At 41.9% G+C, this 144,179-nt stretch overlaps 2 protein-coding genes and 1 pseudogene across 4 annotated transcripts; 1 reads left to right on the plus strand and 2 right to left on the minus strand.

Annotated features, from left to right (window-relative positions):
* Positions 1–686: 686 nt before the first annotated feature.
* fam13a (family with sequence similarity 13 member A) lies at positions 687–87,316 on the minus strand. Of its 2 annotated transcripts, XM_015965428.3 has the most exons (24): positions 87,127–87,316; positions 76,023–76,218; positions 72,578–72,787; positions 70,314–70,491; positions 67,808–67,949; positions 64,661–64,717; positions 58,789–59,018; positions 48,693–48,734; positions 34,513–34,554; positions 34,101–34,295; positions 32,703–32,910; positions 24,603–24,661; positions 24,253–24,295; positions 9,388–9,517; positions 5,801–6,014; positions 5,583–5,724; positions 5,427–5,508; positions 5,148–5,353; positions 4,977–5,060; positions 4,551–4,646; positions 2,745–2,828; positions 2,114–2,310; positions 1,135–1,236; positions 687–1,045 (listed from the first exon to the last, which is right to left on the minus strand). In XM_015965428.3, the coding sequence occupies exons 1-24, from the start codon at positions 87,151–87,153 to the stop codon at positions 922–924; spliced, it is 3,090 nt and encodes a 1,029-aa protein (XP_015820914.1). In that variant the 5' UTR covers positions 87,154–87,316; the 3' UTR covers positions 687–921. The 2 variants fall into 2 exon arrangements, with proteins under 2 accessions (XP_015820914.1, XP_015820922.1); XM_015965436.3 differs by lacking the exon at positions 2,745–2,828.
* Positions 87,317–90,130: 2,814 nt separating this feature from the next.
* LOC129164243 (uncharacterized) lies at positions 90,131–120,389 on the plus strand. 2 transcript variants are annotated; one of them, XM_054743669.2, is made up of 3 exons: positions 90,131–90,555; positions 119,786–120,038; positions 120,127–120,389. In XM_054743669.2, exons 1-3 carry the CDS (start codon positions 90,343–90,345, stop codon positions 120,165–120,167), a joined length of 507 nt encoding a protein of 168 aa, XP_054599644.1. In that variant the 5' UTR covers positions 90,131–90,342; the 3' UTR covers positions 120,168–120,389. The 2 variants fall into 2 exon arrangements, with proteins under 2 accessions (XP_054599644.1, XP_054599643.1); XM_054743668.2 differs by having other exon boundaries at positions 119,786–120,318.
* Positions 120,390–134,922: 14,533 nt separating this feature from the next.
* LOC129161922 (protein NLRC3-like) lies at positions 134,923–140,976 on the minus strand (annotated as a pseudogene).
* Between the last annotated feature and the right edge of the window lie 3,203 nt (positions 140,977–144,179).

Here is a 144,179-nt window from a genome sequence, read left to right on the forward strand (position 1 = left end):
TAAAGCACAGAAACTTCAGTAAAAATAAGATTTATTGCATGTTATATACAAAATACAATTTATGTACTAAAATGTACACACTCGAGATTCATGAAACCTGGCCAGCGTTTTAGGTGAAAACAAAATTCACACAGATATAAATCATCCATTTTGGAGAAAGAAAGGAGAAAAGTACTCGCTCACAGAAATGCAAACATACTCATTGATCCATATTTACAGATTCACACACACACTGGAAGCAGCACCTCTGCTTGTCTGTGATAATCAGTGTGTGCAAACACCTACTAGTGATTTAAAGATTAGCTTATCTGACACAAGTGTAGACACGAAGCATGCCAACGTTTAGAATATACAGCTAAAGGCAGGATTTGGTTTGCTCTGAGCTGCTGACTTCAGGCTGTAGTGAAGGAGGAAACCATTTGTTTTTTGCTTTTGCTGAAACCTCTGAAGAAATGTAACTCATAATGGTCCAAACTGAAATCATTAAAGCGCTATTCGTTTACTCAAACGGACACAAACGGTGACATCTCCCTTAGAAAAACACACATAAATACACATCTTCATCACAAAATCCTTCAAAAAAATATTTTTTCAACTACAGTTGGTCTTACTGTTTTTCTTTTTTCATCTCTAAAGTTAAAAGAAAAATACTCTTTTTAAATTGTTAAAATAAATTATACAGGTGATTTGTGCGTACGCATGACGTTGTCTGGAGGAACATCCAGATGCGGAGGTGAGGTCCGAGGGAGAGGCAGCTCTCAGGTGGTGTGTGGCTTTTTTTTTTAAATCATAACAGGACAGATGGAACTGTGTGTGCTGTTCCCAGAGCAGCATGTTGATCCCAGTTTGTTCCAACAGGGCGAGATGTGTTTGACTTCATCGCTGGAGTCCGAGCACCAGTCCAACTACTCCATCTTATGTTCAGATGAACTTGGTGGCATCTCTTTTGCTGATGAGGACCTCCAGCAGCCGCAGCTTGGCCTTAACGTGCTTGTATTCGTGGTATTCGTCTGCCAGCGGGGAGCGGTCCTCCTTTTGGACGGTCCTGTCAAAAATAAAGCAGATATCAAGAGCTGGAAAACTTTTGATGTAGGAGAAATTCTCCTTCATGTAGAAAACGCAGCATCCTCTCACCTCCCGTTTTGTCTAAAGAACTGGTCCTCAAACTCCTTCAGGCTCTTACGGATCCTTTTCTTCTCCTCTTTTGTCTCCTGAAGCTGCTCCACCAGTTCCTCCCTGTGATGGAGAGAGCAGGGAACGGGTAAACATCTCATTTCACGTTAAAGCTTCCTAGTCAAGAGAATATTATCTGCCTTTTGAGTTTCGGTCATTTCTTCCACAACATATATATCCACAATCTAAATGCGTGGATTTAAAGCATGACTGCTCTCTTTACTGCTACGTTGCGCAACATGATTATACATTTTGACCGGCCAATAAAAGGGGGGAGGGGAGGAAAATGTTCGTTCTCTTGGAAGGAGGTGAAGACCCAAATCGACGGCAAAACGTGGTCTCTGTTATGGCGTTAATCAATTCTAACAATTTAGGTTTGATAATCAAATAATGACACTATAAAATGGCCATATATGATTAACTGACAGGCATGAACAAAGTGTGACCAGAGGGCCATTTGTGACCAAGACTTAAAAGACTTAACAGCAACATGGCTCTACCACTGATTGTTCGCTTTGCAACACTGATGTTTTATCTCCACACATCACACAAGTTCAAAAGAATTCTGCCATGTTGTGGAGTTGCTAATGCTAATGATTAGCTTCTGCTAGCTGAGACGTGCTCTGCTCTCTCCTGGATGCTAAATCAATAACAGCTTTCCCCGTCAAGATGGACGAGTCCATGAATGTTAATTTTCAGCGTGAGGTAGATCTGACTGGCTTTTCTAATCCGAACATTTCCCTGGCTGATGCAGGAAATTGGGGTAGGTGAATACTTTCTCATTTAGCCTGCATGTTAAACTCAGAGTGACTAATTGTGTTTTGAAAATTTCATGTAAAAAAAAACTGTTTGTCAGTGAACTTGGTCTTTAATCAAAAAGCACCAGCTGTATGATAAATGCATCAAACGGTGTTAATGAGTGAAGATTTCATTCACTCACATGGAGGCCGAGTGCAGGTTGGACAGTCCCATGTCTGCTGTGGTTTTGGAGGGTGACAGTTCATCCACGGGTGAAATAAAACCGTCCACCTCCTCGTCCATGGGGTCCATGAAGCTGAACACTCCAAGCTCGGGCCGAACCGACACATTGAACTGGGTCTTTGTGTCCCCATCGTCCTCTGAGCCGTCCTCCTCCTCCTGTGGACAAATAAAAATAAAACACCCCAGGATTAAAGAGGATACACGTGGCGCATAAGGGGTTAAATAAAGACAACTTCTGGCCTCAACACCGAAGATCATGCAGTGTTAGTCCACAGTGGTTATGAATCATCATTAAAAGTATGACTTCGTTTATTTTACTGATTTCGAACTGGATGGCTCAACCCTACCCGATGATAACCTAACTGCCTAACTCATAAAACAGCATCACAGTGGTTTCACACATCCACAGCTACTGATTCAACAGCGCTACAGAAGCTGCAGGCCGCCGCCCAATCAACAGGCACCGATCAGCTGGGTTAGAGGGAGGATGGTAGTGGATCAGGAGTAGGAAGGAGGAGGAGGAAGAGGAGAAGGGCCGGGTTCAGGAAGCCTTAATTAACCAAGCAGCAGCATCAGCAGCACCTCTTCACCTTGATATCATCGAAGAAGAGCGCAGTTTCACCCTCGATAATGGGCTGAAGGAGGGGACCTCTGCGCTTGCTGGAGGGGGAGCCCTGCAGTGACGGTCGAGAAGGAGGAGGAGGAGGAGTTAACGGCAGGGAGACATGCTCACTCCCACAATGAGCAGAAAATCGAGATGGTTTGTGTCTACAACTTATTAAGCTACTTTTAGAACGGTTGTTTGTAAGAAACAAAACAGAAATTCTAATGTAGATTCTGACCGGTAAAAAGGAAGTGTTAGCTAAATGCTAACATTTCGTTTTGGACCGATAACTACGTTAATCCATGCATAATATATTTGTAACTGCATGACAAGGATTTGGGGTAGTTTGTTACATTCGGGGTTTCCTGGGTGTTCATATTCACTTTAAATGTTTCAGGAGATACAAAATACGGATAGACCGATATATCGGGTTGATATTTACCATTTTTATATATGTTTACATCGGCCGATACACGTCAGATTCCCTTTCATCACTAGCAGGAAGTGAAGAGGTAAAATGTGTAAAACAAAGAGTTTTGTAACTGTTACAAATCAGTAAATTCATTTTGTCCTCACAGGCTTCCGCAGAAAAAAATATGGCGTTGCCCAGAAACGTAGACGTAGTCCCATGTATTTTAGAACAGATTTTATGGTTATATGTTATGAAACCGCCAATTTATTTCAAAAACTGGGCATCATTTCATTCATTTTCAGCAACATTTCAATGGATATTTCCAGAGATTAATGGTAAAACTACATACACATTTTCTCTTTAATACTTGGTCAGTTTTATCGATTTGTTTGATCAACTTACTCAGCTGTTGGATAAATTCAGTGTTCAAAAACTGATTAAAGTGGGATATCTGGAGTTGTTCCCCATTCAGAAATGAGACAAATAAGCCTGCGAGGTTCCCAACAAACACAATTAGATGCAGTCATATCACTCCGGTTCTGGAGCTTCTTCGTTGGCTTCCCGTAACCTTTAGGGTGAGGTTTAAGGTACTGCTCTTTGCGTTTAAAGCTTTGAATGGTCTCGCACCTAACCTATTTATCTGACCAGCTCGCTCCCCATGTACCAGTACATGCACTGAGGTTGGCTGATCTCTTGCTACTCTGGACATCTACCATGAACTATAGAGCAAAAGAGCGGGCTTTTGTGTTTGCTGCCCCTGTGCTCTGTAATGCACTTCCCCTCTCAGACAGACATCTTCCATCGCTATTTTTAAATCACGACTAAAGATCTGTTTTTATGACTTGGCGTTTGGCCTGTGACTTTTTTTGTGCTTTGGTTTTCTGCTGTTACTATTGACCGTTTTCCGTTTTGACCGTTTTGACCGAGGCAAGAGGTGGCCATTCGTGAACAAAGTGGCGTTGCTTCCGTAGTCAAGCGAAGTAGGGAGGGTTTAAGGTGTGATACACTTTTCTGCCTCTAGATGGTGGCCTCTGACGAAGAAAATCTAGATTTCTGTTTAAGTTTAGAAATATTGTGCATCCACTGTCAGTATCAGCAACAGATAAACCCATATCGGTCATCTTTAATATGAAACACAAGCTTTAAAACTGTATTTCCAGCCATTCATTACACTTACCAACAAACAATTCTTACTTTTAGGTGAAATGTTCAACATTTTCTTCCTTTTTCCTCCTTTAAACTCAAACCAGTCCCTATAAATCTCTGTTATAAAATCCTTTGATGGGGCTGAGCTTAGGGCTTTAAAAGTCTCTGGCGTGACTGCCACGTGTCCCCACAGCCAGCCCCGTCTGTGCTGAAGGGAGTTAAAGTGGTACTCACTATGACGGGGATGGTGGTGGCTCTGCACAGAATCTGCTTCACCAGGCGGTACCGGTCGTACAGCGGTTTCATGACTTCCCTCTCGCCTTTGGTCACCTTTAGGGAGAGCAAGCAAAGACTTCCTGTTTAGGACACGTCTCGTCGTCCCAGCAGAGCTGCGCGAACAGCAGCGAGAGCTATCCTACTTTATCACACTGGCCCTCTGCAGCTGGGCTTTTAGAGAATGGAGGTCGTTGGAAACAATTCAACGACCGCTCTTTTGGAGGCAGGAGCTGAATTTGGTTTGCAGATTTGTACTCAAGACTGCTCTTAAAGACGTAAAAATTTAAAATAAAACTACCTAATCGACCCGCCCAGACGGGTCCTGTAGGTTGGCGGAGTATCTACATGAGGTGTGTCTGTTTACTCCGAGTGAAGTCGACTTACCGGTCGGCCATGTATGCCCTCGTAGTGGAGAAGAGCTTTCTGCAGCGCCACTTTCTCTGCTCCGATTTGCTCCCGTGTCATTTCCTGTCAGCGGACAGGAAGTGAGTCAACATATTTCAGATTCCAGTGTCACAACTCAAGACACAGGCTAGATAAGAAGTGTGCTTTCACCTTGATGTCCTCTGGACGGTCCACCTCCTCCCTCTTCTCCTGCAGCTTCTTTAAGGTGGACTCCAGGGTGCTCTCCACCGGGGGCTTCGGCACCTTCTCCTGCTGAGGCTTCTTGTCCAGCTGAGAGCCGAAGCTTTTGGGCAGTGTGTTGCTGCGCTGACGGGTCAGAGGCGGCAGGTCTTCCTCAGACTTTATCAGCTTCCGATCTAGAGAAAAACTTTTACAGTAAACCCAAACTATCAGAGACTTTTGTTTTTCTCTTTAATGTTTTATTCTTACCTTTGAGTTCTTTCCGAAGCCCGGCCAGCTCGTTGACCCACCGCAGCACCTCTGGGTTACCAGCTTTATCACTGTGGGAGGGCTAGGATGGAGAAAAAGAGCTTTTAAAAAGTTTATTTAAAAACAAAAATGCAAGGATATTATTTCACTGCCTACCCTGTATTTTCTCTCATCTTCAAACTTCTCCTCAAACCTCTGGATCTTCTTCTTCAGCACATGAATCCTCTTAGTGAGCTGGGCGGAGGTCAGCTCCTCTCTCTCGTCGTCGCAGGAGCCGAGAGACGAGCTGCGTCTGCGGCTGCGCAGACACACAACCTGGTAAGCACAGACGCTTCTTTTCTCTGCCAACAACCGGCCCTCAAGAAACAGCTGACCTGATGAACGAGTGCGCGTTTGGCGGGGAGGGGGGAACCTCGGTGTCGTCCAGGTACTGCTGGCTCTGCCCATAGGCGTAGAAGCGGGGAGACACCAACGGGTCACTGTCCTCCTCCAGAAGCTGCCGGATCAGACGTCCCCCGGCATGGGGGGAGAGTCGGGCCTCTTCCCGGTCCATGCTCTCCCTCTGGAGCGGGCATGCCGAGATCGGCTCTGAGGAACACAGTTCAAGGTTACAACTTTTGGCACCGATGGGACTAGTTGACAACATTTTATGATAAATAACTCACTAGAGTTAAAATCTTGGTAAGTCAGACTGAAGCCACAACTTGTGTCCACGACAAGGTGAAAAAGTAAAAATGAGGCGTTGAGGGTTTTAATCTTATATTGTGATAAAAATGCAAACTAATGTCTGTTTTTATTAAAGCATCTCTTTCATAGAGAATTTATTTGAGTTTCTTTCATACATGCAGACTAAAATGGGCTCTACCAGATTAATGACTCAAAGGCTTAAAACATCTATTTGGTCCTACTTTATTCTGGTAAATGCTTTCTGGACGTTACGCCAACAGCCTCCCCCGCCGGGAGTCTAGATGGGTGAGCCCATGAATTTTCAGTGACAGTGTGACGTAGATCTGTCAGGCTTTTCTAGTTCTACAGTTTCACCGTCTATTTTCTATCAGAAGCTAAAGCAGGAGATAGGTGCAGGAGACTATTGTCATGATCAGCCTGCATGAAAAACTCAAGAGTGACTCATTATAATCAGAAGAAAAGTTCAAACATTTTTTTGCAGTGTTGCACGCCTTTAAGATATGCTCTGCTAATTGGTTGAACAATGGGTCAAACCCAGATTGAACCAGCAACCGTTTCAAAACAAACATAAAAAGTTGAACTACCAAACGGTGCACTTATTTTCTAAACCGCGTTAATCTAGACTATTGAGCCACGTCTCTCTGCCGACATCATCGGATGAACCGAAACTCCCTGAACACGACAGAAAAAAGAAGAGAAAAGAACAACCCGTCCTTTGGATCAGAGCAGCCACAGATGTTATTCTGGTTCTGTCAACCACACCCAGCCCGATTCTCCATCCATCCCCTCTCTAACTCTGCTAATAACCACGTCCTGCACAGATATCCCCTGACAATCCCGGGGTCTATTAATAAAGCTTGGCTCTCTGTGGAATAATGTCAAATCCCAGTTGGGAAGCGCAGCGATGAGTTTGTGTTTACGTTTCCACGCTGCGTGGCGACGGATGAGCGCCGCTTCTGCTCTGACGTGCGCCCGTGAGAAAAGGACTAGAGTGAATTAAAACCAGGGAACATCAAGTTATTTTAGAGTTGAAACAAAAGAAGGGAAACTTTGCAGAGAAGATGTCAAGATCCCAGCGGGAATTTGAAAGTGGATGTCACGGAAGAGGACAGACATGTAACATCATACGTCTAAACAAACTGAGATGTTACTTAGAGAGGATCCGAGGGGGGACTAAAAACAAGCTATGAGGGAGACCGACTGTCAGAGTCAACATCAAAGGTGTCAGTGAACGGGCAGGAAAAATATGCACGCGCAGTAGAAATCTACACAAGAGTGTTTTTCTTAGCCAGTGTCACTTTCACCAAATAAAAGTGATTTAGCTCAGATTCCAGCCTGGGAGTCCTGGGGGTTTCTCCCTTTTTCTCTGCATGTGCATGCGGTTGACCCAGAAGGCAACTCTACAGCAGGTAACACCATCCCATCCTTCCTTTCTGAGGCTGCGTACCCAGCCAATGAGGCTCCATGGCATTTCAAATTAATCCTCTAAATCAACCACTCGCCGACGGCTCGGGATTAACTCGATTAATGAAACAAAAAACTTGCCAGTGTGCCATTTCAGCAAAGGTTGTGCAAGAGACACTCGGCAGTTATGTTCCAGGTCGTTCAAGCGTGTTGCCATGGGCTGGGAAAAGGTCACACAGACGAGTCTCTTCTTTCGTCTTTTCATCACTTTTAGCGGCACAAACCAGACCGTCACCATCAAGACAAGTGGGATGGAAAATGCTCTGGAAGCCAAACAAGGATGAGGGGGGGGGGGGGGGGGTGAGTTTTCTGTGCTTGTCTTTTAACTCTAATTAACTCACGAGACATGAGCTCCAGAACTATGCCATTTCCTGCTGACATGTCTGCAAACAGACGGGGGAAATATCAGGTCACAGTTACAGAGTGTACTGGGACAAAGGGTGCAGACCCCTATCTGAAGCACCCATAAGCCCATCTCTACAGCACCATTGCAACTGATTATTCAGAGCAATGCTCATCTCAACAAACATGTGGTTCATGCTACAGCATGTTTTCCTGCTCAGAGGGGGACCCAGAGGAGGTGCAGCACGTCTGAGCATCCAAGCATCATCCCTGTGGGCTTCTCACTGCTCTGAGCTCACTAAAATAAGGTATACACAAAATGACTTGTGCAAAATTTTTGCTTGCCTTGAACAAACAAATATACTCCATGCATGCATGCAAAAAATAAGGCTGCATGGCAACAGGAACCTCCCCCTGCTAGAGCTCCAGTATTTTTCCAGGTATGAAGTTTGGCCACTAGAGAGCTCCACAAAAGCATGCATCTGCCTGCTGATGTTCAAAGCCAAGTTATTAGTTATAGGATATTGCATCAAACAATATTTTTCTGCCTTAGGTCAAACAGGAAGCGATGGCGAGCAGATGTAAACACACAGATGCAGCAAAACCACAGAGCGTTGTGTGACTGCGCCTTTTAAAGGGAGGACCTGTTGGTTTTATCATTCCTGTGTGTGGGTGTGTGTGTGTGTGGTTCATCTAAACCCCTGGAAGCTTCACATCCTTACACACGCTCTCTGTGTTACAACCTCCTATCCAAGAGTCCCAAAGCTACACCTTATGTCTTTCTGCACCAATAGTGTCACTCTGCAAAAACAAACAGGGCAGAAGGAAATCAAAGGAAACCAGGAAGGAAGAGATGTGTGTAAATGATGCAACGCTTTAGTTGATTCAGCCAACTTGTGTTGAAGCTACTGATAATCAAAGCTTCTGCTATCTTTCACGGGTTACGATTAAGATTTGTGCAAAAAAATAAAAAATAAATAAATGCCTGAAACCACATGATGGCAATTAAAATGTTAATCTGAGGGGAAATGAACATAAATATCTGTCTAGTGCTGTTTAAATGGAGCACCACGTTTCAAACTGGACCAGCGAGCTACTTACATGCAGCCTCTGTCTGTTATCAACCTCCAGTGATCGCGATTAGAGCTGCAGGCATTTCCACATAAGGCTGCGCACATTACTGCGCTGTAATCTGTTTACATCCGGGTACTAACGCACCTGTTTAAATCAGTAAAAACTCTGTAAATAAAGCCAGAATAAAATAGCAACAATCAACCAACTAAACACCGTTCTCATTCAGATTTGGGGAGTTTATGGGGGGGAAAGGGGGAGAAAAATAATGGCGCAATTATGCGTGCAAATTCGCAGCTTGTTTACAAAAACTATCTGTGCATTATTTATTTAAAAACACGTCAATAAATTCGGTAAACATTTGCAACAGCAGCAGCAGGGTGGCCTGCAGCCTCACCTCCCCAGCTGTCCTCGGTAAGAGCTGTCAGGTCCAGCCGCGGAACGTCCTCGCAGTCCGGGTCCGACACGCCGCCGATCCTCCCGGGGTCACAGGCCACAGGCGACTCCTGGATCTTCATCCTGAACGTCTGCAGGACCATGAGAGTTCACAAGAAGAAAGCGTCCTCAACAACAACAGCCAGTCTGTGTGGGAACACACTCTTAAATTAAGCCACACACACACACGCACGCACGCACGCACGCACGCTCTGCTCCGGTCACGCCCCAAGGGAGAAAGGGGGGCGTCTCCCCGCCTCTGATTGGCTGACTGAAACAACCACCCACTCGTGTGTAGCTTCGCTCCGCCTTCTTTTTTATTTATTTTTTTCCGTCATAAGAAACCCTCCCCCCCTCCCCCCATATGACACCCCTCCTAAACAGTAGTTTTCCTTTACATTTTCTCTGTTGCTTGATATTTATTCTCCCCCAGCAGCAGCAGTAGCAGCAGCCATGGACTTGTTGTTTGAGGAACAGCAGGGAGGGGAGGAAGGGGGACGCGACGGGGAGACAGAAGGAGGAGGGGTGAGAGAGGAGGACAAGCAGGAGCACATAAAATGTGAGCCAGCACACGTAGGCTGACGGGGAGATGGGAGATCGCTCCTCTCTTTCCCCTCTTCTCGTGTCTGATCTGAAACTTTCATCTCTGCAACCCAAACTAGGAGCTATGCGGCTCCGATTCTACAACTAGCTACACAAGTAAATAAATAAAAGCAACATCCAGCTTCTCATAACAATGACAGATAGTCTGAACGTCCTAAACTGATCACCATACTTGCAGCTACACTGTAGCTCATCATCACCACCAGCATGTGAATGTGTGTGGTGTGAATGGATGAAAGTGCTTTGAAGTCCTCTGACTCAGAAAAGCACCAGGTCATTCGTCATTTGTCCCAGGAATCCAAATAAAACTGTCAACAGTTATAATCAAATGAAATGCATACATTTAAAACGTCTAAATATAAACATGAATGTATTGATCTTAAACTAAATATTGAACTAAAATTTCAGACCATCTTAAAGCAGGAGATGTCCACCAAAATAAAAGGAGGGTTTCGAGATCCCCTATCTAATGTCCCCAATTCCCTTTGATGGTTAGATTGTGACTTCATTCAACTGTCGTTTATCAGTGTTACTGTCTGGGGTTTCCTGCACATTGATACACAAACCCTTATAATAAACAGATTCAAATCAGACGTTAGGAGGTATTTTCACCCCTCTTTTATATTGGTAGGATACTCATACTTTTTAATGTCAGACTTCCTCAGACCCTACCCTGCTTTTCAGGGATCAAAGCTGTGATGAACTTTTAAATAGTTAGAGGGGGAAACAGCAAAGTCCCCAGTTCAGTTCATCCAAAACCCACAGGGGTCTCATTTCCTGTCCTGGCGAAGCACCAGTCTATTTTTAGGAAAAACAGATCAGGACCCCACTGGTTTACTTGAAAAGCTGCATTTGAATCTGATTAGAACTGTGTTTTTATGTATGCTCTGTGAGACATGATGCCACAGCGGATCAGTCAGAGTCAGGTGTGTGTTTCTGCACTGCGGCGGGGGGCACAAGTCCAAGAGGGGGGGGGGGGGGGGGGGGTTATCGAGTCTCCTCAGCTGTTGCGCGGGAAGCAACTGTGACGTGATGTGAATTAGGGAGGAAACAAAGTAGGCATGAGAGCCCGGCGAGAACGTGCAGTGTGACCAGCTAACAAAAGGAACTTCCCCTGTGCTGTACTTACAGTCACAAGTTCCAAACCCAGGAAGCCCAGCCCCCCCCCCCCCCCCCCCCCCACGGATCACACTGAACCTGCTCTGTTCAGTCAACATTCAGCATCAGCTTATCACAGGTCTGCGTATTGATACAGGTAATCATACCAACAGCTATGCGCCAAAAACAACAGAAAACCCACATCCTGGTTTTCATTTGGATGCTAAAACATCTTCAGCCTCCAATCAACAACGTCCCTCAACCAGTCACATCACAAAACAATGCTTAGAAGCACAACAAAGAGCCCCAGGGTTTTCACTTGACCTGTGAATTCCCTGAATACCAATCTGATGGGATGTGTGGAAAGCAAGGTCAACCCATAGAGACCCCACCCCACAATCCTGCAGGGATCTGTTGGTTACATGACCAACAGCACCCCCCACAAGGTCTTTGTTCTGACTGATCAGAGCAGTTCTGACGGCAACAAAAAAGGTTGTAATATTGTAGCTGATGAGTATGAATTAGTCTTTAAACGGCGTGACACAGTGGGCCCTAGCAGCGTCTAGATGCTTCTAGAAGGATTCTCAGCCGTCTGGAGCATTCTGAATCTTTCTGGGTCTTTCTGGGACTCCTCAACCACTGTTTTGCTTTGGATTTGTGGGATAACTTGTGCAAGATTTAATTCAGCCTTTGTGCAAAAAGCTGTAAATCTTTTCTAAAGAAGCGGCACATTTCCTTTAAAAATGACTGTCAACATGGATAAAGCAGTTAAAATCAGAGACACTTCTATTGTAAATCAATTTTAAGGATCAATGCTGTATTCTTTATTGACCTGGGGTCTCATTTATCAAACATTGCGTAGAATCCTTACTAAAACTGTACTTAAGCTCAGCAAAAAAAAAAAGTACTTACGCCAAGTAGGTTTGTGATCTATCAAACATGGAGTACACACAGCTACACGCAATCTCCGCTTCATAAATCGGAGAGTAACGAGAATGTATCTCAGCTGCTTTTTAGTCACATCCCGCCCTCACCACGCCCACTTACTGCCATAAATAGTCAATGCAAAGTGCCTTGTGGAGCTCATGCATGTACATAAGTCGGCTGTTGCAGCGCTCCGCCAATGACATGGCGACCGTAGATCAAGGCAGATCAAGGAAGATCAAGGATGTGCAATTTCACAGAAGCAGAAATTGAGGTACCTGTGGGTGAGGTGGAGAAATGAAAGGAAGTGCTTTTGCAAAACAAATATGAGAAAATCCACGGAGTGGCACAGCGTTGCTAAAGCTGTCAATGTTGTGAATTATTCAGAGATCTGTGGCGGATATAAAAAAAAATGGTCCAATCGGGATTCAATCCCCAGATTCCCGGGTGAGAGTTACGCGCGCTAGCCAGTCAGCCAAATGAAAATCTCCCCGTTCAACTAGCCAGGGCGCATGATCAATAGGGTCACAGTGACAGGACACACACCCTGTCACAGACGCATGACGTTCTGTCTCGTCTGTCCTCCTGCTGATATTCTGCATTCCGTATTCTGCACTTCAGGCTGTCTGTGTGTATGTGTGTGTGTGTGTGTGTGCACGCGTGTATGAGAGTGTGCACGCATGTGTGTGTACGCGCGCATGTGTGTACGCGTGGGGGGTCTTGTTCTGTATGAAAATGAACAAGACATGAGAATAATACTCGTAAAACAACATGTTTTAGTTCTATTTGTCGGCGACATTAGTGATAACGCTGCAGGATTTCATAATTGTATCTTCTCAGCAGCAGCACTGCAGCTGCTCTCCATGTCCAAAATGTGCGTAAGCCAGGTCCTTAGTCAACTTAAAGTTGCGCACATTTTTCCGCTAAGTTTTCTTTCATAAATCCCAAAGTTTGTGCGGAAAGTTGCTTACGCAGTTTTCCGACCCCGTTTTGTGCGTAAGCAAGCTCGATAAATGAGGCCCCTGCTCTTGTTTAGCAGTGCTCTTTATGGCAAACAAATCAACACAATTGCACAATGAATATAAAGCAGATTAAAGGACAACTATCTAAAATTCCACAAAAGTTGCACTAATATTTTGTGTATTTTAAAATCTGCTGTTTAATGTTTTCACCGTGTTTTCTTGCAACCTGGAAACACATGGAGTTGTCTCTGTATGACCTGTACTATATAAATAAAGCTGATTGAATAGAATATTCAGACTAGCCTGGCAAGCCATCCTATATATGCTTGATATATGAAATGCAAATCAAAATTATTTTGCTTTGGCAAATGATGGTCTAGATCTAGGCTACCTCCTGACATTCAATCTATGGCTTTTGCATAAGGAAGACAAATCAGCATTGAATAATACTTATTCTTTTTAAATGTTAACAATTGTTTAAAGACCAAGTTCGCTTGTTTTGTGCCCTACCACACAGTGGTGCCCTAGCCTGGCAAGCCATTCTATATATGTGAATATATAGTCTGGTTACGACCCCTCGACTGCTCTCAGTCGTGGGGCGGGACCTACAGTTATCTTTAAAATTGTCTCCACATGCTATTGGAAAACAAACAACATGACAGCTACAGATGTCAGTCAATGGACAGTCCACCACACACCGTTGAAGAAGACGCCAATACATCCTTTAAAGGACACTTATGTCTACTCTTGACTCAAAGAAAAGCCCAAGTCTGAATAGTCCAAAGTTAAACTGTCTTTCAGGAGTTTTCCCCTTTCAGAAATTATGTGTATGATTTTTCAGAAATCCGTAAAAGTGATTGTCTTATCGTGTACTGTGATATAATGTAAGCCAGCGGTACTCAATAGACGGCCTCTTTGCGTACGTTTTGCTAAGTGGCCCTTGGACCGTCACAATCGAGGAACCCTGATGTAAGCAATTTTTTTTGCTAAGCACGCCGCCTGCCCCGCAGAGCTCCGTGCAATAGGAAACTGAGCGTTGACCAGAACTAACCAACAGCGTTAGACTACTGCTTACATGCTTCAAATTTAAGGAATACCTCAGCTGATGCACAGTTGATGAACTTTTCACGAACAAGTAAGTCTTTAAAATACAAATATATGAGAATACAACATGACATGAGAATAATACTCGTAAAACAACATGTTTTAGCTCTATTTGTCGGCAACAGAAGCACATTTATAAACAAGAAACGTGAAGTCGCCATCTTAAAAAAATGGATGGAGAGACTTTTTGTGTGATATGCTTGTCAGCCACTAGATGGTGCCATCGGATAAGAAAAATACTTCAGAAAGAGACTATTGCCAAAGCCGTTTCAAACAAGCCGTCACCATCTTTGTATCAGTAACATCCCACCCACCAACGGAGTGCTGTGATTGGTCCACCAAACCAATGGAGCACTGGGACTGGCAAGCCACCAGACTGTTGAGGTTTCAGTGGATCGTGGCTAGACCGACATGCAGAGCAAAATCATTTTGCTTCTGTTACTGTCTGTCTACATCACATGTGTCAGACACAAGGCCAGATGCGGCCCGTGAAGCATTTTTATGTGGCCCGCGAGATAAATATCAAAAATGTATTAAAACTGACCCGCTGGCCTATTTTACTGCAATGACTACAACTCCCATGATGCTTTGCGGCGTAAGTGCGGAGCCAAAGCGCCCCCTCCTTTGTGTTTTTTCCAGCGTCTGCAGCCGGTGTCTGCAGCTCGCTGTCTTGGACAAACTAAACACTCCTCTCACTCAGCACCGAGTTCACTGAGCTATTTGTCGACGTTGACGCCCAGAAACGGATATTTTTGATGTAACTCCAGCGAACAGCGACACGCTCAAATCTGCATGACTCTGTGGCTGCTGTCGTTGTGTTTCCTCCCCGACACACAACAACGTGGTCAAGCTGCTCAGACATGTTCATCAGCACAAACCTATGTGAGCACCTGTTGTCATCTAATGTTGTCATTATTATGATGAAGATGAACAAAACAACAGGAGTCTCCTCCTCAGCTCAGATCAACCCCATGATGCAGGTATCTGACTGGAACAGGTGAGCATCACAGTAAACCAGTGGAGCAAACTGAGCTTTAAATATTTTGGTTTTATTCTCTTTTTCTGCTTCAAAGCATGAAAGTTAACAGGTGAGATGTTGCATTTTCATTTAAGATAAAATGATATTTTTATTTTGTTGTTGGCCCGTGAGAAAATATTTAACCTACAGTAAAACAGGAAGTGGAAAGGCTGCAGATAGATCAAGCCCCCACAATGCGGCTTTAAAATGGAAGCCAACCCAGAAGTAGCAAAAATTGCAGTTCCACCATCATCCACTGGGGGCTGGTGTCAGAAGCGAGCAAATCCTCATTGACTCCCATGTTAAAAATGCCAATTTCACAGCAGAAATAAACATGTTTACAGCCTGGTACCAAAACATTTTTTTTGTTTAAATTATCTAGTTTACACTCATGACAACTCTGAGGGGGTAGATTTTTTTTCTCACTCTTCTGTTTAAGTGTATTAAAAGCCTAAAATTCTGTATAATTAATGAGTATCCGACCCACGTGACCACAGAGCTAGCTCCGTGGAAAGGCCTCAGTCTGGCCTGGAAACTGTTCCGGGATTTTGAGTCTCTGTGTTTGTGCATTTTTGTTTGGATATTATTTGTGCAATTGTTGGACAAAATGACTTGCTGTGGCATTAATTGCACTAATAGAGCGTCCAAGGAGTCACCACTTCATTTTTTTCGGTAAGTAAAATTATATTTATGTATTTTATGTCACTGCCGAGCTGAACTGAGCTTAGATTTTAACATGAAATTTAAATGTAACAGGGTAAAACCCAGTGCATTTAACATATTGCTGCACTTTAGAAAATGGGTTGAAATATAACATGTTGGTGGAGCTGGGTTCCCACTATTGGCTTGTGGAGCTCTTGGAAGACCGATGTTTTCTACCCGGAATGTCGGCCGTTTCTCCCAGCAGCCTGGTCCATCTCTGTCTGATCGCGGCTTCTGTGTGCGGCGGCGGGCTGACGGCTGGTTCTCCCAGCAGCTCGGCGCATCACTGTCTGATCGCGGATTCTGTGTGCTGCGGCGGGCTGACGGCTGGTTCTTATGGCAAGCCAGAACCGCCAAAATACGCCACTCCTCCCCGCAGCTCGGCGCATTTCTGTCTGATCGCGGCTTCTGTGTGCTGCGGCGGGCTGACGGCTTGTGGAGCTCTGGGATGGAAACCTTTCCACCCAGTTCTCCCCAGCGGCAGCTCTGCGCAGTGTCGCTTGTCTGCTGTGCAGCTGCTGGCTTGTGGAGGTCTCGGAGACCTCTGTGTTCCACCCGGTTTTACCCAGCGGTCAGCCCGGCGTATCTCTGACTCAGAAGCTCTGGTGTTGTGCACAGTTAACTCTGGTTGTAGCTATTGCTACCTCCGTTAGCTTAGCTCCCACCTCCGCATTAGCTTTGGGTTAGCTTCAGGTTAGTTTGTAGCTAGTTCGACCGGGTGTCGTCAGTTGATCCCAGCCTTACAGCCTCACCCTCAGCTCCACCTCTCTTCCCTTTTATGGAATTGTCTGGGCTTGACGGAACCTGTGACACGGTCAAAATGGCGGTGGTGGCCACCTCCCATTTGGGCTCAAAAAAGTGATATTGGAGCCTAAGGAAAGAAGATGTCCACATATATTATGTCAATGAGATAGATGAATAGAATAGAAAATCCCTTTACTGTTCCTCAGTGGGGAAAGCTAGATGTCACAGCAGCGATGACAATTATTACAGGAGAAAAAAAGGAAAATAAAAATAAGAAAAATGAACAAACAAGAAAACATAAATCCTGAATAGATTTTAAAAATGCTGAATATACCACAAATAATGAATACCACTGATGCGTTTTATTTAAAATTGACTTGCTCGTGTGTAATTTGGTTATTCCACATTCAGTGTTAATGTAACAATAAGTTTGTTTCCAAATGAAAAGGTTAGAAATTGCATATATGTTGATAAAGAAACTGTGCAAATTTGCCGTCACTTTTTCAAAAAAATACTAAGTTTGGCCCACGACCTCGTCCCAGATTTTCATTTCGGCCCCGTGTGAATTTGAGTTTGACACCCCTGGTCTAGATTTCTCGGCTAGTGGTCTCCAGTGTAAATGAATGCTTTGTTATTTAATATTTGAGGGGAAAATGCTCTGGTGCTTCTGTTTCAGGAAGTAGAAGTGAGCCACATAGCAGGATTTGGAGGCTTATTTCCTGATATTCAGTCATCTCTCCTCTGATTGGCTAACAGCAACACAACTCTACCAATGACTCTGTTTGCTTTACACCGCTGATGGTTTATCTCCACAAATAACACAGGCCTGAAGGGGTTGCGCCGTGTTATGGAGTTGCTAATGCTAACGGTTTGCTTCTACCAGGCGAGATGTGCTGTATTCTTTCCTGGACGCTAAATCAACAACAGCCTTCCCCGTCATGAGCCAAACTGGATGAGTCTATGAATGCAAATTTTTAGTGTCTGATCTGTCAGACTTTTCTAATCCAAGAGTTTCATCGTCTATTTTCTATCAGACGCTAATGCAGGACATTGGGGTAGACGAGTAGTTTCATGTTCAGCCTGCATCTTAAAGTCAGAGTGACTGATCATATCTGAAAAATAACAAGTAAAAATGTTTTTTTTCCAGTTAACTTGGTCTTTAAAGAAGCACCTCATATTCTATAGCAGTAGTAGACTTGAAGATGTGTTCATGCAGGAAGCAAATCTGATATAACTCTTCAATGCTGAATTTTCCCTCAAGATTTTTCTTTTCTACAGCTGACGTTTGGTTATGACACTGCAGGATTAGCCCCACACGATGCCAATATGTTGATTCTATTCATTCAAAATCTAATTATTCACACTAACGCTTTTCTTCTCTAACATCTGTCACACATCTGTTGTCAATTTAGCAACAAAAGAAAAAACAAACCTTTCATGGCAGAAAATGTAACTCCTCACAAAGCAGATAAAAATAAAATAAGATAATTAGGAAATTGTTAAAATATTAAATTACGTTTTATTGAACAGCAGGTCAAAACACTTTCAGGAACTTATTAGTAATCGAGAATTCACAGATTTCTGCAAATGGCTCATTATGCGCCACCTGCTCATCAGAACAACTCTGCTGTCCTCAAACGCATCCATTCCAGGAACATGTGAGTTGTTTTTAAAAGCCAGTGCATGTTTTAGTCCTAGTTATTGTCGTGTCTATTGGTGTTAGATGCTTCTTTGTGCCTTTATATTTTTGCCCATTAGAAAAGTCCTCACTCTGTTCACTTCCTGTCATATCTTGTAATGCCAGTTCCTTTGTTGTTCATTTCACCCAGTTGTTTTCTGCCTCACACCTGACCTCAATCCCAGATTAACACAGCGGCTGTTCATGTCTGATTGGTACATAAAGTTCTCGGCTTCCTGCTCCATTGATGCTGGTGTTCTTTTTTATGTCAAGGCATGATTTGCATTTGTTTAATTTGGTTTGCCACTCTTCCTGCCTCTTTAATGTTCTTTTGTTTTTTTTTTTAATAATGTTTTGAACCATGCCTGATTCCATCTTTTGATTCTACACATTCAGGCCCAGTCTCAATGCTCGCACTTTCACCCTCGCAACCCTCAATCGCACAGTCCTGCAGTGAGTGCTTAGTGTGCCTTGAATCTCAAGTGCGGAAATTGACTACGACCCCTTTTTGCACCTTTGATCAGCAATTCGCCAAAGTCTGCATTGATATTACCCACAATCCATTGCTGCATGGAAACTTTGAGAAGTAGACAGAGCAATGGCTCAAATGCTCTTTCTGAAAATATGTATTTTCAAGTATAATTATCAAAAATTGACTATTTTATTATTGTGTACATACATGGTTACTATCACACATTTCTCTGATGTCTGATGATAAATATTTGTTAACTGATAACGGTGCTGGGGTGTCATTTTGGACACGACATGCCAGTAATTTAATCAATAGTTTTAACATAATTCAGTACAGTTTTACAGACTGCAGTCAACAATAAAATATTAAGATAAAAAAAAAATAGTGAATTTTTCCCCTTCCGGTCAGAAAAAACAAAAAAACAAAAAACATTTGGAACGTTAATGGAAAATCAAATCTTCAATATTAGAATAAGTTTTTTTAATTCTCACTTTTACCCAAAATGAAAGAAGTAAATTTTAAGATGAATAATGAAATTTATCCATGCTCTTAATGTGGAAAGCAATAAATGCTAATTTAGTCAAATAATTGTTCGAAAGTTGTTGATAAAGAATTTGGTAGAACTTTACAATAAGGGACCCTTTCTGTTACTTTATGCATTATTAAGCATTAATAAACAAAGGGTCCTCTTTATAATGTTACCACTACTGTTAACTATTCTGGTTCTGCTTAGTAATGCATTATATAATGTGGTTGTAGCAGTTGTTAATACTTGATTTAATAGGGCATTATTAAGCATTAATAAACTTACATTAATAAAGGGACCCATATTGTAAAGTGTTACCAGGATTTTAAAAAAAAGTTGCACAAATAGTGACTAGCATCCTGGCATGTGCCACGGCCAATGATGCAAGACTCCCTGCCCCAATTTGACAATTATTTGCACGCTTGTGTACGACGCACTCGAAGCCTTACTGTGCACTTCCTCCAAGTGCACTTTGCTGAGGACGGTAGAGCGCAGCGCGAGTATTGAGATTGGGCTTCAGATCGTGTTTTGGGGTCAGACTCATTAGGGTTTGAATTCTAGGAATCCACTGAACCTTATTTAATTTTATGAGTTTTAGATCTCAATGTGCCTGCACACATTTTCACTTATTATATGAATCTAGATTAGCCAATTAGAATTATTCAGCGAGTCGCACATCTTAAGGCTTGATATGGGTTGTACTAATAGCTCACTTGTTCTAAATGAGGTTATCCTATTTGCTTCATCAGACTAATGAATTAAGTTGCTGACATGATTTACTAGAAACACTCGCTGCTGTGAGCTTTCACTCAGGATCAGTGACGTAAACATAGACCGGTTCAATGATGGTCTAAAGGGAACCATGGAGGATTAACTCGAGCGCAGATGTTGGAGCTCGCATCATCCTGCTGTGCTCAGATAAAATTTAGACGAACAGGGTACACACACACACGTATGCACATGCACGCACGCACACAGGTCTCATGGACATCAGGCACTCACTCACGCTGTGGTTACATCATCAGGAGAAGGCCAGGTGGTGCAAGGGAGAGCTGAAATAGACCTAGTGTGTGTGTGTGTGTGTGTGTAAGGTTTGAGTGGATGAAGGATGTTTTAGTCAATAATTAAGCTGCAGGTTTACGCATGCAGCATGAACAACCTATAAAGGGTGACATTTACGAGGAGTTTTGCTTAGACAGCAAAAATATCAGGAAACAGTCACGTGCACAAACTGTAGCTAATGTACTCTTATCTTTAAATGGTGTTTGCACTTTTTAGCCCCATCTCCTATGTGTGAGGAAAGTTTCATACACATGTATAGTAGATCAGCTGCTATGGACATTTTTTTGCATATGTGCACAAATCTACTATAAGGACAAATCTGCACAAAAAAGCATGCTAGTGCCTCACAGGGATAGCTCTTTTTTAACAGGGTTGTGTCAGTAGCTCTGCATGCAACCTGCAGCTTAACTTTACTCTTTTTCACTCTCACAAACCTGTCATAACATTTGTTTACAAGCCTTCTGCCAGCAGAGGCCACAGGGTGAGGATTTGCAATCACAGCTTCAGAGGACGTTTACATGTAGATTTGTTTACATATGCTTCCTGACGTTTCACTTTAAATCCACACTTGCTAACCCAGAAAATTCTTGTGAAAAGCCTCAGAAAGGCTTACTGATAGGTACAAAATTATTGTAAGAGTGTAGATGTCTTAAATTGAATATCTTTTAAAGAATAAGATGATTATGTTGCAAAAATCTAAAAATATACTGTAAACTTGACATTTAAATAAAATTATACATTAAATAGCCTCTGTGTAAAAAAAACATGATTACAAATACAATTAGGCCTTTAAAAACAGCCAAAGGGACACATCCACATGAGGTGACGAAAACAAAACAAACCACAGATATCACTTCCTACTATCAGCTTTCTGGCATCGCAGAGACAACCTGTGTTGGTGAAAGAGGATCGGCCTACAGAGAGTGATGTACTAAAATGCACAGTAAGCAGATGTTTGTGTATTAAGGATCAGGACCGAGTGTGCTGGGTGTGTGAAACAGAAGATATTTGTCCTGAAATCTGTTTTTAGTAAATGCTAAGAATGAGATCTGTCTGACTCTGCATATTCCTGCAAAAGCCAAATAAACAAACAAACAAAAAAAATCATTCAGCCAACATCAAAGTTTATTACTTCGAAGTATCTGATAAAATGTTCTAATGTGTGTTTTAGAAAAAGTAAAGGCCCATACTGACTGCATAACACTGTCACAATCTGCTCCAGCCTCCCTGACTGTGACTCTCTCCTGCCTCCTGATTAGTTTTTATTTGTGTCACCTGCCCCTTATCAACCTGCCCATGTGTTCCTGATTTCCCCCTGTGTATTTTTATACCTCCCTTCTTGTATCAGTCTTTGTCGGATCATTGTTTGTTGTCAGTGTTGTTTTGTTCTGTTGTTCCCGCTCTGCCATTAAAAACATTTTTACTTTATCCGAGCCTGCATTTTTGCCTCCTGGTCAGCTCCTCCACGCTTGGTCTGCCGTCATCCACACCCTCAATGTGACAAACACCACAACATGGTCAGGATCTTATCAGTAATTCATCTAATTGTCAGACAAAGAAAAAGTCAGCCTGATAAACGCCACCATCAAGCTGCACACCAGGCAGTTTTAACGAGAGGCTGGGAAGCTTGAGCACCAGGGGATCGGTGACATGCCGGCTCCAGACGGTAGCTAGGGGCCGCGGTGTGGAAAAACATTCAACATATTAGCTGCTCGGCTCTGCTCGTCGGTGTCGGTCTAGACTAAAACCAGAGCAGATGGAAAAGATTTAGAAATGTTTTCACAAATATCTGAATTAGGCTTGATGGAATGACAACATTAAATACCAAGGCTAACACTTCTGGTCTTTATATTTTTCTGAGTAACATTAAGCCACACCTTCTTTCCCAAATCTCCTAGGGATTTAAGAGAATATCAATATGGCAATACATCGTGATATTTTTTCCTGCAATGTCATATCAATATTCCAAGACAGTGTATCTGATTTTTGATTAATTTACATGTAAACATTTGTGTATTTTCTTTTCTTTTGGTGCAATTCAAACGTGGACTGCTAGTTGGCAGCAGTGTGCAGTGGGTTTTGTTTCAACCCTTGGTTCAGATCATTGACATATAAATATATGGACAATGGGTTTCCATAGGCTCCAATAACACATTTTTGAAGATAAATGGGAGGTGGCCACCACCGCCATTTTGACCGTGTCACAGGTTCCGTCAAGCCCAGACAATTCCACAAAAGGGAAGAGAGGTGGAGCTGAGGGTGGGGCTGTAAGGCTGGGATCAACTGACGACACCCGGTCGAACTAGCTACAAGCTAACCTGAAGCTAACCTAAAGCTAACGCGGAGGTGGGAGCTAAGCTAACGGAGGTAGCAACCTAGCTACAACCGAAGTTAACTGTGCACAACACCAGAGCTTCTGAGTCAGAGATACGCCGGGCTGACCGCTGGGTAAAACCAGGTGGAACACAGAGGTCTCCGAGACCTCCACAAGCCGGCAGCCGCACAGCAGACAAGCGCCACTGCGATCTGAGATGTGCAGAGCTGCTGTTGGGGCGAACCGGGTGGACAGGTTTCCATCCAGAGCTCCACAAGCCGTCAGCCCGCGCAGCAGACAGAAGCCACGATCAGACAGAGATGCGCCGAGCTGCGGGGACGGGAGAACCGGGTGGAAAACATCGGTCTCCCGAGAGCTCCACAAGCCGATATTCGGAACCCAGCTCCACCAACATGTTATATTTCAAGCCATTTTCTAAAGTGCAGCATTATGTTAAATGTACTGGGTTTTACCCTTACATTTAAATTTCATGGTTAAACAGTACATGTTAAAATCTAAGCTCAGCTCGGCAGTGACCTAAAATACATAAAAATATAATTTTACTTACCAAAAAAAATGAAGTGGAGACTCCTTGGACGCTCTATTAGTGCAATTAATGCCACAGCAAGTCATTTTGTCCAACAATTGCACAAATAATATCCAAAAAAGAATACACACACACACAGAGACTCAAAATCCCGGAACAGTTTCCAGGCCAGACCGAGGCTCTACTGAGGCCTTTCCACGGAGCTAGCTCTGTGGTCACGTGGGTCTGATGCTCATTAATTATACAGAATTGTAGGCTTTTAATACACTTAAACAGAAGAGTGAGAAAAAATTCACCCCCTCAGAGATGCCATGAGTGTAAATTAGATCATTTAAACCAAAAACATGTTTTGGTACCAGGCTGTAAACATGTTTATTTCTGCTGTGAAATTGGTATTTTTAACATGGGAGTCAATGAGGATTTGCTCGCTTCTGACACCAGCCCCCAGTGGATGAGGGTGGAACTGCAATGTTCGGTACTTCCGGGATTGCTTCAATTTTTGAGCCGCATTGTGGGGGCTTGGTTCAGATACATCATGTTAAACATGTTATGCATCAGTTTGGACTGTTTACTGAACTTTCTATAATAAATTCAGTCTAAAAAAAATCACTAAAATCATCTGACTGAATGTATCGCAATACATCGTGATGCATATTGTATCGCCATCATTTCACTAATACACATCCCTACAATCTCCTGAAAGAAAAGAGCCCAACCTGTCAGAAAGAGATAAATTGTGCCAAGGTTGATTTAATCCTTGTTGCTGCTCATCTTCAACTTTCTTGTAATTTGAACCCCTCCACACTTCTACAGTGGACCTGCAGCCCCCCCCACCTTTTTGATTCCTTGAACTCACACCTGCTCTGCTTTTATCTCATTGAACAGAAGCTACACCTGCAGTATTGTTGTTCTCTGTTCTATATTTAGCTTGCCCCTGACTTGCTTTCACATTTTTTGCTTATTGTTTACATCCCACCCCCAACTTCCCATGACTACTGTTACAGAGATGATGTTTGTGTCTCTGAGCATTTTCAGCCCTCTCTTTTTCAGAGATCACAGACAAACAAACCCACCTGTGAAACCGATCCAAGTCCAGCTTCTCTGGAAATCTCATACCTGGAAAGTCAAACAGAAGAGACCACTTCAGTAAAATGTGACACCAGGATGAGACCAAACACCCTGTAACTTGCAGTTAGTGAACCTCTCATAGTTCATTCATTCGTTCGTTCGTTCATTCAATCATTCATTCATTCATTCACCCACACACGTAAATCTTGTTCTTATCTGATTAGGTACATGATTGCAAGAGCAGGTCAACATAACAATCATGGCGTCTCTTCATAGCTGGTGGCTAATTATTGCAAAACCGAAGCAGGCAGTGCAGCTTGTGTTTTTATTGTGAAAGGGCATAAAGAGTTTTTACCCTTTTTGAAGAAGGTCCATGTGGTTCTCAGAAGAGCTTTCAGCAACACATTCTCTGAGCTGTAAATACACACATTTTAAACACTCATGGGTTGAATGGCAACATCCTAGCGTTAACCAAACTTAGTTTTTAGCTCCAGACAATCATAAAAACAATGAAAATGACCCCAAAAAACCTCACAACAATACTGTTATGCCTCCCAAATGACTCGCACCTTCTCCCCTTCTGATAGTTAAACAGGTCAAAAACACAAGGGCAACAAGTATACTGACATTACGTTTTAACTCCACAAGCTCTGTTGAGTGGCATCCAGCTATATGTTTCCACTAGATTTTATTTTCAAACATTGATGCTTAACAAAAACAACACAATTTGGACCTCCAGGCTTCCATAGAAGCTCTCCTCTGTGCAGCCTTATCTTTTGTGTCTTCTTCATGTAACTGGATGATGGAGAAGCTACGCTTAAAATAAAGCACATAGGCAATTATGTGTTGCAGTCACCGATTCATAAAAAGTTACTATAAATATTACAAATTTGGCTTATATTTAACGACTGCTAAGTATGTATAACTCCGAAATACTAGTTCAGTAAGCAAATTTCTCAGTATTTTGCAATAGTTTTTTAGTCATTTGTGTTTAAAAAGCATTTTACTTTGAGTAGCTCCAACACATAATTACCTAGTCCTGTGTACTTATTATTTTAAGTACAATCTGTTTGCATACCTTTTTCAAGTAAGCAAAACGAATCCGACTTTACTGTGTAAGATTTTACTTGTTGGTTACTTTTACAATCTATATATTTCATGGTAGCTGGAGATCAGAGTGTCTGTCAGGTTAAAGCGATAACGGATTGCCTCCCATTGTTTTCTGACACAGAAAACAACAATCAAAAGTTCCGTAAATTTACACAACTCCTGTTTGGCCTCAGTGGCTTTTGACCCAGAGCTCTTGGCAGTCGTGGACACAGACACGCACGAACACTCACACACACACGCACGCACGCACACACACACACACACACACACACACACACACACACACACACACACACACACACACACACACACACACACACACACACACACACACACAGAGATCCTGTCAGACCTCAGTTCATCGCTGTTATCATGTGTCATCTGTACAGTTGCGTAAGAGCTTGGTATGCAGGAAAAGAGTAAAATAATTTATGAACGTCTGATGCGAGCGTCTCCTCTCGTGCTCCTTGTGTGTGAAGCTAAATAAATCAGCACGACAACTCGCCACATAGCGCAGCTTTACATCAGCGAACGTGGGCAGGAATGATGCCACGTGCCACTCGGTCACATTCTTGGTAATTTGAAGTTAGACTGTAAGATGAGTTGTGAGATACTTTGTTTCTGCTGTTACAAACTTCAGCTTCACACCTTGTTCTTGCTCTGACACTCCTGACACTCATACATTCCTTGTATAGAAAAGATCCCCAACAGATATGCTTCTTGGAATTCCCACAGCTTTAGTGAAAGTAACATCCAATCAAAACAATGCTGACAGACATGCATGAAGGAGAGATTACGAACCCTGGTCTACTATAGTTTTCGAATACAACTTTATGGAGTACGATTACATCGTATGGTATCAAATCTAGATATTTACAATGCAAGATGAAAAAAAGAAAAATACCTTAGCCCTCTGGAGGCAGGCGTTGCAGATTAGCAACGTTAAAACCTACCTACCTGGTTACTCCACATACGTATCTCATGAGCATTTTTTTTTTACTCAGAAGCATCCCCGAAGGACTTAGTTGTTTGTCCTTTTATCAAAACTTATTTTGAGCCTGCGAGTGTTAATACAGTCAATATTTTTGTCTGATCTAAAACAGTTTCAAACAATATATATTTTTCACACTTCTACATTTCATGTCAGGAACAGATAATGATGGGTAATGCAACTCTCACAGGTTAAAGATTTAGTAAACTTCAGGGTTTCTTTCCACTATTTTCTCAAGGACAAAAATGAATACATTCAGGCAATGAGTCTAGAAGAAGAGGACATTTTGTTGAAGATATAGGGAGCCTAAGTCTCCTCTCCTTACGCTCGGCTCATGAGTCCCCGGAGTAATTAAATATGAATGTGTGTTTTGACCACGCCTGTCATGTACTTTTGAGATTTATTAACTTGGAAAAATTTGTAATTACTATGATTACAATTCAGACATTGGCACGGCGCATTTAGATGACGGCCTTTTGGAGTCTTATTTCCTGACATCTCATCTCTGATTGGCTAACAAAGTCATATTGCTGACTCCGTTTGCTTTGCGACATTGATGTTTTATCTCCACTAACACCAGCCTGAAGGAGTTCTGCGATGTTGTGGAGTCGCTAATGCTAACGGTTAGCTTCTATTGGCCAAGACATTCTCTGCTTACTCTTGAAACACTAAATCAACAACAGCCTTCCCCGTCACTTGGTCACGTGGCAAGATGGCAGAGTCCATGAATGCAAATTCCTGTTACGTGCAATTGACAGGCTTTTGTAATCCGAGTGTTTCCCTGTCTATTTTCTATTGGCGGCTAATGCTGGACATAGAGGTGGAAGACTATTTTCACGTTTAGCCAGCTTGTGAAACTCAGAGTACTGATCATATTTAAAAAATAACAGATAAAAAAACTGTTTCTCAATAAATGTGGCTTTTAAAACCTTGGAGCACATCCTTCACAATGAAAGTTGAGTCTTTTTCACAAATCAAATGTATTAGGAATTCATAATCCCACCCACAGGTAAGATCACACTGCAAGTACATCTTTATCCATTAATAATAAAATACCGTAAGTCATATGCATATAATACATAGAAGGTTATGAGGGAAGCTGTTAAATCATAATATGAAACCATGTTTGGAGAAATAGTTGTATTCTGAGAGGATTCACAAGCTAACAGCTACTTCGAGCAGGGTCACAAAGTGTAAAAATATTCCAATGGTTCATGTGATATTTTAAGCTGTTTACAATAAGTAGTCATGTAAGAAAAACTGTAGTTTACATAGCTTTGCTCAGACCTATGGTAACACAGTCAAGAAACAGTCAGGAGAAAATAAAGCAGGGGGAGCAATGTTTTTCTCTCCAAACACTCAAATACTTCAGTTATCAGCAAGCTTTCGGCTCACAGAGGTAAAGATCAGGTCAGCTCACCACAGCCACAAAGCAGACCTGACATGAGCCCACCAGATGGCCTGTTACAGAAAACCATCTGGGACATCTTTGTGGAGAAGGTGTTTGGAAAAAAGGCTAACTGTTTCCAAAATAATCTTGGCGAACGACGGGATGAGCCGTGTCTGTCACAGACGAGGTTCAGCCAATCAGATCAACTCATGTTAGAATCAGAAGACAAATCAAAGCACATTTTCTCCCAGATAAAGTCTCAATTACGTTGTGCCAGGCCTTTAAAGGGGAACTATTCTCCATCTCTGATATACTGTATTGATTTGACAGCAGTAGCTCAGGAGGTAGAGCGGGTTGTCCAGTAATCAGAAGGTTGCAGGTTCTATCCCGGCTTTGACCAGAGAATGCTGCTGTTGTGTCCTTGGGCAAGACACCCGCTGGTGGTGGTCGGAAGGACCGGTGGCGCCAGTGTTCGGCAGCCTCACTTCTGTCAGTGTGCCCCAGAGCAGCTGTGGTGACATCGTATCTCATTCCCACTAGTGTGTGAATGTGTGTTTGAATGGATGAATGACTGACGGTGTTGTAAAGTCCCTTTGGGGGGGGGGGGGGGGGGGGGTGTAGAACCCTAAAACCCTTTTCAGATAGACGTTCTGGAATATGTGTGGACAATTCAATCCGGTTTTTAACCAGAACTGTGTTTTCAGACACACCACTTTTGTACCGGAACTTGTCCTTTCGGCTGCCTTCACACAGCAGGGAAAAGTTCCAGATGTCTGGGGGGGGGGGGGGACATAGTGCGGCGGGCGTACACGCGTGATTTACCCAAACAAAGCCATTCAGTCAAACATGGCAGAAGAGATAGAATTCCTCTCACTGATCGGACTTATGTTGAGCATAATTCTGCGCACACGAAGACACATAAGAGACCTGGATGATGAAGCTCAAGTGCTCCGTCGCGCGTCTAGGAGATGGTACCGTAGGAGGCGAGCTGCCATGGTTTGCCGCATGCTACAGGAGCGAGCTATCTAGGTGCGCACAGCGTCCCCCGGTCCCCTCCTCCTCCCCCTCCTCCCCCTCCTCCCTGTCCGGAACCCGACCTCACCAGTCTGAAGCAGCCACCTTGTCCGTGACAAGTCCGGTCCTGTTACTAGGGGCTTCGTCCGGTTTAATTATGGAAAAGGTTATCCGGATGTTTGTATTCAGACACAAAGGTCTTACGGACAGAGTCCGGAACATTTCCGTTTTTCATGGCCTGTCTGAAGGGGGCTCTAGAAGGTGGTATATAAATACAGGCCATTTTAAAAGCAGCATTAATTTCAGGCTGCTTTACAGGCTGTTAAACACTTGATTCATTTGGATCGATGTGGACTCCTCGTGAACACAAAGCTCTGAGTCTGATGTGATACATTCTCTGGAGGCTTTACAAGAACTGAGCTGTTGTACAAAGACAAAAGTAGACCCTGGTTTTATGTTTTAGGAAAACGCATTCATCTAAGAAATAGTGCAGTGGAGTTTAGTCAGATTTGGTGCTATGTAACAGCGCTGATGATCGATTGAGTAACGGCAGAATCAAACAAGTTTAATGCCATTTTAGTGACAAGTCAAATAATGCAGACCAGTCATGCTTCTTGCGCAAAAACCACATCAGAAGAATTTTATTAAAAAGGAAACATTGTGCAAAAATCACCTGCTGACATGTGGGTCTGTCTCTCTACTGCCTCTATAAAAATGGTTTTAGGAATCATGTGACTAAAACAAAATGTTTCACAATGTCCCAGTTTCTGACTTAACAAATGAAAAAATGAGCATAGACCCACCTCTCATCTAGAGGAGCAGCGGCTCTACTGTAAGCCCCTCCTGGATATCGGAGCTTCTCAGCTTTTAGCAGCCTGAGCAGCAGATGGTTGGGCATGGCCAGTTCCAGCTCATTTTCTTAAAGAGACAGAGCCCTGAAATTCAATTCAATTCAAAAATACTTTAAATACTTTATTAATCCCAGAGGGAAATTCAATTGTTTCAGTACACACAATTCTGAGATCAGACATACATACATAGACACATGACAAGAATTGGTGACTGTGGTCATTCGCAACACGAGTCGCGCTACCGTTATAGATCAAGAGGGTTTGTATGAGGATAAAGTCAGGGGGAGGGGAAAAAAAGGCACTTCAGAGTTACCCACAACAGAGAGGGTAGCTTTGCTATGCAAAAAAACACCTCAGACAGATACGCACACAGACTTCAGACGATACACAACATAAGTGTCCACTAGGTGGGGAGGTAGGGTTGGGACTCTCCTCACTTCGGATAGTGCAGCCGCAAGATCAGCGCTCATCACCTCCGTTTGGACAGGGGAGGGAGATAATGGGTTAGAGGGCACAGTGACTCCTAGATACGGTTCCACGGCCTTCACCGGTCACAGTCCCGTCCAGGCTGGGATAGGGAGAAAGGGTTTCCATAGCGACGGCAGCATTCCACATTTCTTCTGAGGGGAGGAGTTACTTATCACTTCAGCCTCACAGGCTCCAAGGGCACCAGATTCAGAAAACAAAATTGTTTTGGGTACAGACAGAGATATTTCCTCTCTGCCTTAGAGTTCTGTAGGTCATCAACCCCTCCCGGTCCAATAATGGCAGTATTAATCTATCCCAATCCGTGCTGATCCGTCAACTCTCTCCTTGATCGAATCAACCTTCTGTGCCAGAGCCTGAATCTCAGCTAAAGTTCCAAGCTTACGACTCGACATTTATATGAGTTTGTGAGTTTACAGCATGATGCATTCCATCCCTGAGCTCCGGGATTAAGCCAATATTCCTCGAAAGCTCGTTAATTTTCTGGTATGCCAGGTAACCGCTCAGACCAAACAGCAGGAATCTCAACACCAAAACAACAAATATCCAGACATCTTCAGAATCCTTTACAGACAGTTGAGAGAGGCGTGTCAGGTTCCACTGTTTCCAGGAGTCCATGATATTCCCAGCTTGCTCTGTCCCAGAGGGGCATCCGGGAGCCCCTTCTCCCATTCTCATCATTGAAAAAAATTTGTTAATCGCGTTGAGAGACCAGCTGATCAGATCCATGTTTAATAATTTCCAGTTTCCAGAAAAAATGCAGAGAAGCGCAGTGCACAGGCAGACAGGACAGAGAGCCTTGGGAGAAGCGGGGAGGGAGAGGAGAAAAAAGTGTCTGTACTCTCCAAGAGCCGGAAGAAGAAGTAAACGATTCATTCTGGAAGGTACTGAAACTGTCAAGGATAAAACTGCTGAAATCGCTTCATGTGAGAGGAGTTTCGTGCAAAGAACTCCATGAACGTGTTTTGTATCGACCACAGAGCTATTTTAACTAAAGAAAAAAGTCATAACATGTCAAAAATCTATTTTGAAACTTTCCCGGCCTTTACTAGCTTTTAGCTCATCAATCCAATAAAAAAATAACCTCTGTTTCTGCTAATCAAGGTTGTTGAAAGCGCTGTCTACAACAGGTGACACTTTTTGATTACAGCCATGATAAATTATAAATGAGCCGCACTTGTATAGCGCCTGTCAGAGTCAGAGGACTCCAAAGTGCTTTACACTACTGTGTATCATTCATCCATTCACACACATATTCACACACTGATGGAGATGAGCTACACTGAAGCCACAGCTGTCCAGGGGGCACATTGACAGTTCCAACAGAACCTCACGTTAGATAGTTGGACTCATCCATTAAAAAAGGAATGTTCAATTAGCTTCATCTAATTATTATCATCATCTGAGTATTTTCCGGGGCGGGGGAGAGGTCCTACCTCAAGTGGAGGAGTTTAAGTATCTCGGGGTCTTGTTCACGAGTGAGGGTAGGAGGGATCGGGAGATCGACAGGTGGATTGGTTCAGCGTCTGCAGTGATGCGGACGCTGGGCCGATCTGTCGTGGTGAAGAGGGAGCTGAGCCAGAAAGCCAGGCTCTCGATTTACCGGTCGATCTACGTCCCAATCCTCACCTATGGTCATGAGCTTTGGGTAGTGACCGAAAGAACGAGATCGTGGATACAAGCGGCTAAAATGAGTTTCCTCCGTAGGGTGGCCGGGCTCAGCCTTAGAGATAGGGTGAAGAGCTCGGACATTCGAGAGGGACTCGGAGTAGAACCGCTGCTCCTCCGGATCGAAAGGAGTCAGTTGAGGTGGTTTGGGCATCTGGTCAGGATGCCTCCTGGACGCCTCCCCGGGGAGGTGTTTCGGGCATGTCCTGCCAGCAGGAGGCCCCCGGGTCGACCCAGGACACGTTGGAGAGGTTACATCTCCAATCTGGTCCGGGAACGCCTTGGGGTCCTGCCGGAGGGGCTGGTGGAGGTGGCCGGGGAGAGGACGGTCTGGAGCTCCCTAGTTGTGATGCTGCCCCCGCGACCCGGACCCGGATAAGCGGAGGAAGACAACGACGACGAGACGACGACGATTTAAGTATTTTCCAACCTAAGAATAAACCGTCTTTATGCAAGATTTTAAATTTGCACAATAGTAAGATAACGTAAATAATTAAAACCAATTATTATTACAGCTCATGACTCAATACATTCATATCATTTTGGTCCCAGCTTCTTTTTCTAAGTGGACAAAAGCTGAAAACTCATAAATGGCCTTTTTACGTTTAAACTACTTCATGAACAAAAATGATGTAACAATTAATGTGCCCTATTAAACGTAGCAGGGAACCAAGGGCGCCATGTGATTTCCTCTCATTTCCCTGCTCGCCTCCGTTTAGTGGTTCTTGTTAACTGCAGCTAACCATTAGAAAAAGAAAAAGAAGGCGTGACAGGGAGTTAATGTCCATTATCACAGGTGCATTGAGAAAAAAATCAAACGTGCAGACAGCCCTAGAAATCTTTCATATAAAATCAGATGGATCGAAGAAACGAATACATTTCTGGATGCATGCCCATTTGTCACACAGATAAACAGAGAGGGGGATGAATAACGTTCCGACTCACTGTGTGGGTGGCTCGGTTCTCCAGCTGCACTAGAGTCGGGCTGCGCTTTGACTTCCTGGGTTTGGTGGTTCGCTCCACATGGATGCCCTGTTCTCCTCGTAAGTCCAAACAGCCACCCGTTTCCTCCCCCACGTTGCCCCAACAACTGCCTCCGCTCGATGGGATGTTTTCCTTGTTGGGGTCCAACTCCGTCCTGATGGATGCAGCTCTGTTCTCAGACAGAAACGCTGACAAAGTTAGTCATCTGTTTTGATTTTTTTGCACCGTCTTTATCAGTTTGACATTGGATAAAAAGCAAAGCCAGGGTCACTCTGGTGCCTTACTTATACCATCTAAAGCAGATAATGTGCTGTTTAGCATTTGTGTTAATTCTATTTACAGTCTGTTTACTATCCACGCTCTTAGTGACATTTTCTGTTTCCTCCTGACTGAGACGGTCTTCTAATCCACATGTCACTGATCCTTTGATACTCCAGCAGGTCTTCATCAACAAGGATTAGCGTCTGACTCCAGTGGTTATGGCTGCATTTTGTCTTTGTGGACAAACTTTCCAACACAAATGACTCACTGCAGAATCACTCAGGTCAGAAAATGGTCTGCTGTAAATATTAAGCTTCTTACATCTTTAAAGATGGAAACAGCTTATTTCTGGGCTTTTATAAAAAAGTGTTGATTTATTCTTATTTAATGAAAAAAAAATCTAATGAATCGTAATAAATTCCAGTTATGTAAGACCGTATGCCACTGAAACTTGAATAACTCTACACTTTTGAAAAGAGTGTTTTGAATAGCCTCTGTTCAGAGAAATAGATTTGACCTCTTTCAGGACTAATTTGAAGCTAGTGGCTAATTTGAAGTTATCAAAAAGTGTTGATGTCACCATAAAACAGATCAAACTTCACATCCAGCCAAATAAATGTTACTAAATAAGCCTTTACTCTTGTTTCAGTTGTTATTTTGGCAGAAATATTTAATGTTAGTCCCAGTTCTGCAGAGGCTCTCCTTGCTGCTGGGACTACATGCAACCATGTGACATAAGCTACAGAGGTCACGCGCACTGTTTGCATCTCTTTCCTGAGATGTGTAATACAAGTATAATTAATCATTCATATAAATTAAATGTTGGGATTTCTGCATAAAAGTTTGCTAGAAAGATTAGTTTTCTGAGAAATAAAAGACAACATTTTATTGTAATAACATTTTTGTATAATAGGCAAATTTCTGTATCACTGTGGGAATAAAGCAGGCATGATTTCACTTCAGCAGCATTTTACACTTCAAGCAAAATGACTTAAAATGTAAATTTGAATTTTCATTTAAAAGGAAGGGGTTAAATCTTGTGTTGATCATATAATCAGCAGTGCACATCGACGTGAGATGCTTCCTGACAGACTCTACCTGTTTCTCTCTCTGACTCTTAAGCCGTCCTGCTGCTGCTCTCTCTGGAGCCGACGTCTCTGCCGCGCCGTTGTCGTCACCCTCGTGCTCAAAGGACGTGCGGTCAGCCCGATGGTCTCTGACTGTTGATCTGCTGAAGGGTTTACGTCAAAGAGGTGCTGCTCCACCGCTGAGCGAATGGTCTGGTCCAGAAAACTTCAGGGAGCAGAGGAGAAAATAAGTAGATTAAGTAATTTAAACCACCTCATGCTCCACGACCTGTTATTAGCCTTGGGGAGTTTAGTGTTATTGTCATATAAGGCAAGAAAACAACAGTTTAGCAGCTCTGAAATAGGGTATAATTATGTATGAGATGGAATTCTTACTAATATAGGTATATTTATGTATGTTAGAGTAGAAAAAGCAAACATACTCCACCACATCTGGCCTGCAGCGGACTGGGGAGAGGTGGTTACTGAAAGGAAAACAAGTCAGGGGGATTAATGCTACAAAAACAAGTGGTCACAACAGGTCACTGAGCAACGCTGAGGCCCCCTCCCCTGAGGGGGAGGGGGCGGCTCTGGTTAGAGGCCTGCATGACTAAAGCATCTACGTACACAGGTGAGTGTTAACCTCAGCTGGGATTACAGCTTAACAAGGTCCTGTGAGACAAAAGTGGCTGGCTTCTCTAACTACAGCAGAGCAACATGGTCTAAATGTTCATAATACCCAATGACATCATTTTAAGTAAATGGTAAATGTTTCATACTCATGTGAAATGAGCAAAGTTTCCTCAATTCCGTTTTCCAGAAGAAAAACAAAAATCAAAATCAGCATTTAATGGAATATCTGAAAGGAAAGAGGAACTTTTTTAAATTTTCTATTGTCTGGCTTCCAATTTTTATCCAACACAGAGTAACAGAGAAAGACATAAATGTGGTTGTTTTTTCCTTTTTTTTTTTCCTTGTGGTTTTTTTTAATGTTCAGGCTCTTAAAGGTGCAATGTGTAAGTAAGATGACATCCTGTGGTCAAATTTGGTTTCTGCAATCACTCTCTCACTCCTGTTTTGTGGGTTTTATGGCTGTTGCCAGTTACGGATCAGTACCAGGAAATTCTAAAGCCTGATTTATGCTTCTCCGTCTGCGTCAGTGCGGAGACACGCAACGCCATTATCCGTCCTTGTGTAGGGCTCCGGCAGGCACGCAAGTACATACGGAGTCGAGCCCACTTTTTTAAACATCCATCGAACGAAACGGATTACGCGAGCTTGTGATTGGTCAGGACACCGCTGATGTTTACAGCGCCGCCATTGCAAAGAGAGCCGAGTTTAACTAGTGGCAGACACGGAGAAGCTTGAAGAATGCCTTGCAAAAAAACTCTAAAAATATGAACATTTCATCCTCCCGTGACTGGAGGAGTGAAAAGATGCGCAGCAAGCATTTTATTTGTGGACAGAAATGACAGGAAACGTGGGTTTAGAGGTGGGGAGCGCATGAAGCGGTGGGAGAATGAGAGATAAATATGTCCGTGTTAAAAGTCTCTTATATACACAAAAAACACAATATAAACACACTATCTTGGACCGATACATGACAGGATACCACAGAACAGCGCTACGCCCTCTGTTGTCCTGCCGGGCAATTGCTTTGCAACACTCCCTAGGAGACGGAGAAGTATGAGAGCAAAACGCTTCCGTCAATCCGTGCGTGTCTGTCCCTTGCGGAGCTGACGGAGAAGCATAAACCAGGTTTAAGCAGAGACGTGTCACACACAGTAAGTTGATAATTAGATAAATACATTGAACTGATTGGCTGCGCGGTGGCGCAGTGGTTAGAGCTGTTGCCTTGCAGCAAGAAGGTCCTGGGTTCGCTTCCCGGCCTGGGATCTTTCTGCATGGAGTTTGCATGTTCTCCCTGTGCATGCGTGGGTTCTCTCCGGGTACTCCGGCTTCCTCCCACAGTCCAAACACATGACTGTTTCACATGGTCTGTCTAAATTGTCCCTAGGTGTGAATGTGTGTGTGCAGGATTGTTTGTCCTGCGTGTCTCTGTGTTGCCCTACGATGGACTGGCTCTCTGTCCAGGGTGTACCCCGCCTGATTGCCCGTTGACCGCTGGAGATAGGCAACAGCCCCCCCCCCCCCCCCCCCCCCCCAAAGACCCTACGTGGACAAGCTGGTTTAGAAGATGGATGGATGGACATTGAACTGACCTGAATTGGAATGTTTATTATGTGAAGTGCCTTGAGACGACTCTTGTCGTGATTTGGCGCTATATAAATAAACTTGAATTGAGTTGTCATAGCACTCTTAGGCGTTTTACAGTAGGGAGCATTTACTACACTTATTACAGTAATGTGCCTCCGGCATAGAGGAAGTCAGGTTGTTTTGCTGTTAGCTTACTGTTATTGCTCTGAATGATTCATTAAAAGAAGTAAAACATAACCTTTCAGTCATTATTCACGTCACACATACATTACATTACATTACATACTGTAATATTGGGTTGTTGGTGATTTATGCTTCTCTGTCAGCTCCACGAGGGAGAGACACGCAGGCACGGACAGAGACGATTTGCTTTCGGACTTCACCGTCTCCTGGAGAGTGCTGCAAAGCAATTCCCCGCCAGGACAACAGTGGGCGTAGCTCTGTTCTGTAGTGTCCTGAAATGTATCTGGTCCAAGATAAGAGCATTTAATATTGTGTTTACATTGTGTTTATTTATTTATTTTTTTGTATTTCAGAAACTTTTTAAGTCAGACAAATTTGTCCCTCATTCTCCTCCACTTCTTTATGCGCTCACCACTTCTAAACCCAAGTTTCCCATCATTTAATACTCAATACCTTCCTGCTTGATACTCAGCTTGTTAGATAGGGGAGTTAAACCATCAAATAGTTCCTGAACACAGCCACAGCTGCAGCTCACTGCTCCCCACGGGGATTGGTGACTTTTGAGATGAGTTTCACCAGTGTGTGATTACTAATGGGACTTTAACTTTAATTCACCGTTAATATGGTTAGCTCAATGTTAGCTCAACGTTAGCCTCTAGCCTTCTTGACTCAAATTTAGTATTTAGTAAAACAAAAAGAAGTTATGGCTTCTCTGGGGTACAAGAAATAACTTTTGGGTTGCTCTTGTTACTGGCTTTGGTTCTTTAAACAACTCTCGCTTTTTGTCGGCCGTAGTCAAAATTACAAATGTCGGCGCTGCAGCATTAGCTCACAGGAAACACGGCAACCTCATACTCACTGATGGTAAAGAGTAGCTTTATCCCTTCTTCCTTTATTTCAAAAAGAGGAAAACTGACAACCCTGCAACCCCTGAGAATGAAATATGATTGAGAACGACACATTAGACTGTTTTGGGATTATTACACTGTAGAAATCTTACTTTATTCTTACACATTGTGTCTTTAAGTGTAAAGCAGTCTAAACAAAAAATAAATAAATTTGGAAAAAATATTCTATCCTTTTTTTACTTTGATATTGAACTATTTATATTACATAACATAGAAGAGACAATTCCCAGTCTTCTCAAATCCCAGTCAGTCGTAGCGGATAGCTGCTTCCTGTTAAAGGGGTGTTTTCCGCTCCACTGTTGCTACATGCTTGCTTAGTATGGGGATTGCTGTAAAGTCTCTGACACAACAAGTCAGTGACTCGATGCAACTTCAATCAGTGGGTGGACTTCAATGAACCAGTCAGTAAATAAAGACTGAGTGGTTATCTACAGCTGATTAACGTTGAGAGTCAACCTCATTTGAGATGGCTGCCACAGGCAACTGAACCTATAAAAGACAACAGATATGGCTCTGACAGATATGATGCTAATCATTAAGTCACAAATTTACTGAGTTGTAACAGACTGCACATGAGCTGCAAATTTTATGTGGGTTCAGATTATTTTCAAGATTTGGACAAATCAATATTGACCTTTTTTTCATCATTTTAAACTAAACCAAACTTAAATTATTTAAACTCTTCAGATGAAGGGAAATTAATAATGTGTGTTTATTCATTTTATAGACTTTTCATACATTTTATAATTTAACAAAAACAGACAATTTGGACACGTTTTATTTGTGTTTATTGGCCTGTTGATGGAAAACGTGCTGGTTTGGGACTAAGTGGGATAAATCAAAATCGTATCATTTAATTGAAGAAGCACAACAATAAACCGCTCTTTTGATAACAGCTGCTGTTAAAAAGATGAATATGATGTATTTGGAAAACCTCTGACTGTAATAAAACAAAATCTAAACTATTATAGCCTTTGAGCTTTTTAATGTTAATTTTGCTTTCTAAATTTAACAATAATTTTGATATAAAAAAAAGTAATTTGTTTAAAAATATTCAGCCTAGACCAGACACTTAATGTAATGCCTGATTTTCCTGTTTTTTCCGACAATCGTCTTTGGACATGCATCAAAACCAACAACCTCTCATAAACAGTAGAGTTGACTGTTACACCAGCTTGGCAGAGAGCCATGTGTAGAGAACTGATGAAAACCGAGATAAAAACCAAGCTGTGGTGCGGTCTGAAGGTCATTCAGGTGAAACTCGGTTAAATTACATTATCAAAGCTGTAAGTGAGAACTATAAACCAGACTGGAGTAGAGCAGACAATCACTCATTGCTTCTTTTTTAAAAGTTGAGACATTTAGCTTGGAAATAAGAGAATTTAACATGTTTTTCATGCAAACAAGAAGACATCAAAAGGTTTTGATTGTGTCACCATAGGAAAACAAGCTGAAAATAGCTCTGGTTCACAACGTAACAGGTTAAAACAACAGGAGCTGGTTTAATAGATGACTAATGTTGGTTTAACCCCACAGCAAATGTCAGAGGCTTTAACTCATCAAGCGCATCAGAAATAGGATCATTTGTCTGGAAAGCCTCTGACAGCGTATGACAGAAAACTCTGGAACCGTCTGGAGAACCAATACCAAGCTGGGGGTGATTTTATATTTAGAGCATGAGTGTTAGAAATCAATAAACACTTAAAGCATCCTGACAATGTTACGAGCTGTTATGCTGGGATCTCTGTGCCTTGTGAACCTGAGAAACACTTGTGTGTTTGTGACTCATCCTTCCCAAGGGAATGGTTCCAAAATGGTCTCGTATAAAGAACAGCAATTTAAAAACGCACGATCTTATTATGACTTTTTAACTTATGTTAAGTTTAACATAATCATATGTGAAACTGAAAGAATGACAATATGGTGCAAAAGTCAGTTTATTTCAGTAATCCAACTTTGACTGAGAGACCATCTAAAGGCTCACGAACCCTTTGCAGGTGTTTTTGATTCATTAGCTGATTCGAGTGTGACACTTTGTTTGAGTCTAGATTATTGAACCTTTTCACAAAATTGTCTGAGATTTTAAATAAGGTGTTTTCATAAACTGTACATGTTTGTTTTCATTAATTGAGCATTTAAATGATTTTTGTGCATCTTTTTAATGAAATCTCAATGGCATATTTTAAAAATCTGATCTCCAGATGGGAGATGCAGGCAACAAAGTCCCACACCTCACTTCATACGTCAAAGCGAGGGAAGTCAGCCTCAAATTAACTCTTTACAGTATGCACCTTCTTGTGCTGCAAACTAACAGCTCAAATATCATGTTATCAGCTACAGGTGAGTGAGTGACTCAGCTTCAGAGATGAGTTTGCTCCTCTGACTCAGACTGAACTAAAGCTGCAGCAGTGTGAGACAGCTGTAGTGTGAGATGGGACAGACGCCCGGTGTGTAACAGAGACAGGCCCATTCCTGACCCACAAGCCAAAGAGGCCACTGGCAGAAGAGATGAGTCACTGCAGCGGGAACATGACAGGAATCCCAACTCAGGTCCACGGTTTTCCTAAATAGTTTCTAAAAATATCAAAGAACACTTAAGGTCCAGATTAATATTTGATCATCATCAGAGCTGACTGTGTCCCAGCAGAACAGTAAATCTCCAGTTGTTAAAATGCTCTGGATCCAAATTAAGGATTCTTGTAAATATGAAATAAAACCTGTTTTATTGACAGAAATCAGTGATAAGATGAGCCAAATTATTCATTTATATGATTGTATTCATGTGTTTGTTTTGTTTTAGCTATTTCAGATTAGGCTGACCTCAAACATGAAAACATTTTTTTTCAAAATCAAATCAAACAATGTTACCTAAAATAATAAACTAAACATCTTCATTTTAAAAGTTATAAATCAAAATGAAGTGTCTTTGCATCCACTCTTGGATGGTTTGCAATAATCCACTTTTTTTGACAAAAAAACAAAACACATTTTGTTTAAATAAAACTTTAAAATGTAAACCCTGGAAATTGTTTTCCGGGCACATCCAACCGGGAGGCGGGAGGAGACCTAAAGGTAGACCCAGGACACGGTAGAGGGACTGTCTCTCACCTGGCCAGGAAACGCCTTGGGATTCCCCCGGAGGAGCTGGCCCATGTGGCTGGGGAGAGGGAAGTCTGGGCCTCTCGCGACCCGACTCCGGATAAGCGGATGAAAATGGATGGATGGATGGAAATTGTCATTTTATTGTTTGAAAATAGGAATAAAAGCTAATTAAAAGATCCAGAGTAGTAATCTCACGATAGGCATGCTTCTGCCACTTCTTGGTTCAAGCCACCAGCTAACCAATCAGAATTTGATCTACATTTGACGTAAGCCCAATCCCTTCTGTGAAGAGGAAGTGCGAAGTAAGGCGTGCGTAGAACACAAGTGTTCCAAATTGGGACAAGGGGCCTCGCGTCATTGACCGCATCACCTGCCGGGATCCCGGTTGCTGTTAGTGCTACTTTTTAAGAAATATTTATTAACGACTTTCAAACAATTATTTGAATAAATTTACATTAATTGCTGTCCACATTAAATCTTCTTCTAAAACATCCAGAGCATTAATACATATCATTAATCATCTTAAAATAAACATCTTTCATTTCAAAATACACATTAATATGCAGATGCCCTATTGGGCGCTGGAGAGCGTAACAGCATGGCCACCATATTGGTTGGGTTCCTCACTCTCCAAACCCAACTAGAGTCAATGCAGAGTGAGTAATTATACTCGTTTGCGGTACAGCCTGAGATTACAACAACTGGTGTACTATTGAAAACAGATCACATGGGATTGTTATTGACTTTTCTAGCCTACCTATTGGGATTTTATATTTTTACTGATTTTGCTTAATTTTATTTATACACCTTCTTCAGTAGAAATGGGGCAAATGAAGACCTATCCAAGATGGTGGCAGGCCACTACAGCAGCTCTAAGTCCATGGGTAAACTATGTACCGTATTTTCTGGACTATAAGTTGCACTTTTTTTCATAGTCTAGCTGGTCCAGCAAGTTATATACCAAAGTGACTTATATACCAAATTACGTATACCGCGCTGCTGCGGGCCGGTTCCGGTCCAGGTTTCAGCTCCTCTGCCCCGCTGGGAGGGATTCAAACACCACCATCACCTGCTGCAGCCTGTGGTGGGGTGCTGCGGGCGCTCTCCTCGCCCGTTGGGAGGGTTTGAAACGCCGCCATACTCCCTGATTGTTTATTCTGTTATTGTTACCAGTACTTGTCTTGCAATGTGAAATGCTTGGTCTCAGATTTTGTGAGAAAAATAATAAAATTTCCCCCCAAAATGTGACTTATATATTCAGTGTGACTTATATATGTTTTTTTCTTCATCATTACAAATGTTATGGCTGGTGCGACTTATACTCCGGAAAATACGGTACATGATGTCTGTGAAAATACATATTTTCTGAAAAGGCACTTGAGCCATTACTTCATCTTAATTCTTCTCAAAATTGCCATGCAGCAATGAATTGTGGGTAACACCCTTGCTTGAAGTTCGCATTGAGGCGGACTTGGGCAAAGTGCAGATCAAGAGAGCAAAAGGGGCATGGTCACCCTCTGCACTTGAAAATCGAGACACCGTACATAATCGCACCCCTGGCCGGGAACTCGCAATTGAAGGGCACAAGGGTGGAAGTGCCAGTATTGGGATTGGGCCTTAGTGATCATTTTGCATATAAGATACATTCTCACAATCCTTAATTCAGAGAGAAATGAAAGTTAGGGCACGCAACAAACAGATTACAGTAGATTACCCTGACAAAAGTAAAAGCAAATTTATTTCATTTTGAAAACCAGATGCAGCTATACATCTAAAACTTGTTTAGTGTTTTTGTTTACTACGTAAAAAAAAAGGTCTTGTTCATAGAATAATCTTTTAAACACCTCCTGGCTGTAGCTCGCAGTTTAAATTATCAAAAAATGTAGCATATTTGTTTTAGGAAATGACCTGTTTATTTGTCCCCTTTATTTAAATGTTCGAATTTAGACCTAAAAAAGCAGCAGAATGTTTTTAATGACTAACTAGTCTGTTTTGTTTCCAGTTTAAAGGAGTCTGAGATGTTAATCCAAGTGTGAAACATTATAACATGTCTGGAACTTTAATTCAGTGTCTGTGCTACTTCTGGACTGATGTAAAAACAAAACAAATAGAAAGTCTTTGTTTAACGAGAGCTTAAAACTGCCTGATTCGATAGTTTTCCTTCAGACTGTCTGACCAAGATTACTGCACAAACACAAGTGAGACAAAAATGCCAGGTTTTCACCTGGGTTGTTGCTATTTTTTTAAGTCAGCTGGTCTTTAAGATATAAAAAGTGTGGAGGAAACAGGTCCAAAGCTTCGACAGCAAAAGCTTACACCAGCTAAATCTCCACCATGCGTACCCAAAGACATCCGCCCGGGTAATCCAGCTTTACACCACAATCAGATATTAGCCAAAACCTACACAGTCTTTAGTTCACACACACACACACGTACGCACACATTGGTGAGGCCATGGCTGAGTCTCCACCAGCAGGTTTCATGTGCAGGACTGCTCACAGATTTCAGCACAGGGAAAGTCATGAAGCAGAGCAAAGCACAGAGATGATTGTGAGGGAGAGAGGTGGCTGATCCTGTGTTTATCTTACATTTTCCCTCAAATTAGCTATAAAATACAACAATTTTATTACATTTTAGTAATTGTCTTCCTCACAGTGGTGCTTCCAGGACATTTTCATGGAGGGCCAGTGAGAGTTTTAGGGTGGCACATCAAATCGGTCCTTGTGGCAACTCTGGGAGGGTTTAGCCTTTAGCTGTGCATTTATTCTTTGTCATTAAAAAACAATGTGCATCCACCACATTTGCCTTTAAATCTTAGAGGCTAAAACATTCCAGGAAAAATACGAATTGTGGTTATTTCTATCATTTTTCTTCCAAAATTTATTTGTTTAAATTATGATTTATTTATTTACTTATTTATTTAATTTTAAACTCATGCCTTAAATAAAATGAATGTATGGTATGTGGGAAAATTTATACTTTTATCAAAGTGGAGGAAGTCTTCCATGGTGGGGAGGGGGGTCAGTAAAGTTACAGGGGGGTCTTTGCCACCCCTGACCACCCATTGTGGAGCACCACTGCTTCTTCATGAACTACAATGAGATCTTGGTGAAATGTGCGTGGGAAGCAGTTCTGTCTGTAGCTCAGATAGACTTTACAGCACAAAGCTTTTAATATTTAAGGTGGTCACAGAGAGTTGGACTGTTTATAACTGAACAGGCGTCATGATATGTTTTATGGTTTATACACAATCACAGTTTAGGTTTAATTATGTTTTAAGTAGACATTTTACGATGAAATGTTCACAGTGATGGTGTAACACAAATGATGCGATGCTAAACTCTTTACAAGCTCAAATAGCTTTACATTTTATAACTAGCTCAATCATCAAAACTTTGGCATCTTTGTTTTATTTTACCTTGTATGCCTTTCACTATAGCACTTCCTTCAGAGCTGACGTAAAGTCTCAATATATGAATCACTTTGAGTTATACTGCCATAATTATTAAAATAAAGTTGTGTGTTCTGTGCGTATTCAGTTACATACATTTAAAAAAGGGGTTTTAAAAAGGCAAATGTTATGTTTATTTGCTTGGCCCACTTTTCCAGAATGCACTGCGATTCATAAAGCCACTCTTTTGAGCCACTGGCAGCTCCTTTAACATTTATATGAATCTAGATTAAACATTGTATACAGATAATAAATTACACTTTGTTTAGATTATTATAAAGTTATGTCTTGATTCTGGTTTGACAGAAATGACTGAATGCAAATATGCTATATCATGAAAATATTTAATACCTAAACATTCAAGACCAGAGATTGAATTTGCATTAATATAACAAACATACATATGAATACAATAAACATATGAACTATCATCTATTTGTGTTTATTGTTTATAATACATTTCATTTTCAGATATGAATAAAATTTGTTTTTTATTCTAAAAACAAACCAACTAGAATTTAATTTGTGATTAACGCTGTGAATAAAAAACAACAAAAACACATTTGATGGACTCAATAATTTTTATCACATTCTTGCCTGCAGTGTTGGGGAGTAACAGAATACATGTAATGCTGTTGTCGGTACAGGATCGGTTCGGGGTCCTTCGACTGCCGATGACGTCAAAGTACGGCAAACCCACTCGGACAAAATATACTACACATCTATACTGTTGGAAAGAATTTAGCAGTTTCGTTATTAAAATAATGTTTCTTAAGACGTAAGTTTGTGTTTATAATGGTATTTGTAAAATAAAACACTATATTGTATTCATAATGTTGAACTCCTCTTTGAGCACATCCCTTGAAAAATCATAGGTATTAGCAATACCTGTGAAATTGTATTTGCAGGAAAGAAGTGTGTCCCGTTTATTGAAGTATTTTGTGTTTAGTTTTTGACGTCTTGTCCATGCGTAGTTCAGTTACACTCATAGCTGCTAGCCAAAACTCTGGAGTTAAAAGTTTTCTGGCTTTACTAAAATACCTGTCTGTACTTATTTGATTGATGGTAGTTTTACTTTCTATTAGACTCCAAGTGTAATCATTTCGGTGATATTAGCATTAGCATTCCTATGGGTTTTTCCACGTATATTAGCATTGCGCTAACCACTCGCTGCCAAATTGCAGCCTTTGCTATTAGAAAATCTCCTTTTGTCACATCGCAATTTAATTGCACATGCAGTTAATCGTTCAGCCCTAATATACATGCAGCTCTATGCTAAAAGTGTATTTTCAAAGAGGTAATGATGGATTTCTTTGTAAAAGTTGTCCATCTTTCCAACAGAAAAATTTGCCTGGACCAACGTAACGTGATAACAACAACATAACGTGATTACGTAACTTCCATAAGGTTCATGTTCAGCCAATCAACTACTTTGATGTCACCGGCAGTCGACGGACCTCGAGCCGATCTTGCACCCGAGTAGATCTTGTACCGATACCCTGCTTGACCCTTACCAATCTGGGTTCAAAAAGGGCCACTCCACTGAAACTGCTCTGTTAGCAGTGACTGAATCCTTAAAAGAAGCTAGAGCGACAGGCAAATCCTCAGTGCTTATCCTACTCGACTTATCGGCAGCATTTGACACTGTCAACCATGGCTTCCTTTTGTCCGCACTCTCTACCATGGGCATCACAGAGAAAGCACACGCCTGGTTTGAATCATACCTCACAGGACGATCATTCACTGTATCTTGGCTTGGACAGTCCTCTACCGTGCACCATCTTGCCACAGGAGTCCCCCAGGGCTCTGTACTAGGACCTCTTCTCTTTGCCATGTACACCACCTCACTGGGTGAGATCATTCGATCAAATGGCTTCTCCTACCACTGCTATGCAGACGACACCCAGCTCTATCTGTCATTTCCACCGGACGACCACACTGTCTCTGCACGAATATCAAACTGTCTCTCTGACATGTCAAAATGGATGAAATCCCACCATCTCCAACTCAACCTCTCTAAAACTGAACTACTTGTCATCCCAGCAAAACCATCCATAAAGCACAATATCTCAATCCAGAATGACTTCCTATCTCTGGCTTCTTCAAAGGCAGTTCGAAATCTGGGTGGGTTGATTGATGAATACCTAGCCTTTAAAGATCATGTTGCCTCTGTTGCCTGTTCATGCCGCTTTGCGCTGTATAACATACGAAAGATCAGACCATACCTAACACAACATGCCACCCAGCTCCTGGTGCAATCTACTGTCATCTCCCGCCTCGATTACTAGAATGCCCTTCTAACTGGTCTTCCAGGCTGTACTGTGAGACCTCTTCAAATGGTCCAGAACGCAGCGGCGCGTCTGGTCTTCAATCAGCCTAAAAGAGCACACGTCACCCCTCTGTTCATTGAGCTCCACTGGCTACCGCTAGCAGCACGCATCAAATTCAAATTGCTAACACTAGCATACAAAGTCCGACATCAAATTCAAATTGCTAACACTAGCATACAAAGTCCGAGACGGTACGGCTCCCATCTACCTGAATCCTCTTGCAAAGGCTTACGTCTCGGCCCGGCCGCTCCGGTCATCACAGGATCGTCGGCTAGCAGTGCCTACACCACGCTCAGGACAGTCCAGACTTTTCTTATGCATCGTTCCACAAATGTGGAATGACCTTCCAAGCACTACCAGAACTGTGGCTTCCTTTTCAATTTTCAAGAAACTCCTGAAGACCCTGCTCTTCAGAGAGCATCTTCTGAACTAGCACCTTGCCTGCACCCGTCCCCCCTCTCTACTGTCCACTCCTTGTTCCCTCCTCTCCATGACTGATGTCAATGTTGTTGTTGTTATTGTTGTTGTTAGCCTCAAGGGCAAAATGCCGATTATCACTTGTAAGTCGCTTTGGACAAAAGCGTCTGCTAAATACATAAACATAAACATAAAGTGATTACGTAACTTCCGTAAGGTTCATGTTCAGCCAATCAATTACTTTGACGTCACCGGCAGTCAACGGACCTCGAGCCGATCTTGCACCCGAGCAGATCTTGTACCGGCACGTAACTTATTCAGAATACTAAGGACGGAGTAACTTTATTCCGTTACAGTTACTATTTTTAAACATGGTATTTAGAATAAGGTTACTTTCGTAATACCACTGGAATACTTGGTGTGTTTTCCACTTTCCACCTGAAAGATGAATAAATACATTTTGGGCAATGTGTATCTATGGTCATTTGACGGCTCTCAGTCGTGAAGTACTTACCGCTACAGATGTTGGTCAATGAGGTGGTCTGCTACACTTTGTCGAAGAAAACACAAATATACCCTTTTTCTAAATAAAATTAAGTACCTCTATTTGCTCTTCAGTCCAGGTTTACATATTCCAAGTTGACGCCAAAGCCATTTTAAGCAAGCTGTTGCCATATCTGTGCTGTGATTGGACCTCTACGGATGTCAGTCATGAAAGAACAACATAAAAAACAAAAAAACTAATACATAGTTTTTCTAAATTAGCGTGCTGTGAGTTGGTTAGCGGCTCCTGCAGAAAAGTTTCACTTTATTACAGAACCAGTAATATTGACACTTTTCATAAAATAAGTAACAAAAATAATTTCTTTGTTAATTTATTTTTTCACAGTCAGTACATATTGTTTAGCATTAATATGCCCTCTGTTTTCCTGCGGGGGTAACTACCAACGCCTATTGTGACATTTAATAGACCTAAATACTGTTTTCAACGGGAAGTACCAGGATTAAGCAAAGTAACATAATATGTTAAAAAATACATTTTAAAGCAGGTATTCAGTTTTCTGTAACTTTTACAAAGTATTCCCCCCAATACTTCTTGCCTGTGAATGACCTGATAATAACAGAAACAACTGGACTGATTTAAACATCTGGATCCTGATACATTTATGGTGAGTCAACAACTTTTTAATCAGGAAATCAAAACTTGTCTGTAAATACAGCAGCAATAAACTTCATTTCAGGTGTTGTTGTGGGTTTGAGTGATGTGGTTATGTAACAGTTATCTAGTGGAGCTTCTGTTGCCTGTCATCCATTAAGTTTTAGCAATTAAATGCTTAACGTGTATGACCCTGGAGCCTTATCAGCTCTGAGGATGCATCAGTAAACAGTTCTCTTTGACTGGATCAGTAAAGCTTTAACTCATAAATACAGAACGTTCCTTCTTATTATTTAATAAATATCATGGAGGACAAGTCACTGGAACGTGCAGAAACATGTTTCAATGTCTATTAGTAAAAAAACAAGCTCATTAGTTTCAAAGTTAATGTAATCAACAATGTTTTAATCTGAACTGGTAAGTGTGACACTTCGGATACACGTTTTATTTATGCTGGGGTCACGTGGGGCTTATGATGTAATCGCACACCAAATTGCTACATTTGCTGAGATTCTAACTGCAATTTACAGACAAAGTGTCTTAATTAAATCCTAATTTGATTGCAGTTATTTTCACCAACCAAAGTTTTCTCACACTATTGTCTATTTTAATTCAGTCACCCTTTTTCGCTCTCAACCTCAGTATTTTCACACGGATGATGTTTGATGAAGTGGTGAATCTGAACCATATGCCCCCGCCATCAAAACAACCAAGCAGTGCTTCCACATGTCGACTCTAACTCGTGCTTTCTACTGCTTTTGATGACAATGCACAGAGGCAGTAACCCCACCCCCAGACACACACCCCCTACCTCATCCAACCCCAAAGCAAGATTCTGACACGTGCACGGGAGGCCTACCTCATGTAGAACGGAGATACTGGCCTGTCCTCGTCTGGGAAACTGAAAGATTAAAAACAAAACAAAAAACAGACTTAATAAAAATATAGCTTTATAGAGAAGTGACATTAAAAACTGTGCTCCCGTCCTCATCTCTGCATGCTGGGCCAAAAATAGACAGATGAAGCCAGCTTTTGTCTGCAGAATAATGGGCATGCAGCACTGCAGATGGCTCCCTTTGTGAAACCTGTCTCTGGTAATTACAGTTAACCAGCAGAGAAATGGCTGCTGAGTCAAGTCTGTGAGAAAGTCTCCATCTACTTTTATATTTCCTTTTTTTTTTTTTTTTTTTTTTGCAAAGAACTTGCATGATTTTCTATGATCCTTTTGTTACTTTTCCAGCTCGTCTTCATGGTCCTACATGACACACCAAACTCTGACCTAAAAATCATTCAAGTGTGAAAAAGGCTCATAAATTGAAGGGATTAATCAGTGTTGTGTCTACAAGTCATAAAACAACTAATAAAAGAAAAATATAATTGAGTTTTTTGTAAATTTAGTTAATTTATTCTTATCAGTCGTTCAAAGACAATAATATTTTTAATTTCTTTAGCTTATAACTAAAATAAATAACTGTTTGATTGTAAAATATTGTATTATACACCAAAAAACTGATTTTTGTACATGCCTGTAGCCTCAAGTGTAACCCAAGAATGCAACATCTCTCACACCCTGTGTTGAGTCATGCTTTTATTACTGAAAACCATCTGGAGACTTGTCAACTATTTAAAGACAATCTTTGGCAGCGAAAGGCAATAAATGTATAAATGGAGGGTGGTTGGAGTTTTGCAAAGTACTGTGCCAGTAGCACATGATGATTTTACGCAACAATCAGAGGAACTCAGACTTGATGCCAATTGTTGAATCGTTGCTTAACATTCTCAAATCCTGGCCCTTCCAGACCCCAGATTTCATAATCACCCAGTTCTGTTTGCTCAAGCACAGTTTCTCCACTCTTACAAACGTGAAACAGCAAATAGAAAAATTATATTTGAAATGCTTTAATTCAATTCAATTCAATTCAAGTTTATTTATATAGCGTCAAATCACGACAAGAGTCGTCTCAAGGCACTTCTCATAGTAAACATTCCAATTCAGGTCAGTTCATTAAGCCAATCAGTAAAGAGTTTCCTATATAATGAACACAGCAAATTGCATCAAGTCACTGACAAGTGTCAGTAACTTTACAGCATTCCTTATATTAAGCAAGCATGTAGCGACAGTGGAGAGGAAAACTCCCTTTTGACAGGATGAAACCTGTTAAACCTTTAAAGAAGAAACCTTTAAAGATCAACTTCACTAGTTTTTACAACACAGTTGCAGTGGTCTCTAGAATAAACGAACAAAAGATCTCTCGCGTTCCTGTTTCAGGAGCTCAAAGAGAGCCACCGCTGAGCTGAGGAGTTTGAGTCTTTTTTCTCTGATATTCAGACATCTCGTCTCTGATTGGCTAAAGGTATCGCGACTCTACCATTAACTCTGTTTTCTTTGCGACGCTGATCCTTTATCTCTACAAAAAACTCAAGCCTGAAGGAGTTCTGCCATGTTGAGGAGCTGCTATGCCAACAGTTAGCTTCTATTAGCAAGACATGCTTTGCTTTCCCCTAGAAGCTAAATCAACAACAGCTTTCCCCGTTGCGAGCCAAGATGGACAAATCCATGAATGTTAATTTGGCATCATAATGTGCTAAAGCCACTGGCTCTTCTAATAGCGCTACCATGACTATTTTCTGTCGGTGGCTAATGCAGGAAATGGAAGTAGAAGACTATTTTCACATTCAGCCTGCATGTTAAACTCAGAGTGACTCCAACATATTCAAAAAATAACATGTAAGAAAATGGTTTCTCAGTGAACTTGCTCTTTAATAGGTAAACACCATTTTCCCAGCAGACTCTGTGAATGTTGTTGTTTTATTAAAAATAGAAATATTTGCAAAACAGAATGAGCATTAGCCAATAGCCAATAGCAATAGATATCCGCTTACGTACAGATGGTCAATCACAGAGTGTGCACACTTGTTTGCAGAAGTACCTCAACTGATACAGAGCTAGCGACATTTTATTTTGGACAAGTCTATAAAACTGTATATGTGAACAAACTGCAAATACAGGAAAAGTAATAGTAGAACAATGTGTTTTAGCTCTGTTGGCTGGCTAAAGGTGTGTGTTCACGAATGAGGGGCATTGCTTCCAGTTGTAAATGCGGAAATAGAGAGGCTTAAGGTGTAATTCATTCTTCAGCCTCTAGATGGTGTCCTCTGACAAAAACTCCAGATTTCTGCTTTAAAGAGGTCCTTCACTCATATGAATTCCTTGAACATCTGGGGGAAGAAGCTCTGGTGCACTTGTTTCAACACACATAATTCAGGGAGTGGAGAAAGTAGCTTCAGACGGCAGGGTTTGGAGTCTTACTTCCTGAGATAAATGAATGTCTCTGTGGGGAAAAATCTCTGGCACTCCCGTTTCAGGAAGTAGAAGAGAACCAGAGAAGGGGGAAGCAGAAGACAGCAGGATTTGGAGTATTCCTGATTATGGGACATGTCGCTCTCTGATAACAGCAATACAACTCAATCATTGACTATGTTTGCACTGCAATGTTTTATCTCAACAAACATCATAAGCATGAAGGAGTTTTGCTGTGTTGTGGAGTTGCTAATGCTAACAGTTAGCTTCTACTAGTCGAGATGTGCTCTGCTCTCTCCTGGATGCTAAAACAACAACAGCCTTCCTCATTGCGTGCCAAGATGGGCAAATCTTAGTTTTTCACCATCTATTTTGTATCAGAAGCTAACGCAGAAAACAGGTGCAGGACACAATTTTCACGTTTGGTCTGAATGTGCAGCACGGGTGTTAAAGATCACTAAGAAACCATTTTTAAAATCAGTTACGGAAATGGCATTATAACGAAAGAAAGTAATTCATTTGATTACATTACTGAAAAAAATGTCTTAATTAATAATGAAAAAGGATTTTAGTTTAAAACCTTACATACAGAAATTATAGGTAATATATTATGAAATTAGCTTATTTTAAAAACATGTCTGTGTTTCATGATGAAACATAAAAGTGGCAACAACAAGCTAACAGGGTCGCACCAAAATATCAGTCAACATGTTGGGTTTTCCAACCTAAAAACAGATCTGTTATCGAGGGCTGTGGCTGGATGTTTTGGTGCCTCTGTGTGTTTAGCTTCCTGCTGCACGTCCAGGAGACTTACATTAAGAGGCAGGTACGACGAGGGCAGCATGAGCCACTTTACTCACCCGGCCTGGAGCCTCAACAGGTTCAAAACAAAGGAATTAGGTTTCACGTCAACTCGAATTGGGTCGGAGCTCAATAAACTGAAAAGTTTCCCTCAGATTACTCGACGCACAGAAAATGTACGTGTTTTCCTCCCGTTTAGCTTTAGCTGACTGTAATTACCCTTCGTCACAGTGTTTCAGAGCCTCTGTGCCCCATGACACACACACACACACACTCATGTCATTAACTGGTGTTACACAGTCTGGCAAGCTGATTAAAATAATATGTGCTGTCACTGTTGCTGTGAATTGCACAAGTGGAAATCCTGCTTATCCCACTGAGGGGATAACAGGAAGCTTTGTGGGCATGCTCACAACAAAACTGATCCCTACGGGAAGAAAGCAAACAACTCACGACAAGCTGGGGAACTTGGACTAATTCCAAATTTTCCATAGTAAAATATGTTCGTAGATCCTTTTCTGCCTGGCTTTACATTTTCCATTCTCTCTCCAACATCAGTAAAAATGAGTCTGATGAGAAACCAAAAGACTAACGAGCTTCTGGTTCTGCGTGATCCTTCCTCAGAAACGAGTTAAAAGAAAACTAGCAAGACTCCAAAAAACTGTTTGGAATGATGGATTCTTAAAGTATTTAATCTAAGGTGCTTCATTTATGCAGCCTTGCACAACTTATAAAACAGTACCTAATAGTCAAATAATTATCAAAAATCTGTTTCCATCAGAAGTTCACTTTAGGAATCATTACGGCGTTCCTGCCCTCTGCTCACGCATCACACCATAGATGGTCAACAGCATGTAGACGTTGCAGAATAGGTCTACACTGTCTCATTGGTGGCTATCAATGAGTCGTGCAGACAAAGAGTAGGTGGAGAAATGAATGAAACAAAGAACAATAAAACACTCACAGCAGGTGCAAAATGTGCATTTAGACTGGTTTTCATGTAAAATAACTAAAAAGTAAAACTATATTCAACAAAATCCAAACAAGCTACTTAAATTAATATTTCCACGACTTGAAGACAAATTACAAAACGGTTAATTCCAGTTTGTAGTCTGCATCCTTAAGAGTTAGAAAATCTGGTGGTATTTTCATCCTCATTGACAAGAGTAAAATGTATAAATTGGAAAAAAGATATTGTTCCTAAAGGTGTGGTTCACCAAAAAAAAAAAAAAAAACAAGATTTTTTCATGATTATTTCTGATTATAATCGGTCACTCTGTGTTTTTCATGCAGGCTGAACATGAAAATAGTCTCCTACACCTATCTCCTACAGTAGTTTCTGATAGAAAATAGACGGTGGAATTCTAGGATTTGAAAAGCCTGACAGATCTACCCCACACTGTCACTTCACATTCATGGACTCACCCATTTTGGCTCACAATGGGGAAGGCTGCTTTTGGTTTAGCATCCAGGAAAAAGCAAAGAGCATCTCTGCAAGTAGAAGCTAACCATTAGCATTAGCAACTCCAACACTTGGCAAAACTCCTCCAGGCTTGTGTTATTTATGGAAAACATCAATGTTGCAGAGTAAACAGAGTTAGTGGAAGAGTCGTGTTGCTGTTATCCAATCAGAGGCGAGATGTCCAAATATCAGGAAATAAGACTCCAAATTCTGCCATGTTAAGCTCAACTCTGATGTGGCATTCTGCAAGTTCCTGAAACAGGTGCATCTGAGCTTATTTCCCCTGAGAACGACTTACAAGGCATTCATTCCTACTAGAGACCACTGCAAGTGTCCTGAATAAATGAGTGTCCCACATCTTTAATTAAATAATCTATTAAATTGTACCATCTGACCCTATTAACTGCTTTAGCTTCTGTGTCTTTAGAGTGTTTATGTGGCAAAAAGTTTGATGTGCAAACATTTCTCCTCAACTTTTGCAGCAGAACAAGGATTTCCGTTGCATTTCTTATAATAAAAGAAAATTACAAAATACATTACTTTTTTTTCTCAGCAGAAATGTTATATTAAAACTGGTTTAGTGCTTCTAAATCAGGCAGAGCGTGATTTAAGTGAAGTGACTTTTGATCAGCTTCACAAAGCTGAAGTAAAAAAAATAAGTTCAAAGAATCCACTGAAACAACCTGATTAACATCTAAAAATATGACATTTGACCTGCAAAAAATCTGATCTGAATGACTCACAATCCTCACTGGTAACAAATCGATTTAACCACCTACGCACTAATTTAAACATTTATAGGTGAACTGGTTTCATTCAGTCGGCTGCTGACTGATGTTCTGATGACTTGTTCAACAATGCAGGAGGCTGCATTCACACCTCACCGACATGCTCCTGACTCCCACTACATTCAGGAGGACTTCTTGGAAATCCAAAGGTTACATTGCAGGATTTAAGCAACTCTACACTAAAACGGCCCTCATGTGGATCAGTGCAACTCAACCCTATGAAACCGCCATGTTGGCCTGTGCAGAAGCAGGTGTTACAATCACAGCCTTCTGCCGGTTGCTAAAGGAGACACAAGGTGTTCAACTGAAAATGATGAAAGATTCATTTTGATTCTATTAATTAATGAGGTCAAAGAAAAATGGAGGGCAAGTGGAAGCACTGAAGGAAAACCCTGGGATGATTTGCTATCCAGAGTGTTAAACATGACACACCGGAGCCACTCGAGACGAGGGAAGAATCTAATTGAGCTAGCATTGAATTTCACACATGCAACAAGAGAAATTGAGTCACTACAAAGAAGAAAAATGAATGACATGCAGTAAAAGAACATAAATGAGCTGGACTAAAATTTAAAATCATGAAAAGGAATCCTGTTTTTATGTGTACGCTGACTCAGATGTGTTTGCTATAGCGTTTATGTCAAAATAAAAGGTCTCTTTTTCCTCTATTTTAAGCCCCAAATATTACATGAACATGCTTTTGCACTTTAACAACCCTACTATGACAACAAAGTTTTAAAAGTAAGTTGCTACATTTTATATTACAATCTGGCAGCACTGTTTAAGGTCTGCTGACTAAGACTGATGATGCTCGTTCCTGAGGTCTCATTTCACTCTGCACAGATCAGCCACCCAATCTGATGTGGCACACACACAGTTTCATCATGTGCAAGAATTCGACTGAAGATTTACCGATGTCCTGACACGGCGAGGGAAGCTTTGGTTCAGCTGAACTCTGATTCTAAAACGGCATCAACTATCATTCTAATCTAAAATAGCACCATCATTTTGTCCTGCTTCCATTTCTGACGGCTTTTCCCTGACTAAACCTTTCCCTGATCTCCTCAGCTACAGTTTTCTGATCTGTTTTCATTCACTTGTCAGATTCTACTTTTGCTTTAGCTCTGTCTGGTCCTGGGCCTCTTGGTGCCTTCGCCTGCACCTCAGGTCCTACATCGACCCCACAGTGGGACACGTTACATGAATAACAAAAACAAGGACAGGATGAAAACACAACTCAACTCATTTTATGGAAGTTATGGAGTCATGTCAAGACCTCAAAGTGTCCAACCCACTGCCTGGTCCCATCCCCAACTCATTTAGTGCATCGTCAAAGGAAACCACTGGTTTAGATGTTAGATGTTTATGATAATGTTAATACAAACCTTAAACATTTGTGTAAATAAAACCAGTTTCACGTTGAAGAGTGCAGGTGTATGGTAAAAGGTGGTGCTGCTATTGCCCCCTCAGTGAAAGCAGCCCCAACAACAGACACAGCTGCTATTCCAGGGCCGTGGACACTTGAAACCATTAGGTTCAAATTTCTGCATCTTATAATAGGCTTGTTTGCTAGCCAAATGCTCACCGACAAAAAGTTCACGCTACAGGTCCCTAATTGCGGTCACACCCTTACCACCCTTACCCCCCACTGAGTAGAGGCCGATCACAACCTACTCTCCAGAGATGGACCTCACTTCCTTCTTCAGATTAACTTAATTATCAAACATTTTGGAGTGAATTATCTGGGTAAAGATTATAAATAATCACCACCTGTTATAGGTAGCTTCCTGAATAGCCTCTGTCCAGAGAAGTAGAGTTTACAACTGACAGGACTGACGAAGTAATGGTTAGTCCATCAGACTGCTGCCATCTTTAAAAAGAACCATCACTGAGAAACATTTTTTTACTTGTTCTCTTTGTAATATGACTGGTCGCTTTGAGTTTAATGCTCTGGCTGAATCTAAAAATCACTTCTACTCCTTTTTCCTGCATTAGCCAGAGATAGAAAATAGACGGGGAAACGCTCGGGTTGGAAAAGCCATTCAGATCTGCGTCACTTTGAAAATTAACATTTGTGGACTCACCCATCTGGGCTCATGACAGGGAAGGCGGTTGTTGATTTACCGTTCAGGAAACAGCAGAGAACGTCTCAGCTGCTAGAAGCTAACCATTAGCACTAGCAACTCCAAACCATGGCAGATAAGGCTTGTGTTATTTGTGGAGATCAAACGGAGTCAGTGGTAGTCTCGTTAAACGGCTTTCAAATAAAACAGGAAGCACAAACTTTTATAAAATAACATTTGAATAAATCGCAATGAAACCTTGAAGATTACAGCTGCTTAACAGCAACCTGTTATGGGCTCGACACACGGGAAGCGACAAACGACCGCGATCAGCGAAATTTGTCGCCGTCACTTTTATTACCTGACACACGGGAGGCGATCCGCGGCAGCGGCCAGCGGCAAAGCCGTCTACGTGTTCTGTTCCATGGCGAAATCGAAACTTCCGTTGTTTTGTTTGGCTGTGTCAGGTTGGAGGGAATTAAGGTTATTTAAGCGGTTCAGAGTTAATAAAGCGGTAGATATGATGTTTCACAAGGTGCTGCTAGAGTTACGTGAAATCTTACTTCTGATTTTACTATAAAACATAATAATAATCTACTTCTCCTCCATGTTTGCTCAGAGGTGTACGGAGCATCCTGTCCACTCATTGGTCAGTGAATGAAACCTCCGTTGATTGGTCTTCGTCCGAGCGACAGCGATGAAAAGTTGAAAATGTTTCAACTTTCTGGGATCGCGTCGCTGGGTCGCACGTGCACGAGTGCAAAATTTCACACGCACGTTTTTCGCGTTTCGCTTAGTAGGAGGGAGACCTGCGATTATCGCTTTGTCGCGCATGTCTCATTGAAAATGAATGGAGGAGAGGCGATGTTGCCTCCCGTGTGTCGAGCCCTTTTGTCTTGGCTTGACTCAAACTAGCTGTTAGCTTATCAGTCCTTTTGAACACAACTATTTCTCCAAAAAGAGGTTGTTCAGGAGGCTATCTGCAGCAGGCAATTATTAATTATGTTTACATGGAAGCACGGAGGCTGAATGATCTATTTACAGGAGTAACGTTCTTTAAAATAACCATCTAATCTACTTTGTACTTTCTCACAAGTCTGTTCTATACCAAACTACAGAAGAAAAGCGGTGAACCACATGAACACTGGACTTGTTCAGGCCCATGTGCAGATATAATTAGGTCTTTTTCACGGCAGGATAAGTGCTGGAGATGTGTTCTCGCAGCCAGAGGAACGAGCAGACAGCAGGTCATTTAGCCGTAATTCCACAGTTTTCTTCACAACAAGCTAAACTTCCTGATGAGCATTTTTGTGGTTTGTCTAATTACCACATGGGTAAATGTGTACACAATGGTGGAGAGGGAGTTAAAAGGAAAAATAAATAACAGGTCAGCGGAAAAAACTCACAAACTCTTGCTTGGGAGAAAATTCACTTAACGACCAAGTTCAATTGTTTTTCAATAATTTGCAGTGGTCTCTAGTGTAAATAAATGCCTCGTGAGTCTCCTGTTTCAGGAAGTAGAAGTGAGCCAGAACAGAGGGGAGCTGAACACAGCAGGGTTTGGAGTTTTATATCCTGGTTTTTGGACATCTTGCCTCTGATAAGCTAACAGCAACGTGACTCTACCACTGACTTTGTTTGCTTTGCAACAACAGGAGGATCTTACGTGACGTCAATGTTTATGTTTCTCGAATTGCATAATGGGACTTTGTGGCAAGAAACAAAGTGTTTTGCCTATAATTTGGTCGTTCTGCATGTTTGGAGGAGGATTTAGTGAAGCAGATGGATCGTTCTTGTGGTTGGTTGGTTGTTCGGTCCACGGAGGCTTGATAAAAAGTTTTATTGGATTTTCTTCCGTAAACGACCGTGAAATACAAAGGAGATGAGAGGAAGCGACGGTTGAGTGTTTATGGGGATTTCACCCGCAAACTCTCTTAAAAGTTAATGTCACGTATTCATAGCAGGCCATTTTGTGTTTGTTTTGCCACACAGCCACTCGCGCACAAAGATGTCAACAAAGATCCTCCTATAACATAAGCCTGGAGGAGTTCTGCCATGTGGTGGAGTTGCTAATGCTAATGGTTAGCGTCTACTATCAGACACATTCTCTGTTGTTTTCTGAAAGCTAAACCAACAACAGCCTTCGTCGTTGTGAGGCAAGATGGGTGAGTCCATGAATGTTACTTTTCAGTGTGACGCAGATCTGACTGGCTTTTCTAATACGAGTGTTTCCACATCTATTTTCTATTTGTAGCTAATGCAGGAAATAGGGGTAGAAGACTATTTTCACTATTAGCCTGCATGTGAAACTCAGAGTGGCTGATCATATTTCAAAAATAATAAGCAGCAAATGGTTTTTCAGAGAACTTTGCTTTTAAAAGCATCTCCGGAACATTTCAGAATGTCAGTGTATGTGTGGGAAAAGACTGCAATGATCTCCCTTTTCATAGTTTAGCCTTAAAAAGGAATGAAAGTAATTCTTTTTGTGTGAATTTAGTAAATGTTCATGTTTGTAATTCCCATGCAGCTCATGCACTGACCTGTTGAGGCCCTCCGCACTGCAGGAAAGGCTGACATGTGGCGAGGTGGGCTGCACAGTATCGTTTTGGGGCTGAGGTGTTGTGTCCATCACTTCTGGGCTGGGACTCTTCAGGTCTGAGGTCAGGGGCAACACTATCGGTATGGAGAAGGACTGAACATGGGGCATTCCACCGGAGGGGCTGGGCTGACAGACATCTGGAGTCAGGCCGTCATTCCTCTTCTTCCTAACCTGTTTGACAGACAGAGACAGGCATGGTGAATATGAGAAAAAAAAAACAGACACAAAAAGGCAAAGAAGTTTCAGATTTTAGCACAAAAGGGACCAAAGTCGAGGGGTGCTCTTTGGTCCTACCGTCCTGACTGCGAGTGGGTACAAATTGTGTGAATCTCCGACTCTCGTGTAGGAAAAGAACCGCAGCCTAATTACAGCAAAATTCTGAAAGTTTTCTTTCTGCATCTTCGCCCCCAGTCGCTTTGCAGAGCGAGTCAAAGAGCCTCGTCCGTCTACACAGAGAGAGCACAGCCACTGCTGCTGATGTACGCCGGAGCCAAATCAGTGTCCGGCTGTGGTAAACAGAGGCTGAAATGGGTCTGATACCAGCAGCTTAACCATTGATAATAGTCTAAAACATCCTACGTTAAAAGGCTGCATCTGTAATTAGAGCTGAATTAGAAAGGCTTTTGTTTTCTTGTCCATAGAGCAATTATCAGAGGAACATTTCCATTTAGGGCTCATTTAATGGCTTACTTACAAAGAACTCTATCGGTGAAGCATCTATTTGGCTGTGTACCTAATGGGTTCAACATAATAAGCTGCACAAACTTCTTTAGCTTGGATGGATTTTGCCCCTTGGAGCTTTGGGATTGATTTGGCTACATTTGCCATTAGGAACAAAACCTACAGAGATGGAAAACGAGGGCAAATGACTTTGGACGTCAGCTTGTTAAAAGCTCGCAGGTTAGAGTGATCATGGAGAGAAAGAGATGGTTAAAAAGGGCGGTAAAAGATAACAGACTGCTGCTACTGCCGTTTCTAGACCCTTATTTTGTTTATTCTGCATTAGTACTCACTCGTCACAGGTGTAAAATGCTGTCATAAAAAATTCAGCTGAAAACTTCATCAATCTTTTACCGATTTTCATTTGTGTGAGAAGCACCTTGTGGTCAACGTTCAGGTTTCTGGTTTCATTCTTTTGCACCTCGATCAGCTCAAACATCAATGAGCAGGCGGTAAACCAGACCAGAAGAGCAGACGGGGATGAAATGTGACACCACAAAAGGAGAATATGTCCTGCTTTCTGCATCAGGGTTTAACACAAAAACATGGGTTTGTCAGGAAGAATTCCAAATAAACGACTAAATAAAACCTGATTATCGTCAGCTGGGTGAAAAATGGGAGTGAAATCTCTGACCTCACCTATTTACTCACCGGATACATCTGGTTTTTCACACAAGTTTCTCTCAGGTGTCTGTGGAATCTGATCCACACACATTCTTGTTTTCACAACAAAATTCAATTTTAAACAGCGCTTGTATTACAAGCACTTTGGTGCAACAGCAGGGAGGGGAGCTTGACATTTGCCCTCAAAAAACTTGAGAAGTTTGTTTTTATATGGTTACCATAGTTACAGAGGGGTAAGTCATGATGAGTCACAAGCTCACCAGCAGTGATGGTGGTGTCTTTCTGAGTTCGAAGAACCAACAACGTGAAGTTTAGGGCTCTGACAGTTTGTGAGTTTGTGCATTAACAACTTTAACTATTCATTAAGGGCACAAAAGGCACTTTATAAATGATGATGATGAAGTGAAAAAGCGATCCAAACTAGTCTGGCCCTATGGCCTGTAATGGGGTGAAAATTAATTTAAGATACTTAAATTAATAGCAAAAGTTTATTTATTAAACAGAAGATTCAGTAAGATTCTTTTCATTCGATAAAAGGAAATGCAACCCTTTTCTGTGTTTCGTGTCAATAATGAGGCAAGTTTGAAAATGAAGAAATGTATTACTAACAATTTTTAAACTGAAAATTTGAAACCACAATTATAAAAATAACAATTCATGGATGGCAATTTTAATGACAATTCTTTAACAGCTTTGATATTAAACTAGTTTAAAAGCAAACCTGTGACTGAATGGAGCTAAAAATGAGAATGATGAGTTTTTGGATGCGTGAATGACGTTCTCAGAAGGTTTCTTTCAGAGAGCTTGAAAGCATTCTGGGTGAAATGATGTTTTGCGGATAACTGAGTTATTTTGAGCGAAACAGCATCAAACGCAGCCTCGTGTTCTACCTCACCCAAACAGCTGACCCTCTTGTGGATCCGGAGATCGGGAGGATGGGTTCATCCAAGATGACACTCGGGGCTGGCAGGGAAGACGCGAGTGTCCGATGCTCTGGTCCAGAGTGGTAGCTGGGTACACGGTGGTCAAGCGTTTGGCAGATGAACGTTCTCGTATTTAACTTAACTTCAGAAATCAATGACTCTGGGAGAGTCTTTCGTTAGTTCGTTAGTTTCGTTTGTTCTTTAGCCATTCTTGTTGGCGTGACAGAACAGTAGGCAGAGGGTCAGGGCGGCCGTCCCCGACTCCTCAGGATGATGTCTTGTTCAGAACTGGACATGAAATCTGTGATGGTTCGTTTTTACCAAACTCTCTCAGAACCCCTCCCAGTCTCTCCGGAAGAAAGCTTGCTCATGCGTCAAAAACATGTTATGCAGTTATTGTTTATCTGAACTCTGTGTTAGCTGGATAAAGTGAAGGTCTTCTTTGCGGAACACATCTTTATAATCATTATAGTTAATCATTATTATACCCAAAGCACAATAATCCATTTCATGTAATTAAGATACCTTTATAATGAACCAAGTGATCATGTTGTAATGATTATAATAAACAGTAAAAACAATGAGTTTATTAATTAGTATCTAATTATTATCATCGTGGCTTGAAGTGTCCTTCTTGGGACGGAACAGCAGATACTGGTGTTGTGATCTTGAGCAGACATCGTGGCTCCTTGGGTTAATCTGTGGATTCAAAGTACTGTTTGGCCCACCTTGACCCAGCTGGGCAAATGTGACCTTTGGCACAAATCAGAGAACCTCCATGCCGTTACAAGCCCTATGAGGGGAATGTCGAAGCATTAACAGCAGCCCCAGACCATCACACTACTGCCACCATACTTGACTGATAGCATGAGGTTCTTTTATATAAATTCACTGATTTTTAGACCATGATCTTGAGTCGGAAAGAGGTAGCATGCTTCCTCCAGGTCAGGGACGAGGTCCTGCCCCAAGAGGAGGAGTTTTAAGTATCTCTGGGTCTTGTTCACGAGTGAGGAAAGACAGAGCGCAAGATTGATAGGCAGATTGGTGCTGCGCCTACAACAATCGATCGAACGAATGAACGATCTACGTTCCTACACTCATCTCTGGTCACGAGCTTTGGGTAGTGACCGAAAGAACAAGATCACGGGTACAAGCGGCCGAAATGAGTTTTCTCTGCCGGGTGTCTCGGCTCTCCCTTAGAGATAGAGTGAGAAGTTCGGTCATCTGTGATGGGCTTGGAGTAGATCTGCTACTCCTCCACATCAAGAGGAGACACTTGTGGTGGCTCAGGCATCTGGTTAGGATGCCTATGGACGCTTTTCTGGTGAGGTTTTCCGAGCACGTACAACCGGGAGGAGATCTAAAGGAAGGCCCAGGTCATGCTGGAGGGACTATGTCTCTCAGCTGGCCAGGGAATGCCTTGGGATTCCCCCAGAGGAGTGGCATAGCAACTCAGTCTTGGCAACCCTGCAAGCTCAAATATGATTGGCTTTGGAACCAGGAAGTATGGAGACGGGACAGATTGTTAACAAAGGCCCAATCCCAATACTCGCACTGAGCCCTGCGGTCTTCAGCAACGTGCACTTGGAGAAAGTTTGCAGTAGGGTTCAAATGCGTAGTACACAAGTGTGCAAATAATTGCCTAATTGAGACGGGGAGCATTGCGTCATCGATTGCAGCGCATGCCGTGATGCTGGCCGCTGTGAAACTTTTTTCAAAAACATTTTTAACAACTTTCTAACAAACAACATGTTTGAAAAAATGTTTTACTTCATTGCTGCTTTGTCTAAAACATTCAGAGCATCAACCAATCATCCTAAAATTAACTAATTTAATTAGAAAATACATATTTTCAGAAAAGTAACTTGAGCCTTTTCTCCTGCAGCAATGACTTGTGGGTAATACCCTTGCCCGAGGTCCGCATCGCATCGGACTTGGGTGAAGTGCAGATTAAGGGTGCAATGGGGGTGTGGTCAACTTCCGCACTTGAGTATCGAGACACCCGATGCACTCGCACCCCTGGCTGGGAAAGCGCAAATGAAGGGTGCAAGTGCGAGTATTGGGATTGGGCCAAAGACTTCCTCCTTCTTTGGCTCCTTTAAAAGGAGAAAAGCCGACAACCCTACAGCTGAAATTGAAATCTGATCCAGTGGAACCTTCCTTCCAGCAGGACTGAGACATTAGACTGTTTTGTGATTATTTTGCTGTAGAATTCTTACATACAGATCCTTCTAAAAACATTAGCATTCTGTGATAAAGTTCATTACTGTCTGTAATGTGCTGATAAACATTAGACTTTCATATATATTAGATTCATTACACACAACTTGAAGTAGTTCAAGCCTTTTATGGTTTCTAATACTGATGATTTTGGCATACAGCTCATGAAAACCCCAAATTCCTACACACACACACACACACACACACACACACACACACACACACACATTTTCATCAAGTACAATAAGGAACAAGCACTCTTTCATCAGCAGGTGTTTTTGTTTTGCTAATCTTGCATTACAGCTCATTTATGGAACCAGATGTTTGTCTACATCTGCCTTAGAAACAACATCAGATAAAGTCTGAGCCTCTAAAAGCTGAGGCTGATCATCTACCCTCCTTTTAATCTGTCAAAATGATGGATGAGGTCGCAATGGGTCAGCGTTTGAAGCCAATCATTGCCAACGTCATACATTTTCTCAAAATTACTGAAATATGAACCAAAACCAGAAAAGTCCCTGATTTATCCGTGCTCACATCGGAGACTAAATATTTGCAAGAATGCTCGTCTGCAGAAGCATCCGATGTACTGAAACCCATGTTTTCCTGCAAATAATTGTGATGTTGTTTCCCTTCAGTGTTTCTTTATCAAATCACATCATGTGACCCGAGCAGCAAGGCCACAAGCTGCAGAGGCTGTCTGAGTAATGACCTCAGACTAATCAGCTCCAAGGAAACACAGCAGCTAAGGAAGCAGAGAGAGATTTCCCACAGGACAGGATGAAACCTGGATGGAACTAAGTGTTATTTCCTCTACCTTCTTTTATCTGGTTTTGCTGTTGGACCGCCCACAGGTCCAACAGTTTCAGGTGCATTTGAGTGTTCGGCCTTTAAATGTGAACAAAGTCATTTAAAATGCACATAAAAAAATGTATCATCAGCATGTTGTTTAAAGCACTGTTGCATTTGCTGCTTTATCAGGAAAGAAGTCATCCTCAAACTGTCACGTGTGTTTTTAAAACTAACTAAAGCTTAATGAATAAATGTCATTACAAGCAGTTCCACTTAAGACCTCTGAGACTTTAAAGATTATACTACGTAGTAAACTCAAGTTATCTGACTCTAACAGCATCTATAATCTCACACAGACTCGCTCTCAACTGGTTTTAGGATTAGAGCCCAAACATGCCAGGGACATGTTGATCGCACAGAGCCATCAGCAGCACTGCTTTATATAACAGGCAGTAAGACTGAAGTGGTGATAATGTTTTGCACGTCCCTGTAAAGCGGAAAAAAGATTTTTATCCTTGCATATGGTGCATTTACCTTGAGACGGCTGGAGGACTTCTTTAGGGGTGCATCTGTTACGTTAGCGTCCTTAGACTGGAGAGACAGAGAAAAGTATTGCATTTTTTCATGTTGCAATGATACACTGAAGCTTTATCAAAATGATATAATCAGTTTTCTAATGCGTGCTTTGAAAATTATATTAAGTTAGTGCAAAGAATCAATGTTTGTAGTCTTCTGGTGCAAATCCTGACTGATAGCAGCTCATTTATAGCGTAGAAATCTAGACAGACAGCTGCAGATGCAAACAGATTTTGCTCAACATGTTGGTCTAGCCATGCTCCATAGGAACCTCTGCAGCCCCGGCCAGTCTGGTGGCTGGCCAATCACAGCGCTCTCTCTGTTTGGTGGGCGGGATGTTAGAGCGACTGAGATAAATTAAGATGGCCATGGCTTGTTTAAAATGGCTTTGGCATCAACTTTGGACTCATCAGAATTGGGCTTTTCTTTGAATCAGGAGCAGATAGAGGTTAGTCCTTTAGTCAGAAAAATTATGTATTTGCATCTTCTTCGGTGGTGTGTGGCGGACGACCTTGTTGACTGACTTCTGTAGCGGTCCAATCACAGTGCTCTATTGGTTTGGTGGGTGGGATGTTACTGCGACTGAGTGAAACTAAGATGAGGACGGCTCGATTGAAACAACTTTGGCATCAACTTTAGAGGAGCCTTGACACCTTTTTCTCAAATGCACTTTAATCCCTTTGTGGAGTTTCTGCACACTGATGGTAAAGATCTGTGATGTGATCAAATATAGCTCCACCGTAGGTTGGGGGTCAGTGTGTTCAGGTGCTGGTATGTGAGTGTAAGAGGATCCCTCTTGACTGAGTAGATTCCTATGGGTCTCATGTGGGTCACCGTCCCCCACCCCTGGACACACACACACACACACACACACACACACACACACACTAACTGAAAATTGTTGCTCATCTTGCTGTGTCAGAACAGCCTAATCACATGGGGGACAAACGGCGTGTTTTAGGCTAAAACCATAAAAAAAAAGACGCCGAGAGAAAAGGTGAAAGGTCAGATCCAAGGTGCGCTCAGACCTCGTGATCAGTGGTGATCTCATGACCAGTGAATGTCACATGTCACACAACCAACACCATGTTAACGTCCATTTACTGCAGAGAAAAGGGCCCCTCTAAATGTGGAAGTGCAGAAGTAAAAAATGTAAACAACGAGAGGCTTCAGGTATTTCTGCAGTAATTATTCTTTTTTTTTTTATTACATGACATTTTCTGTGTGTGGACGAGAGATTTAGAGCTCAGAAAGTGATGCGGATGGCGAACCAGTTAGAAGGAGGGAGGTCGCCATTTACTAAGTTATTAGAAGGTTCCAAGTGCCAAAATCCTGTTATGTGTGTGTGTCTGTTTTCAAACACTGTGCTGGATTTGGTGATCCCTTCGTCTGGGTTTAAATTTTGGGTCTTTCATTTTAAAAATTCACTCACAGATTATTACATTTTTGCAAGGATTTAATACGTTAAAGAGCAAGTCGCCCCCAAATAAACTTTTTTTGCTGATAAACTAAATAAACGAGTGTCTAATTGTGCTGCAGACACGTGTCGTCAATAATTTGGCACTTCAGTGCATCTTAGTTAAAATTTAAATATTCTGCCTAAAACTGTCAGTGTTGTGCCGTTGTCAGGTAAAAACTCTGCACTGTATTTTAATTTAAATCTGCAACCGCTATTGGCTAAGAGGTATGCTATGATGTAAACTGGTGCATTATGATGTCACAATGCCTGTGTGTTTGTGTATTTGTTAGCAGCTCCGCCCTCTCGGTCTGCCAGGCAACAGCATTTGTTGCATTTTTAAAACATGAAGTGGGAGTGGAGTTAGAATCTGGTAGGGGTTGACTTGCTCTTTAAGGAGCAATGGAACATGAATTTTATGCTCAGTGTTCAAAAATTGCACGATTTGAAGCAAAGCCTGAATGATGAAATTTGATTTTTTTTTATTTAGTTATTTTTTCCTACAACTGCTACCGAGTGGGTTTTACAGACAGAATTTTTTGTTTTTCTTGGCCTTTTAAAAACGTTAAGAACAAATCTTGGCTTAGATAAATGCACATACTTGTGCATTAAAGGGATACTGTACAACTTTCTCATATTTTTAAATCCTTTTCTTGAGCCAGTTTGTGCTAAAATGACCTTTACAGGGTTAATGAAATATCACTCAGACCCCCACCACCCTCTGTGGCCAGGATCAGCACTTGCAACTTCAGAGTGCCGGTCCGATCTGTTGGACTTAGAAATTGAGCTGACATACCTGGCGCAGCAGTCTGCTTCCAGCATGTTTCCTGCATGTTTTAGATCACAAACACAGCTGATTTGTTTGATTTAGTGATGAATCACTCCTGTAGACACTAATTAAGACTGAAGAGACGTTTCAGCTGTTAGATTAAGGTGTTAAAAAGAGGAACGCACAGTGAGGAGATAGGTTTTGCTTTTGGTTCTACTAAACAAACACTAGGGGGTGCTAAAAACATGCCAAAACTGTCTAGTCCCCCTTAAAAGGCATGTCTAAATTGTGTCTCGCCAGCATGTTGTTGATACTCTAATATTTTAATGTTCAGATTTTAACTGTCTTTATATTTTGAGGAGTTCACATTGAAAAAAATACATTTTGCATTTCTGAATTAAAAAATAATTTTTGCGACTCACAAAAACTTCTGGCTTGACGATTTTGACTCCGTCTTTGAAGAGTTTAGACACCTCTGCCCTACAGCAACCTGTCAGTTCCTACAAAATCCTCCTGATGGATGATATGTTTGTTATTTGAAGCCGATGTTAAAGTATTAATCCAAGCAGCACAAAGATGATACCAGGAAACCCAACGGAGCAGAAACCCAGGAAATCAATCCTGTTTTCAGTCATTAAAACTGCAATAAGACCACCCAGAGAGAAGCTGCTCCAGCTGTAATTTAATATAAGATCAATACTGAAATGAATTTAGCTCCATGTTGTGTAACGTGAATTAAAAAAACCTTCAGGTGGATAAACAGCGGTGTGGTTGTCAACATGTCTGACTCACAGCTGTCCTACCAGCTGCTCCACCGTCTCCTGGTCACCAATCTGATTTAGAAAACCATCATCATCTGGCTCTGTGGTGTAAACGGCACCTGGACAGTTATAATTGTCGGCCATTGCTCCGTCCTGTCTTCTGCTTCTGTCTCAAAGATGCTGCTGTAGCTCTGGATCAGCTTGGCCATGATCTTGTTGCAGATATTTTGGTCCTTTATTGCGTCCAAACCAGGAGCCACGCTGCAAAGAAAAAAAAGGAAAATGTGATGTTTCTTTGAATTATTTACATTTTGGGGTTAGAATTAAAGCTGATCACTTTCTAAGCTGTAACATTAGCATTTTAATCAGGTTTCCACCTGTTCCATCACCTCCTCCCAGCTCGCTAACTAAGCAGCAGGTGTGATGTGACTGAGCAGCTGTGTGGGATGAACATTTGGCAGCAGGCTGTACTGTAAATACAGCTTCAGCACGCTCGCGGCCTGCAGAGCCAAGAACAGGCTGTACAGTATGAATGCCTTCCTTCCAGTGAAACCTGATTGTGTTTCTGCTGGCAGCTCTGGCCTGATCAAACCAGTTTGTCACTGGGAGCACCCACCAGTGGCCAGTTTCAGCTGCAGGACTGTATGCATGATGTAAAACTAGCCGATCAGTGAGAGGCTCTCAGGCAACTGTTTATTTACTAAAGCGATAAAACATACAAGTTAACAGGTGGATAAAATCAACGGTTTTAAATATGAATTATGATTAATTATATTTATTTTTTGTATTTAATCATTTTTGCTTCACTGCAGCAAATAAAACATCTATCAGGAACAGAGCTGTTCAAATGTAAAGAAATGCATTCCCCGGACCTTTAACATCAAGACTGTTGAATCATTTTGTTGTCATGATGCTTTAATTTAAACTGTCATCAAAAGCTACAGCTCCACCTGGTGGCCAGAAACAAACTGACCTCCTTCCTGACTGACCATAACATGACCCTTCACTCATGACTAAAATAATCACCTATTTGTGTTTCTGCTTTCCTCTTTGTCATGAGAAGTCTTGTCAGGTGCTACTGTTCTTTTCGATGCATTTGAGTACGTTTGCAGAACTATTTCCCACTTAAACAATATTATTTTGGTTAAAATTGAACAAAAATCTTAAATTTTCTAGTGGATCTGAAGTAAAAGTTGCACAAACAATGAAAACGTTTAGCTATTTCTGGTACCAAAATAATGATTAGTTGTTCATAATTGATATGAAGACCATTTTATTTACAATCTTTTTGATTTTATGGATCTTTGTGAAGCACACTGTGATTTTTCTCTGTGAAAAGTACTTTCTAAATAAACTTTATTTACTTAAAAGCTGATGTAATTATTGCAAAAATGTTATGTTAATCTACTTCGCTTTGCTGTTGTCAGATCAATCATTACTATGAATCAAGTTCAAGTCACACCCTTTAAAAGTTATGAGGAGCCACTTGAGCGAGGCTGAAGGGCCTGATACTGCAGCTGCAACAGAGACATAGAGGTTTGAACCAGCTGCACACACAGGTACATATAATCTCATTTAACACAACAGAAGCGGAAATTACATATTCTGCTCCTGAAAACTGCAGTAAATTCATATTTTTAAATGATCAAAGGACTGTTTGATCCTTAGTTTGTATTAGATGACATAAATGCATTTGTTTGAGTTTCTGCAAGGTGGACGGGATCAGACTCAGGACAAATGAACATCCCAGTGTGAGTGTGTGGAGTGTTTGTTTGCAGGCGTTTCTCTTTTCAGATGGAAAGTAAAAAGGTGACCTCTGATCTGCTGGGTCCATTGTGTGGTCAGAGGACTCAGACACCAGGCTTCTATCTTGTATTTTATATTATAGGCCAACTGATTTGTAAAGAAAATTATGAGGATGATCTCAACTTCTTTTGCTCTTCGGTCTGAACAAGAAAATGTGCTATAAATTAAACAGCCTTTGCATAAGACGGTAAGTGCTGCTGGTGGTAAAATGTTGTATTTGAAGAATAACAAGTAAGAATTTATCTGATTTACTAAAATGTATCTTAAAAGAGCCAACTGAGATGTAAAGCACTGATTTAAAAAAAAAAATTTTTTTGGGAGGGGTGTGTATTTTTAATTTCACCAAAATATAACCTAAGTGCTTGAAATAAATAAACAACTAATTAGCTTAAAAAACAAACAAACAAATGACTCTGTTTTTTTAAATACATTTTTAAAAAAATGCATCTTTGTATTATTCACTTAACGTGACATCGCTCAGAATAAAATTAGGTGATTTTGGTCAAAATTGACTTTTCTATCATTTTGCAGATAAACTCTTTGTGTGTTTAAGAATGAGGAAAAACAGAGATGGTTAGATGCAGAAAAGGTACGTGCTTAAAAACAAAAGAACTAAACTGTGGACTTCAGCGAACTGGTTACAGCTGGTTACAGCTGGTTAAGCAGGTTGGTGCAGCTGCTTCTGCTGCATCGTCATTTTTCCTGCTTGGTTAGCCTGGACAAACACAACCAGTTAGGTAAACATCAGTCATTTTAACTGGTCAATACACTAATTGGGTTACCACTCATTTCTACTGAAAACACAAATTTTCCACTCACTGGAAGACACTGGGTCCAAACACAGTGGCGAGGTTGTGAGCGGTCATTCGGTTGTCTTCATGGTTTTTCTCCACAAGCGTCAGGAAGTGACAGAGGTAACACAGAAGGCTGTGGTGAACATCTGGCAGCTGCTGGAGCAGGTCCCTCAGAACCAAACAGGAACCAGCATCTCCACTTTCTGCTCATGCAAGAAAATAATAATAAAAAAACCAAGGTGTTGGGTTTTTGTTTACATTTTCTTCTTTCAATCTATGTCATCCGTTTCCTGAAAAAGATGCTTTCTTCTTCTAATTGTGTTTCATAGAAAAGTGACTAAATTCCCTAAAAGTCTGCTCACATCTGTAGGATCCAAAAAGATTCTTTATCCACAGAACAAGAAGAGCTTGTATCTGGAAGGTATGGTTTTCTGAGGGATGTTTGGTAAAAGCCTAAAAAAACATGTCAAATTCTGATTCGCAGAAATGATAAAATCTGGATTTAAAACTAGAGTGACTGCCCAAGTCACTCAGTTTCCAGCTGACACTCAAAAGTGGCTAATTCGGAACCAGCCTCTGTTGAAACATCTCTTTGACGCACAGTCAAACCCGTTTGCACGCTGCAAGCTGACACAGATATGCGACTCCTTAAGAGTCCATCCGTTTGAGACGCAAAACAAGTCCACCTGTTTGTTGTGACCTGGAGACATCTCTGGACTGACCTGGTCGCATTGTGGTAAATCTACGAACTTCGATGCCTTGGGGTCTCCCGACCACCCCGACATCTCGGATCCAAAAGAGGGTCTCCTTCAGGGTATGTAGACACAACAAGATTGCATCTGATGCCGTTCTATGAATAATCAACTCTCTAGTTTATAGCAGACAACTAATTCTTTTACACCCAGAACTCAGTTTCTTCCGGACACAAAGGTTCTGATAAACATCTACTCCACATTCCATCACCACACATCACATTCCATCACACATCATTGTTTATAGCTTGTCGTGTATTATAAGTAGTCTAGAAAATAAAGTTTATTTTTAAATTATATACTTGACTTTGTCTGAATTAATACGAAGTGTTTATGGTCCCTGAATAAGCAAAAAATCCTAAATTCTTCTGGTTGAACATTCAAAGATCAATCAGCTTGATATTCTATATTTATATAGAATCATCACATCTTATTGGTCATGATTAAACCCCATAATTCACTACACATCTGTCTTAAGGAAAATAAATGGACAGAGACAAGAAAACTGAATTTCCTTCACAAGTGTGCCTATTAGTCTGACAGAAAAAAAAGTCCTACAGCCCAACCACCACACACACACACACACACACACACACACACACACACACACACACACCATCCTGATGACAGAAAACCAGACGCTGCAGCAAAGAGCCTGAAAATATTTAGATGTTCTCGGTCAGAGTTGAATAAATGGATGTGATGATAATTTGGGCACATTACTGAGTTTGGGGGGTAGGTGTGTCCCAAAGTTGGGGTCAGGACCCCACTGTGGGTCACCAAGAACTGCACTGGGGTCTTCAGGTGAGTTCCAGAATAAAAGATAAACTTGAAAAACAAACTATTTCTAGTGAGCTGAAGTGGTTTTCTTCATGCTCTGAAATATTTAGCCTTTAAAACGTGTTTGTATGATCAAACCAGAGATATCTGAGACCGAATAACAGAATATTTTGGGGGCCACTCATTCAAAGCTCATGATGCAGGACTACATCATATCATCAGATTGTTATTCAAACCTTAAAGCTGCAGGGATTTGGTCATGGGAACATGCACACTGAGGGTTTTAGATGAGTCAAGATCCGCATAAACCCCTCACTCAGTTGTTAGACTAAAGTCAGAGGCAAATAAAAATGAATTAGATTTTAAAAGCCTGTCTTGATTTCTTAGTCTGACCATGTTTTTCTCCCAATTTCGTAATGCAAGTGAAAACGTTCTTTTGTAGAGATAAAAAGTTTTCTATTTCATTTCTGAAAAAAGCCTTTTTTGTTGCTGATGAGCCATTTTTGTCTCACTTTTCGGGGTCAGCATTAAACAAAAATATATTATTTTTTCAAAAATCTCTTAGGGGCTTCTGTGTCTATATTGAAAAGTCTGGTCTTGAAGGCCATCTGAAGCCAAACGACACACTCTTCTTTCATGAAACATGGGGTTAGATGCTTCTCCTGGTTGCTATAAACCTGAACTACTTCTGCACCCCAGACAGTTCCTGCAGATGCAGACAAAACCAGTTAAACATAAGTGGGAAAACAGCATTTACCTTGAAAGTACCGGATCAGTTCCTGCTGGACCGTTGAGTCCACCAGGCCTCCAGGAAGCTCTCTCAGGTAACGTTTGAGTAAACTGGCCACGGTGCACAGGTCCGATTCAGAGAGCAGGTTGACGTCATCTCCACTCTCCAGCCGCAGCTTCAGAGTCTCCACAGCTCGAACGTTCCCGTTGACTCTGAACAGGCCGTCCTGATGCAGAGCTACAGAACACAAATGCTATTCAGTTACAGGTGACACGTGTTGGACTGGAAGCTACATCAATTATTCAATAAGATGTGTTTGGGTGGGGAATTAGATCCTTATGAAAGGTGTAATCAGTTCTGTGACGAAGGATGGAACTAAAATACTCCATTTTTCTAAACCTTTGCAGCAAATTCAAGCAAATCCTAAACCAATGATCTAACAGGAATTCCATGCTTTATAATCTAGTTTGGGTCAGATTACATTCAGGAATGTGTTTTAAACATATTCAAGTAAATAAACACCGGAAAACAGAATTATGTATCGACCTTTGATTCAACCATTTTGACACCTTATTAAAGAAGTTAGTTAAATGTAGACAAGTAATCGTTGATTATTTTATTGTAGACTCTCAGGGTGCCATCTAAACTTATTTGTAACTTCCCCCTAACAAATACATGATTAGAACATTTTTTTGCTATAAAATGCAGTTGAAAAATTTATTTAAACAAAAAATATGAAAAACCCCAATGCTGCTGATTGAAAGTGTGTTGGGTGAAACCATTGATTAAATTTCAAGCTCGTAGACAGGGGCGTAGACAGGGGTGCCTTCAAGCGGGGGCCAAGGGAGGCAAAGGTTTATGGTTATAAGTCAGCTGGTCCAACCTTTGACCCCCCACCCCTAATCCATACAGTATTGTATGCATATATTAGTATTTATACACAACGTTGTAAAGGAGAGGCCAAGTCTCACAGAGTTTAGTTTTATTTATTTGTGTTTTTGTTTGTTTATTTATTTATATCTCTTTCCTTTATTTGTCCTATACAGAACAAAGAACCAAAATGGGCCTAAATCAGGAAGTGATACCTTCCTTAAAGAGCAAGTCACCCCAAATAAAACTTTTTTTTGCTGATAAACTATATACACGAGTCTCTAATCATGCTGTAGACACATGTAGTCAATATTTTGGTACTTTAGTGCATCCTAGTTAAATTTAAATATTCTGCCTAAAACTCTCAGTGTTGCGCTCTCTTCAGGTCAAAACTGCACTAAATTTGAACTGAAATCTGCCAACGTCATTGGCTAGAAAGTACCCTATGATGTTAGCTGGTACCACATGATGTCACAATGCCGTTGTGTACCTGTGTGTGTGTTAGGGATGGGTACCGAATTCGGTACTTTTTAAGGTACCGAACGAATTCCATAGTACCGACCGAGCACCGATTCACGTCATTTCAAACGGTGCCTCGTTTCGGTACCCGTCCTTCATAACGAGAACTTGCCTAGACAGCTGCGCATGCGCAAGAGCGTTATGTCGTCGGTCCCTGCAAGCGAGTTGTAAACAGAGCAGCATGGTAGAAAGAAGAACGCACGCTAACGCTTGGGTCCATTTCACTAAATGTGATGGGTAACTGGGTGATGATGAAACCAGCGACAACGATCTAAGTGAGACATCCTCATCTTAATCTGCTCCGGTAGGTAAATAAAATGTTTAAGATAGCGTTAGCTTGATATGTTAGCTTCCGTTTCGCTAATGGTGCGTTCGCTTTCTCCTCGGAACTCCGAATTTCCGACTAGAAGAACATGAACGCGCACTAAAGTTTGGCTTCACTTTACTAAATGCGACGGGTGATTGGGTGAAGATGAAACCAGTGACAACGATCTAAGTGTGAGGCATCATCATTTAAATCTGCTCCAGCAGTTAAATAAACTGTTAAAGATAAAGTTAGCCTGATATGTTAGCTTCCATTGCCACCGTTGTTATCAGCTAATGGTGCGTTCGCTTTCTCCTCGGAAATTCTAACTTCCCAGTAGGAAAAATCAAATGGAAAAAGACGGCAAAAGGAATGAAGATACACTGTAAATTTAGTTCACAGAAAAGATGTTTGCTTCAGTTTAATTATCAGCTTATAAAACTACAACGACAATGTTAAAATACAAAAAGTTGAATGTTATTTATCGCAATATTTATCAAATATTGTTATATATTGATAAAAATATATAGTTAATTTTAAAAGTGAATTAAAATAATAAACACTCAAAAGTATTGAAAATTGGTACCGTTAAGTACCGGTATCGATTCCTAGGTACTGGCAATTAGTACCGAATCGATTCAAATGTCAAAGGTACCCATCCCTAGTGTGTGTGTGTGTTTGTTAGCGGCTCCACCCTCTCAATCTGTCAGACAACAGCATTTGTTGTATTTTTAAACAGGAAGTGGGAGAAGAGTAAGACTCAGGTAGGGGGGTGACTTGCTCTTTATTCTATATATGACATCAGCATAAAAAAGTTACAGATTTGAGTTTTAGTTTGTCGTTGATCTCTTTTGTGTTATAATACAGCAACCCGACTCCACTAAAGTTTCCTAAGGCCTTTTAATTTTTTGTTTAGGCTCTTTCTTGTTAAATCAAAGTATTTCTCTCCATCAGACCAGCAATGTTTGTGTTTGATGCACATTTATTTATTCCCTGCTTGACGTTTTTGCCTTTGCAGGGACACCATTGGTGACATAATTTTGCTGCTCTTTTAGATTTTGTAAACTTTTGTTTACCGAGGAAAGCCTGATAAGCTATCTACTGTTCTAGGATGACCTGGATGGGGGTGGGCGACTGAACCAGCCACTCTAAGCCACAGCCATTACCATCGTAACGGTCATCACCAAGGATTAAATGTGAGGTAATAAAATATTTACTAAAAGAATTATCAGTTTTACTTTCTCATACTGACATCTAGTGGTCAATCAGCAGCACCACAGAACGATGCAGAAAAGAGAAAAGCTCATTTGGACACAGAGATGAAGTTTGCAGATTCCAGCCTCTTCCACGTCTTTCTTTTCTAAATGAAAGAGTTAATATTTATGGTGTTCTACTCCAAAAATGACTGAGATGTGAGACTGAAGTATGCTGACTGTAACTTTAATGGCATTCATGGTGTTTCTAATACAAACAAAATACAGTTCATGAGTTCTCATTCTTCAGGAACAGTGTTAGCATGACAAGAATGAGTCAAAACTTCTTTAGTGCATTACTTTGTGGGGATTACTCATGCAACGACAGAAGTGATACAACTAAAGCAGGTTGTGTTTGTCTAAATGATTTTAACTCAACAAAATACAGAAACAACATCCTTAAAACAATTAGTCATGTCTAAAAAAATAGAAACCTAGTTAAATGGATATCTTGTAAAAACTTTGCCAGAACCTTTAAAACTACTAAAACAATGGAAAAGAAGGTAAATTAAGCTTATTTCCTCACCATGCTGGATGAGATACTCCACCATCCTCCTCACCACCAGAGGCACTCCTTCCTCCAGGAGACCCTGCTCCTGCAGCTCAAACATGGACACTCCAAACAGCTTGGTGTGCTTAGCTGCCACGGCTCTGGATCTCAGGATGGGGATCTGCACCATCTTCTTCATGTCCTCCCTAACCTGCACAGCCGCCTTGTTGTGCTGCAGGGAGATCAGAGCGAATAAATGAGAGGTCATGCATGCTGGAACCCACTTGAGCTGGCGGTGAATTAAACGCACTCCTGTGTTTGCAGCGTCATGCTCTCAGGACAGTTTGTGCTCAGTGCTGGAGAGGAGGAACAGGGGAAGGCTGTATGTGTGTTGCTACCACACATTTCAGGTTACCAGGAAACACCTCCTAATTAAAAGGGCACTTTCAGAAACACACACACACCTGCATATTTAGACAGCTATTGAAGCGCAATATAAAAATACTCTGTAGGTGAAAAACTGAATGAGCAAAAATTATGAGACTAACCTGTAAGCAAATGATAAAATGTAATTTTTATAATTTAATGTAATTAAATGCAATTACACGTATCTTTAAAAGTGGGACTAGGGTGGTCACAGTGTGAAAATTTAACCTCACGGTTATTGTGACCAAAATTAACACGGTTTTCGGTATTATCGCGGCGTTTTATTTTAAACATGCTACATTTTCACACAATTAACTAATTCATTTACATTTTTTTTACTGTTTGAGCATCGGAACGAGTCCCCGCGCTGAGAGAACAAACATCTCAGCCCTGAAGCCGATCTTCATCCGCATATGTCACACGTCACATGATCAGGAAGCAGGCCATCCATATGAGGAGATCGTTTTGGGCCGCTGTCGGTACAAGATCTGCTCGGGTGACCAACTTTATCAACTTAATTAAAGGCCTATATGACAACATAAACAGCTGTGTCATCCTACCAAAAAACACCACCCCTAGATTTAATATTAATGTTGGAATCCCACAAGGTTGCCCAATCTCACCATATCTATTCATTCTGGTTACTGAAATGTTGGCATTGTACTTAAAAAACTGTGATAACATTGCAAAATTAAATGTTCTAGGCACTGATCTAATTATAAGTCAACTTGCAGATGACACCACGCTTTTTTTAAAGGATTCTAAACAAATTTCTATAGCCATCCAAAAGATTCAACTCTTCTCTGAGGCCTCAGGTCTGAACCTAAATCTAAAAAAATGTGAACTTCTAGCCATTCACGACACAATGTTAAAAGAAATACATAATATCCCTATAAAATCTGAGGTTAAATATCTAGGAGTGACCATTAACAAAAACCCTAAACTTAATTCAGTCTTAAACTTTGAAAATAAACTTAAAGAAGGAATTTCTAAACTTAACCTGTGGCTCCAACGTGACCTTTCTATTCTAGGTCGCATCTATCTCACCAAAATGGAATGTCTATCAAGATTAGTTTACCCAACCTGTAACCTTGCCTTACCAAACTACCTAATTAAAAAAATAAATCAAACAAACTTTAACTTTATTTGGAGAAACAAACCACACTACCTTAAAAAGGCTCATATGACTAAAGAAATAAAAGATGGAGGTTTAAAGGCCATTGACTTTGAATGTCTTAATGGCACCCTAAAGATTAAATGGTTAAAATTTTGGTTAAATCACCCAGACTTCTTTTGGTATAGTATCCCCAATTACATCTTTAATAAAATTGGTGGCTTAAAAATTCTTCTCCTAACTGACTACAATATAAACAAACTCCCCATTAAACTTTCAGAGTTCCATAAACAAATTTTATTGTATTGGAAAATGATATATGTACATAACTACTCACCACACTCTATAATCATTTGGAACAATCAATTTATATTGCACCGAAACAAATCATTATTCTATAAAGATTGGTTAGATAACAATATATGGTCTATTATACACTTAATGGATGTAGATGGTCAGCTCTTGAATTATGACAATTTCTGCAGAAGATACAATTTTAAGGCTTCTGAGCTTGACTTTAACAGGTTACATAATGCACTTCCAAAACAGTTGATCATCCAAGCCCGAGAATATCTAAAACATCAATGTTCTATTCCAATCCTTCCTATCTTATCTATTAAAGGTCTTCTGTTAACTGACAGAAAATGCAACAATCTAACAATAAGATCAGCCTTAAATGAATCTCTTTTTCCTGGAAAAACAAACAAAAATAACATAATTTACAAATTTGATAAAATATCTGTTGAGAAAATAAGAACTATCTACCTAAAATTACCTATACCACCGAAAGCTAAAGAAACCCACTTTAAAATAATGAATGCAATCTATCCTTCAAAAGAGTTGTTAAGAGCTCGTTTTAATATTGATAGCAACAACTGCTCTTTTTGCGAAAATCACATAGAAACTATAGATCATATATTTTATGAATGTCAGAAAACACAATTGTTCTGGAAAAAGCTAGAGATGTGGATCAGAACTAAAATACCACTCCCAGTTCACATCACTAAAGATATGATAATATTTGGGATTATATTCAATAATAAAGATAAAGAACTCTGCTATAATATCATCCTCTGTTTAGCCAAATTTTTTATCCATTAACAACGAATTTTGCAATCATCCCCTGTCTTCAATGTTTTTTAATAGAATTTCAATTATATTTAAAATCCCTGAAACAACTCAACAAATATGGTGAAAATCTAAATAACATGTTAGCTGAACTTCCAAAGTGATTTCCTAATTCTATATGATATATGCCGTACCCTCATTGAAAGCTGTACTTGTTCTTCATGTTCTTTTGTCTCTTGTTGTTCTCTTTTACTGGATACTTACAAATGTTATATTAACTGCTCCTTTTGAATTTAAGTTTTGAACTTAACATTGTCAAGGGGCCATGTTTGTTTGTAAATTTACTAAATTAAAAAAAAGACTCCTTCAAAAAAAAAAAAAAAAAAAAAAAAAGATCTGCTCGGGTGCAAGATCGGCTCGGGGTCCGTCGACTGCCGATGACGTCAAAGTAGTTGATTGGCTGAACATGAACCTTACGGAACATCGTTACGATGTTATCACGTTACGATGTTATCACGTTACGATGTTATCACGTTACGATGTTATCACGTTACGTTGGTCCAGGCAAATTTTTCTGTTGGAAAGATGGACAACTTTTACAAAGAAATTCATCATTACTTCTTTGAAAATACTCTTTTAGCATAGAGCTGCATGTATATTAGGGCTGAATGATTACTGCATGTGCAATTAAATTGCGTTGTGACAAAAGGAGATTTTCTAATCGCAAAGGCTGCAATTTGGCAGCGAGTGGTTTGCGCAATGCTAATATACATGGAAAAACCCATAGGAATGCTAATGCTAATATCGCCGATTACATTATTACAAATTAAGAATTAGAAAACGTGCCAAATGATTACATTTGGAGTCTAATAGAAAGTAAAACTACCATCAATCAAATAAGTACAGACAGGTATTTTAGTAAAGCCAGAAAACTTTAAGCTCCAGAGTTTTGGCTAGCAGCTATGAGCGTAACTGGACAAGACGTCAAAAACTCTAAACACAAAATACTTCAATAAACGGGACACACTTCTTTCCTGCAAATACAATTTCACAGGTGTTGCTAATACCTATGATCCTTCAAGGGATGTGCTCAAAGAGGAGTTCAACATTATGAATACAATATAGTGTTTTATTTTACAAATACCATTATAAACACAAACTTACGTCATAAGAAAGATTATTTTAATAACAAAACTGCTAAATTCTTTCCAACAGTATAAAGATGTGTAGTGTATTTTGTCAGAGTGGGTTTGCCGTACTTTGACGTCATCGGCAGTTGAAGGACCCTGAGCCGATCTTGCATCCGAGCAGATCCTGTACCGACACCGTTCCTGTGAAAAAAGTGAGGTGCGAACCGGAAAAGCATCTGCCGATCACAATTCAACAACAGATTATGAAAGAACGGATAACGCTGAAAACACACGGATTCTTCCTGATGTAAGAGGTGAGTCTCCTCTTTGTTTTGGTTATTTTGGCGTCGACATCATCCTAGCGTGCAATGTTCTGTGACTCTTAAAAAAACAGTAAAAATGGTGAGAAACGCTGGCAGCGAAGGCCGTTAGTGATCAGGAAACAGCTGGCAGTGAATGAGTTAAACAAACCTTGTATGTCAGGAAATATTGTCCTCAGTTTGTGTCTAAATTTAGCCTAAACGTGTTATTTTGTAATTATGTTGTTTATTTGTTTACATTTTCCCCTTTAGTCTTTAAAATACCAATATTTGCCCATAACTTCTTATTTTTTGTCTGTTTAATGTCATCATTTTAAAAATATTAGATCACATGATACTCTGTACTCAAGTAGCCTTCTAATCAGATACTTTACCCTTACTTGAGTAATAACCCCTATATCAGGAAAATATTGTTCTCGGTTTGTGTCCTTCCAGTGAGCTTTGCTGATTTGGGAAAATGTCATAAATTCATAATTATTCTCGGAGAGAGACCAACTCTTATCTGCCCCTGGGAGCCCCGTAATGCATAGCGTCATTTCAACATGGGAGTGTCCGCGACACGGTTTATATGCAGGTAGCGGCGCTGCGGCTGCTTTATATAGCAACTCGTTGCATTCTCCCTCAACCCAAATCCTGGGATCACGCATTTTAGCTAAAACGCTAACGTTAGCTTGCCTTGCGTTGACTGTAGAGTTGTGGGTGATGGTCACACAGATGTGTCATGAGATTTGAAGCGTTGCTGCCTTTCACAGACACTTTTTCTGCACGTGCTGCAAACAGGATAGCCGTCTTCTATCAACTGTCCCTCGGCATTCTTCAGATATCCAAAAAATGCCCGTACTTCCCACTTTGTCTTCTTTGAGGGATAATAAATGTCCTGAGCGCTGCCGTCTCCTCCTTTGGCCATTATTTCAGCTTTAGCTTCAAGAAAGTTTTGGTTGTAAACAACAAAGTGCGCATGTGCCGCCGGCAACTTCAGCAGATGATACGGTGGCTGGTAAGGGTCACCGTGCCAACACAGCAGCCACGGTAATCCACCGAGATAATATAGTTTTTTTAAAAACAAGACGGTTATTATTATTGTCAACTTTTTTACCGGGGTTTACCACTACATCGGTTACTGTGACAACCCTAAGTGGGACTGTGTTAAAGAAGACATATGCAAAACTCACAGTTTGCATCCTTTAATGCTGTCATATAAGAAACGTCTAAAACAAGCGGTTTAAAAAAGTCCCCATTTTTAATGTCACAAACTGAAAAAATTAGCATTGAACCAGCTCTCTTGTGCAAGAGAGAGCTGCTGCTGGAGGAGCAGCAGCTCTATTGTGAGCCCCTCTCAGATGTTGGAACTTCTCAGTTTATAGCAACCTGAGCAGCCTTGTTAATCTTTATGATTTTTATGTATAAATCGTTGGTTGTTTCAGTTAAATATATCATGTAGGAGACACACACAGTGATGTTTGAGAAGTGAGGTGAACTTTATAGGATTTACAAAAGGTGTGCAATAAATGTTTTAACAAAATTAAGCAGGTGCATAAATTTGGGCTCTGTTGTAATTTTATTGATTCCAAAACATTTAGAACTAATTATTGGGACTCGGAATTGGTTTGGTAAGCTCAGTGACCCTTGACCTCCATACAGAGGTTAATCCAATTGAGGAACAGTATTTAAGGGTGTAACGTGATGAAGGAGCTATTCCTCCAAGGTTATTTAACCTTTTCCACAGTTGCTTTTGACACAGCACCAGAGTGCATGAAACAGCCTCAAGGTCATGCATTCGCATCTAAACTGTTTACTTTCCAGCATTGAAGACAGAAGATGAAGAGACTCTTCTTTTATTAAATCAAAGAACTCTATTTTCAATAAAGCTAATCAAAACAACTGTTAGTCAATAATACAATGTGACCGATCTGTGAAATCACAATATTATGATTAATATGTTTTAATAAGTAATATGATTTAATCTAGTCACTAGACACGCTGACCCACGTTAAGGTAAACAGCCGCATGACACATTGCTGTTGCTGATCCAATCAGAACCTTCCTAGTCTGAAGTGTGGCAGAGTCTCTGTGGTGTTTATAAATCTGCCAGCTTTGATTCGACCAGAATCAAAAACATCCAGATTGATAAAACAGTTCCAATGCCATCTTAAGTTCAGTTCTCAAGATCCCATGGAGTTCATCGCATGCTAAGTGAAGTATCGGACCGGCCATCTGTACTTCTCTTTTTAAGCTGAGAACCATCAAGCTGGGAAAATTCTGTTGTTTGTTACTAACCAAGCAACGGTACCTTTCAGAATAAAAGCTGAACTCGCTGACCCAAGGAGGGTCCCCTTTTGACGCTGTGAGCCACCTGTCGTTTTTACCTGGAGACTATCCAAAGACTGGTTTGTCGTACTGTCGACTCTGTTTCATTGGCTCCAGTACCAGAGGAGGGTCTGTGGACCTGGCATCTGGATCTGTACGGAGGTCTCACTGAGGGTATGTGGATGCGACATAAATGGCGTCTCATGTGTTTATGGCCACGAGTCTCAAACTCTGATCAGTTAGGAGCAAAACATCATCTCCCACTCAGACTTTGTTTGGGTTCTGAATAACACTCATTCACACACACCAACCACCTCACGCCTCATTCAAACAGAACATCCATCATTAGCTGAGTCAGTCTTGTTAAACTGTTTAAAATTATTTAGTAATAAATCATCTTAAACGTTTGAAGGTCTCGCTCTCTTCTCTTGTCTCTCAGTTAATGCAAGGGTGTCATCTAAATCCCTGCATTAAAAAGTACCAATCTTCTGATTAAATAAACCAGTGGGCCACAAGATGGATTTCATACTAGATACGAAATTTTAATTTCTTGTGGTCCTTAATTAAATGTAATTAACACTCATAACAAGGGGGCCTGAAAACAAAGACTGTTCACCATCATGGTTTAGGGGAAGGAGACAGAAAGCTGTCTCAGAAATGTCAGCTGTCTGTTTCCATATTTATGTTTATGTTTATTTAGCAGACGCTTTTATCCAAAGCGACTTACAATTTATAACATATAGGGCATGTTGTGATCTGTGGGGGAAACCGGAGGACGCGGAGGAAACCCACGCATGCATGGGGAGAACACGCAACTCCACACAGAAAGGCTGCAACCAAGTTTCAAACCTGCGACCTTCGTGCTGCGAGGTAACAGCGCTAACAACTGCGCCACCATGCACGCCACCATTTAGGAACATATTGAAGCAGACCACAGGTTTAGTTTAAGTTAAGGCTCGACGTGACAGACCAAGAAAAATCTCAAACAAAAGTGAATAATGGTGAGAAAAGTCAGAGTCAACCCACAGACCTACGCCACCATCTTGCTGCAGATGGAGTCACTGTGCATCGTTCAACTATGCGGTCCACTTTACACAAGGAGGTGCTGTATGTGACAGTGATAGTGATGCAGAGGAAGCCTTTTCTCCTCACTCAGCACAAACAAAGCTGCTTGAGGTTTGCTAAAGCACATTTGGACAAGCTAGCTTCATTCTGGAATAAGGTGTTGTGGACTGATTAAACTAAAACTGAATTATTTGGGCACAACAAGGGGCGTTATGCAAGGAGGACAAAGAACCCAGCATTCCAAGAAAAAAACCTGCTACCTACAGTAAAACATGGTGGTGGTTTCATCATGCTGTGGGGCTGTGTGGCCAGTGCAGGGACTGGGAATCTTGGTAAAGTTGAGGAAGCATGGATTCCACATGGTTGGACAAATGACATTAGTGGTAGCTAGGGCTGGGCGATATGACGATTTTAGACCGTTTTACGATCTACACATCTGAAGGTCTGTCATTTTTGAGAGACCTTTTTATCACATTTCACAGCTCTGCTGTTGAATTTCTGCCTCTGAATGAAAATGGAACTTACCTCAGGCGAATGACACGCCTTTGTTTGACCCTTAACCAATCAGAGTGAGTCATAGTAATATATTAGTGCCCCGCTTGTTTTCACTTGTGTGTGAACAAACATGGCTTCGGCCATGGCTGAGCGACAATGAGGTTTTCGTTCCAAAGAGGAACGCAGGGTTTCCTTAACGCGCGGCGCTAACAACTTAGCGACGTGACATGTCTCGGAGAAAGCGTAAAAACACGTTGGACGCTTCTTCTGAAGCAGGAAAATAACACCTCTTCTTAAGCAGAGCACGACGTCGCCTCGGCTCGTTCACCCTCTGCCGAGCCGGACTGAGCTCGGTCACTGGGTCGCTGGAGCTGCCCCGTGACTGCCTGATGGAAAACCAGCGGGTTTCATCAGACTCGTAGTTTCTTGTTTTTGCTGTATTTTACCGCTCCCTCCTGCAGTCTTCCCCTATTACAATTTAAAATGATTCTGTAAATTCTGTGTATCTATAGAAACAATCTCTGCCTCTGCCAGCTGCAGTAAATGTAGTTTCCAAATAATAAGAGGTGCATTCATCTGTGTATCTCCTTTGATCCACATTAGTGATATTTTCAGCACCAGAACAGTGAAGCAAAGAAAGATTCCTGAGTTTGTTAGTAATTTTATTTATTAGGTGCATCTAACCTGTTCTATTTTTCTCTGAAATGAGATCAAATCAGTGCTTCTATGGGTTGTCTCCAATCTGCACTGGAAATTTTTACTTTATTTAGAGACTTGTTGCAGAAAATATTCAGAATGCGCAGTTATTTGCTACCACAAGCGATCTCTGGTCCAGCCGCACATCAGAGCCGTATATGAGCTTAACTATCCACTACATGAGCAACTGGGAGCTACATAGTATTTTGAACAAGTTAATGTTTGCACAATATGTTTGCAATTGACATGTTTGCACTTTAAATACGATTTTAATTTTTGTTAAGTAACTTGAAAAACGAGAAAAACTGATTTTTGTAATTGTTTCTATCAGGGCTTTTATCATCTCTGGTGTGAGTTTAAAATATAAGTGTGTTAGCACCGTGCTGATTATCCCTAATATGAATAAATGTTTATTTATTCAATGTTTCTCTTCTTTAATACGCAATTGAAGTTATGCTATTCATGGATAAAAATTCGTGATAAAATCGAAATCGTGATAAAATATTGGAAAAATCGTGATATTCTATTTTTGCCATATCGCCCAGCCCTAGTGGTAGCTTGGTCCATGATGCATATTTTACACTCATATTTGGAATGCACAGTCAGTAGACTGTAGTAGTAGTTAAATCATAGAAACAGGTTTATTTGGCATGTTCCTTGTTGATTCAGCATCACATCCACGTCCACAGTTACTGCAGACGGAGTTTTACCTTTTGTCGTCATGGCAACACATTGTTCATCCTTGGTTCACTGCTTCAAACAACTGGACTGACATGCAGTGAAATGACAGACTTAGGTTTTATTCTAGCATCACATTAGTTTATCTACATGTTTGGGGATTAGATAGAAGGTGCAGATTTTTTATTTGGTTTCTTCTTCTTTGTGACTCAGAGGAATGAGTCATGTGATCAGTCACCTAACAGATGGTGCCAAGATGGCTTAAAGAGAATAAATCTTTACTTCAACAGATTCTCTCTCTCTCTCTCTCTCTCTCTCTCTCTCTCTCTCTCTCTTTCTCTCTCTCTCTCTCTCTCTTTCTCTCTCTCTCTCTCTCTCTCTCTCTCTATCTCTCTCTCTCTCTCTCTCTCCATTTTAGTGACTGGATTGTGCCTAACCTTAACTCTAACCATAGCCAGTCTACTCTTAGCCCTATCCTTAACTAAAACTTAATTCACACCTTATCTCTAAAACTAACTAGTAGAGCTCTAAGCTCTAAGCTACATCTAGTTTATGAAGCAACAATTTTAACCCTGACACGTGCAAATTTGATTTCCAAATATTGATTCTTAAACAGGAGACAACTTTACACTCAGAATGAATTCAAATAGGCTCCATTACTTCTGTAATGAGAAGGCACATTGGAAATGAAAAGAATTCTTGTTTTAATGCAATATGAAAATAAAGTTGACACTGGCTTCTGGTTCTTATTATATAGACAGCCTTAAGAACAGAAGATGTACAGAAGATGTAAATATGTATTTACATCGCAGTAAATGCCCACTGACGGGCCTTTTGTTTGCAAAGTCACTTACGATATCAGAAAAGTGAACTTGTTTGGCTAGTTGGCTTTCTATTGACAGAATGGCAAGGTTGACTGTGATTCACAATCTCTCATTCCACTACATCCCAAAGGTTAGCGTTGTGACCCAATGCTTAGTTTGAACTTCAGCAGGCCGTCTTCACCACCTCTGCATTGAACTGCTCTCAGGTGATTGTAACATGTGTACCTAATAAAGTGTCCGGTGTGTGTTCAAAACAGCAGTGATTTTGTCACAAATTTGCTGTAAAAGTAAACAGAAAAACACTTAAATCACGTCTTAACTGAAACCAAAGAGTTCCATCTATTGTTTTCCTGCTGTTGTTCATCCTCTGGATCAATGCCTCATCCTCCCCTCCCCCACATTTAGGACTTCACACTTCAGCTTCTGAATTACTTCTATAGGAGCTAAGTTCACTTTTGTTGTCTTGTGAGGAAACTCATCACAGTTTTTAAAGTTCAAGAGACTAAACTCTGAAATAATAACAGGATCTGGCCCATCTGATCCTGTCTTGTACTGTTGGTCTAAAAAGTGAATAGCAAGCCCCAGCATGTGCCTTCCCCCCTCTCCTCACCCTCCTCACCCCTCTCTTCTACAGTATGTGGGTGGGCCACTGGAGCATGGCAGCTTCAGCTCCACACAGGCATCACAGAAAGGAGCTGCAGAGCTGAATGCAGCTGCTCAAACAGGAAGTATTATCCTGCAGTAAATAAATGAGGGCACATAAAGACAAACTCTGAGTCTAAGGATGGTTTTATTTAGAAACTGACCTCATCCAGTGACTGAGAGGAAAAATGTGCAGTAGGTAAATGACTCATGCCGTGGATGTGGAAACAGCTTCTTATTTTCTTTAATAGTAGGGTTGTTTTGATGCTGCTGATGAAAGTTACTTTGATGTAAAAATTAAAATTTGTAGGAAGCACAGCCCTTTTAAACATGTCTGGCGTTAAATCACACATATCTTTCTGAGCTTTTACTCACACAGATGGTCATCGCTCCAGCCCCCATTCTTCCACTTCGAAACTCCTGCAGAGGCTTAAAGATGAAGAGGAAATCAGCCTCCCTCCTCCTCTCTTCACTCTGTTTCAGGACAAACTCTTGATCCCTTCTCAGTGGTGGAAACTCCTCTCATCTTTGCCATTTAGAAGTCCCCCAAACCAAGAAAAACAACAAAAATAGCTGATAAAACAAAGATAATCCAGACTGGGGAGAGTGTGGAGAACTTGTCAGGACCGGCAGACTGGCTCAGAAGAACAGATTAGTTCTTCTTCCTCCCTCCTCAGTCCCTTCTTCACACTGCAAATGAAACCTGAGCTGAGCTCTCCCATTGGCTCAGAGGCCTGATCATGTGACTGGGAGGAAAATCCCAAACATGACAAAGAAGAGACCACCTGAACTTCTGGAAGGTTGGTCTTAAACAAACAAACAAAAAAAGACAGTATTTTGTAATTAAGTTTTATTTGTCTTTTTCTTTTTTGTTTTTAAGTCATTTTTAAACATTTAAAGGTTTTCAAATATTAGCATTTGATGCTGGAGCCTTTTAGCTTTTGGACTGTTTGAGTGAAGATTTTAAAAAGTGTTAATAATTATGTCATCATTTTTTTTTAGAAATGTAGTCAAGAGACACATAAATGAATTTGCAGTTGTACTTAAATATGTAAAAATAACATGTTTCATGAAATCCTAAACTTATTTACCGAAAAAAATAATGAGGGATTTCTATAGCAGTACAGTTTATACAGAAAAAAACAAAACTGTCGCGGATCAAGTGTCACTGAGCAATAACATGGAAAGCTTTATGAATATATTTGCTGAATGCATAAAAAAGTTAAAAATGTACAAACTAGACAACACAAACAACCCTCAGATTCTCTTAAAACATCTTTATTTATGATTCATCTGTCAGATTTTATATAAAACGTTTTTTTCTTGTCTTTGAAGCAGCTAAAATGTCCAAAGCTGACCACGCCCTGCGCCTGCAGGTGGAGTCTGTTCCTGCAGCTCTGCAGGCCACAGACCTCCAGCAACGATTACTGATGATGCACGAGGTGATGCTTAGATCTGACATAAATTATACCAGTGTGCCTCAGAGATATTAAATAACAGCACTTATTATATACCAGAGAGAGAACAGAAACTCTTGAGTTGTAATGTTTTATATCTTCACAACAGTCTGACCGACCCACGATCCTGCTTGCATGCTTGCTCATTAGGAAGAATGAATAGTGCTCCAGTGTGCTTTGGTCTAATTATGATGTTAGAACAACAGCCGTTTGTGAACAGGCTGAACGATCAAAAACAAAACAGTTGAACGTGTTACATAACGAGGGTACAAATCACCCTCACAAACAGCACAGATAAGGTTTAGAAGCCAATAAAAAGGATTCAGTTGCTTTAATGATCCTTTAGCAGCTTTGTTGCAGATGTACATAATACAACATTTACAGCAGGTGCATTACCTGCTAATCTTACATTCGACATTTATTAGACACAATTAGACTCCAGCTGATTCTTAGTTTGCAAAACACGACTGGAGGAATCCGAACATATCTGTGTTAGAATTTATTCCCCTGCATGCGGCATAAACCAGTTTAATCTCTATGCCGATTTGAAGCACTGAACAGTGATATTCTTCACTTCTAATTAAATGAAGGTGAAGGTGTGTAATTTAGAGATCTTTCATGTCTCTTGTTTTTAACCTTCTTCAAAGTCACATTGATTTTCATGCTGAAGGAAACTTGAATTAATCATAAAATGATGACTATAAAAACACTAAAACAGGGTTTCTGGATTTCTATTTAGTTATGATCCTAATGTTGAAATAAGTATATTAAAAGTGATAATTACAATTTAACTTCTTTGAGAAATAATTGAAAATGAATGTTTGAACACTGTAATATGAAAAATTAGCGATTAAAGTAAAAACAACATGAGACAAACTGAGATTATAATTATTTTATTTTGGTACATAAAAACTCAACAATTTGTAGTGTCACCAGTAGGGAAAAAAGACAACCTGGATCAGGAGATGAGTGTAAACAAAGACAAATCTGTAATAAACAGCTTCAACATGAACCTAAACCCATCTTCCAACTAGAGTCGGGTCATGGGGGCAGCAGCCTAAGCAGAGAGGCCCAGACTTCCTCAGCTGAGGGACGTAGTCCCTCCAACGTGTCCTGGGTCTTCCTTGAGGTCTTCTCCCGGTTTGACATGCCCAGAAGACCTCACCAGAGAGGCGTCCAGGGTGCATCCTAAATAGATGCCCAAGCCACCTCAGCTGGATCCTCTTGATGTGGAGGCAGGTCTACTCCGAGCCCCTCCCAGATGACCGAGCTGCTCACCCTATCTCTAAGGGAGAGCCCAGACACCCTGTGGATAAAACTCATTTTGGCTGCTTCTATCTGTGATCTCGTTCTTCTACCCAGAGCTCGTGACCATAGGTGAGTGTTGGTAACACCGGTAAATCGAGATTTTTGCATTCTGGTTCAGCTCTCTCTTCACCACAACAGATCAGTACAACACCCGCATCACTACAGATGCAGCACCAATCCTTGTAACGGTCTGCCCTGCTCACTATCCATTTCACTTAATACACTGCAGTTGTCCCAGTTCTGTGTTAACAGGTGGGCGTGTCGGAGAGCCAGCTGTTCCTGATCTCCCTGATCAGAGGGCCAGGGGTACTTAAGGAGTGGTGTGACACAACTCCAGTGCCGGTTGATACTCGCATCTTGGGTAAACACTAGCCAGTCGCAGTCTAGTTCGATGTTCAGTTTTAATCTTGTCTGCCCGTTCCAGTTCAGCTCTGATCTACTGAGTCCTGAAGGTTCCTGCTCGTCTGTTCTCAGGAATTACCCACCGCCTGTAGCAATGAGAATTGCTCTTAATCGTGTGTTCCGCCCGGAGTCTAGAGAGTGTAACACCGGAGGGTGAGAGATAGACACACATGTCTGATTATTGAGTGTTCAATAAAGGTTTGCCTCGGACGAGGAAAAGTCAACTGAGCATCTTGTGGAATTTATAGAGAGAACAAGATGAAACATGGTGTCAGCGGGGTCTAGAGAGATCCACACCGCGCTCGGATGAAGAAAGATTGAGTGGACGGTACCGACGTGTCCAGCTAGGCTAATTAGCCTCGGAGGTGCTAACGGCTCAGGACAGCAGGTGCACGCTGATGAGCAGCGAGCAGCGGCGGCTACGATGGATGGATTAAAGCCACCCGCACAGTGGAGCATGGATGCAGTGAACCTGTCTAAGGCGTGGAAAACATGGAAAGAAGAGTTTACACTCTACACGGAACTAGCTCTGCCGGATGCTGAGGAAAAGGCGAGAGTGAAGCTGTTTTACTATCTGATCGGGGAACGGGGCAGAGAGCTCTGTGGCACGCTGATTGGAGCTGAGGCAAGAGTGGCAGTAAGTGAGCTGATGAGAAAAATAGATGAACACTGCAATCCCAAAGTTAATGAGACTGTGGAGAGATACAGATTTTTTGCACGCAATCAGGCACCTGGAGAGAATATTGATAAATATGTTAGAGACCTGAGGCTGCTGGCGAGCACCTGCAACTTTGGACAATTAAAAGACTCACTGATTAGAGACAGGATCGTCTGTGGCACAAACAGCTCCAGCTGGAGGGAAAGGTTGCTCAGAGAAGAGAACCTCACATTAGACAGATGTCTAGATATTTGTAGAGCAATGGAGATTTCAAGAGAATACAACAAAACAATAGCGGGACAGGCTGAGGAGGAACTGCATGCAGTAAAACAAAAAGAGAGAAAAAGACTAGATAAAGAGATATCATGCAGATTTTGTGGAAGAGCACATGAAAGACTCAAAGCAAAATGCCCAGCATATGGAAAAAAACGCAAAAAATGTGGCAAAGAGAATCATTTTGCTATAGCATGCAGGAGTAAAAGCAGCCAAAGTGAAAACGGAAAAAAAGTTCACACAGTGATGGAGCAGGACTCAGATTCCTGTGAGGACATAATGACTGTCACAGCTCTGACACAGACTGCTGTAGAAGTGAACCAGATCAAAGAATCAGACAGAAAGAAACGAGAGCAGCTGTTTGCAGGCATGATGATTGGTGACAGCCTGGTCACAGTGGCGGTTCTACATGGAATTACTCCCCGGGCGAGGCCCCCTTTGAACCCCCCCCCCCCCTCTCCAATAGATCTTTATCATGATCCATAATATTTTAGAATTACCTCTGTAATTGTAATTTAAACTGACAAAAAAAAACTGTAGACTACCAAAAATACCAACTTTTACAGAACAAATCATGTAAAAATAATCAGTGCAGCCATCTGCAATAAATAAACAGGATAGTTAGTGGTGACTGGGGAGTTTTCTTCTATTCAATTCAAGTTTATTTATATAGCGCCAAATCACGACAAGAGTCCTCTCAAGGCATTTCACGTAATAAACATTCCAATTCAGGTCAGTTCATTGAGCCAATCAGAAAAAATGTTTCCTATATAAGGAGCCCAGCAAATTGCATCAAGTCACTGACTAGTGTCAATGACTTTACAGCAATCCTCATACTAAGCAAGCATAAAGCGACAGTGGAGAGGAAAACTCCCTTTTAACAGGAAGAAACCTCCAGAGAATCCTGGCTCAGTATAAGCAGCCATCCTCCACGACTCACTGGGGATCGAGAACACACACACACACACACACACACACACACACACACACACACACACACACACACACACACACACACACACACACACACACACACACACAAAGACAAAGTAATGTGTCTATAGTTATATTGTGATTTCTTAGTAAATATTCAATTTGGTGAGAGATAAACTTTATTATATTTATCCTAGTGGATCTATAATTAAACAGATAAACTAGTAGTAGCACATCCACTGTCAAGGAAAGCAAAAAGTTATTATCAGGAGAGGGAGAAAGTTTAAGTGGTTAGCAGCAGTGTGCTAGACAATAGCCCCCTCCATGAGGCCACCACAGCTCAGCAGAACATTGTTGTAGCTTCTTCTGGGGAGAAAAACAGAGAGAAAATAAAGTTAACAGCTGAAATTGCAGAAAATAATACAGTTAAAGATTAAGCAGATAAAGATAAAGCAGATTGTGGAAGAAAGCAGTAGAATGTGAAAAGTGGTCAGTGTATCTTCCAGCAGTCTAAAGCCTGGTTTATGCTTCTCCGTCAGCTCCGCAAGGGACAGATACGCACGGATTGACGGAAGCGTTTTGCTCTCGTGCTTCTCTGTCTCCTGGAGAGTGTTGCAAAGCAATTGCCGGGCAGGACAACAGAGGGTGCAGCGCTGTTCTGTGGTATCCTGTCATGTATCGGTCCAAGATCGTGTGTTTATATTGTGTTTTTGGGTAGATAAGAGACTTTTAACACGGACATATTTGTCTCTCATTCTCCCACCTCTTCATGCGCTCCCCACCTCTAAACCCACGTTTCCTGTCATTTCCGTCCACAAATAAAACGCTTGCTGCGCATCTTTTCACTCCTCCAGTCACGGGATTTAAACGTTCATATTTTTAGAGTTTTTTCGCGAGGTATTCTTCAAGCTTCTCCATGTCTGCCGCTAGTTAAACTCGGCTCTCTTTGCAATGGCGGCGCTGTAAACAACAGCTGCGTCCTGACCAATCACAAGCTTGCGTAATCCGTCTCGTTCGACGGATGTTTAAAAAAGTGGGCTCGACTCCGTACGTACTTGCGTGCCTGCCGAAGCCCTATGCAAGGACAGATAATGGCGTTGCGTGTCTCCTCACTGACGCAGACGGAGAAGCATAAATCAGGCTTAAGCCTATAGCAGCATAACTACAGAGATAACTCATGATAATCTATCCTATTTAGATGGAGGCATGTTGGAGTCAGGACAAGGGAGAGCCGTCTTTACCGACTGTACACTCCACCTCCCTCTACTCCCCCACTTGTCCAGATTTAGGCTAACATCAGATTTTAACCATAGGCCTTATCAAATAAAAATGTTTTAAGCCTATTCTTCAAAGTAGACAAATTGTCTGCCTCATGCACTAAGGCTGGGAGCTGGTTCCACAGGAGAGGAGCCTGATAACTAAAAGATCTGCCTCCCATCCTAATTTTAGATATTCTGGGAACCACCAGTAGACCTGCAGTCTGAGAGCGAAGTGCTCGGTTAGGAACGTATGGAACAATCAGATCACTGATGTATGATGGAGCTTGATTATTAAGAGCTTTTTATGTGAGAAGAAGGATCTTAAAATCTATTCTGAATTTAACAGGTAGCCAATGTAGGGAAGCTAAGACAGGAGAGATATAATCTCTCTTTTTAATTCTCATCAGAACTCTAGCTGCAGCATTTTGGACAAGCTGAAGACTTTTAACTACATTCTGTGGACTTCCTGAGAGTAATGAATTACAGTAATCCAGTCTTGATGTAATAAATGCATGAACTAGTTTTTCAGCATCACTCCTGGAAAGGATGCTTCTAATCTTAGCAATATTCCGAAGGTGCATGGAAAAAGGAAATCCTACAAACCTGTTTAACCTGGGATTTGAATGTCATGGTCAAAGATAACACCAAGGTTCCTTACTTTGTTCTCGGAGATTAATGTAATGCCATTCAGGTCAGGTGATTGGCTAAGCAATTTCCTTTTCTGGATTTATGGTCCAAAGATGAGAACTTCCGTCTTGTCTTGATTTAAAAGCAAAAAGTTTAGAGTCATCCAATTTTTTATGTCCTCAAGACAAGCCTGTAATCTACCCAACCGATTAGGTTCATCAGGGTTAATGGATAAATATAACGGAGTATCGTCAGCATAACAGTGGACGTTTATCCCATGCTGTCTAATGATTTTACCAATTGGGAGCATATATATAGTAAAAAGAATTGGTCCATGCACTGAACCCTGTGGTACTCCACAAGTAACCCTGGAGTATGAAGACGATTTGTCATGTACATTTACAAAATGAAATCTGTCAGACAGGTAGGATTTAAACCAGCCTAGCGCTGTTCCTTTGATCCCTACAACATGTTCAAGTCTTTCTAAAAGAACATTGTGATCAACTGTGTCAAAGGTAGCACTGAGATCTAACAAGACTAGAACAGACACAAGATTCTTATCCGAGGCCATGAGAATATCATTTGTAACTCTCACTAACGCAGTTTCAGTGCTGTGATACTCTCTAAAACCAGACTGAAATTCCTCAAACAGAGCATTAGTGTTTAAATGCTCACATACTTGGATGGCCACTATTTTGTCCAGGACTATGGATAAAAATGGAAGGTTAGATATTGATCTATAATTCATTGGGTCATCTGGATCCAGAGAAGGCTTCTTAAGTGAAGGTTTGATTACAGCAACCTTAAAATCTTGTGGTACATATCCATTTACTAAGGATAGATTTATTATATGTAGAATGGGGGCAGTAACCAAAGGAAATGCTTCTTTAAATAATTTGGTTGGGATTGGATCCAAAACGCAAGTTGAAGGTTTCACTGCAAAAATTAGCCATCTTAAAATAAGCTAAAAAATAGTTGAATTTAGTCTAAATGACCTTAAATTAAGTGAAATAATCTGCCAGTGCAGCAAGATAATTGCACTTGGTAAGACTTCTTGAAATAAGAAAAAATATCTACACTTTAGACAAGTGACAGATTTCTTAATACAAGTAGTGAAACACTAATTTCAAGTGCAAAATTAAATAAAATTAACTCAAAACTAGCCTGTTGGTGCTTTTTTCAGTTTTTTATCCCTTTCATGTTGAGATGAACAATCTTGGAACAAGCAACTGTACAAGATTAATCTTCTGCAATCAAGAATCATTAATAGGTTTTGTTTTAAATCAAGACAAAGAATTTATAATAAAAGAAATTAGGCACAGGGTGTAATAAACAACCTTTATTTGAAATTTCTTTTCAAATGTCAAAAATTTTTCCAAACATCGCACAGATCAACGACTTTCTTAACAAATCTTAATTTTAAGCGTATTGTTTTGTATTCCTCTAACACATGAAGAACCAAAACATTTCATATACTAAAACTTTGTTTTAAGATGAACATTTTAGACACAGATTTTTTTTTTGGTAACGTATACAGTGTCAGGAAGAATCTAACAAAAAAAAATTAAGAATGTAGTTGTAAATGTCTACATCACAACCAAGAGTTAGTGGATGTTGAGGATCCGGACAAATGAGGTACAGGTCGAGACTTACAGTTTGTGATCCAGGGGAAACCAGAGAAGAGTTGTTCTGGGGGGGTAGTCCGTGAAGAGTGGGAGACAGAGACACACGCTGGATCACAGGAGACTGGGTTTCCAGGTTGCTGGAGGACTGGAGGAGCTGAGCACGGAATAGGGAGCAGGATCCGGTAAGGTAAGGTCAGTATGGAGCGGACAGCCAGGGAGCGGCTGGGAGACAGCGGGACTGGTCCGGTAGGTTGCAGGACGGTGTGAAAGGTGGTGGTAGAAATCTGGAGAAGAGGCAGCTTACAAAAATCATGCAAGCTTGGAAAAACACACAGGAACCAGCAATCTGGCTAGAAGTACGACTTGGACGATATCTATTCGGATTACTCAGTAATCAGGCTCGGGAGTCATAGATACCGAAGTTGAGTTAATCATCCAGCGAATAAAGATGTCTCCCAGCAGCTTATATGTCCCTGGCCAACTGATGAGCAGATGGGCTGCAGCTGGTCCACTCCTTGACACGCCCACCTGCAGGAGAAGCTCAGAGAAGGTTTAGCAGAGAGAGGAGGACTCACCCCAGACCGTGACATCAAGATAACTTAAAGTGATACTTTACAACTTTTTCGTATTTTGAACTCATTTTCTTGAGCCAGCATGTGCCAAAATGACCCTTTACATGGTGAATGAAATGTCACTCAGACCCTCACCGCTCTGTGGCCAGAATACCACACTTGCAACTTCAGATTGCCGGTCAGGTCTGTTGGAGTTAGTAGAGCTGATATGCCTGGTTCTGCAGCCTTAAGGTGCTTTTCCAGGAACACTACTCAGGGCAACTCGGACCGATGCAGTTCAGCCCGACCACGGTTTCCAAGGGCACGCTTTGGTATTTTCTCCCCTATTTTTAGTCCCTGCTCCATTGAGGTACCTGGCAAGGCTGAGTTGGGCCGGTATCGTGATTCTGGCCGCTGATTGGCTAGGGGCTTCATGGAGCTGGCGTGGGAACAAAACTGCTTTCAGATGGGCTGACTCAAACCACGCTGTACAGAGCTGTTTTAGGCTGAGTAGTGCTCCTGGGAAACCACCCTCAGTGTCTACATGAGTGATTCATCACTAAATTGAACAAATCAGCAGCAGCAGCTCCTAGATGTTACTACTGGGTATGGAATGGAATATGATTTAAAATATAACTCGAGCAAAAGTGTTGTTCTAATCTACAGAACCACCCAGGATAAAAGGCATAATTTTCCTGTGTTTAAGTTGTCCAGCAACAGTCTTGCAGTCTGTGAACAGATAAAATATCTTGGACACTTTATCACAGCCAATATGAGCGACGATGATGATATTTACAGGCAGTGCTGCAAGCTATATGTGCAAGCAAACACCATTGCACGGACATTCAGCTGTTGTTCCAAACCTGTTAAAGTGGCATTATTTAAAGCATACTGCACACCACTCTATACTGCACATCTGTGGTCATTCTATAAAAAGTCTAGCTTGCACAGGTTACAAGTGGCATACAATGATGCAACGAGAATCCTCCTCAAAATTCCCAGGGGAGGCAGTGCTAGTCAAACGTGTGTTTCTGTGAGCGTGTGCACATTTAAGGCACTTCTAAAAAATTTAATGTTCAAGTTTATGAGACGGCTGCAAGAGTCTTCCAATAGTATTATAGTCGCACTCTCAAATCCCACTGTGAGCTGCTCTCGTTATATGTCTAGGCTGAGAATGCACTGGTTAAAATGTTTGGGTGAATTTATCTCAACTAGTTAGTTTTGTTGTCCCTTACCTCCACTGCAGTTATATCCTGTGATTTTATATAGGCTTTTATTGGTATTAATGTTAATTGGTATCCTTTCTTTTCTTGTGTTTTTCTTGTATCTTTTTCTTTTATCTGTATGTTTCTTTTAAAATGGACTTTAAGTCTGGCAATAAACATATTATAAATCAGCTGCGTTCATGATTTAAAACATGCAGGAGATGTGCTGGAAGCAGACTGCAGCTCCAGGTATGTCAGCTCAATATTTGTTTAAGTCCCAACAGAGCCAAATGCCAGTCTGGAGTTGAAAGTAGAACATTCTGGCCAAAGGGGTGCGATGTGTGCTGGGTGGCTGTTCATTAACCCTCTAAAACAGGAGTATTTGATTCCGGTCCTGGAGGGCCGGTATCCAGCAGGTTTTAGTGGTTTCTCTGCTCCAATATGTTTGATTCAGTGGTTTAATCACCTGTGCAGCAGTTCAGGCTCTGCAGAAGCTTAACCCCGTAAATTTCCAGCGCAATGGGGTTTTGTCCCTCGGGCGGGACGCTGGAATGCTAAGGAGTTAATCGCCTGCTGGTTGAAATCAGGTGTGTCGAAACGGAGTTAAAACTAAAACGTGCTTGATACCGGCCCTCCAGGCTGGGAACTTCATACCACTGCTGTTAACGGCCATTTTAGCACACACTGGCTCAAGAAAATTTTAAAATATAAAAATTTCATATCATGGCTTTAAAATGTGTGTAGGACTCCGACATAGGGTTCAGACGTTTTGCTGCAACTGTAAACACAATTTTCTGTAATTATTGAATATGAAGTTGATTAAAATCAGGGTATATACAGCAATCCTTAAGTAAAATTTACTACTTTTTAATACTTTTTTTACTACCTTCAGAATTTTTTTAAAACCATCACAACACTAAATTGCAAGTGTTAATCAGCGACCTATTTACACATATTTTAACACATATAACATACAAAAAGAATAGACTTAGAGACTCACTGATGTCGACAACGTATTGCACATATTTATTTTACTTAGAAAATATGCCAGGCACTTCTGTTCAGCGATTCAGACAGTTGACCATGAGGCCTGAAATGATGCACAACACTGAATATGACGTCATCATTATGTGACCGGATATGCTAAAGTAGGGCTGCTCGATTATGGCAAAAACAATAATCACGATTATTGTGACTGAAATTGAGATCTCAATTATTTAAGACGATTTTTCAATTTATGTAGATTTTTATTTTTTTATTTTTATTCAGTCATAAAACTGCTCAGGGCACAATCAGGGCAAAAATAAACAAGAAACAAGATGATCACTAAAATAACTCCTGATTCCCAGTATAAAAAGACCAATATACTTATAGCTCATAGTTTATGACCCAAGGGCTATAGACCTTGGTTTAACTCATTTAAGTCTAACCAGTACAGACCCAAATACCAATATCTTGCAAATACTGACATCAAGAATTATACAGTGGCATTTATAACAAATACATGCAAATTGCTGTTCACTAAATGTTGCATAGCATTTATTGAGTCATGTCAAGGTGCTGTAGGAGCGTGCACTAGCACCGTGTCCTCAGAGAGATTAGTTATTATTTATCAGCGTGAGGAACTTATTTCTACCTTATTTATAAACTATTTATTTACAAGTCCATCAGTTAATGTAATAATTGTCCCAACCACAGCTGCACCCCCACCCCCAACCCGGTCTCACAGCAATCAGGGGCAAGCTGCACGTGTGTTTAGCGCGCCGCACGCGCACATTTAGCCGTTTTTATCGGCTCAGGAGTCCGCAGGTGCGGTGTGTGCGTCACTCACTCTGGTTAGTCCAACAAGGAGCCGGCTCCGAGAGCTGTCTTTAGCGACTGACACATCACTACATCATTCCCTTTCCTAATGTCCTGAAGAACGGTCCGGAGCGCAGGCGGAGTGTTTAGCTAACCTGCAGGAAATGTCGACGACAGTTATCCAGAAAGTAGCTAAGGGTTACCAGAGATGTTTCTGATGTGTTCGCTAGGTACTTTTAGATTTAAAAAGTCAAGAAGGGGGTCTGAGAAGCTTTTAGAAATAGCGTCAAAGTCGCTAAGTTAACTTGGCAACACCGGGAGGAGCGCTTCATTTGCAACTCAAGGCAGCGCAAGTGGGAGGAGCAAATAATCGGCTTGTTTTGTTTTTATAATCGTTCAAAACATTTCATTCGGAATATATTTCTATGTCGATGTTCAGAATACGACATCTGATAGTTTGAAAAAAATAATACCTAATTTGGAAAAAATAATACCTCTGAGACCAAATTTAACACTTTTAATGGCCTTAAATTTGACTATTTTTATTTATCACTTTTTAATACTTTTTAAAACCCCGCGGACACCCTGAAAATACAGCTAATCACGACGTACTAGCGGCATGAGCTGCCCTGTAAGACATCTTTTTAGTGACGTATGACAAACAGCTCTTCACTGTTTAGAAGAATTTAGATTTTTATGATGATTTATGACAAAATTCCTTAAAATGAATAACTGAACCTAGTTTATCTTTATGTAGATGGTAAAGTGTAGTGAAACAGCGTTAGTCTCAGTCGGCATAAGCAGCAGGGCCCTGCAGGGAATCGAACCCCGTCTCATTACTGAGAGTTCCGTTACCAGAGCCTTTTGCTTTGGGCGACCGGAGACGGTAAAGCAAAACCTGCATCAACAAAGCATTTAATGTTGGAACATAAATTCTGTCTTGAAGCAGGAAAAAAGAAACCGTCAGACTAAAAAATTATTTCTAATTAAATTCATTTTAGTATTTTATAAACGTTTTACAGATTTAGAGCCTCCTTTGACTTTTATGCTTTTCATTTACTTCTCGTTCTTTTACGATGTTTATCCGTTCTTTAGTCGCGGTCAAAAGCATCGTATTTTTGTTCTGCGGTGAATCTTAAAGTTATGTTGAATGTAAATAATCTGAGTCTTCATTGCTTTAATTCATTCACTGCCAATGACGACTAAAGTTGTCATTTGCATTTTTTTTTACTGTTTGAGCATCGGAACGAGTCGCCGCGCTGAGAGAACAAACATCTCAGCCCTGAAGTCGATCTTCATCCGCATATGTCACAGATCACATGATCAGGAAGCAACACATCCATGTGTTTGGAGATCGTTTTGGGCCGTTCCTGTAAAAAAAAGTGAGGCGCGAACCAGAAAAGCGTCTGCCGATCACAATTCGACAACGGACTATGAAAGAACGGATAACGCTCGAAACACGCAGCTTCTTCCTGATGTAAGAGGTGAGTCTCCTCTTTGTTTTGGTGTTTTTGGCGTCGACATCATGCTAGCGCGCAACGTTCTGTGACTCTTAAAAAAAACAGTAAAAACGGTGAGAAACGCTGGCAGCGAAGGCCGTTAGTGATCAGGAAACGGCTGGCAGTGAATGAGTTAATCATTTACATGTTTAGACTATATTTTATTAGCCTTTAATATTTTAGTATTTATTGATTAACTTTTGTAAAGAGCTATTTTTAAACGCGTGCACATTTAAACACTAAAACCTTTGTTTGCTCCGTCTGTGTCAGAGCTCTGCTGTTCAGCTCCTTCCTGGTTCCTGCAGGACCACAAAGCCCAGAGAAGCTCAGTCCAGCAGGACGTGAGGACACAAACAGACACGGAGAGCTCCTCCTAAACCTGGAATCAAACTTTTCTACAGATTATTTAGAACAGTTTCTTGTGACAGAACAGTTAGTGAAACAGAAAGGACATGATGAAGATGATGTTATCGTCCTTGTCTTTCATACGGATCAAAGATCACCCCAGCTTATGCTCATGTCACCAAGTAAACGTCCCATTTCTCACTAAGACCTGCTCTATCTGCTCTACCAGATTATCAGGAGCATCACTGTAGTTGTAGTTTTGCCTCCATCTTCCTGCCCTCCTTGGTCTCTTGTTTATCTTCTACCACCTCTCACCATCCATCTCAGGTGGGATCTTGTTTGCTCCGATGGCCTCTTGTGTTCCAGGCTTACATCTTTTAGTGAACGTTAGAATATCATGTACTAATATATATGCATGTGTGTGTGTGTGTGTGTGTGTGTGTGTGTATGATGCTAAACCAGACTGCCTGCTCCATCAGATGAAAAGGAAATCCTCTCAGAACCCAAATAAAATAGAAGATTTAGCAACCAGACACAGAAGCCCAGGTGAAACCGTCCACATCAGCATCTCCAGTTCTACCAGCTCTAAAAACACACTTCTTAAATAATAAAACACTAAACTCAGCCAACGGATGAAGACGTCCTGGTGCCAGACGCTACCTAAGACATCACCAGTTCAGCTGACTTGATAAAACACTTGGTGACTAAAACAAACATCTGGTGACCTGGTAAAAAACAGTCCTAGTGCAACAAGCTACCTGAGACAAACCTTTCCAGTCGACCAGCTCAAGAAAGAAAGAAATGATCTTCAGTGGCGCTGCACTGGAAGAAAAAGATATGTCTAGTCCGAGTCAGAGTCCTCCGAGTCGTCCCATCTTGGTCTCTTCGGTGGGATGTACGGGAAGCGCTCTCCAGTCCTCTTCTGGCTGGATCCAAGGACTGAGTTAGAAGGACTGGGTTCTTCTACATCCTGGACCTCTTCAGCGCTCCCGTGGGCAGGCCTGGGATCTTCTGGAAGCTCTTCCGGCGGGGCCGGAGGAGCTACCGCCAGCCAGAAGTCTTCTGGTGGTGGAAACTGCTGGTCTTCATCGCTATCCAGAACTGAGCTACCATAACCAGAGTCCACACTAGAAGCCATAAAATCTTCTAAAGCTGACCAATCTGAGCTACTGTCAGTCTCCTCCGACTCCTCATCTCTACGCAGACCCTCAAAAAAAGCAAACTCTACCTCCAACTCCTCATCACTACTCAGACCCTCAATAACAAACTCTACCACTTGTGAAGGAGCCTGTCTAAGATCCACAAACACCACATCATCATCAGGAATGTGAAGGGCTGGGTACCTACCTTCATCTTCATCGAGAATCCGGATGACGTCCTCAGGGACCCCTGCAGTCACGGGACGCTCCACGATGAAGATGCCTGTGAGGACAAAACAAGACACATTAAATCCACTTGTGTCATAAAACAGTTATGAAAAAGCTACAATGACTTGTTTACAATACAAGAGATGTGTGTCTGCATCTGCATGTGTGCACAAGACACACTTTACTAATCTGGTTGTTTTTGGGGTTTAACAGGTTAAAACCGAGTTCTGCTTTTACTCAAAAAGTTTCCATTTTTAATTTATGTGATTGTTTATTATTTATGTTTCATGTTTATAGCTGATGTATTTCTAAAAGGATGTAATGTTTTACAGCTTGTAGACACAACACTGCTCAAATAAAGTTGTTTTAAAATGGGCTCTATAAAAATAAACAGAAGACTCATTAAACTGGTGAAAACTGTTTAAAATAGATTCAAACGGACAGAAATGCATTTATAAACCTGAGAACCAACTCAGAGAACACATCAAACTTTCTACTTGGATAAAACAGATGAAGTCCTTAAAGATCAAAGGTCTCTAGTTCACTCAGATTAATGGAAACAACTCATGTTCACCGATGCTAACAGGCCGAAGCTAAAGCTAGCTCTACGTTCTAGCATGTTCTACGTCATGATGTTTCATACCTGGTTCATCGTTGCTATGGTCACGAAAAAAATTTTCAATGTAAAATTGAACTAAATGGATTTGCTGAAACCAAATTGGTAGTTTTCTTTTAACGGTCCTCTCTAGTATGATATAGTCATCCCACCGACCTGCTGGGACTCTCAAGATGCTGAGGCTGTGTGATGAGGTTGAGTCACAGGTCGGTGCTAATGTGAGAAACCTTTTGTCTCTATCCTGCTAAAAGAACCACATATTCAGCTTTTATTTTGCTTGCCCAGCTGACAAAAACCAACAAGCGCTCCTCGCGCTCACTCACCTCGCGGCTGTCCATCCTCTTTTATATCAATAATACAAAAGAAACCGACATGCCAGAACAAAACTAGTAAAAATATTTGATGTGTTCAAACTGTTCCAGGGGAATTTGAGCGTCACTTGTCCACAGAAAACATGTTTCACCTCCATAAAACACCAAATCTCGTCTCGTCTTCTTCCGCTATCCGTGTCCAGGTCGCGAGGGCAGCATCCCAACTAGGGAGCTCCACACCGTCCTCTCTCCGGCCACCTCCACCAGCTCCTCCGGCAGGACCCCAAGGCATTCCTGGGCCAGTTCGGATATGTACTTTCTCCATCGTGTCCTGGGCCGTCCAGGGGGCCTCCTGCCAGCAGGACATGCCCAAAACACCTCACCAGGGAGGCGTTCAGGAGGCCTTCTAACAAGATGCCCAAACCACCTCAACTGACTCCTCGATATGGAGGAGCAGCGGCTCTATTCCGAGTCTCTACCGAATGTCCGAGCTCCGCACCCTATCCCTAAGGCTGACCCAGCCACCCCGCGGAGAAAACTCATTTCAGACGCTTGTATCCGCGATCGTGTCCTTTCGGTCATTACACAAAGCTCATGACCACAGGGGAGGACTGGGCGGTAGATTGACTGGTAAACCGAGAGCCTTGCTTTCCGGCTCAGCTCCTTCTTCCCCACAACTGACCGGTTCAGCGGCCGCATCACTGCAGACGCTGCCCCAATCCGCCTGTCGATCTCGCACCCTCATCTCTGCTTTATGCGGACGATGTGGTCCTCCCAGCTTCATCAGGCTCCGACCTACAGCTCTTGCTGGGGAGGTTGCAGCCGAGTGTGAAGAGGCTGGGATGAGGATCAGCACCTCCAAGTCTGAGACCACGGTTCTCAATCGGAAAAGAGCGTTTGTCAACTCCAGGTCGGTGGAGAGGTCCTGCCTCAAGTGGAGGAGATCTCGGGGTCTTGTTCACGAGTAAAACACCAAATGTGATTTTAAAACACACATTCGGTCTCTCAAATACACAAATTTAACATTATAATAATGTTTCAGTAGTTTGTCCTTTAGGAAACATGAAATAAGTCAGATGGAGAATTTAACGGATGTTAGCTTACCGTGCTCCTCCCTGAAGACCAACATCGCTCTGGTAGGTTGGTTCTCGGGTCTTCTTCAGCTAGCCACAAACTTCTTCAGCGATTTCTGCTCTGCAGAGGTTCTCCAAGCTCGTCCAAGGGCTACTTTTGAAGCAAATCTCCAGAGACTCTCTCGACCAAGTGCTGCCTGCTCTAGCGCAAGTTCGAAAGAAAGACTTTTAAAAATTCGATGAGCTTTTATAGTCGAGCAACGTTCTAATTCTATGACGTATACACGCACATGCGTGCAACAGATTCCTAACCCGTCTCTTTGCAGCAGGTGCACCCGAGAGGTCTCTCAGCCCTCTGGTGGACAGAAGCTATTACTGAAGCAGTTTTCGAACTGTCACTTAGCTAATTATGTAATAGCAGTGAGGACTTTTAGTGCCGTTGTGCTTTTGTAATCTCCAGTTTGAATACATCAGATGTTTTGTATTCAAACAAAAACATGTTGTTTTCGTGACCATAGCAACGGACGAACCAGGTATGAAACGTCATGACGTAGAACATGCTAGAACGTACAGCTAGCTTTAGCTTCAGCCTGTTAGCATCGGTGAACATGAGTTGTTTCCATTAATCTGAGTGAACTAGAGACCTTTGATCTTTAAGGACTTCATCTGTTTTATCCAAGTAGAAAGTTTGATGTGTTCTCTGAGTTGGTTCTCAGGTTTATAAATGCATTTCTGTCCGTTTGAATCTATTTTAAACACTTTTCACCAGTTTAATGAGTCTTCTGTTTATTTTTATAGAGCCCATTTTAAAACAACTTTATTTGAGCAGTGTTGTGTCTACAAGCTGTAAAACATTACATCTTTTTAGAAATACATCAGCTATAAACATGAAACATAAATAATAAACAATCACATAAATTAAAAATGGAAACTTTTTGAGTAAAAGCAGAACTCGGTTTTAACCTGTTAAACCCCAAAAACAACCAGATTAGTAAAGTGTGTCTTGTGCACACATGCAGATGCAGACACACATCTCTTGTATTGTAAACAAGTCATTGTAGCTTTTTCATAACTGTTTTATGACACAAGTGGATTTAATGTGTCTTGTTTTGTCCTCACAGGCATCTTCATCGTGGAGCATCCCGTGACTGCAGCGGCCCCTGAGGTCATCCGGATTCTCGATGAAGATGAAGGTAGGTACCCAGCCCTTCACATTCCTGATGATGATGTTGTGTTTGTGGGTCATGGTCAGGCTCCTCCAGTAGAGGCAGAGTTTGCTATTGAGGGTCTGAGTAGTGATGAGGAGTTGGAGGAGACTGACAGTAGCTCAGATTGGTCAGCTTTAGAAGGTTTTATGGCTTCTAGTGTGGACTCTGGTTATGGTAGCTCAGTTCTGGATAGCGATGAAGACCAGCAGCTTCCACCACCAGAAGACTTCTGGCTGGCGGTAGCTCCTTCGGCCCCACCGGAAGAGCTTCCAGAAGATCCCAGGCCTGCCCACGGGAGCGCTGAAGAGGTCCAGGATGTAGAAGAACCCAGTCCTTCTAACTCAGTCCTTGGATCCAGCCAGAAGAGGACTGGAGAGCGCTTCCCGTACATCCCACCGAAGAGACCAAGATGGGACGACTCGGAGGACTCTGACTCGGACTAGACATATCTTTTTCTTCCAGTGCAGCGCCACTGAAGATCATTTCTTTCTTTCTTGAGCTGGTCGACTGGAAAGGTTTGTCTCAGGTAGCTTGTTGCACTAGGACTGTTTTTTACCAGGTCACCAGATGTTTGTTTTAGTCACCAAGTGTTTTATCAAGTCAGCTGAACTGGTGATGTCTTAGGTAGCGTCTGGCACCAGGACGTCTTCATCCGTTGGCTGAGTTTAGTGTTTTATTATTTAAGAAGTGTGTTTTTAGAGCTGGTAGAACTGGAGATGCTGATGTGGACGGTTTCACCTGGGCTTCTGTGTCTGGTTGCTAAATCTTCTATTTTATTTGGGTTCTGAGAGGATTTCCTTTTCATCTGATGGAGCAGGCAGTCTGGTTTAGCATCATACACACACACACACACACACACACACACACATGCATATATATTAGTACATGATATTCTAACGTTCACTAAAAGATGTAAGCCTGGAACACAAGAGGCCATCGGAGCAAACAAGATCCCACCTGAGATGGATGGTGAGAGGTGGTAGAAGATAAACAAGAGACCAAGGAGGGCAGGAAGATGGAGGCAAAACTACAACTACAGTGATGCTCCTGATAATCTGGTAGAGCAGACAGAGCAGGTCTTAGTGAGAAATGGGACGTTTACTTGGTGACATGAGCATAAGCTGGGGTGATCTTTGATCCGTATGAAAGACAAGGACGATAACATCATCTTCATCAGGTCCTTTCTGTTTCACTAACTGTTCTGTCACAAGAAACTGTTCTAAATAATCTGTAGAAAAGTTTGATTCCAGGTTTAGGAGGAGCTCTCCGTGTCTGTTTGTGTCCTCACGTCCTGCTGGACTGAGCTTCTCTGGGCTTTGTGGTCCTGCAGGAACCAGGAAGGAGCTGAACAGCAGAGCTCTGACACAGACGGAGCAAACAAAGGTTTTAGTGTTTAAATGTGCACGCGTTTAAAAATAGCTCTTTACAAAAGTTAAACAATAAATACTAAAATATTAAAGGCTAATAAAATATAGTCTAAACATGTAAATGATTAACTCATTCACTGCCAGCCGTTTCCTGATCACTAACGGCCTTCGCTGCCAGCGTTTCTCACCGTTTTTACTGTTTTTTTTAAGAGTCACAGAACGTTGCGCGCTAGCATGATGTCGACGCCAAAAACACCAAAACAAAGAGGAGACTCACCTCTTACATCAGGAAGAAGCTGCGTGTTTCGAGCGTTATCCGTTCTTTCATAATCCGTTGTCGAATTGTGATCGGCAGACGCTTTTCCGGTTCGCGCCTCACTTTTTTTACAGGAACGGCCCAAAACGATCTCCAAACACATGGATGTGTTGCTTCCTGATCATGTGATCTGTGACATATGTGGATGAAGATCGACTTCAGGGCTGAGATGTTTGTTCTCTCAGCGCGGCGACTCGTTCCGATGCTCAAACAGTAAAAAAAAATGCAAATGACAACTTTAGTCGTCATTGGCAGTGAATGAATTAAAGCAATGAAGACTCAGATTATTTACATTCAACATAACTTTAAGATTCACCGCAGAACAAAAATACGATGCTTTTGACCACGGCTAAAAAACGGATAAACATCGTAAAAGAACGAGAAGTAAACGAAAAGCATAAAAGTCAAAGGAGGCTCTAAATCTGTAAAACGTTTATAAAATACTAAAATGAATTTAATTAGAAATAAATTTTTAGTCTGACGGTTTCTTTTTTCCTGCTTCAAGACAGAATTTATGTTCCAGCATTAAATGCTTTGTTGATGCAGGTTTTGCTTTACCGTCTCCGGTCGCCCAAAGCAAAAGGCTCTGGTAACGGAACTCTCAGTAATGAGACGGGGTTCGATTCCCTGCAGGGCCCTGCTGCTTATGCCGACTGAGACTAACGCTGTTTCACTACACTTTACCATCTACATAAAGATAAACTAGGTTCAGTTATTCATTTTAAGGAATTTTGTCATAAATCATCATAAAAATCTAAATTCCTCTAAACAGTGAAGAGCTGTTTGTCATACGTCACTAAAAAGATGTCTTACAGGGCAGCTCATGCCGCTAGTACGTCGTGATTAGCTGTATTTTAATCAACTTCAAATTCAATAATTACAGAAAATTGTGTTTACAGTTGCAGCAAAACGTCTGAACCCTATGTCGGAGTCCTACACACATTTTAAAGCCATGATATGAAATTTTTATATTTTAAAATTTTCTTGAGCCAGTGTGTGCTAAAATGGCCGTTAACAGCAGTGGTATGAAGTTCCCAGCCTGGAGGGCCGGTATCAAGCACGTTTTAGTTTTAACTCCGTTTCGACACACCTGATTTCAACCAGCAGGCGATTAACTCCTTAGCATTCCAGCGTCCCGCCCGAGGGACAAAACCCCATTGCGCTGGAAATTTACGGGGTTAAGCTTCTGCAGAGCCTGAACTGCTGCACAGGTGATTAAACCACTGAATCAAACATATTGGAGCAGAGAAACCACTAAAACCTGCTGGATACCGGCCCTCCAGGACCGGAATCAAATACTCCTGTTTTAGAGGGTTAATGAACAGCCACCCAGCACACATCGCACCCCTTTGGCCAGAATGTTCTACTTTCAACTCCAGACTGGCATTTGGCTCTGTTGGGACTTAAACAAATATTGAGCTGACATACCTGGAGCTGCAGTCTGCTTCCAGCACATCTCCTGCATGTTTTAAATCATGAACGCAGCTGATTTATAATATGTTTATTGCCAGACTTAAAGTCCATTTTAAAAGAAACATACAGATAAAAGAAAAAGATACAAGAAAAACACAAGAAAAGAAAGGATACCAATTAACATTGATACCAATAAAAGCCTATATAAAATCACAGGATATAACTGCAGTGGAGGTAAGGGACAACAAAACTAACTAGTTGAGATAAATCCACCCAAACATTTTAACCAGTGCATTCTCAGCCTAGACATATAACGAGATCAGCTCACAGTGGGATTTGAGAGTGCGACTATAATACTATTGGAAGACTCTTGCAGCCGTCTCATAAACTTGAACATTAAATTTCTTAGAAGTGCCTTAAATGTGCACACGCTCACAGAAACACACGTTTGACTAGCACTGCCTCCCCTGGGAGTTTTGAGGAGGATTCTCGTTGAATCATTGTATGCCACTTGTAACCTGTGCAAGCTAGACTTTTTATAGAATGACCACAGATGTGCAGTATAGAGTGGTGTGCAGTATGCTTTAAATAATGCCACTTTAACAGGTGTGGAACAACAGCTGAATGTGTGTGCAATGGTGTTTGCTTGCACATATAGCTTGCAGCACTGCCTGTAAATATCATCATCGTCGCTCATATTGGCTGTGATAAAGTGTCCAAGATATTTTATCTGTTCACAGACTGCAAGACTGTTGCTGGACAACTTAAACACAGGAAAATTAAGCCTTTTATCCTGGGTGGTTCTGTAGGTTAGAACAACACTTTTGCTCGAGTTATATTTTAAATCATATTCCATTCCATACCCAGTAGTAACATCTAGGAGCTGCTGCTGCTGATTTGTTCAATTTAGTGATGAATCACTCATGTAGACACTGAAGGTGGTTTCCCAGGAGCACTACTCAGCCTAAAACAGCTCTGTACAGCGTGGTTTGAGTCAGCTCATCTGAAAGCAGTTTTGTTCCCACGCCAGCTCCATGAAGCCCCTAGCCAATCAGCGGCCAGAATCACGATACCGGCCCAACTCAGCCTTGCCAGGTACCTCAATGGAGCAGGGACTAAAAATAGGGGAGAAAATACCAAAGCGTGCCCTTGGAAACCGTGGTCGGGCTGAACTGCATCGGTCCGAGTTGCCCTGAGTAGTGTTCCTGGAAAAGCACCTTAACCCCGGCTTTCCACAGGAGCCGTCAGCAGCACGTTACTGCAGCAGCACGTCATAGCTGCTGATAGGAGCCGCTGTGGTCAACAGAACCTTTTCCACTGGAGCCGTCAGCAGCCGTCAGCAGTGCGAGTCAGCCGCGTCTCAGGAGCAGCATGTCGCAGCCTTTACGCGCCGGTTCTATTTTCTACGTGCGACGCCTCTGAAACGGGTCAAGTTCAACATTTTTGGGGAAGGAAAGACAGGAAATCGGACACGGAAATGGAGCGAAGCTCCCAAGATTTTCAGAATAAAGAAACGTACTGCCTTCCGGTTGCTTTACTTTTAAAAATAGTTACTAACTGTGCGGCCCCGTGAGAAGTTATCACCTAGCTAGCGGTCTCCTTTGTTTCTCAGGTCCGTATTGGCAATTATAAAACGGACAGAACATAAAACACAAACCTTTTGGAGCCATGTTGTAGTTTTCTCCTGCTTGTTGTTGTGTTTACTGACGAAGTCACTCGTGTGACTTCGCGCTCTGTCGGTGACAGCTGCTCCCCTGCTGCTTAGCGTCTCGTGGGAAGGGCCAGGCAGCAGTTTACGTGAGCAAGACGTGCTGCTGCAGTAACGTGCTGCTGATGGCTCCTGTGGAAACCCGGGGGTTAGGCTGCAGAACCAGGCATATCAGCTTTACTAACTCCAACAGACCTGACCGGCAATCTGAAGTTGCAAGTGTGGTATTCTGGCCACAGAGTGTTGAGGGTCTGAGTGACATTTCATTCACCATGTAAAAGGTCATTTTGGCACATGCTGGCTCAAGAAAATGAGTTCAAAATACGAAAAAGTTGTAAAGTATCACTTTAAGTTATCTTGGTGTCATGGTCTGGGGTGAGTCCTCCTCTCTCTGCTAAACCTTCTCTGAGCTTCTCCTGCAGGTGGGCGTGTCAAGGAGTGGACCAGCTGCAGCCCATCTGCTCATCAGTTGGCCAGGGACATATAAGCTGCTGGGAGACATCTTTATTCGCTGGATGATTAACTCAACTTCGGTATCTATGACTCCCGAGCCTGATTACTGAGTAATCCGAATAGAAATCGTCCAAGTCGTACTTCTAGCCAGATTGCTGGTTCCTGTGTGTTTTTCCAAGCTTGCCTGATTTTTGTAAGCTGCCTCTTCTCCAGATTTCCACCACCACCTTTCACACCGTCCTGCAACCTACCGGACCAGTCCTGCTGTCTCCCAGCCGCTCCCTGGCTGTCCGCTCCATATTGACCTTACCTTACCGGATCCTGCTCCCTATTCCGTGCTCAGCTCCTCCAGTCCTCCAGCAACCTGGAAAGCCAGTCTCCTGTGATCCAGCAAGCGTGTATTCTTAAATGTACTGAAAATGTCAAAAAGAGCTGGTGAGATTGCTTAAAGGGGTTTTGTGCAAAAATCTTCATTTTCCTGTTTTGTATAGACCACAAAATTGTTCTAACTTTAAAAATATATTCGTAACACGTCCCCTTTAACATGTGCTTTTGTAGCAGGAAGTCCTTTACAGTTCTCCAATCAGCCCCAAGACAAAATGCACATTGCCGTACATGAAGCATTAAAAAGGCAAAGCGAGGTATAATTTATACATTTATTCTAATCACAACTGTACAGGAATGTATCGTCACAGCAGAAACGCAACCTAAACCTGACCGTGGAACAACAGCCGTCACAACACATCCAGAACTCCAACAGAAATGTACAGGCTCAGATCATTTCAACTCAACATTTAGATTCCTCTTGATTATCATCATAGTTGTTATTATTCACATAGAACTATCTGTCTTTCAAATAGATCTTTGTTTTAAAGAGCATAAAAATACAAGTGGACTTTTCACTAGGATGAAAACTGGTGGCTGATCCACCGCCTTGGCTTATATGAAGGGAAAACACTGAAAACTGGGGGTGTCGGGAGGAGTGAAGCCAACTTATTACAGCTTATCAGATTTTTCTGTTATTTTATGTATTTATATTATATTATATTATATTATTAGGTGCGTCACCGAGGACAAAACAGGTGATTCGCCCTGATCCACAGCAGCGAAACGCATCAGGCACAAATAAAAGCATAAAAGACAGAAAACATAAAAGGAAATGAGCCGACATGAACGATTGCGTGTTAAATTAGTTTTTGAGGTGGCGACACCTAATTTGATAATGTTACTGTGGCCGTGCTCAGGACGCAGATGTATGGAGCGTGTCAACAATCAGAGCTTTGCATGCACAAGCTGGTTAAGGTTAGGATGGGGGTGAGGGGAAGGTTAAATTGCAAGAGGGTAAACGTCACAATTTGGTTAAATTACCGTTTTACGGCGGGTGTCAGTACCGACGCTCTGGCACAGCGCGTTGTCTCCAGACGTGCAGGAGCTCCTCACCTTCTGACAGCAGGCTGCTGTCTTTTCCGAGGACTGCATCTTGCCGGTCATTATCACATGACAGCGACTAGTTGATGACGGGCATAAAAAGTCACTATAGAGCGGTGAAGTCGACTAGTGACTAGTTCATACAACCCCTATTGCTCCCCAGAGTGTTCTGCAGCATAATCAGCAAGTTCTCTTTGAACTTGATATCAAATTTTCGCCTCCTCTTTGTCTCCGCACCTGCCATGGTTAAAGTTACCCTCGCGGTCTATCACTGGCAAATCAAAAGTGAGACGGATGACACAACCGCCCCCCGTACTTGCTTATTACTACATTCCACCTGGCCACAATAAAAAAAAAACGGGCCATTATTCACCTCCGCCAACTCCGACACCGGCCAAACTGTGATACCTGGCAGTTAATTAAATACAGGCTATCATTAGAGGATTTACGGTATGTGTGAATGTTGATTGGATGGGCTATATAAAGCCTTGAAATGTAAAGAAATATATTTTTTAAATCACTGTTGTGCGCCTCATGTGTGCTTTTTGTCATTGTTGGTCTCTTATTATCATCAAGCGAAAAACCTTCATGTGTAGAGATGAACACCGGCGATCTGATTTATGTGCAAGTGTCTTAAGAATTCATAGCTGGTCTGATCCTTAGCGTAACTACGTACTGTACGAGCAGGAGGACACTGACATGAGCAAAAAGCAGGGACTACGCACACGCTCGAAACAACAACACCAACAATAACAGCAAGAGCACCAACAACAACGTGAGAAGAGACGACATGCGGGTCAGGAAGTCCAGCGAACCACTGGCCTCCACTCGTACAGAGGAGAAACGGAGGCTACGACGCATCTGGAAAAATGAATCCTTTTGATATTTTAGAGGAGAGACGGACGCAAAGAGAGCGGTCTGTGTTTCAGTGTGCTTTTAAAAATCCTCATCAGAGCGTGACGTGTTTGTTCATCTCTCCGTCTACTTGCCTTTGAGACAATTAGTGTGCTTAGTTTCTTCGTAAGACTGCATCCGAAAGTTTGTCTAAGCCAGCCTTTTTTGTGTAGAGATGAATTATTGTGCTTCTCGGTCCACGCAGCAGTCTGAGGCTGGGTGGAGGTAACGCGCTGGGCTGCAGAGGTCAGAGGTTGTGTGGGAGCAGCTTCCTCGCATCAGGAGAAGGAGCCAGAGCTACTGCACCAGATAAAGAGGACTCCCTCTTCAAGGCTACTCAGGAAGCACTTAACATGGGAGGGCCAGACGCTCAAACACGAGCTCCCCAAAGCGCCAGCATTTAGTCTTGGGAGCGCCGTCTTCTCACACACCTACATGTCATGAGGGATGGGTCAGGGGGACGGGGGCTGGAGATCAGTCGAGCATTGCATCCAGTTGGTCTGCCAAGTCGTCAAACATGCTGCCGATGTCATCCAGGATAGAGACGGTTCCTTTTTGGCTGGAAAATTTTGAAAAAGAAAAATGGAATAATTAGCTTTTATTGAGGCTTCGATAAACATGCTGACAGAATCAATGAGTCAAGTGTGGAGGTGAGTTCCTCCACTGATGGAAAGCAGCTTTAAGATTCAGTTTATGGGTGACATTCACTATTTTCACACACACACACACACACACACACACACACACACACACACACACACACACACACACACACACACACACACACACACACACCCACCCACCCACCCACACACACACACACACACACACACACACACACACACACACACACACCTGACAAACTCAGAAACATACAATACAGTCGACTAATTGTAAAGATCAACAAAAAGTAATGATAAATCCCAAAATAATCATATAAATCATGATTTTTTAAATTGTTTATTGTTTTCATTTTATAGGAGAATGACGTTTTACAAAGACCAGTAAAGTACATGAGAAATCATGTTTTTATTAGGTGTCATGGCTGCCATGGAGCTTCATAAAGAAAGTAAAAATAGATTAGACCATCTGGACAATGACTGTTCTCTTCATTTGAGTTTTTTAGTTTTAGGTAATGTAAAGGGGGAAACCTGGAAGTAAAGATGATTTACTATGGCTTTTGAATGACCAAAAAATGTCATGGATTTTATCAATATGTTTATCAGTAACCCATTTCCTATAGTGAAGAGAGAAGGAGACAATGAGCAGACACGTCAAACAGTTATAACTGTGGCAAAATGCCCCAAACAACAGGTCACAGAGTTTATTTATACCAAGAGATAAAAGAGAGAGAGAGAGAGAGAGATTGTGTGTGTGTGTGTGTGTGTGTGTGTGTGTGTGTTTTGATGACATTTGTGGGGGTGCACTCAGCTTTTTGAGCCACATTACTAACTAACTAACTATTTAACTAACTAACTAAGTGACTAAGTGACTAACTAACTAACTAACTAACTAACTAACTAACTAACTAACTAACTAAGTGACTAACTGACTGACTAACTAACTTTCTAACTGACTAACTAACTAACTAACTAACTAACTGACTAACTAGCCATGCTAACTATCCCACGGTGGCCGGGGAAAAATTGATTGGTGGAAATCTCCCAACTCCTGTGAGGTTCCCCATGGCAACTGCCGCTTTGCAAGGACCTGTTGTCCCAGGCTCATGGGGAGACACACCACCCACATCCAGAAAGGCTGGCCCTGTGGGCGTGGCCCCTGAGAGGCAGACTCTGCGTGAATGAGCTTTCAGCTGGTGTTAGAAAGAGCGGGTCATTTATCTTTTATCATCATTAACCTCTCAGGTTAACGAGTATTGCCTCTCCACTCTGGACAACATCTGTCCTTTCAGAACCAGATCAGTTCCTGCAGTATAAACTCCCAGGCTCAATTACAGCATTTGTAGCCTGTGTATGAAAACACGTCTCCCCGTCCACCTTCTGACATCCGTTAACTCTGTAGTCAGAGATGCGAGGGTTGTCTATTACTCCAACCTGGTGTCGCAGAGACAAAGTCAGTAAGGTAAGATCTAGCATCTCTCTTTCAGCCTTATCTCTCCCAACCCCAACCCGACCCATGACCCTAGAAAGTTTAGCTCGTGTTTATTTGCCTGAGCTAGTATGCCCCTTCGACACTTTCCCCTCATCTGTGTTTAAAAATGACACCCCTACTGTGGGATTAACCCTCTTATTCCCGTAACCAACTCATTGGATCTCTAACTTTTTTCTTTACATCAGCCTCTTTTGGTTGAGAGATCGGTACCTCCCTGGGAAATAAATTCATTATTCTTCTCGTCTCTGGATTAAAAGATCTTAACACAAAAGCTTCTTCCCTTTCTTGTTTCAAATCATCCTCACTTTACTGCAGCCTTCTGATGTGCCTGAGTTCAGCCATTTTTTCATCTACCTTTAATAATTTCTCGTCTGTTTTCTTTAGTTCCCCTGTCATGTTTTCACAAAAACGCATCTTTTCTTGAATTAAAATATTATATCTAGCATTATCTTTTCCCAATGCAGCCTGTTTTTCATCATTACTTTGTGTTGAGGCGTCCTTCAAAGCTAGCTGACTCATTTTATGTAACTGGCTGATCTTCCTTTCTCTATCAGTCTCAGGTCTGTTCGGAGGTCGCTCAATCTTTTTTGTGTCAAAATCGCGTTTTTCTTTTAATTTTCTGTAAACGCTCAGGTTGTCATTTTCCTTTCTGAGCGCTGCTATTCGACTGTCATTCTCTAAAACGAGTTTATTTAGAGTAGAAATCTTTTGATGGAGGATTTTCATTTCTGCATCATGTTTCAAGCCTCTCTGTTGCATATTTTCTGCATGTTTGGCTTCTCGTATTTTATACTTAAAAGCAGATTTTTCTCTAAATGCTGAAATTTCATCTTTCACTTTCTGAATTTCTCTCTCAGTTTGGCTTATTTTGTTTTTCAACTCCCAGTTGTATTCTTCTATATCGTATTGCATTTTAAAATCGCGTCGAGTGCTCTGACCAACAATGACTTGTAGTAAGAAATGATGTTCTCTGTATGACGTATCAAAGCTTATGATCACGTGCTTCTATGAAGCGTTCTGATCTGCCTTGCTGACGCTTGCTCAGAGGTTACTAGAGGTCGCAACGTTCTAATTTGCATATTCATGACGCAATTGCGTTGGTTACGTGCAGTGGCGGTTCTACATCGAATTACTCCCCGGGCGAGGCCCCCTTTGAGCGCCCCCCACCCCCAACCGCCCCCCCCCCCCCCCCCACCACCACACCACCCCACCTGCATGAACACACGCATGTTTTCTACAAACAGGCATGTTTTATTAGAACGACTGTTGAACATTCATTTTTCTAAGTTGCACATATTTACATTAATTACTATGAAGTTGTCAGAATGTAAAGCAATATACATTATATACTGTATCACAATATATAGAATCAAATATACAAAAACAAACAATAACTAAATATTAAGAATATATGAACATAATATATAATAAATATTCTAAATAGCAAAAATATTTCACACATAACAAACTAAAGATAATCACTACAGCATTGCACTTAGAACAGAAAACACAAACTAAAATTAAAACCTAACCTTGATGCAACGTCATCAATAATGTCATCATATGAAATCTGCTCCCCTACTGAGTGATTGATACTAATCAGAGACAGGTTAGTGAGCCGCCCCTGAAACATAGGTGACCTCAGGTATGACTTGATCAAGTTTTGAAAAGCTCCTCTCAGCTTGAGCCACAGAGACTGGCAGAGCAGTCCAAAAGTTGGGGTAGATCTCCAATAGATCTCATGATCCATAATATTTTAGAATGGCCTCTGAAATTGTAATTTAAACTGACATAAAAAACTGTAGACTACCAAAAATGCCAACTTTTACAGAACAAATCATGTAAAAAAATAATCAGTGCAGCCATCTGCAATAAATAAACAGGATAGTTAGTGGTGACTGGGGAGTTTTCTTCTGCTTGTAGAGTTGTTTATTTATTATTATGTGAACATGATCAACATGTGTTTGTTGTTGTTCAGGCAGGCCACAGGCTGCAGTGAGCATTTAACAAATCCTAGTTTGAATCAGTAAAAAACGATTCAAGGACTTTTTTCGAACCATTTGAATATTCGTTTCAATATTTCAGCCCTATTAGCTCTGTTAGCAATTAGTTGACCACATTTAACCGTTAAAATCCCAGTTAACTGGTTCAAAAAATTGAAAACATGCATCATGAGAGCTACATACCTTTATCTTTCTCTTCTTTTTTCTTTTTTTTCCCCCTGAATGGGGCAACTGGTGGTTTTAGCCTTTTTTATGTTCATCTCTTCTGTTTGGCTCCTGACTCAGTAAGTTTCCTTTAGTCAGGACTAAACTATTTGACTTTGATGGGGGGTGACCACAAAATCGTTTTGTTTTTCCTTTTTTTATTCGGCCATTTTACACAATTCAGAGAAACCTGAAAGAATGAAAGGCCTGTGTTTATGATATTATGAATGAAAAATGGAAGAACGTTAAGATGTGATTGACTTTAGCCATGTTAATACAGTTGATTCAGCCCCTGCACGCTCATTTCATTTGGGAAAGACGCAGAGGTGAATTCCCCCGCCGCACCCCTCCCCTTCCTGTTCTTCATAGACACACGGTACACGTGAACGTTCTCAGTCAGCAGGAGCGCCTGCAGCTGCAGGGGGCGCCAACTTGCTGTTTCCAATCCAGACACTGTCATATGACAGATAATAGAAAACCTCGGTGCGGCGCAGATTTCCTTTTTTTTTTTTTTTACTCAGCGCTTGTGCGCCCCTTTTGTGTCATGAAAAAATGCCGCCCCGGGCAACTGCCCTGTCTGCCCGTGCCTAAAACCGCTACTGCCTGGTCAAGTTTCAAGTTGACTGTGGAGCAACATGCAACGTTATTCCCATCAACATGTTGAACCAGAACGTCAAAATGGAGCACACAGACAAGGTTCTTGTGATGTACAATAAGTCAAGGCTGTGCCCATTAGGAAAGTGTAAGGTCAAGCTGACAAACCCAAGAAACAACAAAAAGTACAGAGTCGAGTTCCAAGTGGTAGAGGAGGATTGTAAAACGCCTCTACTTGGGAGAACAGCTAGTGAAGCGATGAAGCTAATACAAGTTAAGTATGATAACATCTGGGCGTTGGACGGCTCAGTGACAACAGCTCCATCAGAGAAAAACACATGGTTGTTGGAAGAGATAAAGACTGAGTTTCAGGATGTGTTTACATGAGATGGATGTTTACAAGGGGAATACAAGCTGGAAATCGACACAACAGTGCAGCCCGTCAAACTGCCAAAACGAAGAGTCCCAGTGTCGATGATGAAACCACTGAAAGAGGAACTGAGGAGTCTTGCAGACGGACAAAGTACTGGCACGGTATGAATGACCACATCAAAAAGTACATAGCTACATGCGACATATGTCGGTCTGTGGATGCAAGACAATAGAAAGAGACACTAAAGCCACACGAGCCGACCACCAGACCATGGACCAAAGTTGGGACAGATTTATTCAGCTTTGAGGGTAGGGACTACCTAATAACAGTTGATTATTACTCCAACTTTTGGGAGATAGATTATCTACCAGATACCAAGTCGAGTACTGTGATTAGGAAACTAAAGGCTCATTTCGCACGTCAGGGAATCCCAAATATTGTGTTTTCTGACAACGGGCCCCAGTACAGCTCGACAGAGTTTGCCAACTTCAGCCGGAAATGGGAATTTCAACACCATACCTCATCCCCGGGCTATCCGCAGAGTAATGGCAAAGCGGAGTCTGCGGTTAAAACTGCCAAACGACTCATGAAAAAGGCAAAATTGGCTGGACAGGATCCATATTTGGCCTTATTGGACCACAGAAACACCCCAACACAAGGTTTGACTACCAGCCCGGCACAGAGACTGTTAAGCAGGAGGACGAGGACACTCCTACCAATAGGAGACAGATTGTTGCAACCCAAAGTGTCTGATGACAGGTTGGCACTGAGGAAAAACACAGAGAGACAAACAAAGTACTACAACAGGACGGCAAAGGACATGGACACATTAAACCCAGGGGACGTGGTGAGAGTCCAACCTTTTGAACAACACACCTTATGGTCCAAGGCTAGAGTGTGTAACACTCGGGGAAACAGATCCTATGATGTGGAGTTGGACAATGGCAGAGTCCTCAGAAGGAATCGTCGCCATCTGAGGCGAGCTGCGGAGGTCGGAAAAGACATGTCAGCACATCCCCAGCCAGAGGGACAGAACCTTACTGGGCTGACACAGAACGAGGGGAACATACAAATCAGCACTACCAGGTCAGGACGGGTGGTACAACAACCCGGATATCTGAAGGACTATGTATGCAATTAGGGTATTATACGAGTTATGTTGAGATTTCTTTTAAAAAAAAAAAGTAGAATGATATGTTGACTTATATGTAGAGATTTGTTAAAAAAAGAAAAAGAAAAGTAGAATGATGTTGAGTTATATGTGGAGATTTGTGTACTGGTTAGAGAACAGAACAGCACCTCTGTGATAATATTTGGAGGTAGGGCTTGTGATCTGTTTACTAGTGGGGAGGAAAAAAAAAGTAAATACAAATTTTTACTTCTGGGGGGAAATTGGGTTCAACAAAGAAATGTCATGTCTAAGTTTTGTGCCAGTTGCATACGGAGTTCTCAACGAATGAAAAGTTCAGTGTCTTTGTAAAAGAAAAGGGATGTAGCAATGAGAATTGCTCTTAATCGTGTGTTCCGCCCGGAGTCTAGAGAGTGTAACACCGGAGGGTGAGAGATGGACACACATGTCTGATTATTGAGTGTTCAATAAAGGTTTGCCTCGGACGAGGAAAAGTCAACTGAGCATCTTGTGTAATTTATAGAGAGAACAAGATGAAACACCGCCGTCTGGAGTTGTTCCAACATCAAGCCGCTCACCGTCCCCCTGGTCTCCGCCGCCCGCCTGTCGTCCTGTCCGCTTCCCAGCCTGCCTAACCACCAGCCTCCGGACCTGCATCATAACCTGCCTCGCAACCTGTTTCCTCATCCCGTCCTGGATCCTCATTCTCTGCTGCTTGTCTGTCCCCACCTGGCCCCAAAGACCCAGCTCTGCCTCACCAAGACCGATCATCCCCAGTAAGAATAGCTCTCCAAACAATTCCAGTTTTGGTTCTCTGGTTCCAGGGTTTCGTTGTCCTAACACCTGTTTGCTTTCCCGTTTTAGATCTCGGTCCCTCCTGTTCCCGTCTGGAGCAGCGCTTTTAGTTACGCACCAATCTTAATAAATATTATTTGTTATTTACTTACCCTCGTTTCCGTGTGTGGTTCTTTCGTGTCCTGGGTAAAACATTCCCTACATGACAATCCTCCTGTCAATCCATATTTCCTTCACTTGTGAACAAGACCCTGAGATACTTAAAACTCCTTCACCTGAGGCAGGACCTCGTCCCTGACACGAAGAAGGCATTCTACCCTTTTCTGAACCAAGTCCACGATCTCAGATTTAGAGGAGCTGATTCTCATGCCAGTTGCTTCATCTGAGATCACGTTCTGATGAAGCCAACAGGACCACATCATCTGCAAAAAGCAAAAACTTGATCCTCAGGCCACCAAAACGGATGCCCTCCACACCTTGGCTGCGCCTAGAAATCCTGTCCATAAAGGTTATGAACACAATCGGTGACAAAGGGCAGTCTTGGCGGAGTCCAACTCTCACTGGGAACGAGCCCGACTTACTGCCAGCAATGCAGACCAAGTTCTGATACCGGTCATACAGGGACCTAACAGCCTGTATCAGAGGGCCTGGTGCCCATACTCCCGGAGCACGCCCCACAGGGCCCGCCAAGGGACGCGGTCAAACGCCTTTTCCAAATCCATGACACACATGTAGATGGGTTGGGCGAATTCCCACACACCCTCCAGGATCCCACTAAGGGTAAAGAGCTGGTCTAGTGTTCCACGGCCAGGACGAAAACCACATTGGTCCTCCTAAATCTGAGGTTCGACAATCCACCGGACCCTCCTCTGCAGAACCCCTGACTTGTGATCCCCCTGTAGGTGGAACACACCCTGTGGTCCCCCTTTTAAATAGGGGACCACCTGTTTAATGGAAATAAATATGTAAATTGAAAAAAATGTGAACATTGAACTTTTTAAATGTCAGAATAAACAAACAAACATTACCAAACAATAGAAAAAGTGTCAGAAAACTTAATTATCCATTTATAGAATGATAAAAACAATAAGACTTTCAAATCAGATTAGGATATTAGCATAAATTGCAAAATATCTGACGTGGAACCAAACCTTTTGTATGTTAAAAATAAGTCTCAAACATAAGAAGCATTCGTACTTTTCAAAGATTGTACTATACAGTAGGGGTTGGAGGACTTAATTTTTTTTAAAGTCGACAGTCAAGTAATGAAAATCGAGTCGACGTCGACTAGTTGTTGATGACGTCATACACCTGAAGCGGCGGGGGGGGGGGGGGGGGGGGGGTCGGTAGGTTCGCTGGAGTTTTTGACAATTAAAATTGCGCCCAAATCGAAAGAAAGAAAGAATTTTCTAAGTTAACACATCTCTTTTAACAACGGTAGTTTCTGCATCCTGCTTCAGCCCTCTCCCCCCTCCCCCTGCGCAGCAGCCGCAAACTGATGCGCCTGCAGCCTCTCGGAGTTCCTGCTGCTCTAAACATTAAAATAATTATTTCATTTTCTGTTCCTCACTTCTGATTACCTTCAATGGTGTCTGTTTGTTGCAACCACCAGGTACAAAAACTAACTTGTTTTTATTTGACTATTTTTCTGTCCTGCCTGTTTATTATCTTCCTGCATCTCCTCTCAATCCTAAAGAAAAACTGCTACCTGGGTTCATATATATTCACCTTATGAGTTACCTTTGAACTGCAGTTCTAAAAGATCTACCGACCACAAAAACAGTGGAGTACCGCTGCTCGCCGGCCGACTACAACGGGACCGTTTTTGCTGCGGAGTTCGTGCCGGAGCGGAGCGGAGATGGTGGAATCTTGGGGGTGCGTCACGGGAGAACAAAACAGGTGAAGAGCCTCGCTCCGCAGCAGCGAAACGCATCAGGCACAAATAACAGACAGAAAACATGAAAGTAAATGAGCCGACATGAACGATCGTGTGTTTAATTTGTTTTTGAGGTGGTGACACCTGATTTGGCGGTGCTCAGGACGCAGATGTCTGGAGCGCATCAACGATCAGAGCTTTGCATGCGCAAGCTGGTTAAGGTTAGGATGAGGGTGAGGGGAAGGTAAAATTGCAAGAGGGAAAAGGTCACAGTTTGGTTAAATGTCCGTTTTACCGCCGGTGTCAGTACCGATGCTCTGGCACAGCGCGTCGCCTCCACCTCCCGACGCAGGGGCTCATCACCTGCTGGAGGACTGTATCTTGCCAGTCATTATCACGTGACAGCAACTAGTCGATGACAGGCATAAAAAGTCACTATAGAGCCGTGAAGTCAACTAGTCGACTAGTTCATACAACCCCTACTATACAGCCTCGGGAGTTTTATAGAAACAAGCTAATAACCGATCACTATTATGATTTCAGGGACGATAAACCCACATGGACAGATAAGAAACAGGACACATCCAGTGCATGTGACAATAAGATAACAAGAACCTTTATAGATTAAAAAAACATTTAACTTCATACTTCATGTATTCCTGATGTAAAACCCTGGAAATCTGTGCATTTGAGACATAGTACATGTATGTGCAAAAACTGGATGAAACACCTGCATGATTCCTTCAGCAGTAACAACCTCATTTTGTGGTTCTTTTTCCTTATCAAAAACAAGAGAGAGACAGTTTATCCAATCTCAGCGTGGGGCTTTATTTGTACAATTCAGCAATACATCACCAACACTTCATGGGGACAGCCTTCAGCCTCGAACTAAATGCCTCGGCTGGAAACCTGCTGCAAAAGCCCTTTCTCCTACACCACGCAGCATCGGTTATACTCTTCTGGCCCCCACCCTCATGATTTCGGGAAATGATGGGATGGCTGTTTTATTACCCAATATGGTCAAAGTAAGCCAATACTTACTGGAAGTTACATAAGCTGGACTGAACAACATGTTGTTGAGCACGTACGCAGCAGCTGGACAATCAAGATGTTAAAAGTGCACGTACACAGGATGCTGGGCTGATCAACATCTTGTCAAAATGCACGTACACAGAACACTGCTTTTTGGCTCCTACAGATCCCCCCCATGGGGGTGTCCACCCCCATAAACAAGCTGGCTACATAACAAATAACATAACACATAAATGAATGTTAACATAGACCAGTAAATGGGTGTTAAATGACAAAATGACTAATATACTGCAGTCTTCAGCCAAACTATATAGATATAAATGTAACGACGAAGTAACTGCAAAGTAAGTATCAGCTGCAAGACACAACATGGAATGTGACGTCTTTAACCACCCCAGCAATACATCAAAAATGCATGCGCACACTGTAAGAGGGCGAAAAACCTGTCCGCTGTTCTTAACAGGAAAATTCCCCCTTGACCTCCTGCCCCAACAGGACGATCACGTAACGCACAGAGTGAGCATACAAGTCTAGCCTAAGTATATGGCAGACATTAGGTAACATTGAATTAACAAAAGAACACACATAAGAGAAAATGAAGTGATGATACCTTCCAACAGAGAATAAAAAAAATCATGAGTACGATCGTGCATTAATTACCCTTAGCAACATTGCAACCAGTAACTGTACGTGAATATGCAATCAAAAATACAAACTCATATGAAATAAATGATTGACGTGGATACGAATGAACAACTAGGAGATGTTGATGTGACTAAACCTATAAAAAGTTAAACACAACAGTAAATGTAATGAATATACGAATATACTAGATGTAACAACACAACTGCTCAACCGAAATAGAGAACGGAGTCAGAGTCTCAGTTGCAGAGCTGGAAAAAAGAAACGGAGTGAAGAAAACACAAGAGTCAAGTTCAGTTTCATTGATGACTGCTGCAGGGGTCTTGTCGCTGGAAGAGGACTTCGAGGCCGATTCCTTAGTCGAGTGCATGTAACCACAACAACAACATCTCTGATGAGACGCAAAGCTTACTCCACCGCCATCTCATCAGCCGTCCCGTTCTTCAGGCACATTGGGTGTCGTGCTGAGTCCATTGCGGCCATTTCCATTTGCACGTATTGAGACGACGCAGCAAGGTTCATTTGGGCAGCCAGAGTTCGCTCCCACAGTCTCCTCACAACAGGTAGGATGCAACATGCCAATAGAGAAATCAGAATTAGTACTACTATTGCACTAATTCCTGCTTTTACCAAAATAGCTCCCCACTGACCCAATTTGAGGGCTAAGGAGTCTAAGGACCAGCTTTCCCTGCCTGCATTCTCCCTCAGCTCTATCTTTAAATCTTTCAATTTCCTCATTCCTTCAGTAAATGCACCATCAGGGGCCGTATTACTTGGAATGTAGGTGCAACATTCTTGCCCACTGGAGTTCAGAAACTTACAGAGCCCACCTTTCTCGGCCAGCAACCAGTCCAAAGCCTGGTCATGCTGCAAAGTCATCTTGACTGTGGCATGAAGTTGTTCACCCAAGAGGCCAAGGTTATTTACTGTGTAATTTAAGATTCTTTGCTGATTAAAATAAACATAGTTGATCCATTTCACATTCTTATTTATTGTTATCCAAGGAAGAATTGACTCTAAACCAGCTACTACCTCATCTCTTGCTTGAAATTCTATGGGAATTCCTGTTGGCAGTCCTATGGCGTTTAAATGCACTTTATGATCAAACACATCATACCTCTTTGTTCTACGTCTATTGGTAGTCTCCAACTGAAGTAATTCACTCACACCTTCATGTAAGATAGTCACTGGAACTTTCATACGTACTAGCGTACACAACCCAACCCAAAAACTTGGCAAAACATTCATTAAAACATCACCACCACACATCCAGTAGCTGTCGGCCACTGGAATGTCTTGCTCACCTATGAGATCCAGAGTGGGGATCGTCATCGATATGTTTTCACAGTCCTGACTAAGAGTTACAGGGTTTTCATACCAAACAGGGGTATCAATGAGAAGTGGCGTCATATTTGCATGCGGGAACCAGGATAATACCCAAGTGACGTTACAGTTGACAGATGTATTACCTACGTCCACTCCTCCATTGTCAGCGAAACCTCCACTTGCAAAACATTCATAATCAGCACTATAATCAATTTTGTAGTCCGTTGGAGGACCATTTTGGTCTGTTTGGATCGCAAATTCAGCACATTCCTCTAAGATGTTATATTCTGCATATTTTTTAACATATTTGTGCTTATCTCGTGTACCATGGAGCAATCTGCAGTGGAATCCGCACAATGGCAACTTAAGAATAGGTGGAATCTTTTTATTTATCTCTATTTCCTTTCTAGTCTTACAAGTGCGTCGTTGTGTAATGGCACATTCACTAGAAGTATATTTTTCTGGAACAACCTCAGGTAACATTCCGGGTGCTTGAGCGCACACTATGCAGTCATTAGGAGTCATTTCTCTCGTCGTATACAAAGCCCATTTATACCAACTATTTTGCATGGCGGCATCCCAAAGCCTATCCTCTATCGGCAATGGTCTGCCCGCTCTAGGGGAGATAGGTCCTGTGTTACTCCCGGGCCCAGGTCTAATCGGCCCAAATAGTGGCTTAGGCACAGCTTTGCGATTGGTCACTTCTTGTTCATTTTGGCCTTGCTGAGTAAGATTACAAACATGGTTACTACCAGAGGCTTCTGTGGGAAAATCAGATTTCACAGCTACATCTCCTGTGGGAGTTGTAGTACTAACAGGTGGCTTAGTAGTTACACTTCTTAACTTGCTAACTGGCGTTGTTTCAGGTCTTAAAATCAGTGGAGTCACTAGCTGTAAGTGAGAGGAAGAGCTCCAGTCGGACCTCCCCTCTTCAACAGGAGCTGTGGTAGTCAAAACATCAGGGATTACAGTAGTAGTAGTAGTAGCGCTAGTAGTTAAAACATTATTTGGAACTGTGGTCACACTGTCAGGGATTTTATTTATCTTAATTGTGGTCAAAACATTATTTGGAATCGTGGTTGTAACACCAGTTTTAACAACTGCTACGTCGAATGCAGGCAAGGATGCTGACCTATGTTGCATCCGGCCTGCTGGATTGTACTTAACTTGATCACGGTGTGCTGCCTCGTCGTTGACCAAGTCGTCTAGCGTATGCTCTTGTGATGGGTCGACGATCTGCTCCTCGGCCATCGTCTCCATCTTCACCTCCTCCAGCACCACCATCAGACCCCCTAGTGTCATCCAAAACAGAACTGTTATCAGGCTTAGCACGCCCTTCTTTTCCTCGGCCATCATGCCGGTTTGTTACGTCAGACACAATACTGCCCTGGGTTTTGTCTTTGACTTTCGTGCAGTGTGTCAGATGATGCCACGTCGATCCTCCTTCGACCTGGACTGCCGTTGGCGTTGCTCGAACCACTTTGTAGGGACCCTCTCGCCGCGGTTCGTGCCACTTCCTCCTGAAAACTTTGATGTACACCTGGTCTCCAGGAACTACTGGCCCGTCTGCGCCTGCGCTAGAGACGAGCTCCTTTCTCTTTTCCTGCAAATAGATGGCTTTATGGATGCTGGTTAGTTGCTTGATGTAGCTTTTGAATTCAAGCTCTAGCTGCTCCAGTGAAGGCCCCTTGTGGGGTCCTCTGAGCTGAGGAGCTGGCATTGGCCTGCCTGTTAGGACCTCATGAGGTGAAAGATGCGTGCTTCTGTTAGTTTGCATGCGATAGCTCATTAAGGCAAGCGGCAATGCATCAACCCAGTTAAGGTTAGTACAAGCACAGATTTTGCAGATTTTAGACTTCAACGTCAGATTCGCTCGCTCGACCATTCCTTGGCTCTGGGGGTGATAAACTGATCCTAATCGTTGCTTTATCCTTAGTTGTTGCAACACACCTTTAAGGACTTTTTCAACAAAAGCAGGACCATTGTCCGAGCTTATTTCCGACGGGATACCAAAGCGAGGAATCACTTCTCTGACTAGAAACTTTACCACTGTTTCTGAACCTAGATCTTTGGAGGGAACGGCTTCGATCCACCGACTGAATCTGTCAATGATCACCAACATGTACCGCTTCCCATGCACAGACTTAATCATGTCAACATAGTCAATGACCAAATGTTTGAAAGGACCTTCGGGCACTGGAATGTGTCCCGCTGGGACTGTGATGCCCTTTTTTACATTGTTCTCAGCACAAATGTCACACTGATCTATTACTTCCTCAACCATGGCTTTTAGGTAGGGTGACCAGTAACCTTGTTTGTTAAGTCTTTTCAGAACCTCTGTACGACCACAATGATCAGGACCGTGGCTCTCTGAGATTAGCATCGTCAGCAAGGAGACAGGTGCAACGATCAAGCCCTCATGAGACCTCCACAAGCCGCTTGAGTCCATTGTTGCACCTCTTTTTCTCCAACACTGCTGCTCGCTTTTCTCTGCCTTTTCCTGAATCAAAATGATGTCTTCTGGTGTTATTACAGGCTCTAATGATATTACAGGTGTCAAAATGGCTTCTTCACACCTGGAGGCAGATTTTGCCGCCTCATCTGCTGCATTGTTGCCTCTGATGACATCGCAGTTACCCTTGCGGTGTGCAGGGCATTTTACAATGGCCAGTTTCGATGGAAGCATCATTGCTGAGATCAGCTCGTTGATCTGCTTTCCATGAAGGATGGGTGTACCGTCCGTCTTCTTAAAACCTCTTTGTCTCCACACACTTCCAAACAGGTGACAAACACCATGGGCGTATGCAGAGTCAGTGTAAATAGTTGCTACCTGGCCACTTGCCAACTTGCAAGCTTCGGTCAGGGCTTTGAGTTCCGCTAGCTGCGCAGAACAGGGTTGGTTGCACTTTTCAGCTTTTACTGTTTCAAATCTGTCATCTACTTTTTCCACAACAGCAAACGCTGCATGGTTTCCTAAGTAGTCTCTAAAACATGAACCATCAACAAAATAGGTGACATCAGATTGATCGAAAGGAGTAGATTCCAAATCAGGCCTTAGCTTAGTGTATCTAGATACCTCAGCTATGCAGCAATGTGGTTCTCCTTCGAACTCAAAGGGAACACTGTTAGCAGGGTTTGTCGTGGTACACCTCTTTATGACAACGTCCGGATATGTCAGTAGTGGCATATACTGCAAGCATCTTGCTTGGTTTAACACAAACTTCCCTCGGTTGATTAGTTCAGATATTTTGTGATGTGTGTAGATGGTGACAGGATATCCCATTGTTATCACTGAGGCTTTCTCATAAGCATAATGCAAAGCAGCCAATCCTTGATAACAAGGGGGCCATCCCTGTGCCACATTGTCAAGTTTTGCACTGTAGTACGCAATAGGTTGTTTCCGACGTCCACTGCATGTGTCCTGCATTAACACTGCAGAGGCATACATGTCATGTCTGTTTGCGACGTACAGCAAAAATGGTTTTGTGTAGTCAGGTGTTGCTAAACTTGGCGTAGTTTGCATGTCTTGTTTGATAGTTTCAAAAGCTATCTTAGCTTCATTTGTCCATTTTAGAGTCGACTTTAAAGACTCACTTCCAGCATCTTTAATCAGTGCCCTAAGTGGTGCGGTTTTTTCAGCATAGTTTTCAATCCACTCGGAGTTGAAACCAGTCATTCCCAGAAATGTCATCATTTGTCCAACAGTTTGTGGTTGTGGAGCTTTGCTCACACCTTCCACGTGTTCTGGTGAGATGGCGACAGTCCCATGGGAGATTACTCTCCCTAGGTACTCTACCTGTGGTTGGCAATACTGAAGCTTTGTCAGGGAGGCTTTGTGTCCTCCCCGAGCTAACTTCTGTAGGACTTTAATGGAGTCACGATGGCAATCATCGATTGTTCGTGCGCAAATCAGTAGGTCATCAACATACTGAATCACAGTGCTGTTCACCTCGATGCCTTCGAGGCTCTGTTTCAAAATTTGATTGAAGATGTGTGGACTGTGTTTTAGCCCTTGTGGTAGCCTTCTGTACGTGAGCTGTCTACCACGAAACGTGAATGCAAAAAGATATTGTGATTCTTTGGCCAATGGGATGCTAAAAAATGCTGAACACAGATCAATTACCGTGAAGTATTTAGCTTCTCCATCGATGTTACTCAGTAATGTGCTTGGATTTGGCACGTCTGCGTCAAAGTCAGTGATCACTTCATTTACAGCTCTTAAATCATGTACCAGTCTGTACTTGAGCTTGTCTGCTTTTAGCACTGGCAAAATTGGAGTGTTACATGTGCTATAGGTTTCTTTTAGTACTCCTGCTTGAATTAGACCTTCAATAGTTGCATTTATACCCTCTTCTGCTTCTGGCTTTAGTGGGTATTGGGGTCGATAAGGCAGTCTTGCATTTGGCTTCAATTCCACTTGAACTGGAGTTGCCGATGTTACCAGTCCAACATCCGTGTCATGTTTGGACCATAGCTGGTCTGGAATCTGTTTTAGCATGTCAGCTTTCAACTCGTTTTGAACTGTTTCTGATTCTGCTACACCCTGCATGTGTTTTTTGTTTGCGACTGTTACAACCTGTGGTTTTGACATCATGGTGATACCGCAGAGAATTTTAATCATTTCTGCAATTTTTGTAGTGTAGATTAGCGGGTTATCTGTTTTCTGCCACTCTGTTTTAGTTGCTGTTAACATCATTGGTCCAAGATCTTTTGACTCAAAGCCTTTGTTTACCATTAAGGTAATGTGTGGTGCTGATTCTGGCACAGTGTGCCATTTTTCAATAAATGGGTTTTCTTCCACATTCACAGCTGCACCTTGCTGTCCTATCACGATGTATTGTGACACTAGCCTAACGTGCAAGTCTTTTGTTTCTTTGTCCCATTTTTCTTCAAAGATTCTACTGCATGATGGATCATAAGTCATTGTGCAGTGATAGTCACTGAACGGTACAGTAGCTTCTGGAATTTGAGCTTCAATAAATTTCTCCCATTGTTGAAACATCTCGGAGACTGGCTTGTTAATGTCACCAAGCCAGTAGACCTTAGCGTGTTTTGTCTGAGCAGTCATTTGAAAGTTTATTCCAGAGCTATCTACATAAATTCCTTCTGGTGTGCACCAGATTTTTGTTTTTAGTTTACACAATGCATCTCTTCCTAGTAGATTAACTGGAGTTTGGTCTGAAATCAGAATTGGGATTACGATTTCACTGTCATCAACTGCTAGTTTTACTGGAGCTGTTAAGGGGTTTATTTGTTTTGCTCCCGAGAACCCTGTTGTCTTTACGCTTTTCTCAGACATGGGGAGATGAGTTGCATAATTTGATTTTATGCACGAGTAGGTTGCCCCAGTATCAACTAACATTGGGACCGATTTGCCTTCTATTTTAACATTGATCACTGGTTCTTTATCGGCGTTAGCTGTTAAAATTGGTAGTTGCTCCTCCCCCCCAGGGCCCTCCGGGCATCCCTAGAATCCTTGTTGTGCTGCCCATGGATTAACTGGACCTCCTCTTCCCCGGTTTGGTCGTGTTCCACGACCACGCCCAGACCATTCAGGGTTTGGAATTGTATTCGGACAGTCTCGATACAGGTGACCCATCTGGCCACACCCCCAACATGAACCTGGAAGTGGGGGTCGATTCTGCTGCACCCAGCCTTGACGAGTTGGGTAGCGATTGGGGAAACGATTTGGAAATCGTCTCTGTGGTCCGGGCTGCTGTCTACCATACTGGTTTGGGTAGACATTGATAACCGGTTGAGATGGAGTTTGAGGCGGGGCCACAGCTGTCTGCAATGCTTGGACTTGGCTGTCACTTTTCACCACTGCTGCCTGAGTTTTTGCCTTGCTCTGGAGATCATTTATGTGCAGCTGCGTGAGTTTTCTTTGAGCACACTTTTCTTGCTCAATCATTTTGTTATTGTCTTTCCGATAGCGGTCCACGGCGTGGACTACATGGTCTCTGAACTGTGCATGTGGCATTGAGTCCAGTCCCACCACATCCTCCAGTTTGTCTCGCACAGGAGTCGGGAGAGTGGAAATCAGGGATGTTCGGAACAGAGAAGTCATTATTGGCATCCCCTCAGGACCCTCCTCCGTCTCCAGCTTCCACCGTCTGAGCTGCCTGTCAACAAATGACGCAGGACTCTCAGTCTCTGAAAGTGGCTCACCTTTCAAGGCTTTGGGGTCAATCCTGTTGGGATATGCTGCTCTTAGTATGTTCCAGAGTGCATTTCTGTGTGTGTTAAACTCCGTGCCGTCAGCCATTGGGTCCAGCATCCATTGGACTCCATTGGATGCGAGCAATGTTCCCATAGCTGATGTCCCAACAACTCGAGCCAAAATAGCTTTGAGATCTCCAAGGGCAAGCATTAGCCCAGTTGTCTCCTGTTCGAAGGCCCGAATCCACTTTCCAGCGCCATCTTGTATCTCGGGCAGCAGCGAAACCAAACCAGTGAGGTCGAGGCTCTGCCAGGGAATATAATTAGCTCTTGTGCCCTTAATTAAAATTGGGTACTGACCATCATTAGTGTATCGAATAGGTGGTTTTAAGTCATGTCTGGGTCTCAGATCATGGCTTTCATTGCTAGGACCTGGTTTTTCCTTCTCTTGAGTCAGACCTGTATTTGGATCACCACGCTCTGGTGAATGAATGCCTGGTTTGTAAAAAGGCTTGAAATTTTTCTCCTTGCTTGTGCTAGTGGTGTTCTCACTAACCTCATCTGAATGTGTGCCTGTGATGTGATTTAAGGATTTCCGCAGGCCTTCAGATATGTCCTGTATAATTTGGTCAACATCGTTTAGCTCATCATGTACATCCTCATCCTTGTTCTCAAGGTCAATCCAGTATGAGTTAGCCTTCGGTTGCCTTTTCAAAAAATCCTTATGTTCTGCAAAACAATCAATCTCCCTTCGTCCTTCTTCCCTTACCGCTCGACGTTCTGTACTGCAATATTTTGGATGCGTTCCACGAGGTGGAGTTGTTTGTTCGAATTCTCTTTCCTCACTTCCTTTTGCATGCTTTTCTTTGCCAGGTGCTTCATCTGATTGCTGTGATGTTGTTAATTTTAAAATTGCATTGTCAACATCTAAACCCTTAGGACCTTTGTCGAATGTGTCGCGCAAATCAAAATCTCCCGTAATTGTAACGGTTCCCAAGAGGGGATACAGGCCCTCTTCTGCTGGGGCCTTCACTTCCTTCTGGGGTTTGTCCAATTTGTCTTTCATTTTGAGAATGGCATGTTTAAAGTTCTGTCTGTAAACCTTTCCTTCATTCCTGAATAAGTCCAGGATCTGAATTTCTTTTTCTCTTTTCTGCTGTCTTTTCTTGGATCCATCTGCTTTATGATCCTGAATTCTCAATTCCAAATTATCACACGCCACTACGTCAAAAGTGCCTTCAGATGGCCACGGATTGCATAGTTTTCTCGTCCGTTTTGACCACTTCTCTGACATGTGCTTTATCTCTTTTGCTAAAGCCGGATTCTTCGCTGCCAAAATTCCTGCTGGCGTGACAGACATTTTGAAGTTTCAGTGACACTATTATTCCTTTGATTAGTTGACTAGTTTGTTTATTTATAGTCTCCTGAAAATAACACAAGAATTGAAAGTTGAAACAGATACTGGTGACATATGATGCTGTGGTCTTGAGTAATCTGTTGTTGCTCTGTTTACACAAATGTTGAACAATTTATCTTCTTATTGTAAATGCCTTAAAATCAAATCTCTTCTGATGTAACACTAAAGTAAAGTTAGTTCAAAAAGCTTTATTTATTGTTGAAAGAAAACTTAATGCCTGATGTATTTATTTCTCCAGCAGTTAAGCTGCAAGATGAGTTTGACTCAAATCTTCTGTCCTGCTGGAGTCAGGCTTGTGTGACAGGCTAAAATAGCCGTATCCTTGGTCCGAGCTGTGTGTGAGCAATGTTCAGCCCACAGGGTAGGGTTTCTCTACGCCTACGGTTCACCAACCAATCCACACACAGAGGTGGAGTCAGAGGCGGGATCGCCTCTGTACTTCTGTGTCTGTGTGTGTTAGGAGATTAACGCACACACAGCTGGTGGGTGGAGCTTACACTTCTATTCTGATTCTCTGCCCAGTCTAAGCTGAGAGTCTGACCACTAAGGATGTCTGTACAGAGAAACGAACAAGTCCTGGTGACATCAACCGCACCCAGTCTTCAGAATTTAGCAACTCTCATACAGCTTTATAACATTACAACACAGGAAAAAGTCAACCACAATTGAGACCGAATCAGCAGAAGAAAAATCAGTTTCTCTCTAATTTATCCAAGCAATAGTTTAAACAAGATCAGAGTATTTGAACTTTCACGAGTAAAACAACCACACACAACAAAGCTTTCACACTTGCATAGAGATAAAAAACACACTTCAAAGCGATTTGACACTGGAACAACGTTTCATGCCAAACAGCAACACACATACACATTATTATTTTTACTCATAATCTATATTTCTCATATTTCACATAACCCAGCTGGTAAAAATAGTTATCATGCTTGTGCACTTCAGCATATATTTTTTATTTATATATATGTCACTCTAAAAACTTATTATTATTATTTTAACTTCTGGTTTTCTGTTCAAAGGCTAATCAGAACAAGATCACAGACTTTGAAATTTGTATAACATTAAACATCAAAATGTAGCACTGCAGTGAATAATATTGATTTGTTTTACACCGTTTTTTAAAGCTTCTCCTAGTTTTTCCTCCTTTTTTCCTCCTAACCTCTGGCGCCTCACCCACAGCTGTTCTCACTCACACACACGCTTGTCTTCACAAACACACACACACACACTTGTCTCAGCGCACACACACACACACACACACAAAAAAACTCAATAGACAGTTTCCCCGAGCACCCGGGTCTGTCGTTTCCCTTGCAGCCTCTCCGCTGCTCCTATGAGTTCAACACGTGCCTTTTGCCAACAACACATGAAATTTACCAATCCTCGAGGATTCAACCAAATTACTGGCAAGCTTATCTGTCACAACTTCAGCGCTTTTTCTCAGATCCCAATCTTATCCCGGCCTCACCGGGGCATATGGATCTCACTTGTCGACCTTTTACTTGTCCTTCCTGGACTCTTTTTTTTTTTTATCAGCTGTCAAATTCTATTCCAATTCTCGCTGTCCCAGCTTTTAATTTGTCACTTTAAACTTTGTCCGTCATCAAAATGACTCAGCTGACTTCACACATGTGTGAATATTTATCACCGCTGTTCTGGACAAATGCCTCTTCTTGTTATTATAACTTCTAATTTATGAGAAGGGCATGTTTTTTTTTGTCTCTCAGACCAGTTCTCAGTCCACGGAATAACTCCAAAATTGAACAAAAACTGTTCTTACCTAGGGCCCAGAAGTTTAAATTCCGTGGGCTGCGAAACGATCCGAAGAGCACGCCTCTTCTCCACCTTCGTGGTCACCAAATGTGGTTCTTTTTCCTTATCAAAAACAAGAGAGAGACAGTTTATCCAATCTCAGCGTGGGGCTTTATTTGTACAATTCAGCAATACATCACCAACACTTCATGGGGACAGCCTTCAGCCTCGAACTAAATGCCTCGGCTGGAAACCTGCTGCAAAAGCCCTTTCTCCTACACCACGCAGCATCGGTTATACTCTTCTGGCCCCCACCCTCATGATTTCGGGAAATGATGGGATGGCTGTTTTATTACCCAATATGGTCAAAGTAAGCCAATACTTACTGGAAGTTACATAAGCTGGACTGAACAACATGTTGTTGAGCACGTACGCAGCAGCTGGACAATCAAGATGTTAAAAGTGCACGTACACAGGATGCTGGGCTGATCAACATCTTGTCAAAATGCACGTACACAGAACACTGCTTTTTGGCTCCTACAATTTTACTTGGATATCCTTCATCACTCCACCACATCCAGTCACTCCAGTGTCCTCCTGCCTGTCTCAAAAGCCACTTATTAACAGTAACATGTTCTTTTATCGAGCCATATGGGCTGTGGCTTTGGTCGTGCCCCATTCACGATGATTCACGATGCCGGGACTTCATAGAGAGCCGTTGTTTTAGTCTTTATAGTAAATTAAAGTCCTTAGTGTGTACTTCATGTTTCAGTTTAGATTAAATACCTTTGCCTAATGAAGTCTTAACCTTGTTCTTATATAAAAATTGCATTATCTTTATGAGTGATTGATAACAATTTAGTGTGTTCATCATGGAAACTTAGCACAGAAACACAGAGGAAACAGAATGTTTGGACCAGAACCCAAATCCTGGATAGAGAGGTTGAGAGAATGTGGTTTTGAAGGTGTGGAGGTGGATCAATGTGTCAGAGGAGACTTTGTAGAGGGACAGACTACCAGCAGAGGTGTTCACATATACTCCTACTTTGTTTCGGCCTGAAGAAGAGGGGGGGAAATGGAAGGGGGGATGTTTGTTTTTATGTTGCTCTGCCAGAAAGTGTATCGCCCATCGGAGCACGGAAAACTCCACGACTGGTCATTCCTTCCAAATAAACCCTCATCTCTGTCTACCTTTCTGTTGATTTCTTTATAACACACTGAGATGTCAACGTTTCCTGTCCACTCCACCTCCCAGGAACAGCGACCAGTTTTGACCAGACTATCTCTACACAGCAACAGAGGCCAGATATCAAACCTATCTGGATGGTCAGGATATGACTGGTCCGGCAGGCGCAGAATAACGAGCGCTACTTAGGCCAAAGTTTTAAAATTAGGAAACATTTCTCCAAAGGAAATAACCAGAAGTCTTCCAGACTGAAAGATGGAAGGGTTTCCACTTGACACTGCGCTTTTGTGCACAATGTTGAGTGTGTCACAGACACTCTCCGAGCCTCTCCTCCGCACCGCTTGTGGGCTCTGTCAGCAGCGAGAGGCGGAGAAAGGATGAGATCATGCTCGGATGCGCTGATAGAGATCTTTTCTTGATTTTTACCTCTGCGATGTTCTCTGTATGTAACGTGTAAAATATCTGTCGTTAACAAAATAAACTCACACGCAAATAAATAAATAAAATAAATAATTGCCTCTTGTAAAAAAAACTACCAAAATGGCTCAGCCAATCGCCGATGGTTAAATAATTTGTCCCATTGCCCAACCCTAGTGGGTAGTACATCGCTTCCCTCTCTTGATTTGCTGGATGGGGGACCAAAATCACCTCAATACTTTTGGCAATATTAGCTACAAATCTGTTTTTCTGACACTTTAAGTGCTAGCCAATGACTAAATTAGGTTTGAAGTAATCAGCTTTGGAGATTAAAAGTTTTTAGTGTGTTTTTGTTTTTTTCAAAAAGAAATCAACTTTTTTTCATTTCTAGAGATTTAATTAGAAACCCAGTTTGATTTTAACTAGACTCAAGATGTTAGATTTACTTACATTTCTTCAAATATCATCCATCGGGCTCCATCAGGTTTGACCCTTTAAGAAGACAGGACGGGTCAGACCTTCAGTCTCTTCAGGCATGCAAACAGGAAACATTTCTCCAAAAACTCTAACTTGGTACAATTACAAGCGCAAGACAAAAGAAAAAGAAAAGAAGAGAAACTGCATATTGAGGACAGATTTTTACTTTTAAAAGGTATCCGGAAGGAATATGTATAGTGAAGAGTGAGCAACATTCACATAGAAATCAAACTGAACTTTGACAGGAAATCTGCATGATGTCTGACACCAATGACCAACGAGTCTATGATGAATGGCTGTTAATCAAGAGGGGATCATTGGTAGGGATAACTTTGGACACATTTTTATACATTGCTCTGAGTTCTTTTGCTTGTATTTAACATGAGGGAAAACGATCAGGCTGACTGACTTTTAGAATACAACAACTGTTCAGAAGGTCTCTCCACACCTGAGGGTTAGTAGTTTCCACAGAGGATCCTTCACTCCATTTGACTGCAGTGCAACTCCGGAGTCTCCTAGATGATTGTAGCTCAGGGCCAGCTCTTTCAGATGGAAGGGAATGGAGCTCAGAGCCGAGGCCAGAGAAACACAGCCTTCTCCTGTGATCAAACATCCTGACAGGCTGCATACAAACAAATCAATGCATAAGGGTGTCGGATCAGGAGCAACTACAAAATATTATCTTAGCTTTCTTATAGTAAAAGAAGCCCAAACACCAAGTTAATGAAATGTGACACAAGTGCATTAACATGCTGGATTTAAAGTGTCCTTGAATATATTGGATTCAGGTAAGCTACACGTTTAAAGGGACACTTTGCAAAGTTGTAATTTTTTAAAATATATTTTCTTGAGCTAGTATGCGCTAAAACAACATTTTACAGGGTTATTGAAAGGGCACCTAGCCCCTATTGCCCCCTGTGGCCAGAATATTCCACTTGCAACTTCACAGTTGCCGGTCTGGTCTGTTGGGACATACCTGGTGCAGCAGTCTGCTTCCAGCACATTTCTTGCATGTTTTAGATCATGAACACAACTGATTTGTTTAATTTAGTGATGAATCACTCCTGTTGACACTAATGAAGACTGGGAGATGTTTCAGCTGTTAGGTGAAGGTGTTAAAAAAAGGAACGCACCGCGAGGAGATAGGTTTTGCTTTGGTTTTACAAATGAACACCAGGGGGTGCTAAAAGCAAGCAAAACTACCTGGTCTACCTTTAAATAAAACCTAACGATGAAACAAGACTGAAATGTGTTTAACAGTTGGTGATAACATAAGAAAATCAGGATTCTGGTTCTTACATGAGAAATTCCAGTTTGCAATTTGGACTTTGAAGTCCATCAGACAAGAGCTTCACTCCTGAATCCATCAGGTTGTTGTTAGTCAGGTCCAGCTTTCTGAGATGGGATAAGTGGGAGCTGAGGACTGAGGCTACATCGTTACAGCTTCTTTCTGAGAGGTTACTGCGACTCAATCTAAAGAGAATAGAAGAAAAACAAGTTTAAAAACATTTATATTATTACTTCTATACATTTTTTGGTAAATGAAGTTGTGTGTAAGTTTTTACTTAATTTTGTTTAATATTTGCTCTTTATACAACGTATAATTAATAAAAAGGCTTCTCATAAGCCGTTTTTACAAAACAAACCATCAATTTGCCGCAACGTCATGGTGGCAAACGGTAAATGGCCTGTATTTCATATAGCGCCTTCTAGAGTGCTGGAACCCCCCAAGGCGCTTTACAACACAATCAGTCATTCACCCATTCACACACATTCACACACTGGTGGGGATGAGCTACAGTGTAGCCACAGCTGCCCTGGGGCGCACTGACAGAGGCGAGGCTGCCGAGCACTGGCACCACCGGTCCCTCCGACCACCACCAGCAGGCAACGTGGGTTAAGTGTCTTGCCCAGGGACACAACGACAGCGACAGACTGAGGGGGGCTCGAACCTGCAACCTTCCGATTACGGGGCGAGCTCTTAACTCCTGTGCCACCGTCGCATCAGAGTGTGGCTTGTAAAAAGGGCTACACTGTCAAATTATATTTTGATTCAGAAGCTCTGGCCCTTTTTACAAGACACTCTGCTGGCAAATCATCATAATATTATCACAAGAGTGTGTTTTCTAAACTTACTTTGTCAGCATGGTGTTGTGGGAATTTTGCAGCATTCGTTCCGCCTCGCTTGGTAGTAATATTGGAGTAATTATCTAACTCATAAACGGCGATTGTGCCTTGGCGCAACAGAGGGTGGTGTCATGATGACCTGATGAGTTAATGCCGAGCTTCGGCAGCCAACTTACTTGACAATGAAAGTAAACACGGTGCGTAAGTTTTGCTTTTTTACCAGAGCCAGCTGAGACAGCAAACTGGAGCAATGCAGAGCTCCAGGAGCTTCTCTCTGTTAGAGTTGGAGGTCAGATCGCCAGAGACTGCTCCATGACTGTGGAGGTCAGCTGCCTTTAGGATCAGCTTGTAAAAAACTTAATGAGCGTGGCTTCGATCGCACTACAAAACAAGTTATGTCTAAGATGACCTGAAGTCTGTGGCAGTGCAGAGACCGAGAACACCCCTTTACCACCTTTATACCACCATTGTGTAATCTTTTGTAAAAATGACACTACTGAGCCACGGTCTGACCACTTATACACGACCTAAGGCTTCCCGATGCCGCCACAGCATTGCGGAAAATTGACAGCTTTGTTTCGTAAAAATGGCTTTTGGGTGAACTTACACAGCTTTGTTGGAGGTTTTTACCACTGACAGCAACCTGGACAATCCCTCCTCTAAAGTATAATATTTTTTCAGGTCAAACACCTCCAGATCTTTTTCTGAAGACAGTAGGATAAAGACCAGTGCTGACCACTGAGCAGGAGACAGTGTCTGTAGAGAGACGTCCTGAACTCAGAGACTGTTGGATCTCCTCCACCAGACAAAGATGATTCAGTTCATTCAGACAGTAGAGCAGGTTGATGCTTGTCTCCGCAGACAGACTCTCATTGAGCTTCTTGTTGATGTGATCAACTGTTTCCTGATTGGATCTGCTTCCTGTCTTCCCCAGCAGGTCTTTTAGGAGAGTCTGATTGGCCGGCCGGGACAGACCAAGGAGAAAGCGTCCAGGTGTCCATTTGGACTCTCAAAGGCCTTGTTCACAGCACTCTGATAGAGATCATTTAGATTTGGACCGCTGAAAAGTTTAGACCACAGAGAATGTTGCTGTTTGTCTTCCATTAGATTGACACCAGAGCTGATGAAGGTCATATCGACATGCAGAGCAGCCAGAAACTCCTGAACACTCAGGTGGATGAAGCAGAAGACCTTTACCTGGTACAGTCCTGTCTCTTCTACAAAGATCTGTGTGAACACTCCTGAGTACACTGAGGCTGCTCTGATATCGATGCCACACTCTGTCAGGTCTGATTCATAGAAGATCAGGTTTCCTTTCTGCAGCTGATCAAAAGCCAGTTTTCCCAGAGACTCAATCATCTTCCTGCTCTCTGGACTCCAGTGTGGATCTGCCTCAGCTCCTCCATCATACTTGACCTTCACTTTGGCCTGAACAACCAGGAAGTGAATGTACATCTGAGTCAGGGTCTTGGGCAGCTTTCCCCCATCTTTGTTTTTAAACACCTTCTCCAGAACTGTAGCAGTGATCCAGCAGAAGACTGGGATGTGACACATGATGTGAAGGCTTCGTGATGTCTTGATGTGGAGGATAATCCTGATGGCCTGCTCCGCATCTCTGAATCTCTTCCTGAAGTACTCCTCCTTCTGTGGGTCAGTGAACCCTCTGACCTCTGTTACAATGCCAACACACTCAGAGGGGATCTGATTGGCTGCTGCGGGTCTTGTGGTTATCCAGAGGCGAGCAGAAGGAAGCAGGTTCCCCCTGATGAGGTCTGTCAGTAGAACTTCCAATGAGGAGGACTCTGTGACATCAGTCAGGATCTTACTGTGGTGGAAGTCCAGAGGAAGTCGACACTCATCCAGACCATCTGAGATGAACACGACCTGGAACTCTTCAAAGCTCCTGTTATTTTTGGTTTCAGTGAAGAAGTGATGAACAAGTTCCACCAAACTAAACTTCTTTTCTTTTAGCACTTTCAGTTCTCTGAAGGAGAACGGAAACATGAAGTGGATGTTCTGGTAGGCGTTGTCTTCAGCCCGGTCCAGAGTGAACTTCTGAGTTAAGACCGTTTTGCCAATACTAGCCACTCCCTTTGAGATCACTGTTCTAACAAGTTCGTCTCTCCCAGGTGGGAGTTTGAAGAGGTCTCGTCTGATTGTCGTTTCTAGTTTTTTTAGTTTCCTGGACGCCACTTCAATCTCTCTGATCTCATGTTCATTGTTGACCTCTCCAGTCCCTCCCTCTGTGATGTAGAGCTCAGTGTAGATCTCATTCAGATGTGTTGGGTTTCCTGCTTTAGCAATCCCCTCAAACACACACTGGAACCTCTTCTTCAGGCCAGATTTAAGTTTACGTTGACTAAATGCAACACAACATAAAGTATGTCAGGGTGTATTTTATGTAAGTACACGGGAAACTTGATACTTCTGCAAATAACTTGTTTGATTAATCTTTGTACCTGTTTGCAGATGGTCAGCCAGCTGGTCCTGCTTCATTCTTTTGAGGAAGTGTTATGGGAAACTTTATGTTAATTAATTCTTGATCATGGACTCAATCAACTGAATGTAAATGTATTGTTCTATGTCTCTTTGCATGACACACACACACACACACACACACACACACACACACACACACACACACACACACACACACACACACACAATCTCTCTCTCTCTCTCTCTCTCTTTTATCTCTTGGTATTAATAAACTCTTTGACCTGTTGTTTGGGGCATTTTGCCACAGTTATAACTGTTTGACGTGTCTGCTCATTGTCTCCTTCTCTCTTCACTATAGGAAATGGGTTATTGATAAACATATTGATAAAATCCATGACATTTTTTGGTCATTCAAAAGCCATAGTAAATCATCTTTACTTCCAGGTTTCCCCCTTTACCATTACCTAAAACTAAAAAACTCAAATGAAGAGAACAGTCATTGTCCAGATGGTCTAATCTATTTTTACTTTCTTTATGAAGCTCCATGGCAGCCATGACACCTAATAAAAACATGATTTCTCATGTACTTTACTGGTCTTTGTAAAACGTCATTCTCCTATAAAATGAAAACAATTGTAAAACATGAGTTTTTTAAGTATAAACAATTTAAAAAATCATGATTTATATGATTATTTTGGGATTTATCATTACTTTTTGTTGATCTTTACAATTAGTCGACTGTATTGTATGTTTCTGAGTTTGTCAGGTGTGTGTGTGTGTGTGTGTGTGTGTGTGTGTGTGTGTGTGTGTGTGTGTGTGTGTGTGTGTGTGTGTGTGTGTGTGTGTGTGTGTGTGTGGTTGTGTGTGTGTGAAAATAGTGAATGTCACCCATAAACTGAATCTTAAAGCTGCTTTCCATCAGTGGAGGAACTCACCTCCACACTTGACTCATTGATTCTGTCAGCATATTTATCGAAGCCTCAGTAAAAGCTAATTATTCCATTTTTCTTTTTCAAAATTTTCCAGCCAAAAAGGAACCGTATCTATCCTGGATGACATCGGCAGCATGTTTGACGACTTGGCAGACCAACTGGATGCAATGCTCGACTGATCTCCAGCCCCCCTCCCCCTGACCCATCCCTCATGACATGTAGGTGTGTGAGAAGACGGCGCTCCCAAGACTAAATGCTGGCGCTTTGGGGAGCTCGTGTTTGAGCGTCTGGCCCTCCCATGTTAAGTGCTTCCTGAGTAGCCTTGAAGAGGGAGTCCTCTTTATCTGGTGCAGTAGCTCTGGCTCCTTCTCCTGATGCGAGGAAGCTGCTCCCACACAACCTCTGACCTCTGCAGCCCAGCGCGTTACCTCCACCCAGCCTCAGACTGCTGCGTGGACCGAGAAGCACAATAATTCATCTCAACACAAAAAAGGCTGGCTTAGACAAACTTTCGGATGCAGTCTTACGAAGAAACTAAGCACACTAATTGTCTCAAAGGCAAGTAGACGGAGAGATGAACAAACACGTCACGCTCTGATGAGGATTTTTAAAAGCACACTGAAACACAGACCGCTCTCTTTGCGTCCGTCTCTCCTCTAAAATATCAAAAGGATTCATTTTTCCAGATGCGTCGTAGCCTCCGTTTCTCCTCTGTACGAGTGGAGGCCAGTGGTTCGCTGGACTTCCTGACCCGCATGTCGTCTCTTCTCACGTTGTTGTTGGTGCTCTTGCTGTTATTGTTGGTGTTGTTGTTTCGAGCGTGTGCGTAGTCCCTGCTTTTTGCTCATGTCAGTGTCCTCCTGCTCGTACAGTACGTAGTTACGCTAAGGATCAGACCAGCTATGAATTCTTAAGACACTTGCACATAAATCAGATCGCCGGTGTTCATCTCTACACATGAAGGTTTTATGCTTGATGATAATAAGAGACCAACACTGACAAAAAGCACACATGAGGCGCACAACAGTGATTTCAAAAATATATTTCTTTACATTTCAAGGCTTTATATAGCCCATCCAATCAATATTCACACATACCGTAAATCCTCTAATGATAGCCTGTATTTAATTAACTGCCAGGTATCACAGTTTGGCCGGTGTCGGAGTTGGCGGAGGTGAATAATGGCCCGTTTTTTTTTTATTGTGGCCAGGTGGAATGTGGTAACAAGCAAGTACGGGGGGCGGTTGTGTCATCCGTCTCACTTTTGATTAGCCAGTGATAGACCGCGAGGGTAACTTTAACCATGGCAGGTGCGGAGACAAAGAGGAGGCGAAAATTTGATATCAAGTTCAAAGAGAACGTGCTGATTATGCTGCAGAACACTCTGGGGAGCAATAGGGGTTGTATGAACTAGTCACTAGTCGACTTCACCGCTCTATAGTGACTTTTTATGCCCGTCATCAACTAGTCGCTGTCACGTGATAATGACCGGCAAGATGCAGTCCTCGGAAAAGACAGCAGCCTGCTGTCAGAAGGTGAGGAGCTCCTGCACGTCTGGAGACAACGCGCTGTGCCAGAGCGTCGGAACTGACACCCGCCGTAAAACGGTAATTTAACCAAATTGTGACATTTACCCTCTTGCAATTTAACCTTCCCCTCACCCCCATCCTAACCTTAACCAGCTTGTGCATGCAAAGCTCTGATTGTTGACGCGCTCCATACATCTGCGTCCTGAGCACGGCCACAGTAACATTATCGAATTAGGTGTCGCCACCTCAATAACTAATTTAACACGCGATCGTTCATGTCGGCTCATTTCCTTTTATGTTTTCTGTCTTTTATGCTTTTATTTGTGCCTGATGCGTTTCGCTGCTGTGGATCAGGGCGAATCACCTGTTTTGTCCTCGGTGACGCACCTCACTGATGTGGCCGTCGAGCACTCCGCTGTTTTTGCGGTCGGTAGATCTTTTAGAACTGCAGTTCAAAGGTAACTCATGAGGTGAATATATATGAACCCAGGTAGCAATTTTTCTTTAGGATTGTTAGGAGATGCAGGAAGATAATAAACAGATACAGGACAGAAAAATAGTCAAATAAAAACAAGTTATTTTTTGTACCTGGTGGTTGCAACAAACAGACGCCATTGAAGGTAATCAGAAGTGAGGAACAGAAAATGAAATAATTATTTTAATGTTTAGAGCAGCAGGAACTCCGAGAGGCTGCAGGCGCATCAGTGAGTTTGCGGCCACTGCGCAGGGGGAGGGGAGAGGGCTGAAGCAGAAACTACTGTTGTTAAAAGAAATGTGTTTAACTTTGAAAATGTGGGCG

Source organism: Nothobranchius furzeri, chromosome 4, assembly GCF_043380555.1.
Source record: "Nothobranchius furzeri strain GRZ-AD chromosome 4, NfurGRZ-RIMD1, whole genome shotgun sequence".
NCBI lineage: Eukaryota > Metazoa > Chordata > Actinopteri > Cyprinodontiformes > Nothobranchiidae > Nothobranchius > Nothobranchius furzeri.

Excerpts from the sequence above, each read along its gene's own strand:
- fam13a (XM_015965428.3), bottom strand. The coding sequence starts at position 87,153 with ATGGGGGCTGGAGCGATGACCATCTGT. Across the intron at positions 34,296-34,512 it reads TGCAGGCCAGATGTGGTGGA|TTTTCTGGACCAGACCATTC; the intron begins GTATGTTTGCTT and ends TGCTCCCTGAAG. Across the intron at positions 5,725-5,800 it reads AACGCGCACTCGTTCATCAG|CCGCAGACGCAGCTCGTCTC; the intron begins GTCAGCTGTTTC and ends GTGTCTGCGCAG.
- LOC129164243 (XM_054743668.2), top strand. The coding sequence starts at position 90,343 with ATGGATGGATTAAAGCCACCCGCACAGTGGAGCATGGATGCAGTGAAC. Across the intron at positions 90,556-119,785 it reads GAGCTGAGGCAAGAGTGGCA|AGAGAACAAGATGAAACACC; the intron begins GTAAGTGAGCTG and ends TGTAATTTATAG.